Source organism: Festucalex cinctus, chromosome 1, assembly GCF_051991245.1.
Source record: "Festucalex cinctus isolate MCC-2025b chromosome 1, RoL_Fcin_1.0, whole genome shotgun sequence".
NCBI lineage: Eukaryota > Metazoa > Chordata > Actinopteri > Syngnathiformes > Syngnathidae > Festucalex > Festucalex cinctus.
The window spans coordinates 40,177,091-40,321,269 of record NC_135411.1 but is presented as its reverse complement, the minus strand read 5'-3'; the positions used below and the strand labels follow the sequence as shown (position 1 = coordinate 40,321,269).

Sequence of the window (144,179 nt, the reverse complement as noted above, 5' to 3'; positions counted from 1 at the left end):
TTTTAGAGTTCACTCAATAGTCGGGTTTCCATCCGCCGATTTCTATTCGAATTTTCAAGAAATGCGAAAATAAAACTGAATGGAAACGCCAGAAATTCGAAAAAGGGCCCCAAATTCACAAAAAAAGTTTTTACGCTTTAGAGGGGGTGGATTTTGAAGCGTATCGAAAAAAGGGAAATGCCGAATTTTGGCTATGGAAACACTTCCGAAACAGGTTTTGCGAATAACCGCTGGCAAGACCGGATACACGTCTCAAGTTTTGACCAGATATATTACGTCACACGTACGTTTGTAGTCACAAAACAATGGCAGATGATACGAGTCATGTATGTTTGGGGGGGACGACGAAACCGAAATCTTTTTGGAATTAATTAAAGAAGCAAATATTAATGCTATTTTAGATGGAAAATAGCAAAGAAGCGCTACGGTTTATCAAGAATTACAAAAGCAAACTCGTATGACATCGCATGGCGCGATCATTTTCTGGTCTTCTTCTTTTAAATTAGGTGTATATCGCCGCCTACAGCGGCACAGTCCCGTCTCGCAAAAGAAGAACAGATGGAAATGGGGATAAGTCCCATGTCTGTTTTGTGTATTTTCAGTAAATTCGTTAAAAAAAAATTGAAACAATTGGGATGGAAACTTGACTACTATTAATGATAGAGGTACAGTATATTCTGTGTCTCTTTTGAGCCTAACTTTTATTTCACTCTGGTGCCGATTGAGGATAAATATCTTTCAGCAATGTTAAATATTTAATTCAAACCTTTGTGACACCAATTTGCCTGCTAAAAGCACCCAGAGGACTGTTGAATAATGATGAAGCGATAACAAGCCCAAGTGTGTGTTAAACCTGTTTTTTTCAGACGTGGCGCTCGGAGGGTTTCATGGCTCTCTACAAGGGCTTCTTCCCCAACTGGCTTCGTCTGGGCCCATGGAACATCATCGTATCCTTTAAACATCTCATTAGTGCTGCACTCGCACGCTGTGTATGTGATGCAATGTCTTTTGGAGCTGGAGAAATTGTCTGGAAAAATATTTTATGTGCAGTCAGACCTCGAAGCTCGACCACAAGTTGTTCTTTTTTCCAAAACAAAATTTAATAATTTAATAATGAAAATGGCATGAATCCATTCCAGCCAGTACTCTATAATACTGTACTTTATCAATAATGTAGAATGAAACACTGCATCATGATTTTATACTGCAATTCATTTCATTGTGCTGCTCCTTCTGCTATGCTCGCCTTGGCTACCAGGAGGTAGTCTAGTCTAGCATAGCATAGCAGTTTACATCTTCACTTAGTGCTCTTTTTTTTCCTTTTTCTTTTTTTTTTTTTTGTCCAGCAGTTTACGCTAGTTCCTAGCCATGTGGTCACATTCAATTATCAGACTGTTACATAAACAATGTTGGACTACTGCCTCAGCACCTCACTGCTTGAATCAAGCAGCAAAATACAGTACGGTGGGCAAAGAGAAGGAAACAGTTGCTAAGCTCTTTAAAATCCTTTGTGTAAATGTCAATGTTTCACTCAAGAACGCTAAGCGTCACCAAATAAGACAGACAGGCCTAAAGCTGTAACGAGATTTCAGAAGCAGTGACAAAAGTCGGGCTTTGTGCCAAAGTAGAAAAAGACTCGCCTCCTTCCTTTACTCCACGTCCAGTTCTTCCTCACATACGAGCAGCTCAAGAAGATCAACGTCTGAGCTGCGGATCCGGAGTGAAGATGAGCACTACTCGAGAGACGAGAGGGTCTCGACTGTCGGGATTGGGACGGATCACTGATGGAGTGAACGGGGCTTGGTGGAGACCCTTGTTTGCTGTGGGGAAAGAGCCACGTGTGTGTTTATGTACGGAGACGGCTGGGATTTTTGCATGTACTTGAATCTGGTATTTTAGCTCATCCAAATGCTTCGTCAAGCCAAACATTTGATTTTGACTGGACTGAGAGATTCATGTACCCCCTCCCAGGATGCCACAGTGGCCTCTCTGCTCGTTTGTTCGTTCTTGTACGAGGCTTGTTTTACAGGCTCCTCCACTTCAAAGTGGTCTCGAAATTGAGTGCCTTCAAGTTTGCCAATCGAGAATGTTGCACAAGTTGGAGAGCAGCTGACAATCACTGAGTCATTCCCTTCTCAAATAGAGAGCATGTTGCAGTTTGTCAACAGACTTCACAAAGAGTCGTGTGTATTTTTTTTTTTTTTTAAGAATTCTAAATTGAGAGTCAAAGCCAAGAAGACATTGGTATATATTGTATTAAGTTATTTCAAAGTAACCTGAAGCTGTAAAAGTCGCTCTCTGTTCACATAGATGTGAATGAGTTGAAGATCAGGCAGCTGCAAGGATCTTGTATATTTTCTTTTTACATTATGGCTTAGATGCTGTCATTGGTATACTGCTTATTTGCACTACTGTTGCACGTGATGCCTGTTACAGTCAAGTCAAACTGTGCACGATGCTATTTTATATTTGCTGGCTCCAAATTACAGGCAAATGTCATTGTGTACCTTTTTAATACTGTATTGCTATAAATGTGAAATAAAATGGGGGTGAAAAAAAGACCAAGCTGTCGTTTTGCTCTGCTTTCACCACAGTGTGGCGCTGTGTAGCTACATTCAGCTTCTGACCCAGATGACTGCAGTCCTGTGGAGTCTTGTTAACCCCCCCCCAAGCCCTCAGATGTAGCACAGTTGTTTCTGAGGGATTGCCCGGCTTCTATCAAAAACGCGGCATACCACAAAACATCAGCCTATGAATTATTCAGGACAGTCTAACATGTAATTGTTCTTGTTTCGCTGGGTAAATTCCCAGTTTTCCCCCCATCAGAGCTGTTTAGATGCTGACGGCTCAAGGGAGCGCAGTGAGATACATAACAGTGAACGGTGTGTTGTTTGTGTGCCTTGCTCCTTTATTTTGGGAGAGGCACCGTGGGACTTACTGTGAAGACTTCAAGAAAAGCCACCACAACTTGCACTAGTAGCGTCTTGATTCCCGAGTTTGCCTCACTTATGTTTGGATTTTTCCACAAGCCATAGCAGCCTCTCAAAACGAGCCCACATCTTTATTCGATTAGCGAGCAGAATTGGACTCGCTTCCTGACTCTGATAGAGGAAGGACACAACTTGACATCTAATAAATTAATATCTTGATAATCTGCGTCCTAGTGTATTATGAGGGCGGGAATTTATAAGGTTCAGCTTTATCCCGTCAGCCCTTTTTCTTTTTCGGGTACTATACATGCTGTTTGCTGAAATTTGTCACAATGATTGTCCGAAAGGGAAAAATGAACCAAAACAAAATCAGCACAAGCCAGTAGAAAACACGGGAACTCAAGTACCACGTGGTAGCCAGGATTTGGACCTTTCAACACTTTGGCACAATGGCCTGGCATTAAGGCGCAGACGCAGTGTTCTACAAGCTGGACAAGTTTGGCCGTGAGGGATGCCGGCAGTCACAGACATGCTGCATTATGGGTATTATTTGCTGCCTGGCCCAAGGGTGCAAGGGGGTTGGCGCAATTGTGTTCCAAGGATCAGAGTGGGCTTTTGTCGGAGGCATAAGGCTCTGTATACGCTCTGCTCCAAGCCCCCTCTCCCTTTACTCCCGTTTTTGTTTTTCAGCCGTTGCTCGAATGAAAAGACAGCACACAGAGGAATATAAGGCCAAACAAATGGGAATTTAGACAACCAGACAGATCGGGTTCTGTTGCTCCATTTGGAACGACTGCGGTGTTTCTCGGCGGCGCGATGCTTAAAAATGCTTTCTTGTTTTCAGCACTGCTCATTATTGCACCAAATTGCTTCTCCACACAGCCTGCTCCATCCTCAGTAGAATGCATATTTCGCAGCTGATTGGTGCCCAAAACTTGGGACTGAACTTGTACAATCTAAATGTTTACAATAATTACACATACATAGTGTCAATACACGTACCAGGTTTAGGAAGTTGGTTGATACACCTGCTTTTCTAAACCATTTTGCTTGTACTGGCATGTGCAAAGAACAAAATTGTGTGGGGCTGCTTTGCCACATTTGACACTCGGGTGACATGAAACCTGAAAGCTATCAAGGTATTACAGCTTGCATGGCGTATTTAAATTTTCCCGTTTCCATGAGTGTCAGAGTAGCAGTTTTCTGGAATGTTGCATTAACATCCATACAGCACCTCTCTGCTCTGCCAATAAAACAAATAGGACGGGCGGAAAAAAAAAAAAAAAAAGTGTACCATGCCATGACAAGACTTCAGTAAAATAAACAGGATGTACTTTTGCTGTTGTGTTTCCAAACGACGAGACATTTTTAATACTGTTCTTAAAAATGTCCCCAAGTTGGATGACTCTTCAAATCAATTGGTAGGCCTACAATAAATTAAAAGCAGAACCTAATTCTTGAAGATGCTGCAAAATTATTACTATTAATAAAAAAAAAAAAAACAAAAAAAAAAAAAACACTACTATTTGAGGAAGAGTGTTGCTGCAGTTGATGGTTGTTTGTCTGGCAGTTCAGGGTGTTCCCTGCCTACTGCCCGAAGACAGCTGAGATAGGCTCCGGGACCCCGTGACACTTGAGCAATAAGTGGTTAAGAAAATTGATGGATGTTGCTGCAGTTACCTTGAAAAAGTAACTTTGTTACTTAACTGATTACTTGATTCTAAAGGTAAGTTAGACAAGTTACTTTATTAGTTACTTTCAGGCTCAGCAGATGCCAACATTTCCACTTCAAAAAATGACAACTGGATTTTCCAATGAATAAAGTTTTATTAAAAAGCAAAATAAACATCCTTTTTTATCATTACCTGTCACAAACTCAACAAAGGGACTGTATTTCCAGCTTGAAACTGCGACTGTCTCTCCCTTTGGTGTGTGCACGTGAGATGTCAGTGTGCTGAAAATGTGACTTGGCACGAGTGATGTCAGTCCCCGCAGATGATAATCTCCTCCCGGGGGGTTCTGGGTGGCGGAGTGGTACCGTCGGTTTGCTTCCCTACCCAGGAGACCATGTTTGTGTGTGAGTGAGTGTACTTAAAAAAAAAAAAACCTCATCCCAGAATGCTTCATGGTTTAAGATGTAAATATTTTCTTGTTTCCTTTATGTTCCAAAATGTTATTTGCGTGCCTGTTGGTTAGTACAAGCATGTGTTTGACCTCTTTTTATTTTATTATTTGCTAACTGTCTCTCTAATTAGATAACTATAGTAGAAATAGTAATGCGTTAGATAACTAGTTCCTCAAAATGGCCGCTATTTTTGAGTAACGCTAACCAGGGATGGCCAAGTTCGGTCCTCGAGAGCCGCTGTCCAGCCTGTTTTCCATGTTTCGCTCTACACACCTGATTCATGATCAAGATCGTTATCAGGCTTCTGGCAAAGCTTGTTGATGAGCTGATCATTAGATCCACCTGCGCTGAAGGAGGATTTTTTTTCCCCCATATAGAACAGATTTATCTAAATAAGTGGTGTCCAGGATTGCTCATCACTATTACAGACTATAACGTATATGTTGGCGTGGTACCATCTACGATCACTCTGAGTTTGAGACCGTATTCCCGTTAATACAAGCCTGTATACCGAGAAGGTGTTATTTTCCGTTAGCGCCCGAGTTGACAGTTGGTCTTGATCAAAAAATTCTGAACAAACAACTGGCCTCCTAACTCATGGCCGACCTACATTTGGAAGAAGAGGTGGACCGCCGGGGAAACAGGATCACAAGGATGAGCCGTTCGGTAATGCCGCTCCGATTGTTCTATTAAGACGGAAACAGGCCAGCCCAGTGAATGTTAAATGAGATAATAGAAGAGGAGATTTATGCCACATGGTGGCTTCTTTCATCCCAAGAATCAGTTATACTTTTGTGCTTTGTACTTTCCAATGATGAAAGTTGCATTATTGGAGATGGTTCAAATGCTGAAACGGTATAATTATAGTCAAAGCCACATTAAGATTTGTTAAAGTATGCAGTGACTTTTCTCCACATTCGAACCCCTTTAATGTTGTCCTTCCAGTGCTTTTAGACTGTTGATTAAATGTGAACGTGTGAATTGTTCTTGCTTGTTGATATGACTTGTCTGTTTTCTGTTAACCTGCCAAGGGACTTCCGACGTTAATTAGCTGTATGCTAACTTCGGCACATTTATGCAGGTATTGTTTGTCAAACAAAGGCACACTGTGAAATGAAAGATAAATTGGAAATGAAATAAAACCTGATCATATTGAAACCGAATTTGCACAAATCTTGGAGGATTGAACTGATTGCCATTAAGAGTTAAGTAAGATTTGAATGCATTAATTCATATTCATAAATTGTTATTTGGGTGGGGTGTTCCGCCAAAGAAAGGTGTCGGTGATTACCATGATGAAAAGCAAAACATGAGAAATGAACCTGATTGTATGTACTGTTTACACAGGGGTCATTTTTGTCGCCAGTCACATTGAAGTTACGCATTCAAACTATATAACTGTATTAACAGATTATCATCTTATTACATACGCATAACAAATTGAGTTTTGAAGTCAGACTTCAAGGCAAATAGCTGTTTTTCAATTGACTTGAAAAGTGAAGAAAATGTGCTGCTTTGTTACAGATTGGAGCAAAACAAAAGAAAAAAGACGTGCAAGCTTTGCTTTACTTTTAGTGGGCCACTTGAGTTTGCCACCGTTGTGTACAGTCATTTTTGGTAAGTGGGAATTGAATTCAGACTGCTGCATGAAAGTCCGGCGAGTGAAGCGCTGCGCATCAGTCATTTGACCATTCAATGTACGTGGGAGAGCCGCTTCTGAACAAATTAGAGATTCAACTGCATTCCCAAATAAACTCAACTCATAGTGACTGTAGCTTTCAAGTAACTTCTGTCTAGTATTACACACTTCATTTAGTCACAGATTAAGTAGTAACGATTCGTATTACATTTCTGATTAACAACAAAGCTGTTTTTCAAAGTACAACTAAAGCTGGGAATGTTTTCATCATAACATCTGCGCATTTGAGTGAGTTGAGTTCCGTTTTATGTAACTCTCACGGGTAAAAACACACTGAGTCCATGTGCTTCTCCCCCACTCAGATGCCGACAACAGACCATCTGTTTGCCCCTTACTTTCATATCACCCTCTTGCCTCTCTCTACAAAACACACTCAATAATGGCTCCCTAATTAGTAAACCTGGCTCTGACAGGAATGCCAATATTCTGCATCTTGATATTTCATTTTCTGCCAAGAATGCCACTTTGTGCCACTCCTGTACAAAGCCAGTGGCGGCTCAAGACTTTTGTATATATAATGTAGCCAGTGGTTGAATGTAATGAAGTACAAATACTTTACTATATTTGATTAAAATGATCAGGCATCTTGAGTATTGAATTTTTCTGATGCCGTTTTACTTTTACGCGCGACATTTGAAAACAGATATCAGTACTTTTGACTACTTACATTGTCAAAATAGCCTCATTACTGTTTTCGACTTCAGGAGATGTCATGATGTAAAAAAAAAAGATGACAGTCCATCTGTCTAATCTGGAAAAAAAAACACATATGGGTAAGGTTTATTTTTTATTTCTTCTTAAAAAAAAAAAAAAAAAAAAAAAAAAAAAGATAAGCAGTGCGGATAATGAATAGATATTATTCACTAATTAAGCATTTTTGCTAGTAAATTCTGTCGTCCAATCTATGGGAGCACATTGTTTGATGGCATTATTGCCTCAGGCAACGCTCACTAGCTTTTTCCCGGAGTGGCCCATCAGGAGTATATGGAAGTTTCCCGGTGGGCCGGTGTAAGGTTTACAGGGGGCATTATACAGGGCCAATTCTTATTTGTGAAATCACCTTCGGTAGTCGTAGCTGTGATCTCTCCTCAACTCAACTTTATTGATAGAGCACTTTAAAACAACCATTACTGCAATCAAAGTGCTTGTCCATGGAGCAAGAATTAGTCATACAATAACAAACGATCAAACGATACACATTAATAGCACAAATGGAGCACACGCCGTAAAAAAAAACTCAAACAATACTGAGTCTCATGCTGAGTCAAAAGACAAAGGAGAGAGTTTTAAAAATGTGCAGAAAAGGGGCTTGCCTATCATTTCATGGGAGATCATTTCAAAGGGAGGGACAAGCGATGGAAAAGGCTCGATCCCCTATTGAGCCTCTGCTTAGTCCACAATACTTCCAGTAGTGTCTGAGGTACCGGGCAGGCTTGTAGGGACAGACGAGCTTGGTCATATATGGTGTGGCGAGACAATTTCAAGATTTGAAAATCAATGAAATAAAAGAATCTTAAAATGAAGTCTGAAGTATACACGGAGCCAGTGAAGGGAGGCCAGAATTGGAGTTTTGTGCTCCCTCCTACGAGCTCCAGTTAGGAGGAGAGCAACAGCATTTTGAACCAACTGGACCAAATTTGAGGGAGGGCTGGCTGACCCCAAAATAAAGTGCATTATAGGAATCCAGCTGAGATATGATGAAAGCATGGATTACTGTTTCTAAGTGTTGTTGAGAAAGGAGAGTCGATCTCTACCTTGGCCCACTGCCTGAATTGAAATTTAACAACAGCACCACGTTGTCGGTCCAATTTAAAATCACTGTCCAATTTAAAGCCAAAGTTGGAGACTGTTGGCTTTAGATAAGACGCCGGGGACTCAGGTAAAGTGGAAGAAATTCTTCTTCCCAGAGCTTGCTGCCTGTCTCAACTGAGCAATCGGGAGAGAAGGGTGACTTCAAAGAGATGAGCAAGAACCCGATGGGTAATTTGTCGGAGTTCCAGCGGTTCTTTGTGGAGAAGAGACCCTTCCAGAAGGGGACTCCATCAATCAGGCCAGTACTGTATGATAAAGTTGCCAGCCTGAAACCACTCCTCAGTAAAAGGCACATGGCAAGTTGGCAACCCACGTGGATTTTGCCGAAAGCCACCTGAAGTCCTCTCACCATGAAAAAAATACAAATTCTCTGGTCTGATGAGTAAAAGATTGAAGTCTTTGCCATGAATGCCAGGCATGTTTGGATGAAACGCTCCCTACAATAAAGCATGATGGTGGCAGAATCATGCTGTGGGAATGTTCTTCAGTCACTGGAACTGGGAGATGAGACGGATTTGAGAAAACAAAACTGTGCCTGATGCTTTGCATTGGCTTCTACCGGCAGTTGTTTGTCCTACTTGTCCATGTGGAAATGTAGCAACATTATGACATTATGGTTTTTATGTTACCAAAAATATTTTAATGTTGCTTCACATCACTTGTTTAACTACAGCACTCTTGGTTTAGTTCAATTGTATTAATACGTATATCATTCCAGTGATAACCAGTATGAAAAGGCCTCTGCCACAACAAGCTTTGTTGTTTTAGTGACATTTTAAATAGCACTTGTTTTGACACTTTGAGCCCAAAATAAATTTTTAAACTGATGCAGTTAGCAAGATTATGCCACAAAAAAAGTATTAATAATTAAATAACAATAATAATAATTAAATAATAATAATAATAATAATAATAATAATAATAATAATAATAATAATGATGATATGCCATGCAATTGGCTGGCAAACAGTTCAGGGTGTACCCACCTAATACACAAAGCCGGCTGGGATGGGCTCCAGTGCCCCCGCGACCCTGGTGAGGAGTGAGCGGTTAAAAAATGGATGGATGAATGGATAATAATAATAATAATAATAACAACTGACAGAGAGCTTAAATTACCTCTTTTTGTGAAACAGGCTAGAGTTACCTCTTATCCTCTGGTTTCAGTTACCTTCCTTTCTGAAACGGAAAATGTAGAGTTTCCCTCTTTTCAGGGCTTCTTTACCCGGATTTCTCACTAAACCTGCTTTGTGAAATACACCCCGATCAATACTGAGAAGTGAAGAAAAGAACAGCTTTGTCATTTCCCCTTGTGATTTTCTATAAATATTTTGAAGTGATGATAGTGGGAAAACACAATATTCTTTAGAGCACACCAGTGTGTGTGCGTGCATGTATGTGTAATGTGTGTATATATATATATATATATATATATATATATATATATATATATATATATATATATATATAAAAGCTAATAACACATCTTAATTATGGGTTCCATAAATAATGGAGGACAGTGTATGAAGGAATAACATTAAAAATAAACATTTGAGTTATTTTTCTCGGGAACATTTTGTCCTGTGTTGTTTTTCCTGCCTGTTTAGATCACTGATATCAATTAGATTGCCAGCTGAGTGAAATAAAAAATTAATTCCTGTTGTTCCACCACATTATAAATCAAGTTACTTTTCTAACTCCCCATTTTATGCCATGTAACAGAAAGAACAACAGCACGTACCAAATTATAAATTATTCTTTTTGCAAGACACCATGGTTGTATTTCACAAAGGAGGTTCAACAAACTAAGATTAACCCTGAACAAGTTGACATACCCTCCGATAGGAAACTCTGCGTTTTCGGTTGTCCAACTGATTCCAGTGAGTTATATCATTAATGCTGAGTAGTCTCACCCGGACTCAATCCCAGAGTTAATAGACCGCCTCAATGGAGCCCCGTGATTCGTCGAGTCACCATGGCAACGGGGAAGCCGAGCGCAGCACCGCCCTCTGATTCTGCGTTGCTTTTTTTAAAATGTATTTTTCCCCTTTCAACCGAAAATCTTAATGCAATCCAGTGTTGCCACAGTTACCTTGAAAACGTAACTTAGTTACTTTACTGATTACTTGCTTTTAAAAGTAACTAAATTGCGTTACTGATTACTTGATTTTAAAAGTAACTAAATTAGATTAAAAGTTACTTTTTTAGTTACTTTCAGCAGCTGCCGATAACACCATCTCAACATAAAAATAATGAGGTAGAAACAGAGTTCCAAATACTTTCTTGAAAGTGCATTTTTAACATGAAAATAAAGTTTCTTATGAAAAACAACATAGGCAGTCTCTCTTGAATTCTTGTAACATAAATACTTTTTATAAAACAAAAAATAAAAATCTATACATAAATAAAATATAGAAACTATAAAGTAAGTAGGCTGGTTGTGTGACTTCACATACTTTTTAGAATATAAAATAAAGACAGACTTTTTTTTAAAAAAGACAATGTAATGGAAAAATTTAACACTTAGTGCAAACGACTTGTAAATGTAACTTAAATTCTTTTAAACATGTTCTCTGAGCATTGAACCGATTGTTCACAGCCTTAGAGCAGCAAGGAGTGGTTTTTCAAAACAAAACAATATATAACACCAGATGTAAGCTCTATATCAACAATGTTGACATCCAAAATAACAAAGGTTATGTTTCAAGTGAAAAAGTGTAGTGGGGTGAGCAAACCAGTGGTTGTACCTCATTAACAAAAGTTTTTTTGATCCTCTTATCAGAAAGTCTATTTCTTCTAGGATTTCTGACAAATCTAAAAAAGTGACATCATCGTCATCTGAGGTGGGGGCTTGTTCCTCTTCCGTCTCTTCATCAAACTCTGAGACAGGCTGATAAACTTTAAACGCCTTGACAAAGTTGGATCCATTATCAGTCACCGTTGCGACTACTTTGTTGATGAGTCCAAATGATGAATAGATGTTTTCAATTTCTGCACCAATTACATCATACGTGTGTCTACCACGAATTCTTCTACATGCTAATGCAGCCGTGTTGCGTTCTAATGTAGATCTATTGATCCAATGGAGCATAACTCCCATGTAGCTTTTCTTATTAGCAGTCCAAATATCCGCGGTAGTTGACACAAAATCGATCTCATTCAGCGCGGCCTTCAGATTTATTTTTTTCCATCTTTGCATATTCGCTCTCTAAATACGAAGAAAATTGTGTTCTATGGGGAAGCTCGGCATTCGCTAAAGTAGGAATCTTGTTAATGATGGCATGAAACGAGGGCGAATCAACTGTGTTTAAGGGCAGCATTTCTTCAACAACATAATGGCCAACAAGTCTCTTCAGCTCTCCCCCACTTACAAGTGTTTTTGAACCGAAGTCCAACTTTAGTTGTTTCAAAGGAGGACATCCTGCATCGGTCGCTGTCGCTGCTCCCACCTGCTTCCCAGGTTGTACTTTCTCGACGAGTTTCAGTGTATTGTGCTGCAATTCCAAATGTTTTTTTTTTTATTTGACGTCGGATTTTTATAGCCTGATAGCACTTTGTCGCCAGCACATAAAGTGCAACAAACCCTGATGTTGTCGTCTTTAACTGAAAGAAACTGAATTCCTCCATTGTTTGTTCCGCTATTCCAGTGTGTACACTTACGGAGCCCCTAAGGTGACATGGTAGGAAAAAAACAACTTTGCGTTCCCTCGCAAAACATTTTGCGTTCCCTCGCAAAGTTTGCGAGGGAACGCAAAGTTGTTTTGCGAGGGAACGCAAAGTTTTTTTTTTCGCCTGCCATGTCACCTTCGCTGCGCCGTAAACACTTCCGGGTCATCTTCCATGTGAACAAAAGCGACGAGGATGGAACGTTTGTAAACCTGAAACAAAACAGTGGGAAAGCTTTCCCAAAGCGACTAGGATGGAGCATGTATTTTTCCACTGCTTTATTTACACGTCGCTTTTGTTCACATGGAAGATGACCCGGAAGTGTTTACGGCGCAGCGAAGGTGACATGGTAAGCGAAAAAAACAACTTTGCGTTCCCTCGCAAAACAACTTTGCGTTCGAACGCAATCTTTGCGTTCCCTCGCAATAAAGATGTTTTGCGAGGGCACGCAAAGTTTTTTGCGAGGGCACGCAATCTTTGCGATTGCGAGGGAACGCAAAATGTTTTGCGAGGGAACGCAAAGTTTTTGTTTTTTTTCCTACCATGTCACCTTAGGGGCTCCGTAACACTTGAGTCGACTCATGCATGCTGAAAACGTGACTTGTCTGACGTCACTCCCCCTGGTGAGAGGGCGGAGACGATCTCATCCCATAATGCTTCACGGACCAGTTGAGGATGGAAATAAATTATTTTTTTTACCACTTTTATGGTCCATAATGTACCGTTTTTTTTTGTGTGTGTTCTGTGCCTGTTGGTTAATAAAACTAGTAGTAAAAGTATCATCATTTTTGTTTTGAATGTGCAAACCATTCATGACCAGACCATGGCTGAATTCAGTGTGGTGATCAATGACTTCCGCCTCATTTTCTCAGTTAGCGGCAGTTGTTTGTGACTGTCACAACAGTGAGACATTTTGCCTTCTTCATGAAAATGTGGATTAACGCATTGAATCTCTGGACAGTAACTTTAATCAGACTCCTCTATAGAATAAAATAATGCGTTAGACTACTAGTATTTTGAATAACGATTTAGTTACCGGCTTACCAGTCACGGTAAAACAGTCTTTTCCCCATGTCTTCGCGTATATGTGCGCATGCTCTCAACTTTAACAGCAACAGTTTTCCTGTACAATTTGCAAGAGACTGGATGTTTTTTCATCATACCTGACAGTTTTCTAATCAAACAACCTCCACATGACGAAGGTAGCTCACTTTGCCGACAGAACTGACTGCAGCTCACATGTTGTTTTTATGAAGGAAATGTAGAACTGCATGCTAGCTGTCTGCCTACCTGTCGTGCCGCCTTTGCTTGGAGCTGTATCGCGTTGTACTGCGATGTTTCCTTAAATTGGATGTGGACTTTTTATCCAGCGCAAAGTTTCCAACGCACTGAGAGGGTTTTGTAATCATTACTGGACACAAATGCGAAGTAATGGCTATTATTTCCATTGAGCTAATGCATCCGTTTGTGGCAGTCCAGCTGCTTCTTCCATTGTTTACGTCGTGACGAGGTAGGAAGTGTCTATTGTTTTGGTCAGACTGCTAGTGCTGCGGCTCACACATGTTGGTACACGTGACCCGGGGTTGCATCTCGTTGCGAAAACGTGACATGCGATGTGACGTCACTTCCAAACGCAAGAGAAACATTTTCTCCTCGAAATTATCTTAGAAATGGACAACAAAATTTTGCATTCTACATACATTATGAGGTAATAAAAAAAATAGTAACGTACAGCCACTTAGGAAAGTAACTTTAATCAGATTACTGGTTTGGAAAAATGAACGTGTTTGATTGATTGCTCGTTATTGAAAGAAAGTAATCAGATTACAGTAACACATTACTTAGTAACGCGTTAGTGACAACACTGTTCATTGTGACAAACTTGCTACCGACCAGGTTAGGTTGATGGACCATGTTACTATGGTAACTGACCGAGAGCTTAAATGAACTCTTTTTATGAAACAGGCTTTTATCCTCTGGTTTCAGTTACCTCCCTTTCTGAAACGTGTTTCCCACTTTTCAGGGTTTCTTTACCCACGTTTCTCACTAAACCTGCTTTGTGAAATACACCCCATATCCAGTGTTGCCGGTATGCTTTTCGGAGTAACTATCAGTCTAACGTGTTATTCTACAAAGTAGTACAAAGTAGTCTGACTAAATTTACTGTCCAGAGATTCAATGCGTTACTCCACATTTTCACGAAGAAGGCAAAATATCTCACTGTTATAACAGTCACAAACAACTGCCACTAACTATGAAGATGAGGCGGAGGTCATTGATCACCACACCGAATTCAGCCATGGTCTGGTCGTGAATGGTTTGCACTTTGCACATTCAATACAAAAGTGATGATACTTTTACTACTAGTTTTATTAACCAACAGGCACACAACGCAACAAAAAAGTGTACATTATGGACCATAAAAGTTGTAAAAAATAAATAAATAATTTATTTCCATCCTGGTCCGTGAAGCATTATGGGATGAAGTCGCCTCCGCCCTCTCGCCAGGGGGAGTGACGTCAGACAAGTCACGTTTTCAGTAGTGGACCGAATATCACGTGGCTGTGAATCGGTTGCGAGTGAGGCTTTATGGTTTTCATAACAATAGCAAGAGTTCTGCGCCGTGCTCTACTTGTTTTGTTTACATTTCAGTAGCATCACCATTCAAGCTACTTCCGTGTTTACAGAGAGCTAGCAAAGTAGCGCTCAGAGACGCTTCATTCCCCGGATGTTGTAAACCTAATGCAAAGACGTTACGCACCTTGGGGGGTGGGGGAGCCTACCGTCAACGCCGCGCGCGCGCACAACGAGTGACAACATGCAACAGTTAGCAGAAGCCGGTGCCGTACATCTCGGTATTTCCCATTGCTATCGAGTCCTCTCGGTGCACTTGTATGAGCCAAAAAGAATAACTCCCGTGACGATCCAATGCATGGATTCAAACGACACAGGTATGTCCCACAGCCAAGCCAACACACCAGTTATGCTAAAAGCACACTGCAAGTATCTCATTTCTCAGTTTGTGGCTCCCTGTCAATGTCTACAACTAGCATGAGCAGCAGATAGGAGAACTGAGACGTGCCCGAGATTACGCCATCAAACTCAAAATGAACGACAGCCCAAAAAAACAAAATATAAACAGTAGTGATTCTGTGGTCATCGTGTCTCAGATTAAAAAAAACAAAAAATATGTCATACATTAACCAAAAATGAATGTCATGGCAAAAGAAAAACAAAAATTGTTAAAAACAAAAATTGTTGATTAAAAAGGGAAATGCACTTTTGGAAATATTTTTGCATATATTAAGTGGTTAAAATGTGTTTGATAGATTTATTGTTCCATAAGGTGGCTTCATATTTCTTTTGGCTGGACGGTAGGTTTATTTCATGTCTTAAATTTATGTTTCTGAAATACTTCACAATGTGCACATATTCTGTTTAATTGTGTTGGTGTCTGTCTAAAGGTTAAATATTTATATTTAACATTAAATTATCAACCTTTTGTTTTCCTGATCCTTATTTTGAAGAGAAAAAAAACACACACACAAAAAAACAATTATAACTGTCAATAACTACTAATAAATATTTCAACTGATACATTTTTCAGTCATATCGCCCAGCCCTTTGTTGCGCTATATTTAAATAATTGATTCAAAATATAAAAATATAGAAGACATATTTGTTGTTGTTCACATTTGTAGATACTGTAAAAATGTGTGCTGTTTTAAGATTGTTTACAAGCAACAAATGTCACTATAAGTTGTGAATATTGAAATGAATCATATCGAATCGAAAATTGTATTGTTCCCAAACTTAATCGAACCGTATCGAACCGTTCTGTTCTGAAAGATAATCGTTTTTCAATCGAATCACATCCTGTGTATCGAGATACATATCGAATCGGCCTCATTTCAGATTCCCACCCCTAGTTTTCAGCATGCACGAGTCGACTCAAGTGTACACACTGGAATAGCGGAACAAACAATAGAAGAATTAAGGGGATTTTCATTTTCAACCTGGATAGATTTTTATTTTTTGTTTTATAAAAAGTATTTACAAGAAGTCAAGAGAGACTGCCTATTTTGTTTTTCATAAAAAAACTTTATTTTCATGTTAAAAATCCACTTTCAATAAAGTATTTGGAACTCATTATTTTTATGTTGAGATGGTGTTATCGGCAGCTGCTGAAATTAACTAAGAAAGTAACTTTTAATCTAACTTAGTTACTTTTAAAATCAAGTAATCAGTAACGCAATTTAGTTACTTTTAAAACCAAGTAATCAGTAAAGTAACTAAGTTACTTTTTCAAGGTAACTGTGGCAACACTGCCCATATCATAAAATATAATTACAGCTTTTTGTCACTATGGGTGATTTAATGGCCATTATCATCGTCACGTAAGAGAACCTGTAGATAATTTCTTCTGAGGTACTTCTGGGCTCGTTGATGAAAATTTAAGAGAGATGGATAACATGAATGGTAACAATTGTCCTCCTGTGGCCACGTCCAACATGGATGATATATTTCTGAATAAAATGCAACTGTAGCCATGAGAACACCAAGCTGCTTGGAGATGATGGTCTTCTAGCCTTTACCTTTTGCGTGCTTGTCTGCAATTTTTCTCCCGAGACAACTCTCTCGTTCATATCCTCTGCGCCATGTTTAGTGAAGTACTACACATCATGTTGCTAAACAGCAGAAGTGACTACTTGCTTATTGTTAAATAGACCGAGTGACTCCTTATGAATTCAATTAAATTTTATTCCAGACTCTGAGTCCAATACAAACAAACAACAGAGACACACACAATCAAAACAATACAAAACAACAACAAAAATAAAATAAGTAAAAACGGGACAGTTTTACAGTCATCAGGCAGTCATACCAATGCTTCCACATCCTAGACTGACACCTTATGAGTTTGAAGACACCTGTGATGTTAATGTGACTAGGACACATCTTGGTTGAACGTGTCCCTTCCCTATGGTAAAATTATTTTCAGTCCTTTCTAGGGATACCATCATTACCACTATTTTTGTCCAGGTCTGTTGTATATAATAGATTTGTTGTTGTTCTTGTTGTTGTTGAGTCACAATACCAAAGCAATATTTGATTTTTATTGGTTAGTATTTCATAAACTATTTCATTTATTATTATCATAAACGTGGATGGATGGATGGATGGATGGATGGATGGATAGTATTTCATAAACGATTTCATTTATCATTATCATTTGACAGATTCAAATAATTTCTGTGACTGCTTTGGGTTTCTCCTTTACTAACAGGTGGTACCAACAATTCTGGTCATGTGTGTACAACTACAAGTGGGCTGTTCATGTGTGTATAACTGCAAGTGTGAAGACACAGCCGAGTAGCCTACAAAAACAGTCTTCTTCCTCAACCAAACAAGAGTCACATGTCTTCTGGAAGCATGACTTCAAATGCCACAGTAATCTGCCGAGGGAACAATTCGTGCTTTGTAGCTGCAAAGCTGAGAGGCGAACCATATTCTACTCCCCACAGGTGCCATTTGACACACAAACATCTCAGAAAAGGGTACTATAAAACAGTCCATCTACATTTCAAGACCATGTAGACTAATTTATTGTACAAATAACTTTTGTTTAAAAACATACACTAGTACGTCGCAAAAGAAGCCGTGAAACTCAGTGGTGCAACAATAGTAATTGTGACTAATAGACAGCGTTACACGACTGTCTTATCTAAATTAAAAATAAATAAATAAACAAATAATACAAAAACAACGTTGTTAAGGGATCAGAGAAACAAACGACTAAAAGACTCCTCTTCATCTTGCTCTTAAAAGGCCTTTCATTCCGCACAGATGCATACAAACCCTGAGAGTGATGAACTTGTTTACTTTTCAAAAGAGATCACAACACACAATTGTATCCAGAGAGCCGAGCTGTTTGATGCCTCTTTTAAAACACATGCACCAGCATATGGTGACAAGCTCGGAAATTTTCAATTATTTCAATTGTTGGTATTTGTTCAAAGGGTGTACAAATGTACCAAATAAGCAGATGTGCCATAAACACATGTACTCCCCTCTCTAGCCCATGCTGGTTTGAATTTACATTTTATCAGGATAATTTGCACACGCACGCAGCACATGCACGCGCACACACAGTCACACATATAGACTGGCTCCCATTAAGAGGAGAAAACTGTCATGAGAAGCATGTTAAGTTTCAGGGTGACACAGTGGACGAGTGGTTAGCACATCCGCCTCCCAGTACTGAGGACTCCGGTTCGAGTCCAGGCTTCGGCCATTTCCTGGGTGGAGTTTGCATGTTCTCCCCGTGCCCGCGTGGGTCTTCTCTGGGTACTCCGGTTTCCTCCCACATTCAAAAGACATGCATGGCAGGTTAATTGGGTGCTCCGAATTGTCCCTGTGCTTGTGAGTGTGAATGGTTGTTCGTCTCTGTGTGGCCTGCGATTGGCTGGCAACCAGTCCAGGGTGTCCCCCGCCTACTGCCCAGAGCCAGCTGAGATAGGCGCCAGCAACCCCCGCGACCCTTGTGAGGAATAAGCGGTCAAGAAAATGGATAGATGTTAAGTTTCAAGGCCCAATTCCAGTGTTTAATCTACTTTCAGTATTCTTTTTACATTCCTCTCCTCACATCTTCTCTCATGTCATCAGCATGACAATAAATTCTGCATGTCTGATCTTCATGACATGTGCAAAAAACAATTATATTCTGGAATATGCAATCGGCCCTGCATTCGTATTTTTTCTGCTTTCTAAAATATTTTCTGGGCCACACACAAACTTGATTATACAAACTTAAAAGAAACAGCCAATTTCTTTTCAAATTCCCAGATTTAAAACGGGATCACTTCCAAGGAGTAATACTCTTTTTTTATTTTTATTTTTTTTATTTTAAAAGAACTCACATGAAGATGTTTTGCCCCGAGGAAATTGTTGGAAGCAGTTGCTGCTCCTCCAGGAATCTGGTATTCTGACAGCTTGGAGCAAATTTGCACCTGATTTACCACACATGGCAATGGATTTGCACCAAGAACATGGTTGTTATATAACAGTTGCGAGAAAGATGACATCAGAAAGCGAGGTTGGACCGAGAGTAAGCGTTTATAGCACCATTAAGCTGTACAGAGCAGAGAGGACGACAACGACGTCATTCATTCATAATGTACAAATTATTGGTGCGATCGTGTTTTAAAAATATATTTTCAGAGGTTGGCGTGGGCGTACAGTATGCATCTGGCACGTAAAAATGATTGTAAAATGCCTCCCCGCCATTGCCGATCAGCCCGGGTTACGTTATGTGTCCTAAACCAACATAGAAAATTTCCCCCTCTCTCTCGCTCTCTCTCTCTCTCTATCTGCGTGATCAGCCAGAGAGGGACGTGCATCATGCGTCTCCGCACCATGCACTGTTGTCATGATCATGGTGCGGCAGGTTTATACATGCTTTCCATAAACTTTATTTGCATCACGCAAATTCCGTGTGGCTATTTGCGCTGGCGTTAGTGAATTAGAATCTGTACATCAATGAGTCTCATTTGCATTGGGGTGGGCATATTTTGCGTCAAATGTATGCAAATTACCTCATTTACGTACGTGCATATAACACCGGCGCACCGTGGCGCAAACTGGTTGGCAGGGCACTTTGTGACGGATTTCCCCATCTGCGTGTGTTTAGTGAATTAGGCGCTCCCGGATTGCTCCATTTTTACTGGTTAGCTCCGTGCAAAGGCGCGCAAACCTTTAGTGAATATGGCCCCCAGTGTTCAAACCTTTGTAGATTTTAAAATAATGATAATAACAATAAAATCAAATTAAATTCATATCCAAAACATTTATTTGAGAAACAAAAATATAAGGTTCCATATTTATTTCCCTGCACTTATTCTATAAAAGTAACAATTACTGACCAGCACAATGTTTTTTCTTCATTTCTTGTCGTGTTTCTGAAAGCCAAGATGTTGCACTTTGGAATGACCTTACGACTGTTTCATGCTTTTTTATCTGAGTTTGATCTACAGAATAAAATGTCTGAGTGAGTGCTCGTCCAAGACTCGTGATTCCATACTTTTTGCTAGGGGTTGTACATAAATGATGATGACGATGTTTTGAGGCTGAGAAATCCATTTTAACTTTGAGGCCTGGGAGAGCTGGTGTCCGCGCCTGCCAGCGTGGGTCTATTCGTCAGGCTGGCTCGGCACGACGAGCTGGTCTGATGTAATTTGAACAAGCTGTGCGGACGCACGCTGGAGCGTTCCAGGGCATGAAATGGGAGAAACTGCCGAGCCTCGATCTCCAGAACGCAAGCTTGCGATTGCGAAGGTTGGAACATGATGGGCCACACAGCATTGGTAGGGTCTCGTCGAGACGAAGCCACGGATGCCCAAATGTCCTCGGTCGGACGTGGTGTTCGAGAGATACGGCTGCTCAAAGACCAAAAAAATAAACAAACCAGAAAGCAGGCTGTTTAAAAAAAAAAAAAAAAAAAGTACGCTGTAAAAAAAATCTACAAAACATTGAGGCCGCGAAAGATGAACCCGAGATAAACGAGGGAACACTGTACATGAACATTAAGACAACCAAACCCGCCCAAACCTCCATCTCCTAGTCGAAAGTCAGCCTCATCAACTTGACCTCCCGAAATTGGGTTATGCAACACCTAAAAATTCCAGCTTTGCCACAACTTTTAGCTCATAGCCATGCTGTGGTTTCTGCTGTGTTATAGCTCTTTTGTAAGGCTTCCTGGCCCGCCATGACAAAAATGAAATGTTTTTATGTGAAACGAACAGCCGCAGCCACAGGGACCGTTGCAGATGCACACGCGCTCTCTTGGCAGCATCCTCACTCTTGTACTTTGTCTGCTCACATGACAGGTCATAATGTCACTTGTCATCTGAGGTACATTTCAGCAGCAACGGCATGTTGAGAGCAAATCTGAGCTTTCTTAAAGGGATACTTATCTTGCCATTTTCAGCAGTAAAGAGATAAAATTTTCATGTACAATTAATACCTTTAAAAAGGCATTTGGCCTCTTGTTGTTGACTGAAAATGACATCACGCGTTGAGGGCTCTGGTAACAATCAATCACGGCACAACTTGTAAACGTTAGGTAAGTGCTGGATTCAAAGTCAGTTTACTTTGTTTACATTATGTTCAAACTGATGTATATATGTCAAGAGACACCAAAATCTTCGCCAAGCTTCTTCAATTAAAGAAGGGATGACTTTTATTATTACTATTATTATTATTATCCATCCATCCATTTTTTTGGCCGCTTATTCTTCACAGGAGTCACAGGGGGTGCTGTCGCCTATCTCAGCTGGCTCTGGGCAGTAGGCGGGGGACGCCCTGGACTGGTTGCCAGCCAATCACAGATTATTATTATTATTATTATTATTATTATTTTTATTATTATTATTTCTCACCAGATTCAAAGATTTCAGCTGTAACGCAGGGTTGTTCCCCAAAATTGACATCATCTACCAGTTGGCTAATAGCAAAAGCCAGTTCTCGCTGAAATGATATAAAATTTTAATAAGGTGTTCTAAAATTTAGGTTTTTCATGATGAACGAGATTAGCAATGAAAAAGTGTTTTGTCTTTGAATATGCGGAAATGAATAAGTGGCATACATTTTTGAGGAAATACAGTAACAGTACATCAATGTGTAAACTGATTTTGGACATGGCACAAAAATACAAAGGGGAAGGCAAACAGGAAAATGTGTTAAGTCACAGGCCGTGCAACTACTGAATATTTGTGAGGCGTTGTGAAATTGATAAAGTCTGTATCCATTTGACTAATTAAAAATTAATGTTAATAAATTTGATTTTCTTCAACATGAAGCCTATTTAACCTGATTTGTAGTTCATATGTAGTTTGTACGTCAAATATTTCTATTTCTAATACCAGTAGGCCTAATATCCATTTGAATTAGAAATGCGCACCTCTGCACTAATGTAGAAGCAGTCACTCTAAAAGGCAACACCTGAGCAACTACAAACACCCATCAGTCACATTTTGCAATTCTTTTGCTCACTTGAAAAGTGGGTGGCTTCAAACAAACAAAAAAAGGTACTCTATCATCAATTGTTTGACACATATGCAAATACCACAAAAGGCTGGAATTGTGAACTTTTGTCTCATATTTATCTTTTGATCTGAAACACAATAAAAAAACAAGTTATTGACTTTAGCAAATGACTAGACTACTATGCTATTGAAGGGAAAACGTGACAAATGTGAGGGAAAGACGTCTTCTGTAATGAAAGGTCAACCAATAGGCTGCTAGCGTGTATTGCCGCTTGTGCACACTAGACAAGGAAGGAGCATGATAATTTGATTTGAGGGCAAGAAAAGTTCCAAATGAGGGGTGGAAAATATGATTAGTATGTTTTGTCATTGTATATTGTGTTCTGCCACTGTTGCAGTATAAATGTAATTATACCGTGACGTCTTTGTAGGAGGGAGACCCTCTAAACTGCATATGATTTTAAGGATACAGTGACCTACATTAAGGACTTTGTGTAACAGTTTAGCATTGTTCATTCATACACCTATGGAACTTTCTGTGAATGTTCTAGATGAAACCTTTGAAATACAAAAGGGTTCTCAGTGGCACTCCCTGTGTGAGATCTGGATAAAACCCTTAAAGCAGGGATGGCGAGATCCAGTCCTGCAGGTCTTGGATATTTCCCTTCTTCGACATAGCTGATTAATGATCAGCTCATCAGCAAGCTCTGCATAAGCCTGATAATGATACTGTTGATTGGAATCAGCTGTGGTTCGAGTAGGGAAATCTAAACCCTGCAGGACTCCGGCCCCTGAGGACTGCAGTTTGCCATCCCTGCCTTAAAGTGTTCTTTGTTGAACCCCTCATACAGGGCTTTGGGTGGAACCTCTCACAGAAGGTTCTAGGTATAACCAGTAATGTTCTCGATAGAACCCTTCGGTAGGGTTCCACAGGAACCACAAAAGGGTTCTCCTGTGAGGACAAGCTGGGGAACCTAAAAAAGATTGCAACAAGCACTTTTACTTCTAAGAGTGTAATAAAGAGAAGTGGGGCAAGGTGGTTTTCTTTATGGTCATACAGACTGGAGCCGAAAGTTTGGTTGTGAGAAAAGATTTATAAAACCATGGAAACAGGATCCATTTAGGTCACATTGACAATAAAAAATTGTAAAATGTCACTCAGCACACACAAGAACAGTGCACACACCAAGGCTTTGGAACTCACTAGAATAGGAGAACACAGTTGAAAAACAGTTGAGTTTCACATTATTTGTGGTGCTTTTAATAAGCACTGAGCACCCACATTTCATCTGTGCCTCTCTATTGCAATTGTGAGTTATTAGTAATCTAACTGTGGCCCATTTTTAGCACTGTAGTGTGCACTTAGCCAATATTAGGCCGACATCTTCCCTGAGGTGAGCAAGCCAATAGCGCGTTGGACGGCTCCACTGTCAATTTGCCTATTATTTATTAGCTGTTGGTGGGCTTTGGGTCTGCCCAATACTCCATGGCCTCAATCTATGCACTGTGTAGATCCACATAGCAGAAACCACTAAAGGGATAATGAACTGTTTATCACGTTTATTAGCTAACAATCTAGCAAGCTAACAAGCTTGCTTGTCCATGGCAGGGTTGTCCAACAGGTCTCCACTTTGTTGGTGTTAAGTGTGAAAATGTGCTGTCCTTTCCTGTGTTTGAAAGGAAGCACCTTTTCATTTGTCCTTGTCACGATGACGTAATCCAACAAAGGTTAAGGATAGGTGGCATAAATGTGAGGTGATTAGCTTTTCGAAGAGGCCCCAGGTGTGTACGGATTATGTGAGTTTGAATGTGGTTGGTCAGTTCTGTACGGTCACATCACCAGTTGGACAGTTTTTACCCTTTTTTTTTCCATATCCATCCATCCATCCATCCATCCATCCATCCATCCATCCATCCATCCACCCAATCCATCCGTCCGTCCATCCATCCATCCATCCATCCATCCACATCCAATTTCTGAACCACTTGCTCGTCACAAGGGTCGCGGGGGTTGCCGGAGCCTATCCCAGCTGGCTATGGGCAGTAGGCATGGTACACCCTGAACTGGTCGCCGGCCAATCGCAGACTTTCCATATCATTTTTTGTTATTAGTTTATGTACCTATTTAATTGTTCATACTTTCATTCATGTTAAGGTGTAAAGATCTTGGTCTCATTTTATTAGATCACAAAAACTTGCCATTCCAACAGGGCTGCGTAGACTTTATATCCACTGATAATATTCAACAACATGCAGAATCAGGAGTAGGAGACACTTTATTCTACAGGTTGTGTATCTGACAGATAGATATAGAGAGTTGTGGTCCCATCGGGGATCACCACACTTGCCTGATTTGTTTGCAAATGTTTTTATGCTAGATGCCCTTCCTTATGCAACTCAGCCAGTTCTAATCAAGGCAAAGGAAAGGCAGTGGCTGGGAATCAAACGTAAGGCCGTCTGCAAGAAAGGCAGCAACATGTACCACTACACTACTAGTGCATTTATATGTGCAGTGGATCTGTAGTCTGTATGGGGCAAATCTTGACCTTATTTTTTCTCAGCAGATGAGAAAAAAAAAACATGGAGATGGTTAGGGGGTGGATGATATAATAGGGGCCAGACAGAAATTGGGGTTGGATAACATATGTGTCACATGTACACACTGATTGTGAGAAGGTTCCGATGCTGTGGGAAGGACTAAATGAAACCAGAACGCACTGAAGTGAAAATCAGTGTCAAGCAAGTGAACGTGGTTAGACTGGCTGATTATGCTGTGAAATGAGCAAATAACGTGTGCATGGAACATTCCATAGATGAATTGATGAATTGTTAACAGCTGATAGGATGACACAAGTATAGTGTTATATACAGCATAATCGCTGAAAGGCTCTGTTGTTAATTAGAAAGATGTGCATGTGTAAATAAAATCTCAGAAAATTAGATTATACATTCTGGATTCATTACAAATCAACTGAAATATTGCAAGACTTTTGTTTTAATATTGCTGATTATGGCTATTTTTTTTTTTTTTTTTTTTTATTTTTTTTTTTACTTGATCTGAGGAAATATTCCAATATTTTGAGATAGGATATTTGAGTTTTCTTAAGCTGTAAGCCATAATCAGCAATATTAAAATAATAAAAGGCTTCCAATATTTCAGTTGATTTGTAATGAATCTAGAATGTATGACGTTTTTGCTTATTTTATTGCATTACAGAAAATAATGGACTTTATCACAATATTTAAAAAACAAAAAAAAAAAAAAAAAACATGACGGAGAAAGCCATTATGAACAACTCTGGTTGACCACAATTTTTAAATATGTTTCTTTTATGCCCATTGTATCCTCTGGGCAGATGAAGCAAACCACCATCCAAATTTTTTACCAAGTTTGAAAAACAGACAAAAAATAAATAAATAAATCTTCAATTGTAGCCTATAAGGTTTGTCAATGCAATTTTTGATTAGGGACAATTGCTGGTGGAGTTCCCCACAAGCTCAAAAACATGCTCTTCTGATGAAAGTTGTTACTTTTTCTACATGTAAAACTTGTCCAGTGGAATTCTGTTCAGGCTACACTTAATCCAGAAAAAAAATGTCTGTAAAGTTTGAAGGCAAAAATGTGGAATAAAGTTTTGTATGCCTATAGATAGTCTCAACTAACTTGCACATCAATCTCTGGCATCAGGTCGAAACTAATATATGGGAGTATTTTCAGAATTGTCAAAAAAACAAAAAAAACAAAAAAAAAAACACGCACAGGAACTATTTTGACCTGTCGTTAATTAGCGCTTTTTAGATCACAGAACTACTGGCTCAACTCACGAGATCAAACTTAGCCGCTGAATTAAAACGAGTTTGACACTTTACTCTGAGAACATCCTGTTTGATGCCTCACAATAGTAAAGAAGACTTGTATCAATTGTTAGGTGTTGTCTCGGTCTCGTAATGTCAAAATGTGATCAACACAATGAAGATGGAAACATGTAGTACTGGGCTGATTAATGGATCAAACACCTGTTGTGAATTTTGCCATTCAGCTCCATTAGGCAACAATAAGTTGCACAAAAAATACTGAAAGATTGAATAGTTAGGCATGTGCATTCAAAACTTTAGTCTTCATCTTAAAATTTCACTGGAAAGCCCAATATCCTTAACTTTTTATGATAAGTGCAAATAAAAACGCCACACGTCAACAAATGCATGGCTAAAGCTAAATGTTATGTTTAATACTGAGGGACGAGTGTACGGAAGAGACTGTGAAACACATGCATGATGGAATTTTTATTTTATAATGATGGTGATCCAGAACACAAGACAAAGCACACCATAAATTTTCCACAGATGGTCACGTAACATCTGCTTGCGGTATTGTTGTACTGAGGTATTAAAATTGTTGTGGTTTTGTTAGTTCTTTGCATATTACTGTAAAATTTGCAAATATTTGTTGGAATCGATGGGATTAGTTTGAGTGCAACTAGTTCCACAGTAAGCATCTCAAGATGATTTTTTTCCCATGTATTCAACATTGTTTTTAAATTAAAAATGAAGGCACATTTTGTCATATACATTACAATTGCAATTGCGTATACGTACATTTTGCACACCTTCCATCCACATTTGCAGGGATGGGGAGATAATAATGACAGTTGGTACAGTATTTTTGAACCCAGTTCACACCAGTAGCAAGTAGTGTTGTTCCGATACCGATACTGGTATCGGCAGAGGCGCCGATACTGCATTAAAACAGTGGTATCGGTATCGGTGACGACTCAAAAGTAACATGCCGATACCATTCATTCCAACGCTAATATAGGATTTTGGATGCAGCATCTTGTGTCTTGCTCGTGCACGATATTCACTGATATGTGACATGTTCACTGCATGCCGATCTAAGATATCCTATTGGCCCTTGAATGCTCTGAACCAATGGTAGGACAGCTTTTAATCTTGAGGAAAAAAAAAAACCTTAGGTATCGGTATGGTATCGGTTAGAGATAGACCGATAATCGGCCGGGCCGATAATCGGGGCCGATATTTGACATATTGGTACATATCGGTATCGGTCTGTTTTATTAATCTGACGGCCGATATGAGCGATCCATTTAAAACTCCGTCTTTTCGCTTCGAATGCAGCCCAGAGCGTCTCTGTCTGGTATGGAGTCCAACTCCAGCAACGTAACGCCCATAGCAGCATTTGATTGGTTAGCCGTGCAAGAGCCAGAACCAATCAGTAGTGTATGCCGTGTATCACAGTAGCCGGTCACACACGCACCCACAACGCGAGACACATGCTTCAAAGGTAAGTTAAAAGAGAAGAGACTCCGCTGAACTTTTCACCATGATAAGCTAAACACATTGAATTATGTTGTGTATTAAATGCACTATATGAATGGAGCTGCATTGCCTTGCATTGAATCCCCGCTAGCTAACAGTGGTGTGTTCAGCTTAGCATGGAGGCTAACACCCAGTAGCTAATTGGCTACTTGAACTACTCGGGGAGGGAATCACACACATTTTCACTTAATTAAGTAAATAATGTTTGTTAGAAAGGTTTCAAATATTAACAGTTGTCATTATTATATTGTCTAGTTCCATGTTAAGAGTAGAGTAATGTCATTATATTTACCTCTCGTGACGCACACATTGCATTCTGGGTCACGTCCACTACTTGTTGCATAGCGGTTATTATGCAGTGAGATGCCACAGTGACACTAAATAGCGTTTAGTTACTTTATATTGTGTTTATTTGTCGCACTGGTTTGCCATTGTGTGCCTTAAGCTTCGACATCGATTTGATTGACAGCTCGTTGTGCACCTCGTTAAAGTCCGCTCCGTAACAAATTAAGTGTCTCAAACACCGTTTAACTACATGAACGTGTTCTCTTCCATATGTTTGGCATTAGTAGAGAAGTGCACTAAAGTATAGTGTGCTTATTTGCTTGTTTTGTCTCTCTTTTCACGTCATGTCTGCCGTCAGTTGGGACATTATCCTATCAATGGTTGCCACTAATATGTAACATCTACGGCCGTACACGGCTGCAATTAATGTTCAGTGATGTAATTTCGTTACATGCATCATACTTTGAATAATGAGCTCATGTTTGGTGTGTTGTATAACTTTCTCGTGTGTTAGTAACTATTCATGTGGACAGCTAAGATAGTGCTTGTTAATGTGAATTAGCAATGTTGCAGCCCAGTTATTATTTAGACAAGTAAATCTGTGCCATTAAGTGATACAGTACAGTACAGTAGTGAGAGAATAGTGGGCCCATATACACACACGTGTCTATAAGTGTAAAACACATTAAACAGCAGAAAGTGGCAGCGGTCCACCGCAACAATGTCTGTTTAACCAAGTTATTCTTACTATTATTATAACCAAGTTATTTTACTCTACCTTTTTCTGCGTTGATTGGGGCATCCTAAGTGGCACTAAACTACATGATGAAGTGTGTTGTATCCTGAAGCTGTCTTTTGACAGTTCTCTTGTAGAGAGGAGTAGCATGATATTGCTGTTCTCGATTTAAGATCCTCAGCTTATCAAAACTGTCTATATGGTAACAATAACAATTAGGGGTGTTAAAAAAAAAAATCGATTCGGCGATATATCGCGATACTACATCGCGCGATTCTCGAATCGATTCAATAAAAAAAAAATCGTTTTTTTTTTTTTTTTTTTTTTTTTTTTTTTTTTTTTTTTTTTTTTAGCTCAGAATTGTTCATTCGGTAGTCTTACCGATTCAACGTCTTATCATCATTGCCTTTTTTTTTTTTTTTTGTGTGTGTGTGAATAATTTTTAAACTTCCATTTTTAATGGAAAAATATTCAACAAAACGTCTGACTTCGGGTTAGAATTCACACCTTGAGCATGGAAGAATGTTATATGAACGGAACATTAAGCCTTAATATTTTATTTTAATGCTGTTCAAACATGAAACAGATTACAACCTCTATAAGACTGAAATTTCAGATAAATAAATAATACATTTTCATATAAATCTTACACTCTACAAGCTTACTGATTAGTATTTTCTAAATTTAAATGAAAAAAAATCGCAACAATCGACTTATAAATACGTATCGGGATTAATCGGTATCGAATCGAATCGTGACCTGTGAATCGTGATACGAATCGAATCGTCAGATACTAGGCAATTCACACCCCTAATAACAATAATCATAATAAGGTCTACAAGAACTGTATGGTGTTCAGGGATGAATAGTTTTTCTCATGGAATTTATTTTTTATTTTTTTTGCTGTAGTAATAAGTAATGACACAGCTGATGCACATTTTGAATGACAGGGTTCCTCCTATTACTTCAAAATATAAAAATATAACATTTATAGAATAAAACTACAAGTATCCCAAATGCTATAAAAGGTAATGTCACATTGGCCCCCACATTTAACTCCCCCCGCCACCAACGTCTTATTGCAGATAGAAGGATGTAAAATGAAAAGTGCAGTGTGAGAATCCATTGTAAAGAAGGGTTAGGGTTTGCATTATTCAAAAATTTGGTGCCAACATTTTAACTTTTACTGCAAATGAATATCGGCTTCAAATATCGGTTATCTGCCTCCTTGACTACCGATAATCGGAATCGGTATCGGCCCTGAAAAAAGCATATCGGTCTATCTCTAGTATCGGTATCGGTCAATACTGCAAAGCTGGGTATCGGTATTGGGAGACAAAAAACGGTATCGAAACAACACTAGCGAATCATGACAACCTACAGATCCTTGCGACCTAATTGTGCACGAAACTGCTCATTAGGGCACTGACCTTCAAGTCAAAGTCAAATCTTGTGTTCTTTTCCTTTTTTTTTTTTTTCCTTTAAGACACATTACATGTTACATCAATCACATCACACTATTTGCAACATTGACATCTGAAAGGGCTGACGGCTAGAAGCCGATGGCTTATTAGAAACCCGTCCTCACCGATCCATTACTAAAACGCATCAATCATATACATTGTTTAGAATAGTCACTGATTCATATCGTTATACATCAATCTCAGACACTCCTCGCTCAGTTCATCTTGGCAAGTACAGATGAGTCCTTCCTCAACAGATGCGTCCTTGAAAGTGATTATCAATACATTTCCTGATATGCATTGATAGATTATTCTTTTGGAGGCAAGGGGGTGGTGTGTTGCAGGTGTGCAGGATCCTGACATGACATAGATAGCGATAATTGTGAAGAAAGGTATGCAGGGGGTTACTGTGCTCACGTGATTTTAGAGAAGCTTTTGGTGTATATTGTCTCTATATTTAACATGCTTAACGTGCCTAATCTTGTAAGAGCATTAATTATAAACCCCAATTCCAATGAAGTTGTCTAAAATGGAAAAAAAAAATACAATTACTTGCAAATCGTTTTCAACCTAAATCAATTGAATAAGTTACACAGACAATATTTAAAGGTCAAACTGATAAACTGTGTTGTTGTTTTTTTTTTTTGTAAAATTTCACAAATTTTGAATTTTGAATAGGGGCATCCCTAAAAAAAAAAAAAAAAAGAATTTCAGGGTGTTGTTGATGCACCATGGCTTTGCCCATGATTTCCAAAAACAATTTGAAATGTGGAATCAGTAAATCAGTAATCAGTAAAATTTATTAATTCAACTGACTGTTGTTCAACAACTGGATTCAACAAGTAGTCATGTCCATTGCTGGAGCTTTCCATGCAAGCCGGCGAGACTTCCTTGTTCGCCGAGCTGCTCACTCGACCATTGAAAGGCAGTTTGCAACGGCGGAGCCCAACCCATGTGTCTTGCAAGTTGCAACACACGCTTAGGCCCGCCCCCTCATTTGAACAACATTTTGTCCTGACAGAGCATCTGCGGCTTGAAATAAATAAATGTGAGAGCGGAGCGTTTTTCTTTATTCTATTTATATATTTATTTTTGTATTTATTTCTATATTAATTTTTATTCTTTGAATCTCAGTTTTTATTTTTGTATTTATTTGTACTTTTCTTTCTTTATTTATGGCTATATAGTCTTTTGTTTATTAATCATTTTTAATTTTGACAGTTTTGGTCCTCCATAGTAAAAGAATGTTTTATAAGTATGAATCTTGTGGAAATTAAAGGTCAAAAGCAACTAAAGAGGCTCATCCAGTTAATACTTCTTTTATGTATCTAATAAAGTGTAAAGTAATTATTCCCGCAAGGCAATGGCCAACTGCCCTCTTGTGACCCTTTGAGACAAGGACACACATGTCTTCCATGTATTGCACATTAGTGCTGGGGGGAATACTTTAAAGTTTGTCCTGCTGCTACCCGATCAAGCTCGGAAGATGGGCTGTGTGTCGTTTGTCGACACTGAAGGCAATAAAGCTGAAACAAGATCAGCCTTTGTCAACGGGGAATCTGTAAAGTAACTGCCGAGAGAGAGAGAGAGAGAGAGAGAGAGAGAGAGAGAGAGAGAGAGAGAGAGAGAGAGAGAGAGAGAGAGAGAGAACGAGAGAACGAGAGTGAGAGAGAACGAGAGTTAGAGTGAGAGAGAACGAGAGTGAGTGAGAGAGAGAATGAGAGTGAGTGAGAGAACGAGAGAGTGAGAGAACGAGAGAGTGAGAGAGAGAACGAGAGAGAGTGAGTGAGAGAGAGAACGAGAGAGAGTGAGTGAGAGAGATGAGAGTGAGATTGAGTGAGAGAGCACGAGAGAGAGAGTGAGTGAGTGAGAATGAGAGAGAGAGTGAGTGAGAGAGAACGAGAGAGAGAGTGAGTGAGAGAGAACGAGAGAGAGAGAGTGAGTGAGAGAACGAGAGTGAGAGAGAACGAGAGTGAGTGAGAGAACGACTGAGAGTGAGAGAACGCGTTAGAGTGAGAGAGAACGAGTGAGAGTGAGAGAGAGAGAACGAGAGAGAGAGTGAGAGAGAACAAGAGAGTGAGTGAGAGAATGAGAGAGAGTGAGAGAGAACGAGAGTGAGAGAGAGTGAGAATGAGAGTGAGTGAGAGAGAGAGAACGAGAGTGAGAGTAGATTATTCATGCAAATTTTGACTCTTTCCTCTTAAATCCTGAAGGCATTAGGCATACACCCAATATAGAAAACATGGGAGTCACTCTTTACTGTACTTATATTTAGTAGGACATGAGTGAGATAGGTTTGGGTGTCGCAATGTGCCCTCAAAAATTGCACATCTTGCATAATAATTTTTATTTATTTTTTTGCGTGTGTGATGGACTTACCCCAAGGAAGAAAGTGCTTCTCCTTACCATATAGAGCAAAGGCCTCAATTAATGGAGGGTGTTTAACGGCTGCTGGGCCAACAGCTCACAAGGCTCATCAACTCGAATATTAGAGCACATGTTGAAATAGGGATGTTTCACTGAAGGGTTTTACAGGTAATGCGAATCATCTGTAGTGTATCTGACATTCAGCAGATGGAGCAAGGCTTTTTACCACCACCAAATCACAAAAGGAATATCTTTGGATTCATGGTATTTGGCTAACTGCTGCGCTACTCTGACAACTCCTCATCTCAGAAGTTAGGGTTGGGCCTGGATGGCAGACTGCCTGGCAATACAACAGATTTGATATGATTGTAGTTCCCGAATAACCATTTTTGGTTGCCAGGACATTTGGTAACATTTGATAAGGTTTTGGTTGCTGTTTGATTTCACTGAATGTTTTTGTTATGTTCTCGATCTTACATTACGTGACGGTTACATTTTTGGAGAATGTTATTATTGTGTCCTTGTTTGGGTATATTGACATTCCTCATAAACCTTTAAAACAATTGCCCTGCAATTATAAATTAGTTATTTGGCTGGCTGGCTGGCTGGCTGGCTGGCTGGATGGATGGATGGATGGATGGATGGATGGACGGACGGATGGATGGAGCACCATGAAAAAGTTTTTGCCCCCTTCAAAAATTCTCATTTTGTTGTGCATAATTTTCCCACTTTAATGTAAGATCATCAAACAAATATAACGATCATACAAAGATAACTCAAATAACCAATAAATGTATTTTTTAAATAATGATTTAATTTATTAAGGGAAAGAAATATTCACAGCTACCCGACCCTGTGTGGAAAAAGCACTTGCCTGCCTTGTTAGACATTATAAACTTACTGTAAGTAATCACATTTTTTCAGTTCATTTTCATTGAGCAGTGACCACACCCAAGCCTGAATACCTCCACACCTGTTCAATCAAGAAACCACCTAATTGGAACCTGTCTAACCCTGTCAAGGAACAGAGAAGAAAAAATAAATAAAGTCATTGACATCTATGAATCTGGAAAGGGTTACAAAGTCATTCCTAAGCTTAACGCTCCTAGCAAATAAAAGTGAGAGCTGTTATCCACAAATTGAGAAAGTATGGAAAAGTGGTGAATCTTCCCGAGGAGTGACCAGTCAGGCAGATAGGTAGGTAGGTACAGGCAACCTTAATACTGAACGTGGCCACAGGAGGAAAACTGCTAATAAGTCAAAGAGACGGACAACATGAAGAGTAGCAAAAGAGCCAGGAACAACCTTCAAATAATGGTGAACTCCAAGGTCAAGGTACGTAAGTGTCAGATCGCACCGTCCGCTGTTGCTTGAGCTAGAATGGACTTTGTGGGAGAAGACTGAGGAGGACATCACTATTGAAAATAAACCATGAAAAAGCGAGACTGGAATTTGCCGAAGTGCATGTTGACATGCCACAAAGCTTCTGCAAGAATGTCCTTTGGGGAGATGAGACCAAACGAACCTTTTGGCAAGGCACATCACCTCTATGTTCACAGGCACAAAAATGAAGAATACCAAGAACACTGTCCTTATACAAAGAGTTGGACCGATTAAATTCTGGGGTTGCTTTGCTACATCTTGCACAGGGTGTCTTAAAACTGTAGGGTGCAATGAAGGCTCAAAACTGTCAAGGTACAGTTAGGCCCAAAAATATTTGTGGAGTGACACAATTTTCATGATTTGGTCTCTGCATGCCACCACATTGGATTTAAACGGAAACAACGACCATACAATGGAATTGAAGTGCACACGTTAAGCTTTAATTCAAGGGGTTGAACAGAAATATCTGAAGTCTGGAACGCATGGACATCACCAAATTCTTGTGATGCTTTGCCAGGCATTTACTGCAGTTGTCTTTACTTGTTGTATCTTTCAACGTCTTTCTGCCTTCAGTTTTGCCGTGAGAAAGTGAAATGCATGCTCGATTGGTCAGAGATCGAGTGATTAACTCGAAGAATATTCCACTTCTTTGCTTTAAAAATCTCCTGGGTTGCTTTTGGATCATTGTCCATCTCTACTATGAAGCACCGTCCAATCAACTTTGCTGCATTTGGCTGAATCCGAGCAGAAATGATATCCCTGTACACTTCAGAATTCATCGGGCTGCTTCTGTCTTTTGCCACATCATCAACAAACAAGTGAGCAAGTGCCATTGAAAGCCATGCATGTCCATGCCATCACACTAACGCCACCATATTTACAGAAGATGTGGTGTGCTTTGGATCATGAGCTGTTCCAATTTATCTCCAAACATTTTGTTCTTCTCATCAGTTGATCTTAGTCTCATCTGTCCAAAGAATGCTATTCCAGACTTGGTCAGGTGTTTTTTGACAAAGTCAATTCTGGCCTTTCTATTTTTGAGGCTGATGAATGGTTTGCCCCTTGTGGTGAATCCTTTGTATTTACTCTCGATGTCTTCTCTTTATGGTAGACTTACATACTGATACACCTACTTCTTGGAGAGTGTTCTTCACTTGAGTGGATGTCGTGAAGGGGTTTTTCTTCACCATGGAAAGGATTGTGTGATCATCCACCACTGTTGTCTTCCATGGATGTGCAGGCCATTTTGAGTTCACAAGCTCACCAGCGCATTTTGTTTTTCTCACAATGTACCAAACTGTCGATTTTGCCACTCTTAATATTTCTGCTCTCTCTTTGATGCTTTTTTTTTTTTGTCAGCCTCAGGATGGGCTGTTTCATCCCTATTGAGAGCTTCTTTGACAGCATGTTGTGTGTTCATAGCAGCTTCCAAATGCAAACGCCACACTTAGAATCAACTCCAGACCTTTTAACTGCGTATTTGATGGCAGGTTAATGATGAAAGGGCACATGTTTTTATTTCTTATTTTTTGCAGCCTTCTGGATTAATTGTCCAATTACTTTTAGTCCCCTGAAAAAGAGAGAGCTGCATTTTAAAGAGCTGTAATTCCTAAACCCTTGCTCCAATTTGGATGTCAATACTCTCAAATTAAAGCAGAGTCTGCACTTTAATTATGTATTGATTATATGATTATATCCTGGATATGTTTTTGTCAACAGCTAAAATAACAAAACTTGTGTCACTGTCCAAATACTTTTGGGCCTAAGTGTATTCTAGAGAGAAATGTGCTGCAAACACTCAGTTAATAGCTGGAGCAAGAGTGGGTCAAAATACCTTCTGAGAGCTGAGAAGTGAAAGGTATTTTTTAATATTCAAATTTGTCTAACAACGGTGGCCATGTAATGTCATTAAAAGCAGACCAAAAACATTATCATCACCTTGGAATGTTAAGTATTCCCCAACCAAAGTGAAGCACAGTGCGGGCAGCATTGGTATTTGTTATGATTAATAAATCCCTTTATTTTGACAAAAGCACCAACATCCAGCTGAGGAGTCAATTACAGTCAATTTTGGTGCAAAACCTTTCGGCACTTTAAAGTATGAAAATAAGACACAAGTTCACATTTCAGTACCCCATTCAATATGAACAAAAGATTATCTTTCCGGTCGAAACTGGAAACGAGACCCAATTAAAAATCTGTGGGGTGTCCTTAAAAGAACAGAGAACAGCAGAAGCCTTCATAATCTGAAAGAAAATGGCAGGCAAATTAAGTCAATACTCATATAGAATGCTGGATGTTTGTTTGTTTTGTTTTTTTTTGGGTTTTTTTTCTCTACATACAGATTTTTGTACTTAATCCTTTAAATATCTGTGTTGAATTGCAGAAATAATTTGGAGCCAACTATGATACAACAGTGCATCTTGTGTTTGTCTTCTGTTATGGTTGAGCATCACAAGCAAGTAAATAACTTGTTTCGCCACAGGCTACATCTGGCAATTAGTTTCCTATTTGTACCTCATCTACCAGATTTATAGGATATCCTCTTTAATGGGCTATACCTTCATCGTAGTTTACATTTAGAGCAAGTCAACTGTCTGTTGTTTGGGCATACTGTACACACAACCATCAGCATCTTTCGATAATACCACGCTTCAACTGAGTGTACAGACAATTTATCCAATTAGTCACATTGGTAGATATGAAATGAATATCACGTTTTTATCCAATCTGAGGACATCTGATTTCATGCTGGGTTGTTTCACTTTACGCAACGATGACCTATACCCGAATTTAGGGAAAATATATTTTTGTATGTGCACCTGAGTAAAGATTCTTAACAAAATGCATTTAAGTGTTTGTTAATCCTGCTAAGTCAGGGGTGTCCAAACCACGGCCCGGGGGCCATTTGCGGCCCGCCGTCCATTTTTTAGTGGCCCGCGACATATGCTAAAAATGGCATTTGACTCAGTTCAAATAAAATAAAAACAAAAATGTTTGGAGATGGTCAAAGTAAGAAGGGAGGGTGTAAAAAAAAACACAGGTGCTATTAAAGGTTATTTTAGTTGGCGAAAACTAACGAAAAAAATAAAACTCAAAAAACAATATCATTAACGAAATAAAATAAAAACGAAGATGCTTTTTTAAAAAAGAAAACTAACTGAAACTACATTTTATGTTTACAAAACTAACTAAAATAAAACTATAATTATAGCAAAAATGTCCTTCGTTTTAGTCTTTGGTAATTAATTTAATGCATGAGCCTTTGGGGATGATTTTAAATGTGATTTTTAGTAGATTTATTTTGATATCAACCGGATTAATGACGTTTGAAAGTATGTCACACAGAAGTGACATCATCTAGCAGCAGCCAGTAGAAAAGCACCTTCAGATGACGTTGCGCCCATGGTGAGTTTTAAATATTGCGCACAATACTACACATAAAAAACCTAAAACTAATACTGAAACTAACTAAACTAAAACTAAGCATTCATTAAAGAACTAAAACTAACTAACTAAAAAAACCTAACAGAACCACCCTAACTAAATTTAAAAAACAAAACTCAAAACAAACTAAAAACTAAAATGAAAATATCCAAAACTATAATAACCCTACTGCCTTATTACAAATAAATTGGTTTATATACTGTAGCATTTTTCTAAACATGCAAAAGCACAAATAAAATATTTGTACAATTTTTAGGAATAAACACAATTTGTCTTCATAACATTATGTGGCCCTTGCGTCCTTCTGAGTTTCTGTATGTGGCCCTCAAATGAAAAAGTTTGGACAACCTAAGTGATAAACAAACGCAACACACAATTATCAAAGCAACACCTCTCAGTTGGGTGTATTCACGCTTGGTGGCGATACAAAACTAAAAAACATATCCCTATATTAGAATTTTGATTATAGCCTTTCCCTGTGAAAAGAACAACTTATGAACATCATGCTGGCCTTCCTCTTGTCTTCCTCCACGCCTCGGAGCGCCTCCCTTAGATAAAACAAGGAGTGGTTGAGGGGCAGGGATCCGGCCAGCTGACTGAACACGCACACAGACTCAGCCAGTATTGGTCAGAAGAGGATGAGACTGCTTATGGGGAACAGACGTGGAGCTTGACTTGGACAGTAGTCCCAAAGAGGCAAGGCGCTGTAAACTTGGAGATGACTGTGCAGTCACTTCAGCAACCTGTTGTTTACGAGGGGACATTTGAGCAGAGATTGACATATTCTGGATCATTTCTACTTCAACAAGGAGCAAAGTAAGTCTGAGCCTTGGTATTAGGCAGGGGTATCCTAAGTGCTTACATTTTTTTTTTTTTTTGCAACCTGTCCTGTTCAGCTGCTTGGTCATGAAGAATGATGGATATGTATGCCTTTTTTTGTTTGTTTTTTGTTTAATGAGTTTTCTTGTTCGCCAGAGGAGTCTGAAATTGTAGTGTGTATCATATTGGATATATTGTGAAAAAATATTGGAAATACATAAAAACGTTTGTGAGCAGACAGACAGAGAGAAAAGTGGGAACAGCAAAACCAAAACAACAGAGAAGTAGAATACTCACTACTCAGTAGTCATATATCGTATTATTCTGTTTTTTTTTATTTTTTTTATTTTTTTTTATCTGTGTTGGAAAGTCAGGGCCACACCCTGTGAGAAAAGAAGACAACTAGTGGCCAACATGAAGGACAGGACAGTGTAGCGAGTCAGGCAGTGCTACCAGTGTGTGGCGGAAGTTGTTATGCAGTGTCTCAAGACCTGCAGGGACTTTTGAGTGCAAATGACAAGACAGTCCAGGCAGTTCACATGATCAAAAGAGCTGTGTCACCGTGGGTTGCCCCTACATCAAGCAACTACCGTATATCCCATTGGCGTGTCTACAGAGACGTGCAGTGAATTAACACAATCACCCTGTAGGAGAGCAAGAGGCTGAATTGATTATGTAAGCGGCTTGAGGTGGAGTTTAGGCTTTCGTCTTGTGACTGACTGCCTTGTGAAGAAAATGTGTCCGACTATTAACTAATTAAATACTAGTTCAACTGTTTACCATCATGTACAGTATATATGTTGCCTACGCTTAATATTTTTTACTAGGGGTGTGAATTGCCTAGTACCTGACGATTCGATTCGTATCACGATTCACAGGTCACGATTCGATTCGATACCGATTAATCCCGATCCGAATTTATAAGTCAATTGTTGCAATTTTTTTCATTCAAATTTAGAAAATACTAATCAGTAAACTTGTAGAGTGTAAGATTTGTATGATAATGTATTATTTATTTATCTGAAATTTCAGTCTTATAGAGGTTGTAATCTGTTTCATGTTTGAACAGAATTAAAATAAAATATTAAGGCTTAATGTTCCGTTCATATAACATTCTTCCATTAAGGTGTGAACCCTAACCCGAAGTCAGACGTTTTGTTGAATATTTTTCCATTAAAAATGGAAGTTTAAAAACGATTCAGCCGCCTATTGAATCGATTCGAGAATTGCGCGATGTAGTATCGCGATATATTGCCGAATCGATTTTTTTTAACACCCCTATTTTTTTACACTGTTATATGATCTTCATTGTGCTTTAATGCAGAGCTGTTAATGTTCTACTTTCAAATAGGAATGGAGAGTTTCAAACTAAATTCAGACTTTCATACCCAAATTTGAGCCGGCTAACCATTTTAACTCATTTGCTCCCAATAACGTGTAAATACGTTTTTTTTAATGTTGTAAGTGTCCCAAGGACGTATTTATACGTTTTTTTGTTTGTTTGTTTTATACTAGAGCACACAGAAGGCTTTGATGCAGCCTCTCAACTGCAAAGAACGGCTGCAGAAATGGTAGTTATTACACAAACGGCCATCAGATGGCAGCAGAGCAAAGGAGATCAACCAGGGCCATCTAGAAAAAAAGCTCAATTACTTACAATTTTTAATAGATTTGTAAAAACTGATGAAACTTAGCTCTCTTCTAATGCTAATTGCTGCAAAACGGAAACAGATAGAAACATACTTTTTTTTTCCTGATGAAAGAAGAGACTTTAATCTTTCTTTTGGTAGGTTCTATGCTTTTATAGCAATTGAACACAATATTCTGGGGGCCTTGCAAAATCAGTCAAAATCCAATAAAACAGCCGAGCGAACGGGATTGCTTCTGTGAAAATGGCTGGGAGTGAATGAGTTTAACCACTAAAGCATTTTATTTTATTTTTTTTCTGTTGAGGAATGTAGTCAAATACCGTAATCGGAATCTAGAAATAATGTGCTATATAATGTTTATTTTTAAATCTTTTTCAAAATTTTAATTCACAGATAAAATACAACAAAGTATACTTTAACATTAAACATGTTATTTTGGTAAAAGAGCATCTGCACTGCTATATGAGCAAATAGAAATGGGCGCATACTGACACCAGGTCAGTGGTTGAAAGACGTTAATATTTGAAGGTGTAAGCTATTCACAACTGCGGCCGATACCAATCCTCTTGTGGCAGTTCACTGATCAGAAACTAGAAATTAGAGAGAAGAATAGAAAACTGCCATTATTTTCATACAATTTTAGGAAAAATGCTACAGTACCTTGAGATATATAGGTCTATCTTTAAAGTTATCTGCCATGGTATCGGCACTTAACGGTATAAGAGTCAACTACTAGTACTGATATTGGTCTGAAAATAAGTGTAATTGAACATTGTTGTTAATTTTGGGCAGCTTTAGAATAAAGCTTACGTATGGTGGTTGTCTAATTTGCATACCGGTAGTTGGTTGACAATGTACGGGTCCCATTATTGTATATACAAGGCTCAATGGATGCGATCTTTTAGCTCCACTGTTTCTCTATCTCTTAATTGTCTGGGAAAATACACCACTCAAGTTTTTACGGACAGCCTATATATAAACATTTAATCCACCACTGCAGTTCTTCACTTTGTTTAAAGAGGATAAATGACAGTTTGGTGGGATTCTGTCACATAAACAATAGGAGCTAAAATGCGCACCATCTGTTCTAGTCACTGCTCTTTCTCAGTTTTAGGCACTCTCAAAGAGTATCAAGACAAGTTTCCAATCACACGCCAGGATGAAGATGACTCTTTACTATATGGGGTTGCTCCTGCTGGGCCTTCATTTCCTTACAGCCAGCGGGCAGCTGGAGCCAAGAAAACAACTGCCGCCTGACCCTCTGACTGCTACGCAAAGACACGGGCTGGTCGAGCGGGACGTGCAGGGTCCAGTGAGGCCCAACATCAGCATGCCACGTCGACGAATGCCCCCCATGTGCAGCGCGCCCACAGAAATCCGTGACACGTTTAAGTACATCAACACAGTTGTGTCCTGCATGGTGTTCGTTGTGGGCATCATTGGAAACGCCACACTTCTAAGGATCATCTATAAGAATAAATGCATGCGGAACGGGCCCAACATCCTCATAGCCAGTCTGGCCCTTGGAGACCTGCTGCACATCATCATTGGCATTCCCATAAACGTTTACAAGGTGAGCATCAATGTTATGGAGGACCAAAACTGCCAAAATTCGAAATAAATAAATGACTAAATAAATAAATAAATGTCTAAAAGTGAAAATACAAATTGAATATATAAAAAAATATAATTCCAAAATGATATCTAAAAAAAATAAATATAAATGGAAATAAATCCGTTTTTATTTTCAGTTTTCGTCATTTATTTATTTATTTAGACGTTTAATTATTTAGTCATTTATTTATTTAGTGATTTATTTATCTATTTATTTAGTCATTAATTTATTTATTTCGTCACTTATTTATTTAGTCATTTCTTTCGTCATTTATATTGATTTATTTATTTTGAATTTTGGCAGTTTTGGGCCGGACAGCCAAGTGGAAATGTTATTCAAATGAGGGGGCGGTCCTAAGCGTGTCTTGGGTTGGACTCCGCCATTGTAAACTGCCTGTCATTGGCCGAGTGAGCAGCTCGGCGAACAAGGAAGTCTCTCTGGCTCGCAATGGAGAGCTCCAGCAATGGACGACGACGATCTTGTCCACTGTCTGCCCTCACTTGTTGTCTAACAGCTCAAGTCGCAAGTTGAGGTGACTGTGGACACGATCGTCGTCCATTGCTGGAGCTCTCCATTGCAAGCCAACGAGACTTCTTCTTATTTCCATTTATATTTATTTTTTTAAGATATAATTTTGGAATTATATTTTTATATATTCATTTCTATTTTCAATTTTAGTCATTTATTTATTTATTTATTTATTTATTTATTTATTTATTTAATCATTTATTTATTTCAAATTTTGGCAGTTTTGGTCCTACATACAATGTGAACTACAATTAGATTTACTAGAAAACTACTCCTATATTATGGAGACTTTTTTTTTTTTTTTTTTTTTTCCGAGATCTTATAGAAATATTTTGGACGCATTGTAGAACAGAGAAGCCCACCCAAACCTGAAGCGAGGATTCTTAATATTATCCTATTTAGTTCCAGAGCCCTTTGATTTCCCATTGTCTCTGGCATGTTATTATGTGAATATATTGAATGTGTGTGTGTGTGTGCGTGAAAATGTAAGCGTTTCCATGGGGGAAACTGTTTATTTAACTGAAGGAGAAAAGGTTGTCAAAACATCGGGTGGGAGGTGTCCATATGATTCTAATCAAGCTCACACTCCAGTTACTCAGTGGTGAAACATGGCTGCTGTACCTTTACAGCCAGAGGGGCTTTGATGTCTGACAAAAACATCACTTAGTGTTCAAAAGCCTTTAACCCACACCAGAATAAAGCAATTATTGGTTTCTATCCACTGAAATCACCAAGTTCATCTTCACGCATGTCTTTTCTGAACTGCATGCCTGAAGCTGGGAAAAACAACGAGTCAGAGAATTTGCATCACTCCCTCTCAAGACTGAACTTTTAACTCTTGAACTCTCTCCCTCCAGCTCCTAGCAGAGGATTGGCCTTTTGGGGTGGCTCTGTGCAAGCTGGTGCCATTTGTCCAGAAAGCCTCAGTGGGGATCACAGTGCTGAGTCTGTGCGCGCTGAGTATTGACAGGCAAGCCCATCTTTCTTTTCCCCGCTAGTCTCGTTTGTCACGTGAGCTTGTATTTTCATTTCCTCATGCTTCATGCCTCAGGAGAAAGGGCTGTCACAAGAAACTTGTCCATTTAGAGTACTTTAAAATTGCACGTCTCACTTTGCTGCAAATGTCTGCAGCTATATGACGGATTTATGCTAGCATTCCACTACAAGGGAACAGTTTGTGTTTGCTTTGGTTTTTAAAGGGATACTTGACTTATTGAACCATTTTCAACAGTAAGAAGATAATATTTTGTCCATAATTAATGTGATAACTTCGTTATTTTTTTTAATGAACAATTGATACCTTTAAGAACATTTTTTTCCACTTACTGTTGACTGAAAATGATCACAGGTGCGCAGGGAACAGGTAACGACCAACTGTTTTCTGGATTTGGTCAGCAAACGGAGCCATGATTGGACGTTACCTGTTTCTTGAGCATGGGTTATGTCATCTTCAGTCGACAACAAGTGGAAACATCCATCCATCCAACCATCCATCTTCTTAACCGCTTATTCCTCACAAGGGTCACGGGGGCACTGGAGCCTATCCCAGCCGGCTTCGGGCAGTAGGCGGGGGAACCACAAGGTTACTCACGCACACAAGCACACCTAGAGACAATACAGCGCGCCCAATTAACCTGCCATGCATGTCTTTGGAATGTAGGAGGAGACCGGAGTACCCGGAGAAGACCCATTTAGGCACAGTGGCAAGTGGAAACATTATTTTTGAAATGTATTCATTGTTCATAAAAAATTATGGTATCACATTAATTAAAGACAAAATTATTATCTTCTTACTGTTGAAAATGGTTCAATGAGCCAAGTATCCCTATAACTAAATTTTGGGTGCGGAATCCAAAACTGGTATCAGTTTTTCTCTATCACATTAATCTTTTGTTTTTTATTATTATTATTATTATTTTTATTTTATTTTTTTACAATAGATCACCATTTTAGACGGTTGGATGGACAGACAGACAGACAGACGGATAGATAGACGGATAGATGGCCAGCGTGCTTTTTTGCAATATTTTTTAAAATCTATTAATATGTTTACAAAGGATATTATGGCTCCTACCTCTTTGCTACTATGCTAGCTCTCTGTGCATACCTCTCACTGCACTGTATCAATTGTGACTAGTCAAACAAAGTCTTACTCGCGCTAATCATTGCATGTTTGCTTGTTTATCTGGAGGGTAAGCTGTGGATTAAAAAAATAAAAATAAAAAAACTAGACCTGCTAGTAGGGGTGTGAATTGCCTAGTACCTGACGATTCGATTCGTATCACGATTCACAGGTCACGATTCGATTCGATACCGATTAATCCCGATACGAATGGTCACGATTCGATACCGATTAATCCCGATACGAATTTATAAGTCGATTGTTGCGATTTTTTTCCATTCAAATTTAGAAAATACTATCAGTAAATTTGTACATGTACACTGTAAGATTTGTATGAATATATTTATCTAAAACTTGAGGCTTATAACCGTGAGCCACTGTACACAAACAGTTTGCAATCTGTTTCACATTTGAACAGCATTAAAATAAAAATATTAAGGCTTAATGTGCCGTTCATATAACATTCTTCCATGCTCAAGGTGTGAATCCTAAAAAAAAAAAAAAAAAAAAAAAAAAAAAAAAAAAAAAAAAAAAAAAAAAAAAAATCGATTCTGCCGATTATTGAATCGATTCGAGAATCGCGCGATGTAGTATCGCGATATATCGCCGAATCGATTTTTTTTTAACACCCCTACCTGCTAGGAAAAAAACCCCTTTGATTTTGAGTTTCTAACTGAACAGATTTTTTTTTTTTTAATTGTTCCCCAGTGTCATTATTAGGTGGATGTACTGGATGCATTCGGAAAATTTAGATATTTTTTTTTAAAATGATTCTTGGCATAGCAGAAAGAATATGAAAGAATATTACACCCAAAGGCCATACAGTAGTAGTAGTAGTACTAGTAGTTAACATCCAAGTTAACATGCTTCAAGTTATTGTCAGAGTTCAAAACTTTTCCAACTCACCCCGGGTTTACACCGGTTGCGGTTGCGGTGCGGTTGCTGTGCGTTCCGGTGACGCAAGCAATTAGTTTCCATTCATTCGAATGGTGCAGTTTACACCGCTTGCGGGTGCGTTGCGTGTCGACTGCGTCTCAGCTGTGGCGTGCCGCAGCCCTTCCGCAAGGATAGACCTATTTTCTATTTTTGCCGGACGCCGCAGCGGTAGGCCTCCGGCAAATGGCAAGCTAGCACAAAACACATCGAGCGGGACAGGAAGACCGACGCAGTTTCAAAATAAATTTCCGGTTACCTTTCAAGATAAAACACTCGCCAGCTCCTATTTCGCAAGCATGCTAGCAAAACGTGATGTGGGCGTAGACGGGCCATGTGCTCATTCACGGTTTAGACACCAGCGAACATGGACGAGGAGAGGTTTATATTGGAGGTAGAAAGCCACAAAATAATAAAAGTCCACCTCTCTTTCTGCTTCTCTGTTGAGCACAGACTTTCTGTGTGTTTGTTGTCGTTTTTAATGCCACATGATCACGCGCGGTCACGCGAGACACGGCGGGAAGTGGTGTGGATTGGCCAAAAAATTGACACGTCCGGAGCACGCAGTCAAGACGCACCGCAGCCGCACCGCAGCCGCACCGCAACCGCTGTAAACCCGGGGTCACTCTTTGAAATAAGAGCTGTTTAGCTTAAATTGTCTTAGTTTATCTTAGCAAAGACGCTGAAAAGAACAGAGCAAAGCTCTGTCCAGCTTAATTAGCACTGCGTATGTTGCAGGTCGAGACAGTTGATCCAAACATCACTCACACAAGTTGTTATTGTGAACTCGTGACTGATCCTCCAGATATCGCGCCGTGACCTCATGGAGCCGAATCAAAGGGATCGGTGTTCCCAAGTGGATGGCTATTGAAATTGCACTCATCTGGATATTATCCATTATCCTGGCCGTGCCTGAGGCGATCGCTTTTGACATGATCACGATGGACTACAAAGGAGAACGGTTGAGGATCTGTTTATTGCACCCCATGCAGAAAACAGATTTTATGAGGGTAAGCTGGTAGACAAAGAGATTCACAGTCCTGTAATTCAGCATGGAAGAGAAGCAGTGCATGGGGTCTGTTGACACAGTTGCACATGCTGCTGACCTGCACGTGCATGCACACTATTAATCCATTGTGAGACAAAGTAAAAATAATGATGTGCAGGTGTATGTCATGATGTGACTGCAACAGCTTCCAGGAAAAGTCCAGGTTAAAAAGAGGTTACAGATTATTGAAGCCGAAAAACAGTATCAGAGGAGCAATCACTTTGATTTCTGGCACAAAATAGTGCACTGTGCAAATCTAGGTTCATGTCCTCCATGCCTATTAAAATACCAAAGTTGTGTTCCTTGAGTATTTTGACAAATGATTGTGTAAATGGAGGGTGAATTTTAGACACACCCTGGTCTCAACACCTCCATAATAGTTATTCCTGGCAGCACGCGTTCTTTTGGTATGCATTGCTGAATATCCGTTTGATTCTTCCTAGTTTTATAAGTCGGTGAAGGACTGGTGGCTGTTCAGTGCATATTTCTGTCTGCCATTGGCCTGCACTGCCATTTTTTACACTCTGATGACATGTGAGATGCTGAGGAAGAAGAACGGCGTTCAAATTGCACTCAGTGACCACCTCAAGCAGGTTTGTTCATCGACTACCTTCACATTGTTTTTTCACCTACTGATTGGACGGCTGCTTTTAGTCATATGTCCACTTGTTAAGAAATGGCTGGAATATGCGGATTTCACTGTTTATGCTTTATTCTTTGTTTTTAATCATTGATGATTACTTGTTGACATGCTCAGTCAATCTGTCTTTATTTCAAGAAATGGGGAAAAACACACAAACTGACCCAAACAACTTTTTCTTCGCTCAAAAGCAGAAACCACACTGGGAAATGTGTCCTCATAAATACAATTATGCCGTTATATTTCCATACAGCCCAACACGTGACTTCCAACATATCTTTTTGATCAAAGGAAACAAAATGTGATCTTTGTGGGGAAGAAGTCATCATGGGACTCCTTTGTGTCAAAAAGGCAGAATACTCAGCGATTCATGTTGTTTTTGTGTGCAGCGGCGGGAGGTTGCAAAGACCGTTTTCTGTCTGGTTCTGGTCTTTGCTCTGTGCTGGCTCCCTCTCCACCTCAGCCGAATTCTAAAACTCACCATCTATGATGAGAAAGACCCAAACCGATGTGAACTGCTCAGGTATGCAGCATTGAAATTAAACTGAACTGCAGGATTAATGACATTAACTCTATGCATTGTCCAGTTTCTTTTTAGTCTTAGACTATATTGGCATCAATATGGCATCTATCAACTCCTGCATCAACCCGATTGCCCTCTACATGGTCAGCAAGCGATTTAAAAATTGCTTCAGGGTAAGCAAAAGCTGAGAGATGGTGGATACATAAAATCTACACAACGCTGTTCAAATGCCAGGTTTTTGTAATTAAAAACAAAAAAAGGACCGTAACAAAATCTCCCAATGTGGAAAAATGTCTTATGGTCAGATGAAACTTTTAACTAACCTTTTGGATTTAAATATGTTTGGCAGAAACACAATACCTCAACTCAACCCAACTCAACTTTATTAATAAAGCGCTTTAAGAACAGGCATTGCTGTATACAAAGTGCTGTACATAAACAGAAATATCGGTTGTGCAGTAAAGATGCTCGGAGGAAGAAGACAGAAAAATATCCAGTAAAGCTTACTAGTGAAAGCTGAAATTTATTTGGGGTTAATTGGAAGCATTCTAAATGGGGGTAGATGTGTGCTGACTTCCATTTAACATGAGGTTTGGTTAATTCTGAACAAAGCCACATGCCAGTTATAAAAGGCTGTGCATACTTAGGCAACAAAATGATTTTATTTGTTTGTTTTATTTGAAGTTAAGTTTATGTTAAAACTTAAAAGTATAAATCGTTGGTAGGCGTCGGGCCAAAATCACTTAAGTCACAATTTGGTGTATTTTTGATGATGCAATGTTAATGGCTGAACTAACATTCCATTAGCGTTTCTGAAAAATGACTACCGTATTTTCCGCACTATAAGGCGCACCACATTATAAGGCGCACCTTCAATGAATGACATTTTAAAACTTTTCCACATATAAGGCGCTACAGTAGAGGCTGGGGTTACGTTATGCATCCATTAGATGGTGCTGTGCTAAAGGGAATGTCAACAAAACAGTCAGATAGGTCAGTCAAACTTTATGAATAGATTACAAACCAGCTTTCTGACAACTCCATTCACTCCCAAAATGAATAAACAGCTGTTTTATTATTCTGAGGTAAAGTATTAGTATTAGCTAGCGATCCAAGATGGCGGGATCTTCTGCGCATGCGCGTCACCGATCGTGCAGGGTCACCGATAGCGTCTTGACAGCGAGACCTGTTGCGGCTCAATATTGATCCATATATAAGGCGCACTGGATTATAAGGCGCATGGTCAGCTTTTGAAAAAATTGAAGGCTTTTAGGTGCGCCTTATAGTGCGGAAAATACGGTACTTTAGAAGTACAAGCTCGACACAAGCAAAATATTCAATTCAATTGTACAGGTTACAGGTCACATTAATCACGGGTTATTTGTATAACAAAAACCTTGAATTTGAAGAAGGGTGTGGCTGTTCATATCCACGGAATGAAGACAAATTACCATGCTTGGTAACACTTTATAATAACTATCCGTTATAAGTAGTTCATAGATCATTAGTTGATTGTTAATTAATGAGTTGTTAATGACTTATTAAATGTTTGTTAACTGTTTGTTAAGGATTTATACTTATGACTATAAACAGTTAATATGTCATTATTAAACTGTTAGTTATTGAGTTATAAATGACTTGTTAACTGTATATTAATCATTTGTAACTATATATTATAAATTAGTAAGACTAAGTTAACAAACTATTAGTAAATTACTTAATAATGACTTGTTAAGTATCAGTTAATAGTTTATATCTGTTATTAGGACGTTATTCTAAAGTGGTAGCTATTCCTCATTTATTAACTGTTATTAAATGAGGAACAGTTGCAACTTTACGATAATATCCCAATAGTATAAATTAGCTACTTACTAGGGGTGTGAATTGCCTAGTACCTGACGATTCGATTCGTATCACGATTCACAGGTCACGATTCGATTCGATACCGATTAATCCCGATACGAATTTATAAGTCGATTGTTGCGATTTTTTTTCATTCAAATTTAGAAAATACTAATCAGTAAGCTTGTAGAGTGTAAGATTTATATGAAAATGTATTATTTATTTATCTGAAATTTCAGTCTTATAGAGGTTGTAATCTGTTTCATGTTTGAACAGCATTAAAATAAAATATTAAGGCTTAATGTTCCGTTCATATAACATTCTTCCATGCTCAAGGTGTGAATCCTAAAAAAAAATAAAATAAAAAAAAAAAAAAAATCGATTCTGCCGATTATTGAATCGATTCGAGAATCGCGCGATGTAGTATCGCGATATATCGCCGAATCGATTTTTTTTTTTTTTTTAAACACCCCTACTACTTACTAATATTTAACTTATATATTAGCTAATTCTTTACATAGTAGATGTTAACCATCTACTAATAACTATGAAACTTTGTCAAACAACAAACAGGTGGAACAAGTTGAAAGTACAGAATTTGAAGGTGAAATTTAAAATATAAAATTACTATGCCTTACCATGCCTAAATATCAATTTTCCGTACCATTGAACTTTTTCCACTCATGTGCTCCTCTACAAAGTTTCACTGGTATAGTATTAGTAGATGGTTAACAAACTATTAACAACTGCTGTAAAGAAGTGAGTTAATCTACAACTTAAATATTAGTTATTACTCTATTTATGTTATTGGGACGTTATTCTAAAGTTGCAACTGCTCCACATTTACTAACACGTAATAAATGAGGAATAGTGGCAACTTTATAATAACGTCCCAATAACCTATACAAACTATGAAGTAATACTTATCAAGTCATTAGTAAGTAATTTTCTAATAGCTTGTTAACGATGTATTACTAATTTATAAAATATAGTTATGAATAATTACTATACAGTTAACAAGTCATTTAGAGCTCAATAACTAACAGTTTAAAAATAAATTTTTTACTATTTATAGACATCATTTTAAAACCTTAACAAACAGTTAACAAACATTTAATAAGTCATTAATAACTCATTAATTAACAGTTTACTAATGGTCTATTAACTAGATATAACGGGTAGTTATTATAAAGTGTTACCGAATGCTTATTTGAATTTGCTGTATGTTCTTTCTCAACATTTTCATACTATCCGACTTCCTGTAGTCCTGCCTGTGCTGCTGGTGCCTACCAGCGGAGATGCTGATGATGGACGAAAAGCAGTCGTGCATGAAGCTGAAGGTCACAGAAAGAGCATCTGACCAGAGCAACTCTCGGGTGACCAACAAGTCCACGACAGCCTGAGTATTGTAAGCTCCTAAATATGAACGAAACGTGAGGTCAAAAGAATAAGGTTTGCACAACCAAGGACTCCGAGGTTCATCTACAAAATCATAGGAGGTCTTGAATATTGAAGAGCTATCGGCTGTGATATTTATCGTTCAAAAAAAAGAATGCAGTCTATGTAGTGCTTCATTGAGAATGTGACAAGGAAGACAAGGTGTTATAAGGATATCATTGAAAGCGTGGAAACTGAGATGAGAGTACAGCACATGCTCACGACAAGGAAAATGCAAGTACGAAAAGAAACAGAATGCTGTAGGAAATTCCTCTGTGCCCAAAGCAAACTCACAATCATCAGCATCACATTCTCTGCTCCAAGACCCAATGACCGAAAAAAAACACATCACGAGGGGGCAACTTTACACTTCTTTCGGCGTGTGTGATGAAAACAACTATACTTTTGAGAGGTTATGCAAATATACACAATTATTATTTTAGACAGATTTGCAAAGGTGACTTTCAACCTGAAGGATCACAATGATGTTGAAAGATGCTCAGCATTGCAGCACTCTTCGGGCTCTATTTTCGTAGACAGCACACCTGCGCTCAGGCATAAAAACTGGTGCATCTTGATTGCGTGTGCAAGCGTCCTTGAGTGTGTGTGTGGGGGTGTGTGGGGGTGTGTGGGGGGGGGGGGGGGGGAATCGGCAGGCTGCACTGCGCCATGCTGGGCGTTCCTGCATTTTCTTTTACACCCCCTCGGTCGATGCACCTGACAATTAGGTGGCAGAAAGTAGACGATATTTTAGAGCTGGTCTAAGTTGTGGCACAGGTGGATTTGAGCAAGGTGCAAGCAGACAGATTCTGAGCTGCGCAGGCGTGTGCAAACCTTCTAAATCATTGTGGAAACCATCGAACGTACTGGTATTACTGTATTTCATATATTTTTTAAATCAATCCCCTGGCCTGTTAGGGGGAGGGGGTGTACTGGGGGGTAATAGATGTTCTTGCAGTTCCTTATAAATATACTTTGCGCTCACCAATCTCCTGCATGGACTCATGGTTTCAGTTTCCGCCATGTTAAAGACTGTGTACGCCTCTCCTGCGTTGAATTTAAGTGGAATGAGAGGAGCCTCTTCCATTTGGCCAGAAAGCAAGTCAGCTGTGTGCTTTCCCACATTGACACAAACACATGTTTCTAACTCTACAAAAATATCAAAAGAAAGAAAACTCCAGCCACGCTCACAGTTTTGCTGCATTCGAGGATAGTCGGAAGTCGGATATATCTGAGTTGGTTTTTCCCAGTTCCGACCTGAAAGCGTTGGAGGTGAAAGTAAACAACCAAAATGGCGGATAGTGAAAATGTTTTGCGAGGGAACGCAAAATTTTGTTTTGTTTTTTTCTACCATGTCACCTTAGGGGCTCCGTAGTTTTTCTATATGTAGTTAACAATTTATTAGTTTTATTTTCCTGTGCCATTTGTGCCATTACATTGTTTCTGTCCAACTTTTGGCTGTACTACTGATGTGCCATTACAGTGCTAAAGGGGAAGTCAACCCCCCCAAAAAATTCTTGACAATTATATGCTCTGTGGAGCACCAATAGTCTAAATACAGTATTCTGGTTATTATTTCCATTAGTGGAATATGAGCTAAGCAGGTAAATCCAGCAGTTTTTCTCAAAATCAGAAGGCGGCCATTTTGCCATTTGCTGTCGAGTGAAAATGACATCACAGCTGCTCAAGTCTGAGGTAATGACCAATCGCAGCTCAGCTTCAGAAAAAGGGTGGTTGTTGCCTGAGCCCTGAGCAACTGTGATGTCATCTTCAGTCGACAGCAAGTGGCAAAATGGCCGCCCCTGAGATGGATAAAAACATCTGGATTTGCTGCATAACTCATATTCCAAAAATGTAATATTAATCAGAATGTCATGTTTACACTAGTGAGGTCATATATTATTGTCAACAAATGTGTAATGTTGACTTCCCCTAAAGAACAATCAGCTTTTTTTATTTTCTGCTAGATATTTGAGCCAATTCTTCAGGATTTCACGTTTCGTTCTTGTTTTATCTCCATATCCTATGTTAACCTGCCTAATTTACCTTAAATGCACAAGGCGTGGTAAGAGTATATTTCTGCAATAAATATAGTGTGCGTGTATATATATATATATATATATATATATATATATATATATATATATATATATATATATATATATATATATGTATGTATATATATATATGGATAAAATAAGTAATCTGTTTGTGTACATTGTAGCCGATTCCTCGGCCATAATCACCGATGACAGTACAGTACATGAATGTTTAGTTTACCCTTGTTACTGTGGCCAATTGTGTCTGTGTATGATTGACTTAAGTGTGAAGGCAGGCAGCATCATATGATGGGTAGGCAAACACAGAACTTTATTGTGATCTGTTTTACTTTCACTTCTCAATTGCACACAAACACGCACACAAGCAGCTTTGACCTGGGAATCTTCCTGCAGGCTAATCCAGTGTCAGGCATGTCACATTAGAGACCCAAAGACACTCTGTGTCCTGTGATCACTGAGCACCCCTCCTCCACTACACTCTTTATACACGCTCGTTCTTTCTTCAGTCTGTTTTTTCCTTTTGTGACTTTTATCTTTTCCAGGGCCTCGATCTCTTTTAAATTCTGAAAACTGGCCTTCCTTTCTCCAATTCTGTTTAAGGCCTCTGGTATCAAAACGGTTTAGTTTGACATGAGGTCAAAAGCTTTTACTTTTCAGAAATGCTGTATCTAATGTACAAAAAAAATGTCTTCACTCCATTAAATGCTTTGATTTGGGGTACTCTTGATGTATAACAAAGTATGTGCTTATAGTTCAGAGGCCACATATTGATTTGATGTCAAGTGGGCAGTACCAGTCTAAGTCTTTATGGTAAAGTCATGTGGTAGTTTTAAACACAAATTGTGTAAAATTATTTTCCTACATGAAGATTATTAAGTCCAAATACCGTTCCACCATGACTGATGAACATTTTGGAAGTGTGCTTGAGGCTGGCTGTCAACAGCGACTGTCCGGACTATGCATCCCTTATAAAAAAAAAAGACAATAAAAATGCATCCCTTACAAAAAAAATGTTAATAGTTAATTATTATCCATCCATCCATCCATCCATCCATTTACTACCCCTTATCCGAGGTCGGCTCGCGGGGGCAGCAGCTTTTGGAGGGAAACCCAGACCTCCCTCTCCCCAACCACTTCAACCAGCTCCGCCAGCGGGATCCCAAGGCGTTCCCAGGCCAGCCGAGAGACACAGTCTCTCCAGCGTGTCCTGGGTTGTCCCCGGGCCTCCCGCCAGTGGGGCATGCCCGGAAAACCTCTCCAGGGAGGCGTCCAGGAGGCATCCGAACCAGATGCCCGAGCCACCTCAGCTGGCTCCTCTCGCGGTGGAGCAGCGGCTCGACTCTGAGTCCCTCCCGGATGACCGAGCTTCTCACCCTATCTCTAAGGGATAGCCCGGACACCCTGCAGAGGAAACTCATTTCGGCCGCTTGTATCCGGGATCATATTCTTTCGGCCACGAGTCACTACCCACAGCTTGTGACCATAAGTGAGAGTTGGAATGTAGATCGACTGGTAAATCGAGAGCTTTGCCTTTTGACTCAGCTCTTTCTTCACCACGACGGACCGATACAGAGTCCGCATCACTGCAGATGCTGCACCGATCCGCCTGTCGAACTCCCGCCATATACAAATCTGCGATAGAGCAAATCCGCAATAAGTGAACCGCGAAGTAGCAATGGACCACTGTATTTTGGTTTTGAGGTCGACAGACAATGAAATGCAATAATATAAAAAGTATTTATCCATTGATGTGTGTGATTGTATAAATGCATGTATAATTTATATAGTATAAAGAGATGGTTATGATAAGCTGTAAAATGATTCCATCACAGATAATGTAGTTCAAAAATCAGTGTGATGTATATATATATATATATATATATATATATATATATATATATATATATATATATATATATATATATATATATATATATATATATATATATATATATATATATATATATATATATATATATATATGAACATATTACTTTGGGATATGTTGTCAAAACTGAACAAATGTAAACAAATGACAAAATGTAAAAAATGGATGTTATATTTATATGTTTGCCTACAACAAACTTTGTTGCTTGAAGAATATACATTATTTCTATGATAATAAACACGTATGACTCCAAATAATGCACTGCAATAATGAATGAACCCTGTTGTTCAGTTTGTTTGATGCGCTAAAGACTGTTTGGTTTTTTCCAGACAGCAATACATGCTCAACAAAATTATGTTACAGCATTCTTTTCGTGCACCGCTTGAGTCACATGCACTGCTATTGCAAATTTGCTAAACCACAGTTAAGCAGATGGTTTTAAAAAGAATACTGCTTCAAGGAATACAAGACTTGTGAAAAACTAACCAGCTATTCTGTGAAATGGTTCATTTCAACTCTTCCCTGAAAAAATTGTCAATTGATGTTGAGCGATTATGATTTGATAGTACTTTTTATGAATATTTTTGATTAGGTACAGTGCGGCCATTTTGGAGTGTCACGAGATCGTCTCGACGTAACGGGTGTGTTAATCATGCAAAGAATAACATGGCTGCCAATGACTATAAAGAGACTCACGAGGAATTATTGCATCCCATGGCGGACATCAAAAGTGGAATTACACCTTATACCAAAGAAGCAGTTCTTCAAAAGCAGTATACAGTCACGGAGGACTTGAAAAAAGATTTGTGTCCAGCTGAAAGCCAGGATGAAACTGGCCGATAAGGAGGAGACATTCAGCCGGCCGGCTCATAGCGAGTACAAGGTAGGGACCGACTGCAAGTTGCATGTTACAGAGGCTCAAGTTACCAGTCAAGTCACCACTGACATTGGTCACTCTGGAAATGTAAGTGGTGGACGGTCCCTAACCTCAACGGTTTAGCCAACATTGGGAGAGGCCACCCCAATGACATGAAACCTGACGTGCTGATGATTACTTCGATCAGAATTGGTGCAGTTGTTGGGATAGAAGACGTCATTTTTTGATGTACAGCAAACTCCCATTCAAATGAACGAAGGCGGCTGTCGTTTATGCACCGGATACGTCATCACGATCACATGACTAGGAAAATAGCGTTGCCCATGGTATGTTCTTATATTTGGAGAGCTATTAAAAAAAAATAATAATAAAATAAAAAAATCAGTGGATTAGCTGCCAGAGATATTTGCACTTTTATTCTTTTTACACAATGCCTACTGAATACTGGAAAATGAGTTATGAGTGATGTGTTCTTTTAAGTATATGACAAAAAAGGTGCTCTTTTTCCTGAGCTGCATCTTATGTTTCACTATCACACACTCACACGCACAAAATCGATTTGGCCCCAGCCTACTCTCCACAACTCCAAACATTTTTCACATTTTCTTCCTGGACGAGCTAACATTTGCTTATTTACACAACCTGATCTGCTGACCACATTCCAGCTTATTTTCATGAATTTGACTTTGCACTTCAATATTTGGAGGAGCGTGAAGGTGTCCTCCTGTTAACCTTGCAGACAAATGTTTTATTGTGCATGCGAGACTAAGCCACTTTGACATTTAACGCTGAAATATTTAAGGTACGAGACATAAGGTGTGCAGCTGTCTTGGGAAAAAAAAAAAACGCCTTTTACCTCACTGGCTCTGGAAGTCAGTTTGACCTCACAAGACTTCACCCCATCTGACAGATATGCAACGATTTACAAGGATAGTTTACAACAATATACAGGAATCCTTCATATGCACTCTGGATTGATGGCACAAGAAGTCTGGCAACAATATTTGGGAGGAACCAATATTTGGGAAGAACAAACGCAATCTGCTTCCAGCAGGGTACGTGCATGTGCGTGTGCACCTAAGTGCATGCCTGTGTGCTGCCTGAAAGCTGTTCAGCTATTTGGAGGTACTTCAAATAAAACAATGTTGAACCTATGTTGAACTAAGCTCAAATAAGAACCTCACGTTGCCTAAAAGCAGAAAACACAGCAAGTATAAAACACACAAAACAGTAAGATGTTTCCTGCATATTTTAAGTTTCCACATCATTACTAGTCCAGACTTCCCACATCCAATAACTGACATATTTTCATATGCAGGGACGCAACAATAGTCCAAGACACACAAAAACGCACACTCGCACACACGCTTGGAGTAAAGCAGCAAAATGAGGCAAAATTCATGAATTCATCTGCCTGACATTCCTGAGCATTTCCTTCCTTGATCTCCTCCTCCATTTCGACATCAGGAGATGTTCTAACAGTGATGCTCTTAAGCTTTGTAACCAAATGAAGATTGAGGAAGCAAGCAGGTGGGGCACTTTCAGTGGGAGTTTATTATAAGAGCCGATAATGACAGGAAATGAGAATCCTTGTTGAGCAGGAAAGGAGAAAAGCAGGTCATCAGGGTGAAGAATAGTGCAGTATTATGTACAAACACCAAATCCAATTCAGTTGTGTAAAATGTCAATTAAAAACAAAATACAATTATTTGCAAATCCTTTTCAATTGATAAAATTGAATACACTACAAAGACAAGATATTTAATGTTCAAATTGATAACCCAACTCCTGTTGCTGTTAAAATGAAAGGTGATGGATGGAACGCAGTGGTAAACATGTCCCAGTCCCAATTTATTGGAACATGTAGCAGGCATCAAATCTAAAATTAACGAATATTTACAAAACAAAGAATAACGTTTATCAGTTTGAATATTAAATATTAGAGGTGAGCACCTCTCCAACAAAATGTTACAATACATGATCTCTCTATACGTGGTATAATACGATTAAAGAACAGTTTTAAAGTGGAATGACTCAATTCAGTTTGATTCAGTGGTTTCAATCATTCAGTATTATGGCTGTCTGTAGCATTTGTCATGCTTAGTATTTTATAACAACATGTAAAAGCGCTCAAAAGCCCAAACTATTCAAGTTAATTAAAAAAAAAAATAATAATCAGCAACATCAAACCAATTTGCAAAAATTTATACCTGCTGTGCATCTCTCACAAAAGATGATTAGATACATGTCTCAACTCTCAATACGTAGGCTGTGATATGATACAAGGACAGAACCGTATTTTCACGACTATAAGGCGCACCTAAAAGCCTTCATTTTTTGAAAAGCTGACCATGCGCCTTATAATCCAGTGCGCAATATTGGGCCGCAACAGGTCTCGCTGTCAAGAGGCTATCGGTGACCCTGCACGATCGATGACGCGCATGCGCAGAAGATCCCGCCATCTTGGATTGCTAGCTAATACTAATACTTTAGTGAATGGAGTTGTCAGAAAGCTGGTTTGTAATCTATTAATAAAGTTTGACTGACCTATCTGACTGTTTTGTTGACATTCCCTTTAGCGCAGCACCATCTAATGGATGCATAACGTAACCCCAGCCTCTACTGTAGCGCCTTATATATGGAAAAAGTTTTAAAATACGTCATTCATGGCCTTATAATGCGGTGCGCCTTATAGTCGTTAAAATACGGTACAGTTTGAAATGTAACAATTTAATTTGTTTTGGTTAAATCAAAACCAGTGTTCCTTTTCATATCTGTTTTCATTCCAGTCCAATTAAAATGCTTTCCTTTGCAGTTATTAAATTGTTTTAAAATTTGTTACAAATGTGTTTGTTGTTTTTATTTACATTTTACACAATGTCCTAATTTCATTCGAGTTGGGGTTTTGCAACTGTAGGATTTGTAGCTCCTGTATCACCTGCACCACCAACAGTATGCAACCCAATTAGTGTTGCATCCTGACTGCCGTCTGGTCCATTAGTGCTGCAGGGCCAAAACATGGAGGAAATTTGTTGCCGTAAGAGTCAATAGAGAAAGAAAAACAAGAAGAAAAAAAAGAAAAAGAAAACATACCCGCAGTGGTTTCAACGCAGCAGTAAAACTGTTGACTAAACTGTTAGACCGTCTGGGAATCTAGTGTACCGGCATTTGAAGACTACATAAATCTCAAAAAGGTTTGGGGTTTTCACAAATAAATTCAAAAGAAATCAAAGTTATTTATGATGTTTTTTTTTCTTATCAAGAACCATATAACTTTGCTTCAACAAAGGACAAGAAAGTGGGCGTCATTATCGCAACAGGCAGTTTCATTAAATGGTTTTCTTCAAATGCCCATGGAGAAGAGACAGCTTCTAATGGGAGCTTTGTATTAAATGCAGCGTTGCAGCCAAAAAAAAAAAAAAGTAATAACATGAAAAGATTAATATCAGCAAAAGAACAAAGACGTCGGGCAGGCTCACATGTGGCTAGTCTCTAATCATATCCACAAATTCCAGTTTTCCTGATTCTTAGCCAAATGCAAAAAAAACAAAAAAAAAACGCCAAATGCATTATTTATTAATCGTATAACAACTGTCTCCAGCTGTATTGTGATTTAGATGTGGAAGATCTTTACTAACAAAGATGGTCCACAATTTGGATAATAATTATCCTGATAATATTGGCTAATTTAGCCATTTACTACATTGATAGTACGCTAATTTTCTGATAAAGTTAATTTATGTCGAAAGAAATATGAAAATTATCAGGAGCATGGTTGGAAAAATTCACTCCTAGAGGAAAACTTGAGAGTGATATTGACTTATCACATAAGATGATAAAACTAGTTACCAATAATCAAGTATATTATGTGGTTTTGAGGATCTCCTGCCTTATAATACTTTCAGACCACAAAACATGTAGGGATGGGGTGTGTCATAAAATGTTGTTGTTTCCACAGTTCTTTACAGGTCTGTCTCACCTCATGAAACATGAAATGTGCTTTCATTGAATTGTCTTCCTCTTCATAGAAACAAATGGTACATATTCTTTAGATTCTCCAAAGATTTTTGGGGACACTGAATTTGTCTAAAGGTTCAGAGTGGATACTTATTCAATCATTGAAAATAATCAAATTGATTATTTGACTGAAAACATAATAGGTCTTACTGCGCACATCATTCAAAAAAATAATAATAATAATAATAAAAATAAATAGAGTTAAGCAAGGATGGGACTTCCCCAAGTGTGTTAGTGCCACGTTTTGCCACTAGGGAGTGTCAGGGACTGTGTATAAAGCAACAAGAGAATTATTATTATTATTTTTTTGTCTCGTTTTGTCATGACATAATGTGATGGAAGATAGCATTTGCCTCACACAATTGTTTTAACGCAAATCAAAAATAAAAATGTTCAACAACAACATGGGATATATAATACATTTGCATCTGAACCAACACAACATGCACACACAGTGTTTCCCTCATACAACATATGTCTGTTTGCAATTCGGTTGCTTGGCTCTGCTTTACATTGCAAATACACCCATGTTTACATTTGCTCCACACTGACTATCGTTACTAAGGGTTACCTTGACTCACAACACAGGTAACCAATCAGAACTCACTCGGGGGGCAGTTCAAGCGGGGAAAAAAGGCGAGGGAGCAACATCTGCCTAGGACTGAAAGATCAACACTAACTACACTTATCTACTATCTGACTCGCTTTCCTTGGTCATTTCACAATAGGAAACTGATCTCTGGTAATGAAACAGATGCCGAGTTCGTGTTTGGCAGATGAGAACAATTTCCTTTCGCTTTTGGATCCTCCAGCCAGCTGCTGACCTGTTGCATAGATACCAAATGACAACATAAGGTAACCCCCTCTGCTGAAGATTTCATATGCAGTAGTAATAACAACAATAGTGTGTTATTATTGTGTTTGTTTGGAAAAAGAAAGACGAAGAAAGACTCGTATGTAGCATAGCTATATGTCGTATGCCATGTGCTAAAAGGAAAGTGAAACTAGTTTTCAGAGCGTGACATTCTAAGCATGGATGTTCAGTTTTAACATATTTTACCAAAAGATGACCCTACATACATACACACACACTGTATGAACATCAGGAATGTTGTAAAGTAGTTATTGTGCTGTGACCACCGCCACAACTCTGATAGCCAATCTCCTCTTACACCATATTTCAATGTTCATTTAACAAGGCCCAGTTACAGCGAGCAACCAGAGGACCTTATCAGCTGCACCCCTCACTTGCCATCCTGTTATCGTGGCCTAGTTCACACACATCCAACACACATAACCTCGCTCTGTCCGACAAACACACACTTTTTTTCTATCTCGCTCTCTTACACTCACATAGGCAAAATGAGGAATGAACGTTACGGGGGCCTTATCAGTGTCCTGAGGGGCCTATGGCAGCCACTTCACAGAATCAAAGCCCTGTGCAAAGGCCACCGAAACAAACCTACAGTATGTGACCAGAGTACCAATGAACAAAGGCTTCGAAGTCCTCTGACAGGCTGCAGGGCCGGCTAATAATGAATATACAGCTAGTATAATGGCAATTGAAAACAACTGCCACTCACAGAAAGAACAATGTGAGAATTAGCCATTTGGCAAAAATGACAACAACAAAAAAAAAAGAAGCATAATCCTATTTTTTTTCTGCAAAATAAAAAAGACAGGCTGCCCTGATTATATTTAGTAGCGTATTCATTGCCACGAAGATAAGCATGGTGGATTGCCATGTAGCAAAGCCAAAGCCTGAAATTCAGGTTAGAAAGAGGAAAATAAGCTGTTAGAGGCCCCGTCTGCCGTTTTCACTCAGGAAAAGGCGCTTTTTAAATACAGGATTTAAACAAAAACTACTTCTCAATTTACAGCTATGGGTTTCTCTTAATGTCTGGTGGTGATTTGTTCCGTTACCTGAGCCCTCAGCAACTGTGATGTCATTTTCAGTCGGCGCCAGCAAGTGACAAAATGGCCGCCCCTTGAGATGGATAGAAACAGGTGGATTATTAATCTTTATGCTGTATTTAAACTAGCGGGGGCACGGACAATATATTATTGTAAAGAAAATGTTTGGGTTGACTTCCTTTTAAATTCACTCATATCATATACAGACCCATAAAAAACAATAGAATATCTTGTAAAAGATGAGTAATTTTCATAATTTCTTTCAAAAAGTTAAACCTTCATTGATTATACATTCAGGGCCCACAATTTAAACATTCTAAAGCTTTAAATGTTTTTTTTTTTTTTTTAACATAATTTGGGCTCCAGCTTTTAAAACCCACAAAACAGGCCCGGAATGGGCCATCTGAAGGGGTTGGGACAATTCCCCGTTGGCCGTCCTATATTTCGGGCCGCGAATCGGCAGGCAGGAGCCAACATATTGCTTCAAAATCGCGCAAGCAGCAGCCTGCACATAAATCAGCCTGTAAATAAGGAGTATCAACGTAATCTTAGAATGGTTGGCTTGCACCCCTGAGGTTGTTGGTTCAATCCCAGCGCAGTGTGACCATGAGCAAAGTAATCTAAGTCCAGATGCTGTGAAATGAGTAATTAAATTGCAAAGCACTTTGAGGTAAGGTAGTAAAGCACTATACAAGTGAATTAACATTTTCGATGCACATGCTGCTTTTATACTATTTTCTTCTGTAAAATATACGTGCATACTCTGTAAAATTCAATACCAGTAAAATAAACATGTTATGTAAGTTGTTTACATTTCCAGTGTATTTTTACAGAATTTCCCTGATAACTACAGCTGCTGGTTTTTACTGTAAAAACAACAGAATTTTTTATTTTTTTATTTTTTATTTTTATTTTTTTTAACAGTGCTGTTTTCGTGGGTTTTACATTGCTGGAAGCCCAAATTATGTAAAAATGTTAATACTTTGAATTGTTGACATTGGGGCCCCTGAATCTATAATGGATGAGTGGAAGTATAGAAATTATTCAACTTTTTCCAAATTATTCTAATATTTTGGAATGGGTCTGTCGCCAACCTGCTGAAACCACAGAATAGACTACTGTGTATGGGCATGTGTGGAATAGCCAGAATTAGGTAATACTTTCTATTGTAATGAAGTTTTTTTTTTAAAGTATATATCAAACAAGAAACAAACTTGAGTTTACTTTGAAAGTATTGAAGGCAAAGAAATACAAACATCTGTGGAAGTTGACGATGAGAAGACCATTTCTGGCTTAGATGATGGCTGTGGTTTGGCACAAGAACTCAGGAAGTGGTGCCTCCTAACTGAGCTGTGCTTCCTGTGTGATAACTGACCCAAACATAGTGCGACTCCATCGCAAACGCTAAGACGCCTATTCCTGTTCTCCCTTTGGAAGCTTTGGTGCGAAAACATCAATAACTGCGAAGCTGCTAAGGTTGGAGGATTAACGGGATTAAAATATGACTAAAATTAATTCCTCAAAGCTATTTTTCTAGGAACGAAAGCTACTGTGTCGTACGCCAAACCTGATTACTGCTGTGATCTTCTACAGAAAAGAGCTAAAGGTAAGGCGCAGGTGTGCCACAATGTTGATGAATTCATTTTAAACTAGTAAAATAAGAAGCATCATGTGCAACAGCAGGAGAGACTTAAATCCCTTATGCGTTTCACTTTTACCTCAGGATTATTCAAACATGGTAGATTGAGGAGCAAGAATGATCACAGGACTCTCAGCAAGGCATCTAAGAGGAAGGATGGAATAATTCAATGACTACCAGGGGAAGCAAACAACTGCTTTGATTCTAAATGTCCCCAACATGTCTTAAGGAATGTGAATGCAACGGCTGTGAGACCTTGAAAGTTGCGCAAAGACATAATGTTTCGAGTTCAGCGCCAGCTGCCTCCCCAGTCTTGCACACAAACACACACACACGCACACACATTGCAATACAAACGCTTCCTTCCTGTTAGTGGTTTGGCCTCTTTTTCGAAGACGCAAGTGAGATGCGTGATAGTCAGAAGCAGACTGTACTGTTTAACATCTATTTCAGACGGCCGAGTCTTAATCAAATAAGTATGCAATTGGTGTCTAAATGTTGCCTATTTCTGCCTCTAATCGATGTATGTTACTAATTTCTTTTTTTTTCTTTTTTTTCCCCTGACAGGTTCCAGTCTGACGACAGGACATATTACATAGCAACCACTTCCCCATTGAAAGTCAACGCACAACAGGCAAACGTTATTTCCTGTGACAACTTTGTCTTATTCTAATCCAGTATACTCACATTCAATGTTAGGATGCCACCATCATCACATCCTGTGATGTTCAGCTAATGGTCTACCACAACTGTCCACGGTCATTCATCAGCCAACGAAGATCTTCTGCCTAGAGAAGAGAACACATTCTAGTTTGCAGAAGAATCCTGTGATGATATAGCCATCGAGTCAGCTCTGCAGGAGTGTTGGGAATTTTCAGCCATGCTACAGCAATCAGACCTCATTTTTGACTTCGCCAGTGACCATGTTAACTTACCAGGGGTAAGTAAAATATTTAGCACTGTGTAAATTGTAAGCACTATTCATGCTTGCCAGCTGTCTTGAGCTAATTAATTAAAATAAGGAATGTGAATGTACTTCCTAATGAAGGCATTGACCAACTAGCAATATTTAGTGCATTAACTGTATAAAAATCTGTCTTTACAATATTTTTGTTGTAAACGGGATGGGAAACTTAAATGATTGAAGAGCCACATTTTTTCATTAGCACTAATGGGGGCCCCAAAAAGGGCCAAACACTTCTGAAACAAGTATGACAAACATGCCATTGGTTTAAATATGTGCAATATGTTTGCTTTTTATTGACCCAATGTAGCCTGCATCACAGTAGCTTAATATAATTAATGTTCAATGCATGAATAAAAGATACAGGCTTCAACAATACAAGGTTTGAACAATCAAAGATGTATAAGTTGGTTCTATATAGCTACTTTGGAATGGTTAATATATTGGTCTTTTTTGTAGCTTAAGAACTGCATATTGGTTTATACCACCCCATATCGCCACACAATACGTCAGGTATGGCAGTAATAATAAACAGTACAACGTGTATAATGATTTATTATTTAAGAGATCTTTGTTTTTATAAAGTATACCAATATTTTTCTTTTAACATTTCCTAAATGATATTTACACATTTTTGCATCAATTACAACACCAAGAAATTTTATTTCATTTACTCTATCAATTTCAATTGAGTCGTTTAATTTGCCCAATGCCAAAGATTATAAACTTTGTTTTGTCTAGATTTAAAGATGTCTAGATTCAAAGATAATTTGTTTGTGTCAAACAGTTATTTCATAGATTTAATTCTTTTTCCACAGTACTCAGAAGCTGCTTGAGATTGTATCCTGAGCAATATAAAGTTGTTTCATCAGCAAATGCGTGGGAAAAGAGAAAAAAAACCCGTTACAGACAGCAGATATACAGTACTGTATAAATAATTTAGGCCCAAGCACAAACACTTGGGGGACACCTTGAGTTATTATCTTCAACTGATTTGATTTTACATTGTTAAACTGCACATAGCCTACTGATTTCTATCATCTAGGTAAATTTTTATCCATTTATATGCCATACATCTTCTACCAACCACATCTCTCAATTTTTCTCCATTCATATGTTATGATCTATACTATAGAAAAAAAAAAAAAAGCTTTTGATGCTATAGATTCTATAGCATCAAAAGCTTTTTTTTTTTTTTTTTTAAGAAACTGACTCAAAATTAACAATATTCAGGTACTATGTTTGTCCTGCATGTCATTCCAAATCCCCAAATTATTAGGCCTACACGTGGTGTTGCACAGTTTAGACCAGGGGTGGCCAAATTCGGTCCTCGAGAGCCCCTATCCAGCCTGTTTTCCATGTCTCCCTCCTTCAGCGCAGCTGAATCTAATGATCAGCTCATCAGCAAGCTTTGCAGAAGCCTGATAACGATGCTGATCTTGATTCAGGTGGGTTAGTGGAGAGAAACATGGAAAACATGCTGGATAGGGGCTCTCGAGGACCGAACTTGGCCACTCCTGGTTTAGACCCTGTGCAAGCGCAGGTAAGCAATTTTTGTCACCTAGTGCCAAATGGTGGTATTACAACTTAAAATTAAACAGTGGACCCCCACTATTCACGGGAAATAAGGACCTGTCTGGCCAGCGAATAGCGAAAATTTGTGATCGATTGATTAATTGCCACCCATTGAAATGCAATGGGGTTTTTTTTTTGTACAAAAAGTGATGACAAACCTTTAATATGCATTATCCGCAAAAAAAAAGGCTTTGTCTGCTCCACATAAAAAGGGGGGAATGAAAAAAAAAAGAGTGTGGATACATGATTACACATGTGCCGAACCACAAATATGCGGGGGACCAATGTAGTAGAAGAAACATGTTTCAAATTCTAAACTATTCATTATTATTATTATTATTATTATTATTATTATACTTTTTTTTTCATCTAGGACAATTCAAAATGTGGGCGTGGGCCGCCAGTTGCCCACCACTAGCCTATAAGTTTAGATCCAGAAAGCAAAAACCCTGTGGCAGGGTTTTTACTTTATAGACCTGCATTTGACACCGTTGTCTACAAGAAGACTCAGGGAGCCATGTATACCAACATGTACTTATTCAAGTCTGTCTGTGACGTATTGAATGAAGGACTATTTGTTGCCACCAGTTTAATTTACTGGCCATGTGTTCATTTCAGTAAATTTTCTTATTTTAGTGATGCTACTGTTTATTTTTTTGTTGTTTATACAGTTGGGGGTTCGCTCGGATTTCCCTGCTGTGCTCGTGGAGCAGATTCCACATCCACACCTGTTTACATATTCAGGGTTTTTGTGTGAGGAGCTACAGGTAGAAGACCACCAGTTGCCGAAAGGTTAGTGTATACTCACCTACGGGGCCCACCTGCCCCACCTGACTTCAGTATTCTCGTATAGCAATGTTTGACTAATAAAGTACGAACTGCAAACTTCGTAATTTTACATTCGCAGGCCCTTTTATTTTATTTTACTGAAATCGCGTAGGGCGAAAAAGATGCCTGTTTTGCGCACGCGCACTTTATTCCTAGCTCAAGGAAGGACCACCCTTCATAAAATATTCAGGAAGTTGAGCAAAACATTTCTCGCTAGTCTGCAAAAGGCAGCACATCGCATTAGAATGTAGATTAGGACGAACCCAGCTAAAGCATGCTGTAACTTCCTCATCATCAGTGCTGGTTGTTAAAAGTAAGTGTGTCGCTGTTTTGGGTAGTTTTTACTTTGATCCTTTAGTTGCATGGGGCAGCTGTAGTGCGGCTTGGCTAGGCTAGGTTAACGATACTAGCAGAACTACAGTAAAGATATTGATAATTTCAACAACTTGACAATAGTATACCTGTTCACCACTTGCATCTCGTTCGTCAAGTAGTCAGTGGATTGTGTAAGCGGTAGGAAATGACCACGTTTGATAGCATTGTTACCTAGCAGATGTTTTCCATCACTCGTCAACGTCATAAAGACATGCGTCGATCGATCCCACTTTGAAGTCTTTAATATGTACTCCGTTTTATGACATAAATTTAGATCGGTTATGTTTAGTGCGTGTTTTAACTCGACTTAATTTCATAAAATTTTAAGTATTGTCATTTGCAGTGAAATAGAAATTCACTGCTGATAAAATTACCGATAACTGTTTTGTCGCGCTATGGTAAACGGTACATGTTAAACGCGGCCCAGTTCAGCACACTGCAAATGAGTACAACAATAGTACCTGTAATGTTGTTTCAGACAGTGTTAATCAATGTTGATCGATCTCATACATATGCATCTAATATGATTGGGCAGCTGTGCCTAGTGTTTTGGCCAGTTACTATACCTTATAATGACTACAGACTATAATGTACAATATTTGTGAGATTGATGATGGTCCTTGGAGGAGACTCAGATGATGAATTGTCACTGGTTACAGTAACTGGACATCAGTGTCTCTTGGCTATCCCTGATAATTATATATACACCATAACAAGGCACTCCATCACATTGATGGCACCACCATATAAAACAGCCCATAAAGCAGTCATGCTCTTTGATTAACAGTTATTCGTAATATATTGCCTGCCCTGCCAGCACACAGAGAGCTCAAGGCAAGAGAATGCTGTTCAGGTATACACAGTATGAAAAGAAATCTGTACTTGATACCGTCCAAATAATGTGTTCTCCTTGCTCAGCGTCCAAAAGTCATACTTTCAATGACAGACCGTGATGGGAGATGAGTCATCCACTTCGTATTGTGCTGTTGTGATACTGCCAACACACATTGCCCTTACAAAGCCATGAATTATTTTTGTTTATTCCAAATAATAGTTATCTTAACATATCAGGGCCTATTTTATTTTATTTTTTTTTAAATAGTGAGCACAAATGAGATCAGCTACATCCTATTGAAGAATTCATTTCACTGCAGTAAATTGCAAGTTCACAAAAGTATGAATTATTATTTTATTTTTTTAAAGCTGAGAAGTATGCTTCTCAATTGAAATGAGCTGAGAAGTATGCTTCTTAATTGAAATGACCTGGATGTTCTACTTGATCCAAAGTGATTCTTCCTGTGAATCCCATCTTCAACTATCTTACTATTGTGGTTATGTGGTCTTCTTTGCTCTGTGGTCTAAAGTGGACCCATGTGAAAGTGGAGACGAAGAGACCATGGAAACGCTTGTTGCTGCAGACTCACTCCTTGATTTGGACTGTCCTGATACCCTGTCGCTGGAACACTACTGTAAGTGTGTCAAGACTTATCTCCCATTAGCACCAAATAAGCTTTTACGGTGTGTATTGGTATTGATGTAAAGGCCATTTGACCAAAATGCTCAATATGGGGAATATTAAAGGGTCTCAGTAACGTGAAAAATCAACTTTTTGGAGCTTTTAGCCATGTTAAAAAGTAATGTAATTTCTCACCCAAAACATCACCGAAGTGGTGTTTTCCGCCATTCTATTGCCGCTTTTCCAACAGGCCGCTTCCACACTGAAATGGCATTTTATGTCCCGCGGGTATTTTCGTTTCCATGTGACTTTTTCGGGGCCGAACGTTTACAACAGAACCTCTTTTTAGAACCATCTCGGAGTGGGTTCTGCAGCGCCGGTCGTCTGGGGTCGAGCAGGGCCGTGTCGTCACAGTCATCTGATTGGCCGACAGCAATACAGCAAGCAGCGCCGTGGCACACGCCCATTTCCTTATTTTACGCAAGCAAGGCAAGAGGCGCCTGCCGGTCTTTGCCAAAGTCATAACAACAAAGTTTATACAATAAATAGAATAATGTTTTATAACAATGCTGAACTTTATTTACAATTTAAAAGGTACTTGTGGATGGATTTGTAATGATTGTGGTTTAAAAAAAATAAAAAATCACGTGTGCACACCGCTCGCCTGGTCGTGTGTTCCCATTCGCTTGAACGAGAGCTCGAGCCGCAGTTAAATGAATGGGGCTGAGCTCTCCATTCGAAATAGCGCAGGCGGCGAGCTTTGCAAGCTGGTTGTGAAATCAAGATCGCAATATTTCATCCGTAGTGGTCCATATGAAATTGTAAATATAGTTCAATGTTGACACGACTTGCCACTCATGAAATGTTATGGCAGATCCACACGCACTGCGGATATATGCAAGCTTGGACAGTTCAAATGATTCCGCCGCACACCTATTGTAATGAAAATGCAATGGAGGTCGTTCCATTGTAGTGTAGTGTCGTTCCGTGCGGTGTGGTGTGGTGTGGTGTTGTGTGGTAGCGTGCCGTGCGAGGCTAATGGAAAAGTGGCATACAAGACATTCTAGGTCATTCTCCAAGCACCAGCCCCTCCCAACCTGAGAAAATGAGCGGGTGCTCAGTCTATGACGTCATTAGGTGCGAATCCACCCCTGCAAAGCCTCTGCAGACTAGCCACATGCACAACCACAAAACTTCCGGGTTAGAAAAATAGCCACCAAATTAACTCATATTTCAAAAGAAATTACATCGCCATGGTGTCAAAGGTAAGATTGAATTATTATAATTATATGTCTGTAGTTAACTGTGGAAGGGGTTAAAATACCATGATATAGAACTTTTAACAAATAATTGTGTTTTTTAATATTACATTTTTTTTTTTTCCGATGTGATAAAACTAAATTCTCAAAATTAGTGTTTCCATCATTCTGTAAAATTGATCAGAATAATATTGCTAAAAGAGTTGAGATGATGTGTTCTTAAGATTAAAAAAAATTGTTGAGGCCGGCGCAAAAACACCTGCTAGTTACATTCGAAAGTGCACCAATTTTACCTCAAGCATTTTAACAAGCAATTTATAAACATTTAAACTGTGTTAGTCCTTTATCAAGGCCTACATTTATTTTTTATTTTATTTTATTTTATTTTTTTGGAGGGGGGGGGGGGGGGGTCGAAATGATAAGTTGTGTTTCATATCCTTATGGTTTGACCTATCCCAAATATAAGAATCCTAAAGTGAGAACTTCTGTGTCCTAAATGGACTGAACCCTACAATTTGACATTAGTGGTACTGTATAATAATAGCTGGATAGCATTTCATTTCTGAACATAGAGCAGAAAGTCACAGTGATGCACTACAAATAAACTGCACAGCAGCCCAGATAGGAGACACTTTCAGACTCAATATAAATCATCTTTCTATTTGAAAAGCAATTATTTTACTACGCCTATTGCTTGAGTAACACTTGTCTTTTATTTTCCAGGAGTGGCAAATTGCTTTTTGAGAATGGTATCTCAGATATAAACACAATTTAAAGTTGAGCAGAATTATGGGTGAACTCACTGACCACCCCAGTTCTCACGGGCTCATAAATTCAAGGAAGCCTGAGTGCCATTTCATGGAGTCTTTGAAGGTTATTCAGATTATTATTAAGAGTCAATCACATGCACGTTGGCATTTTGAGTGAAAGTGGCTCTAAGATGATCCTCGGCTTATGTATACAGCCCATGTCCATATTGTGTTATGTACCGCGATAGAAGCACCACCATATCAAAGCATCCATTCACTGTACCTTTTTGGGCGAAGATATTGATCAATCCCTAATTTGCGTGCAAATGTAGGGTGTCTCAAAAGTCACTATACACTAGCTTTTTTAAAAAAAAAATTTTTATTTAATTTAATTTCAGGTAACATTCAGACATCTGACATGTGATGAGGTCATCAGCATTTGACCGCTTCGGTTTTGTATAGTTTCTGTAATTACTACCTTGCCCATGCTGAGCCAATTGACACAAGTGTAGTGTTGTGAAAGTAGCGCATTGCAAGGTAGAAGACAGGAACATTTCATATCATATGGCCATTTTACATTGCTGCTCCACTGTCAATTGGTGGTCCGTGACCAAGGGAATGAAATGCTTACAAAAATTGTAAAGCCAAAACTATCAAATATTGATGGCCTCGCGGCTGTCCAAATGATACCTGAAAATGAAATTTAAAAAAAGGAAAGTAACTAACTTTTTAGACACCCTGTAGAAGGTATATATGCTTTTATCCACCTACTTTTCCTCTTTATTTAGGAAGGTGTTGGAATTATTATTGTGCTGCAGTCTTTCAATAAATCTGTGTATGACCTCCTACAGCCCAGACATTTCTGCCATCATTGGGCGACGTCATCACTGCTCCTGTCACTCAGGTGACTGTGTCTGCAGAGGGGATTATGGGATCTGTCGAAGCGCCAGAATGGCACACATTGCACACAAATGAGCCTGCGACACAGCTGCAGTCCAAACAGAGAAGTCAGTCTCTTCCCTGGTCATCAACTGCCCGCTCATTTAAATGAGTGATGTCTGTGTGATCATGTAAAATATAATGGAAATAAATGACTTTTTTATTTTTTATTTGTTCCCCCTCTTAACCTTGCAGGTAGAAAACGACATCGAAGGGCAGAATCCCCTACTCCTGAGATTAAAGTGAAACGGGATAAATACAATAAAGGTAAAGTGGAACCGAAAAATATGCCAGTAAAATCACACAAAATTTTATGTACAACTGTCGTCATGAGTGATGTAATGTGGTGTGTAAGCCAGAGATGAGAAATAATAAAGTACAAATACTTAGCTACTGTACTTGAGGATTTTTTTCCAGTGCTATGTGCATTTTAACACAATTATCTGCGCTTTCTATTAGATATATTTTCAAAACAGGGTCAGTACTTTAGTTCTTAATGTATGGCAACGATTAAAGGAATAGCTTAGGCCAGAAAGCAAAGCTTCTGAAGGCGAAAGAGGACTGCCAATCATATGAAGCATTGTAATTACTCCCGGTCCCCTTGCTTGTGATTGGCTCTGTCAATGATAATGACATGGCAAGTAGTTGCCTCTAGAGATGGAAAAAGAAACTGAAACAAGCAGTTTCAGTACAATATGCAGAAATCAACAGTAAAGTCGTAATGATGAAAGAAAATTTAAACACACACGGTAATGAGCTGCTAATTCATTACGTGATGTGAATTTAAACATTCATTCTCAATCAAATACTGATTTATGTCTAATTCGTTTTACGTTTCATTATTTAAACATTTCTTTTAGACAGTCAGTAGTGTTTAATATATTACCTATACAGTTAATTAATGAAATATGATGGTGGAATTGTGTGCATTGTTTCCCATTGGAACTGTGTACATGTTTTTTTATTGTTGTTGTTTTTTGTTTTGGGTTTTTTATCACAATGTTTCTATCATTTTCTATTTTTAAGTACACACCATTACTCTACCAGAATTATATCAAGTCGCCTTATATCTTAATCTAATTGTAACTGTAATTTTGGTTCATCAGGGGGGAACACGCTATACCTGTGGCAGTTTCTGATGGAGTTGCTGCAGGACAGACAAGTTTGCCCCCGCTACATTAAATGGACTAATCCTAACGCCGGAATCTTCAAACTGGTCAACTCAAAGGCAGTGGCGAGACTCTGGGGCAAACACAAAAACAAGCCAGATATGAATTACGAGACAATGGGCAGAGCACTCAGGTATATACTAGGGATGTAACCATATCCAAACATCGCAATACAATATTATCACGATATAAACCTCACGATACGATAATTATCACGATATTGGGGGGAGGATGACAATATTAAAAAATATATATTGTAAAAAAAACAAAAACAGCTCATACTAAAGCAAATGCACAACATTGTGCTTTTGTACGGTATATAACAGCAATGCACGTAAACAACATACAATCTCTAATTACACTTAATATTGAGGCATTTATTTGCTAATGCACATACAGATTGAGTTCCTCCACATATTGACTCGATTCACAAGCATATTACATTCCCCTTCATCTGACGATTAGCGTGGATTTGAAACACAGAAGGGCCAAAACATGCCGCATGAAAATTAAACTGCACTAAAAAACTAACCACCAGAGGTTGCTAGAACTCCACAAAAGGAAATCAACTTGATGTGCATTTTTAACGGATGTGCTGCTTTTACTATCATGATATGACGACGACGATATTGTGGCAGTTTTAATATCGCGATTTCATGATATTGCCGTCATCATTACATCCCTATACAGTACAATAGAGGTTTCTTGTGTTAATTCTCACCCTATTGTGTTTATGTCCTGTAGGTATTATTACCAAAGAGGCATCCTGAATAAGGTTGAAGGCCAGCGCCTTGTTTATCAATTCACATCACTCCCCAAAGACATGATCTATATCACAGATGGCGACGGTGTCAAACAAGAAGAACATGATGACAACAGTGCGAACGACGAAGGAGTGAGTGTGGATTCTGATGACAGCACAGTATCTTCAAGTGACCAATCAGTGGAAGATGATTTCATCCCACCAAAGAAAAGAACAGTTTGCTCTGTCCAGCAGATCAGGCCAACTCGTGACACTGTCCTACAACCCGCCAGCTCTAGCCTCATCCAGGAAAAGCATTTGCCCATCGTGTCTGCCGAGATGTTGCGCACCCTTCAGAACCTGCAGAAGGTCCAGTCCCTGCAGCCGGCCGGTCATGCCTCCGTCTTCAAAACAGCTCAGCTGCTGGGGAGTCTGTGTGAGCAACAGGCGTCTGCTGACAGTAGGGATGCACTGGATACATGCGATAGAAAGTCACACTTGGGAAGCAAAGCTTCTCGGGTGGAGACCCCGAAAATGGTGCGCCTTTGACCAGCGGGTGAATGAGCCATCCACAAGCTAGAAAGCGTTTGGATTTGAAAGAACCAAAAAAAAAAAAAAAAAAAAAAAAGCCTATGTCCTTAATCAACCTCTCAGTCACTTGTGTCTGGTAAATACGCAAGAAACCAAAGACATGCACTGGAACCGGCAACGTTTCTGCACGCACCCTCCACTTGCACTTCTGAGTAGCACATAGTGCTCCTCCGCCATTTTTCTCGCTGTCTGTAACCTCTCACATGCTGAAGCATTCCTTTGCCTTGACAATGACTTTGCACTAATGTTTATCCCTGCTGTATGTTTCTTTGATAAGTGCCTGATGATCTCAGTATATCCTGTCCCTTTTACTGTTGAGGGTAGTACGGGGAACATTCCACTTTTTTGTTTTATGAATTCTGTTTTGTTATAAATTGATAAAAATAAGGGATCACTGTCAGTTATTTAGCACTGTTGCTGTTAACGTTTGAGGTACAGTATCTACAGCAGACTTTTTCAGACTTTTTGTTTTTGACAATCACTGGTGATCTGTCTTTTATTTAGCTACTGTGTCACCTGTAGTTACACTGCAACTATTGACCTTTCCTGCAATGTTTGTAAAACCTTATCGATTTGCTTATATGAAACTCAAAGTCCTTATATATGTACTTATTGTGTATTTACTATTTAGAATATGTCTGAACATGCTTGACCTGTGCCTTGTTGCCATTCTTTCCTCTCAGGTTTTGTTTCGTCTATACTCTATGCAAAGAAGTGCAATGGCTGGTCTTTCATAATGAAGTAATGATACGTTAGATGTTTTGTTGTCCAGATTGATTACATTTTAGTTCTATTTATAACATTTGTTTCAACCTTACTAAGCCAGCCCTAAGTTTCACATCACTCCACAAAAACTGAGTGCAAAATATTTTAGACTAATTTCTGTGACGATAACATTAGTTACAAGTTACAGTATAACTGTGCCTATGCCCCCTTTGCAGGCCTATGCAAAAAAAATTCTACTTTATGAAGTAATTTGGAATCCTCTCTGTTATCTCGATGTGTCTCAATATTGTCATTTTACAGATATGTATTTCAAAGGTTTAAGCAGAAGGAAGTGTGGCATTTTTTTTGTTGTTGTTGTTGCTTTGATGCGGTCCATGTGGTCAAAGATACTGCTCCACATATATCAAATAAATATACTCTGCACAGTTAATTTTCTAGAATGTATTCTTGTGAATTCACACGCACACACAATTGGAATACTTTCAAGGTGCCCCTGAGCAAGGCACTGACCCACTGTGGCACTATTGCTCTTCATAATTATATTGTAAATGTTCAGAAACTCAACAGAGTTTTAGGAAACTATTGAATTCTTTAAGAAAGTAAACAATCATTAAATAACCATGATGTTTTACTGCAATTCATTTAGGTTATGGAAAACTAGTGGAAATTTGATATGACAATAATACAGTAGCCTACATGCTAATTTTATTTATATATAAAAAAAAATATATATATATATATATATATATATAGTTGGCTGAGGCAAATAAAACAACGTCGAAAACTAGTTTAATTTGTTCTACTGGTGAATTTAAACTTAATATTAATTATTAAAATCTATTATTTTCGCAAGCTTGTATCACACAATGTTGGTCAAGAATTAAAAAAAGAAAAGAAAAAAAAAGCTCACTTCCGGCTTCTCGCAACTTCAGCGGAAGTACGGTTTCACTACAACTACAGGTCCTGCAGCCGTTTCATTACTCTTAACTGGCCAACTAGCAGCAACGCAATGGCGACTGAACTGTAAGTAAAATAATAATAATAATAGTGACAATTATTATATAACATGTATCTGCCTGTATGTTTTTGCATGAGTTACACTATTTAGGTCTTAAATTGCTGTTAATTCTTTCTGGTTTAGCCGTTTCCCTGACAGCCTCATTGACGAAGACCCACGGAAAGCTCTCGAGGTAAACATTTAGTAGCCTTCAACTAATTTTAAACACGTATCATATCTCTGATTTGCAAGTGGTCTTTATGGCATGGAGCGGTTAACCATTTAGGCTACTAGCTTTATAAGAAAATAACGTTGTTGCACGTAGGCTAACGTTAGCTTCGTCTTTGAATGTCACGAGCTAGCCTAGTTAGCAAAGATTGGTTTGCACCCTCGTTGTATTTTATTATCCACTGACAGTTGTATGGGATTGAGTTTCTGATCAAAATTAACAAGTATGAGATCAATTATGGGCCAACTTTCGGTTTCTTGTGAGTACTAAGGTCCACGTTGTTTTCGTAAAGTGGGACACATCACCATGGTAACTTGTGATGCAAACTTTAATTAGCCTCTGTGTATCAGCCAAAGGAAAAGTATATTACGTTTGTAATTTTTTTTTTATTGAGCACTTTTGAACTGGGAGGAGTCTCAAAGACTCTACATAGGTAAAGTCATCCGTATATAAAATACAGAATCACATTTTACGTTAGATGCCAGAGGGGGAAAAAAAATACATTAAAATATCAACAAATTAAAATCAAATCTGCACTTACTCAAAATCAAATCTATGCGTACTGGAGTTCCTGTCTCAAGAAACGTGTTTAAAGCTGCTTTAGAAAAGAAGAAGAAAAAAAAATACAAAATCCAAGCGCAATAATGGGTGCAACGGGTCAAAACACTCACAGTTTGGATCATATCACAGTTTTAAGGTACAGATTGGCTCAGTTTTCAGATAAGTAAAAAGAAAACAAGTCTATGATCTATGTCCATTTATTTCATAAAACTCTTCATAAAACTCTTGCGCTGATTTATGTACAGCACTTTGGATGCAGCAATGGTTGTTTTAAACTGCTTTATAAATTGAGTTGAGTATCTTCCACTCCACTGTGATAGAATTCCATCACTGTATTTTACAGGGTTGCCAATACATTCAACTGACATGATCCATATATTCATAGTTGCTGCTTTCTCTGTTGGCATGAAATAAATTGCAGTGGACCTCCAAATTACCCGCGATTTTAGCACAGGTAGATTTGCATAGGAATCATGTCTGAATGACAACACTCATGGCTCAGGATGTGTGATATCTACACACATGGACAAAATTGTTGGTACCTGTCTGTTAATGAAATAAAAATCCACAGTGTTCATTGATATACTGTGACACTTAAAAAGTAACAATAGATTAAAAAAAATAAAGGTGTGTGCTTTAATTGGCATCATAGGTGTCTACTGTCTTCAAATTCCTAATCAGTTAGTTTGTTTATTTAAACGGTGACAAATAGTCACTGTGCTTTTTGGTGACATGGTGTGTGTACCACACAGAACATAGGCAACAGAAAGCGAAGGAGAGAGTGCTGTCAGGAGATTAGAAAGAACATTTATAGACAGGTTAAAGTTAAAGGCTATAAGACCATCTCCAATAGGGCTGGGTTTAAAATATTGATATTCCTTTTCATAGCCCAATATCGATTCATAAAATCATGAATCGATACTTTTAATAAGGCTTATGTTATTCAGAGTACCCCAAAAGGAACCCATTGCTTACAAAGAAAGGAAGCAGCTCAAGCATGAGCTGCTCCAAGCTGGTGATTGCTGTATAACATTGAAATATGGTCTTCATTTTAATGCATCGTGGATCTCCCTCTCGAAAAATACACACATGCAAACACAAACTGTTTAGACAGATGCAGGTTCTGGTTGGATGAAACTTCCAATATGGAAAAGCTTTTGTTTTTGCGATTAGTTTTAAATGGATTACCTTAACTAATATTCTGCCATTGTGGGCTTTCTTTATTGCGTCCCCCCAAAATGTTACCCTTGTACTTTTTTTGTTACAGTTTTAAAACATGACTTGTTTTGTTTTGACAAACTCAAAATGAGTTGCTGGTTGTCTTTGTAGCAGACATATCAACGACATTCAGCTTCATGGTTCTTTACACAATGTTTCAATGCATTTGTACATGTTAGACTTATAGTAGGACTCGAAAGTATATCTAGTCAAGTTAATTTGGAAACAATTATCAGCTTACTTATCGGTTATCGACATTGGTACTTTCTAAATTATTGGTTTATCGATATCGGTTGAAAATAGCGTTATCGTGCATCCCTGACTACTACTAATTTCATCGTGGTTGGCAGGTGCTTTTGGTGCATTACCACCACCTTATCAAACGGAGTGCATGCATGTGGCAGTACGGTAATTAAAACTGTACATTAACTGAAACAAAAATATAAAAGCGAAAGACAGAACACAAATAACCCCCAAAAGAAGTAAGGTAAGAATTGGACATAAAACACAAAATGTGGATGCATAATTATGGACTATGGCTGTCTCTCTTATGGTACAGGTAATTATTTATTTATTTATTTATTTATTTATTCATTCATTCATTCATTTATTTATTTACTTATTTATTTTTAATTTGGTCTCTACTAGAACCTTGGAATTAAAACTGTCACAGGAATGTAAATGTTGTGATTTGCAAGAGTGTTTTTGCCACTTTACTTACATAGCGTTGTAGTTTTAATCGATTTCATTTATTATTTATTGTTTTGCTCAGGTCATGTTTAATTAAACTGCATTGTATTCAATTATAAATAAAAATATTAATATTTTTACGAATGCACCAAACAAGAGAGAAGGTTCTACTATTTGCAGTAGGGGTGTTAAAAAAAAAATCGATTCGGCAATATATCGCGATATTACAGTGCGCAATTCTCTAATCGATTCGATATGCGGCCGAATCGATTTATTTAAACATTTTTTTAAATGGAAATATTCAACAAAACGTCTTACTTAGAGTTAGGGTTCACACGTTAAGCATGGAAGAATGTTTTATTAATGGAACATTAAGCCTAAATATTTTATTTCAATGCTGTTCAAACATGGAACGGATTGCAACATACTGTTCGTTAAATACAGTGGCTCACAGTTGTAAGACTGAAGTTTCAGATAAATAAATACATTTTCATACAAATCTTATGGTGTACATTTACAAGTTTATCGATTTAGTATTCTAAATTTGGGTAGAAAAAAATCGCAATAATCGACATAGAGATTAATCGGTATTGAATCAAATCGTGATCTATGAATCGTGATACGAATCAAATCGCCATGTACTTGTCAATTCACACCACTAATTTGCATCATTGGTACTTCTGAGAATGTCTTCCATATATAAGTAAAATTTGTACTGTATGAAATCCTTAACTGAATCAAAAATCAATGTGAATCGTGAATCAAATTGGGCCCTTCTGAATCGACTCAATTTTGGAAATTTGAATCGACACCCAGCCCTAACTCTAAGCAGCTTGATGTTGATGGCGCTGGCGAAGCTTCGGGGCAAAATTGTGTCAACATATTTATATTTCAGACTAGGGTTGTCACAAGAACCGATACTTCGGTGCCAAGTCGATGCCAAGATTCTGAAAATGTGACGGTATGCCTTTTCTACAATACCCGAAGTACCGTTGGTATCGAGGCGGCATATCTGGCCGCGTCTTTTGTATTGTTTTGGGGGTGTTTATTTATTTTATTATTATTTTTTTTTTTAATCCCACACGCACTCACTCACACAAGCTTACATCGTGTAAATTGGGTAGATAATGAGCGCTTATCTGGCAACCCACGTTACGTCTAATGACGTCACGTGACTACCCTCCCGCTGCTACAATAACAAGGAAGTAGAGCAACATGCGTGCAACATGATAGTCGCCCGCACATCTGCGGCGTCTTCAACTACAGTGGCCCCTCAGTTAGTTGAGAAGAAAAACACTAAAAATCGCGTATGGAAGTACTTTGGATTTGAGGTTGATGCGCAGGGATTGAGATGCCGAAACCGTTTCCAGATGAAAGGGGAACACATCCAACTTAGCGAAACATGGACATCCAGACTTGTACAAAGAATTCAAGGCAAGTGCATTTGAATTCCCGTTATCATTGTTGTCCATATCTAAACTAATAACGTTAGTATGATGACCCCCACAGTAACATGTTGCCGGGCAACTAATTTACTGAATCACCTAAAGTAACGTTCAACAACCCTCAAATAATATATCAAACGTTATTCGTTATTTTGTTTGTTTGTGTGTGTGTGTGTGAGGCTACGTGCTGCAACTGATTGGTAAATAAGCACAGTATGAGATTTTTATTTTTTAATGCTACATGCTCTGTGATGCATTTTTCATTTTACAGTATTTTAGTGTTTAGTACTCATTGTTTGTTTATTTATTGAACATATAAACATAAACAAGTAGCACATGATAATTTAAAAAGAAACTCATAGCAATTATTTGTGATGGTTTACATGTCCAAAGGGAGTAGGAAGAAGTTAAAAACTTATCTAGTCCTACTGCTTATTCTTTGTTTCTTTTAACTTATTTCATTATTAAATACAGTAAATTAATACATTACAATAAAAGTCAATACAGTCTTCCCTCGCTATAACGCGGTTCACTTTTCGCGGTTTCGCTGTATCGCAGATTTTTTTTAAGTGCAATTTTGCATATTTTTTTACAGTAATATACTCATTTTATAAAATTTATGAAGGTTTGAACATTGTCAAAGTTTGAACAAGAGAGAAATCTGAGAACATGTAAATGCCTCAATGAGAAAAGTGTATAAATTGTGCGGTCGGGGATTTTAGAGCCTTAAAACATTTCTAAGAATTGTAAAACATAAAGCTAACTACTTCGCGGATTTCATTTATTGGGGGTATTTTTTGGAACCTAACCCTCATACTCGCATATACAATTTTCATTACACTTTCATTACAATAATGCTCTTGAACTTTACTTTTAAACATTTTTTTAAACTCAACAATTGACTTGCATGATCTTTTCAAGTCATTACCAAAATGATTCCACAAAATAACACCTCTTACAGAAACACACCTTTGCTTAATATTTCTTTTATTTTTATTTTTATTTTTATTTTATTTTTTTTGACACTTGTACCCCTTATGTCATATAAGACTCTCAAATTTCAAATGGCTTCTGAATACTATGGCAGAGTAGATTCTTGTAAGCTTTATACATTTGTGCTATTACTGTACTTAGCTAGTACATGCACAGTATTTTTATTTTATTGTTCACTCTATTGTTTAATACATTAATGCACAGTATTTTAATTTAATGCTTTAAAGCTACATGCCAATTGTTCTGTTTAAGCACACAGTATCATTGTTTGTTGTTCACTTCTAATAAAGGAGTGTATGTTGAAGTACATAGAATTTATTGCTTATTTTCTATTTTTACCATGGTATCGAAATGGCATCGAGACTCGTGGAATTTCAGTGGTATTGGCATCGACTACTAAATTTCTGGTTTCGTGAGATCCCTATTTCAGATATGGGGACAAACATTTGAGCTTCAAAATTTTCCATTTGTACACGTAGCAATAAATCAACTCACTTGGATTCATCCAGCATTTTCAAAATAAACTAAGTTCGATATTTGCATCACTAATGTGAATAATTTCTCTTTGAAGGCACTGAATGAGGCTTTGCAAAGAGACTCTGACAACACTGAGTGGCTCTGTCAACGTGCCTATGCTTACATACTTCTCAAAAACTACAGCTGTAAGTCTGCATGTTTGCATCCTCTTTTTCAGGATTTTGAAACATTACTTTGTTTGTGGAATAGTTTTGTTTTCAATGAATATAACAGACAGAAAAAAACTCACCTGAAAGGATCAGGTGAGGTTTTTTTTTTTTTCTGAGTGGACACTGCAGATCAGAGCATTTGCTAACATATCTGCCGTTTTCTTGTCATAGCATAATTTGTGTCACCTCTTTACAGGTGCTGTTCAAGATGCCAAGAAAGCGCAGCAGCGGAACCCAGGCCTTTCCCTTGCCTTCATGCGAACAGGGTGTGTATTGTGTGGGCGTGTGTTGGGGGGGATACTGAAAAGCGAGTTTTCAATTTAATTTGAATTTGTTGGGGGAAAAAAATTATATTCACGATAAATATACAGAGTGCTTTTATCCAGTAAAAAAAATTACATAGTAATCAGTGCCTCACTCACATTACATTACTCAATATTGCAGCCACTTTTGTGCTTTATGGTAAATAGTGAATACCGCAGTACTTCATTTATATAGAGCTTTTCCACCTTACAAAGCCCTCAAAGCGCTTTACATTGGACTACTCATTCACCTAGTGATGACGCAACTTCAGTAATATCAATCTTGCTTGGAAATCAGACTCATCGATGTACCAGCGAGTGAGTCTGGACACAGTCACCATCAAGCGCATTTCTGAGGCGGGGCAAACCTAACCAAACAGAGAGTGGAGATAACCATTAAATCAGTGGAGAGTGGAAGTTACGTCTTCTGGGCACGTCCTACGTATTTTAACTAGTGTTGTTCCGATACTGCATTAAAACAGTGGTATCGGTATCGGTGACTACTCACAAGTAACATGCCGATACCATTAAATCCAACGCTAATATAGGATTTTGGATGCAGCATCTAGTGTCTTGCTCATGCACGGCATTCACTGGTATGTGACATGCTCACTGCATGCCAATCTAAGATATCTTAGTGGTCCTTGAATGCTCTGAACCAATGGCAGGACAGCTTTTTCATGTTGAGGAGAAAAAAAAACTTAAGTAACGGTATGGTATCGGTATCGGCCGATACTGCAAAGCTGGGTATCGATATCGGTATCAGAACAACACTAATTTTAACCAAGTGGTTGTGCCGTAGTTGGTGAACAACTTCAACATTCTGCGCATTCTTACTGTTGAAATGTGCATGTAGCGTTTCTCCCAGTCTTATTGATGGCATTTTTGTCGTAGGGACAGAAAATAACGTGAATATGCCGCGGAGATATCAATTTATTCAAGTTAGGTGGCCCTCGCGATTGGCAATGTAAGAGGGCCACCATTGGCTTCACTTCTCTTCTGCAGTGTCATTGTTAGTCCATTCATACAAGTCTGATTTTTTTTTTTTTGATTTTTTTTTTTTTGATTTTTTTTTTTTTTTTTTTTTAAATAAGAGAGAGCTCAGAATTGTTCATTTGGCAGTCTTACCGATTCAATATCTTATCAATCATCATTTCTCTCTCTCTCTCTCTGTCTCTCTCTCTTTATTTATTTATTTTTTTGTGCGTGCGCGCGTGTAAATATGTGGAAATTTGTACTCATTAATTCACCTAAAACCTAATAAAAATCCCATTACCCTTCACCTTAACCGGATTCTTCAGAGTCTCGCCAGTCATGAAGTTCAGAAGGTCAGGAGACCAGAGGAAAGATCAAAGAAAAGAAAGATAAATCAAAGTGAAATCCAGCAGCAACTCAACACCACCTGCCACCCACATGGCTACAAAACCAGAGTCTTACACCAACCCCAGAATCCTATAAATTCCTACAACTTAAGGAGCTCTCAAGAGACCAGAGGAAAAACTAAAGAGAGGAAGGAGGGAAGGATAGATAAAGCAGAGTGAGATCCACAGACACCAGCACCCACTGATTCAACGAGCAGTGGGAGGGAGAGTCGAATTCTGTTTGAATTTCAGTACATGCTGGTGTGATGGATCTGGCATGCATAAGGGCCGCCACCAAAGAGGGGAGCCGTCGACCGCAGCCCCGCAAAGTGAGCACGGTCCCCCCGGAATCCCCCAAGCCGCGGCAGCACCAAGCCACAACCCCCCACGCCCGCCAGGTGGATACCGGCCGGCGAGCCAACCCAGACGCCCGGAGCTCCCGCGCCCCGAGCCCAACACGACAGAACGAGGCCCTGCAGGCCCCCCACGGTGCCCAACCGGCCCCCAGCCCCCGCTAACCCCAAAGACCCCCCCCCCCCCCCCCAAATCTGTGATCTTGACACACACTTCTTTCTGTGCCATCAGTTGGGAGTTTTTTCTGGTTGTTTAAAATTTAGTTTAATGATGAAGCAAACAAACTATCGTTCTCTCCCAACCGTGCTTGAGTTTGAATGGACTTGTGCTGCCAAGCAACGGAAGAGTGGTCAATGACAGCCTACCAGACCCTCTTTCTTTATTTCAAGAAAGTCTTGCATTATTTTAAATCTAATTTTGGGATATTGTTCTCTAAACCTTTTACTCTCCTGGATCACTTGGTGTTATTGTTTTTAATGTTTCCATATTTACAGAGTAGCTGAGTACCATCTGAACCATTATGAGTCAGCCCATGCAGCCTTCACTCAGGGACAACAGCTGGATGGTGGGTAAGGTTTTTGCAATTAGGGTTTAGTCTGTTTGTACTCAACATTCTCTCTGCAGTTTTTGATGTATACAGTCGTGTGAAAAAGTTTGGGCACCCCTGATCATTTTCAAGATTTTCCTTTATAAATCATTGGTTGTTCAGATCAGCAATTTCAGTTGAATATATCATATAGCAGACAAACAGTGATATTTGAGAAGTGAAATGAAGTTTATAGGATTTATAGAAAGTGTGCAATAATTACTTAAACAAAGGTAGGCAGGTGCATAAATTTGGGCACCCTTGTTGTTTTATTGATTATAATACCTTTAGCACTAATTATATGTAGCCACAGCACTGACAATAAGGCTTGGTATTGAAAAAAAATAAAATAAAATTGTCATTGTAGGAAAAGCTTGGCATTGTAAAACAAGAATTGGCATTGTAAAAGGTTGTATTGAAAAATAAAATACAAACATTGAAAAAACACTATTTTCTTTATTTTTTTGTATTATGTCTTTTTCAATGCCAATCTGCAGATTCACCCCCCAACCCCCGAGTTTCACGGTTTTTCAGTTTCAACTCGCTGGGTTTCAGTTTCAACTTATTGGCAGTGTTGTAACGTGGAGGGGCGGGCGCGGGGTTTGGGGCGGGGCTTTGACCAGGAGAACGCCTTCCAGCTTTTGAATATGATCAGGGGGTGCCCAAACTTTTCATACGACTACATAATATACAGTCAGGGGATCAAATCCCACGATTCGAAGTTGGGATTTGATCCCCTGCCATAGTTTGCTTACTACAAAGAGATTTAATTAAAAGTCTGTAGTTTTTGTGTTCATGGATCGATGGTTAATTTGCTCCTGGTAATGGACTATATCAGTCAAATTCAGATTCTCAATAGTACCGTAAATTTTACCTGTATTATGTAGTCCTTCATGAAAGTGGACTGATGTCCTTTGTGTTGAATCAAAATAAAACATTTGCTTTTCCTTTGGAAAATAATAGACAATTTTGAGTATTTTCTGAAACCTTATGGACCAAACGAGTAACTCAATCCTAATTAATGTATTTTCTGGGCTGTCAATTTGAAATAATGATGTGTTTTTGAATGAAGAAATTGAAATTAAAATATTTTAATTAATCAACAAATTATTACTTGCAACATAATTGTTACTTGCATCCCTCATTTTAATTAATGCAAGAGCCCATGACATTTACTGAAAATGACAACAGTGATATATTTAAAAGTGGTAGGACTCTAGTAAAAATGGAAATGATTAGAAGCTTTGTTATTCATCACTGTGTAACTTACAGGAATATGATTTCAAACTGCAATTTGAGCAGACAAGTATTCATTAAGTTGAACTCCTAAATTCAAGTTGACTATAGTCAGTTAAGCTGTTGAATTTTTTTATTTTATTTTTGTTTATTTTTTTTTCTCATCAACTCAACCACTGGAAAGATACAATAATTTCCCCCCACGGCAGGACTGAGTGGACTGTTGATTTCTCTGTGGCTCTACCTTAATAGTTTACATGATAAATTCACATGAGGCGCGTTGCTTCATTTACAAAAAAGCAGCCAACAAATCAGCCTGTAGTAGTGGCAACACGCAAGCACAGGTTGATGTGCAGTCTAATAGCTCATTGCTTTTTTAGAAAAGAGTTGCAAGAGGGTTCTGTCACTTAAGAAATTATACTCTATACGATACTAACAATTAGTTTGAAGCTTTACTACTAACTGTTTGAAATTTCATCATAGTTTTATCTGTAAACTGTTCCATCCCTAACCCCACCTGATTTTCCTCACAATTAGGTTTACCACTTCAGGTGCCCTCAGCTGCCTTGGCAGATGTATTTTCCTTTGTGTTTAAGTTTATAGTTAAAATAATAATAAAAATGAATGTGTTGTCTTTTTGTGCTTCTGACAGTTTCTGAAAAAACATTTGAAATTTGGATCAAGCGATGTGAGGAAATGTTGGGTGGTGAGTATCATCCATATCCTCCTAATGCTGAAAATTCAACAAATGACTATTTTCAGTTCTTTTCAACCAATAAAATGTCTTGGAACTGTGCATTTAATGTTCATGTTTTGAAATGAAGACCTTGTCCAGACGTCGGGTATTTTTAAAACCGAACATTTCCCCCCTCCCTGTGGAGGAAAACATTTCATCTATTTTGCCACATTGGTGTAGTGTAAAAAAAAAAAAAGCACACGCACACACCCTCATGGTGCTATCTTTGCGGGGCCCTCTTATTGACATAATGCATTTCCTAGCCCATTCCCCTAACCCCCCTCCAACCATCAAAAATGATTGCCTACCCCCGTTCTTTACCCTAACCTCAACCATAACCCAATTGTAATCTAAACTGTAAAACCAAGTCTTTACCCTCAAAAAGAGGTCTAAGCTAGTGGGGCCCAGCAAAATGGCCCCACAAAGACGGGTGGTCCCCACAACTCTGTGAAATCCTGAAAAATTGGCCCCACCATGTAAGAAAAACAAGACCACACACACAACCAAAACGCAAACAAAAAGCATCCACGCTAAAATGCTTAAGTGTGCTTTTATGCTCATTTACAAGCATGCCAATCCTCGAGGTGGTAAATAGTTAGTCCAATACCGCTTGTCTCTTGATCTCACACAAGATTTATTTATTTTTAAAGCAATGCCTGTAAACAGAAAATCGGGGTGAGTACTTCATAATGGAGCATAGAGGAAAAATGAAGATAAATATAAAATAGACAACCGAAGCGTTTTTAAACAACTTTAACAAATCGTCACCCTCTTAAATTAGTTGCCTGTTTTTTGGGGGGGTTTGTTTGTTTTGTTGTTGTTGTTGTTTTTTTTTTTTTTTAATTTATTTATTTTTTTGCCTAAATTAGGGCTGCTCGCCCACTCTGTACCAAGTGTAATATCTCAGACGGCTCACTCTTTCATATGTTTTGGACTTGTCCTAAACTTAGCAAATTCTGGACAGAGGTTTTTTATTCCCTCTCCCAGATTTTGACAGTGAGGGTGGAGCCGAACCCCCTTGTTGGTTTATTCGGAGTCACAGGGGACGTTCGACTTTCTTCTGAACAGCGCCGCACCTTAGCGTTTGCCACCCTCCTGGCGCGGAGGTCTGTCCTCTTCAGGTGGAGGGATCCCTCTCCTCCCACGCACGCCGATTGGCTGGCAGCTTTAATGACATGCTTGAAAATTGAAAAGATCAGATACTCTCTCCGTTATTCTAATGGGAGATTCCTGCGTGCCTGGGGACCTTTTTTTAAACATGTGTCAGTCCTCTCAGGCCCTTGACATTCCACAATTTGACTTCTTTTTTATGTTGTTTATTTTGTTGACATTGGTTATCCATAATCATTACTAAAGCTGAATATTTAATGGTCATGAATCTTATTGGCAGTGACGGGGTTTAATTTTATGGTTTATTTTATTTTTGTTTCTTTTTTTTTTGTGTGTGAGTGCTGGATGTCAGTCCTGTGTTTCATTTCATCTTGTCTTTTTTGCACTGGAAATCTATGCACTATTATTGCAAAAAATAAATAAAGAGATTTTGATTTAAAAAAAAATAGGGCTGCTCGATTATGGGAAAATAATAATCACGATTATTTTAGCAATAATTGAAGTCACGTTTATTAAAATGATTTAGTTTTTTTATTTTAAAACGATTATTACTTTTGGTACAAAACAAGAAAATGTTTAAGCATTTAAAAATATTAAAAAAATAAAAATAAAAATAGAAACAGTATAATTATGTAAGTTTCTTTTGGACCAAACTGAATTTCTAATATTTATTTAGTTATTTATTTATTTATTCATGTATTTATTTATTTATTTATGTTGGCAAAAACTTGAGTTTGAGTGCATGTGCGCATTGTGCAGGAGGATGATTTTTTTTATTTATTTTTTTATTTGAACAAAACTAGACAATGTTCAAGCGTAAAAATATTAAGACAAACAAAATTCTTAGAAACACTATAATTATGTTAAGTTCCTTTTGGATTAAATAAGATTTATTAAATTAGTTATTTTTAAAAGAGGTGCAAATGTATAAATTTAAATAACTCCAAAACTAATATATATACTGTGTGTATATGTGTATGTGTATGTATATGTATATATATATATATATATATATATATATAATATGTATGTGTGTGTGTGTGTATATATATATATATATATATATATATATATATATATATATAAAAATTGTGCTGATTTTGTAATTGTGTAGTGTCATAATTCAAATTGTAATTGAATTTCGATTAATTGCACAACCCGAGCCTAAATCATCTCATGATGCAAATGGTTAATTTTTTATGTGTTTCCTGAAAAATCTGAAAAAAGTGACTTGGGTGATTATTTTTAGAAGGCGTCTAAATGCAACTGATAATAACAAAAAGCGAGGCAGATGCGGTTGTAAGGTTTTAGTACCTGGGGGAAGAGCACAGGTGTCCATTGTCCTGACTTTTTCTCCTTTCACTGCTACACCTGGCATTTGAAGAGGGGTGTGGAGATTGTTTTTTAAATATTCACTGTACATCCATAAATCTGCTGAAGCAGAACTGCTTGTTTGAATGAAAGATATATATCGTGTTTTCAGTACCATCTCGGGTTAACAAGTTTTGACAATGACAAACATGCTTCTCCCAGCGGGGTGTGATTCATCAGCATTTGAGTGCCCCAATTAGACTGATCCCCTTCATAAAAGCCCACCAAGACAGCAGAAAAGCATCCACCCTCATCCATGACCTGATTAAGACAACACAACATGCTTCTTATCTCATTCCTCTTCACTGTCCGTGCTCTCTCTGTATGTTGTCAGTGAATAATGTATGACTGATTATATTGGGATCAGGCTCCCTCGTGCTCACGGGGTGTTTTTTGGGCGTGGGTGGTCCAGTAAACAAACTGGTAGCAAATTTGTCAGATTGTGTTTCATTTCTTATCTGTCATCATTTTCCTATTGGGGAAAAACTGGGGGGGGGGGGAAATCAGCCTTGAGTTGTTTAAAAATTGATTAGGAACATTTGCACATGCCACACAACCAAATTTAGTTTTTTGTTTTTTTGTGTCCTGCAGAAAAGACGCACAATAGCAGCGCTGATACGGTGAGTTTCTCTGCTTAGCCACATGGGGGGGTAGTTGTCCTCTGCACCACAAATGCTTTCTTGTGTAACAGCCACACAAAGCTCATTGTAGGTATTTTTTTTTTCTATTGATTTTCGTACTTTTTCTTACTTATCTTATTATTATTCTCTTTTATATAATGGCATCTTTGGGGCTACATAATGCAGCAAATACCAGCAGTGCCACATGTGAAGTAAGTATACATTTATGGATTTGTTATTTTGATGGAATGTGTTGATTCAGTCACAGCGCGATTTAATAACCCTCTGTACAACGTCAAATTGATGGCATCGACTAACAAATAAAATGATACATGGACGGTAACCTCACCCCCATCAAAAAAAAAAAACTAAATAGAATTGCCTATATTAATAATTGAAGCTGTAAATCACAAACTATGATCCCAAAAATAGTAACGTGACTCATTTCAAACATCTTAGATCATTTCTGTAGCCATAAAACAGAAGTCGATTTCAAGACAAAACTTTTCTTTTAAGAATATGCTATGAAATAAGAATCGAGGCGATTTAATCCTCCCATTTTTAGCCGTCTAAGGATGCTGACATTTTATGCAGCACCACTTTGTGCTGTCGACTGAAATTGACGTCAAAGTGCCCTGGAGCTTGCATTGCGAACGTCACATGACCAAACCCAGCAAACAGGTGAGCTGTGACCGTGAGCCGTGGATTAATCTTCTGAAGTCTTATTCCACCAGCATCGTGTTAATCAGAATACCATGTGTATAACTTAATAGGAGGCACAAATGCATATTGCAAATGTTTTTTTAATTGACTTCCACTCTAAGAATGAATGGCTTACAGTTATGTACATACAATACAACATTATGTGCTATAAACGCTCCACCCTTTCACAGTACTGTAATGAAGTTTACAATTAGGTTACAATCAAGGTCATGATGACTTTAGTGGTACAGTCAGATGAATGAGGAAAAGTCATTGGACTTACATCTCCTCAGGCTTTTTAGGAGGCACCATGTATTTTGACGGGCTTCAGGAAAATGGTGATAGGCTGCTCCTGTCACTGCTTCTTCATAATGACATAAGGTGTTTGTACACTTCTATGGTAGTGTCAGCGGCATTGCAGGGTTTTATAGACATCCGTACGGTATTGCAGTTCAGTTCATATTGGCGCAAGCTGCAATGTTTTCCTTCTTTGAGTATATCCAGGTGGTTTACCTTCTCCTGGAGTGTCGTAACTTTTCTCTGGTGCTCGGAAGCAGCAAGTTGTTTGGGCAAGAAAGAAAGAGCACAAAAATATGTGAAGATACTGTACTACGTGCAGGGAAACACTCCAACAGCATGTGGATTATTTTTTTTTAATCAAGAAAAGCACATACTTGAGTACAACTTTTATTGTATTCTATATTGATAGCCGACTGCATTTGTGTTGAAGTTACTATTAGGGAATTGGGGTTACTAGAGAATTGGTAGACGGCACGCCATATACCACAAATTTAAAACCGTAATTTTCAGATTATATTTGCAGCATTACAGAAAATGGACAATTGGTGAATTCACGAAATGCGAATAAGCAGGGGATTGCTTGGCCCTTTTTTTTTTTTTTTTTTTTTTTTTTTTTTAAACTACAGTTAGTAGTTAAGTAAACCCTTTCACTGTATTTGAATGTATTTCAATCCATTGATTTATTGTGTCTCTTGCAGACATGACTGGTACCAAACAGAATCTCAAGTCATCGTCTCAGTTATGGCAAGAAATGTACCCAAGGACGGCGTGTGTGTCAACTTCATGGAAAAAGAGGTATGCATGCCATCTTGCTTGAGTTTGAACATGTTAAGCTTTTTATGTGCGTGTGCAGCCTTCCATTTAATTGGCACGTCTGACGCGTTCGAGATTTATTTGCTTGTACCGTTCAGACTGAACTGGCAGAAAGCGTGACTTTGCCGTGTCCTCGACTCAAACATCACTACACATTCGCCCACATCCACACACACACACGCACGCACACATTCCCCACAGGCCAACTATGCTTCTCGTGGTGGTGTCTTGTTAACGTCGCCCTCAAAGTGCAGATCTAAGAACAATTTACCCTCTCCACATTCGCCAACCTCCTAATTGTCTGAAGATAGGAGGTGCAACTGATCTCAGAACAGGCCCACTGGGCTCCCGCCCCCAGGGACCACAGTCTTTCACTCCTTTATATTTCTACTCTTCCCGTCTCTCAGCGGGCTGACTGCAGGGCACCCCAGGGAACAACTTTGTCTTTCTTCATATAATATAAGAATAACAAACGGAGTTTCCCCCCAAGAAATGCTCGTTCTAAATCACACAGTCACATATCTGTATTTCACACCAAAGCTCCCCCTGGTGTGTGAAGGCAGATACGTTTGCGGTTTTATTAGGTCACTATATACAAAGGAAATTAAAGATGAAAGGCAAGAGTTCCATTTCTGTTCCCTGGTGGGTGAATGCAGCGCAGCCGTATACCTACAGACAGCACAGGAATTCTTGATGCAATGAATATTCAGGCTCTGATTGTTTTAAGAATTGCCAAAAGCGACTAGCTAACTGTCTAAGCTTTTGTCCCAGCTGAATTATTTCTTGGATTCATTTAGGCCTGATTGAATCGGGGCCACTGTGTTTCCAGCTTTGTGTGCTTAGCCAAACTGCAGCCAGAATTACCCACTTGTGTAGAGTTTCTAATAGTGTTCTATTTAAGGGCAACTTTTGGCTTGTGATAAGTGTAGGATTTGGAAGTGTGTCGCTTTAAGCTAACAAGCCACCCATCCACTCCCAATGAGTGACAGGCAGTTAGGAGCTGTCTGACCCTCCGTCGTCTCTAATCACTCTGCGGCTGAAGGGGACGGCAGCAGAAATCTGTCTGTAGCACTAACCAAATCTGATGTTTGTTCTTGAGAGCATACGGGTGTCTGCAAAGTTTGGAGTGCTTTTGAAGAACTTAACAGTCTGAAATTGTAAATTCGATGATGATGATTTTGTACAGATTTTTGTATGTTTTAACTGGTTACTTGCTGTTAGACTTTTGAGATCTTGAGAAAATCAGTTGGACTGTGTAAACACTTGACATCCATGTGGTTTCTGTAGCTCTCAGCCTCAATAAGGCTGGCGTCAGGGGAACACTACAACCTCAAACTCCACCTTCTGCATCCCATCGTCCCGCAACAAAGCAACTTTCGGATCCTCACCACAAAGGTATGCTATTTGTTTTTAATCTGTGCCCTCAGAACATCTTCTAAAACAAGGCTCTGAACATTTATGAAGGAAAATTATCATTTTAGATGGGCAGCTGTGCATGTTGCTCAATTAGTCACACACTTTTAAAATGCCTTAGACAGATGACGCATTTATGAAGCTGAAACAGACTACAAAAGTGCAATTTTGTGTTCAATAATTTAACACGAAGCACAATATATATTGAACCATTCAAAATTGTTCAACATACATTTTGCTATACCATCGAGAGCTGTGGTTCCCGACCTTTTTCGCACCATAGAGCAACCACATAGGTAGGGATGGGTACCTTTCACATTTGAACCGATACTGTTCCGATACTCGGTACCTGGGAATCGATACCGGTACCAATTTTCGATACATTTGTGCTCTTGTTTTCGTTTTATTTATTTATTTTCCAATTTTATTTATTTATTTGGATGTAATAAATGTTCGTTACGTAACAGTATTTTTTTCTAATCAATTCAACAATTGCTTTTAAATATATAAACTTTGACAAATAACAAAAATGTAAAACAAATGAGCCAGAGAGCAATAGTAAAAAAATAAATGTATAACAGTAAATATATAAATTAATTGATGCTTTAGTTTTTTGTGCAGTTATTTTTCCAGAACATAAAAGCTGCCACACGCCGCGCAATGAGTTTGAAGTTCCAACCCACTTTGCACTCAATATAGTTAAAAAAAAAAACACACAAAAAAAACAGTTGGAAGGGGACATGATGTGAACAAAGAATAATTGTGTTCAAATTAATCATTTGACTGCACCCGACGTGGTCTGTAATGCTCGCTACATTTTGGCCACAAGCTTTCGGGATTGTAAATATAGTCAAGAGTAGTAGCCTCCATCCATCCATCCATCCATCTTCTTCCGCTTATCCGAGGTCTGGTCGCAGGGGCAGCAGCCCCAGGAGGGAAACCCAGACCTCCCTCTCCCCAGCCACTTCAACCAGCTCCTCCGGCGGGATCCCAAGGCGTTCCCAGGTGAGCCGAGAGACATAGTCTCTCCAGCGTGTCCTGGGTCGTCCCCGGGGCCTCCCGCCGGTGGGACATGCCCGGAACACCTCCCCAGGGAGGCGCCCAGGAGGCATCCGAACCAGATGCCCGAGTCACCTCAGCTGGCTCCTCTCAACGCAGAGGAGCAGCGGCTCGACTCTGAGTCCCTCCCGGATGACCGAGCTTATCACCCTATCTCTAAGGGAGAGCCCGGACACCCTGCAGAGGAAACCTACTGTACATCCAAATTACAATGTTTATATACCTTAACGATGGTGAAGCCGTTTACCTTCTGTCATGATTCTATTCGGTGGGGTCGCTCCCAGCCGTGTGCTGATTCCGGGGAAGCGGACATTTCCAGCTTCCGCCGGGTGCGGAAGCTTTCCTCCTCCTTTATAAACTGTATGTATTTGTTTGGCTTGGCGAGCGGCACAAAAGTCTCACTCGTTCCCAAACCCGGAAATGTTGGCGTCCCTCCACCGGCAGCGACCCGGCCTGGACCCGGTTGAGTGAATGCTGCGTTGTAAACGCTCCAGACCCGCTAGGCTCCCGCGAGTGGGGGATGTCAGCATGCCGGGTGCGTAATTTGCATTATTTTTATTTATTTACATATTTTTTTTAAGTGTGGTTATACTAAATTATTTGACATTTTACATCTCTGGTGTGTTCACATTGCTGTTCTTTTTCAACCCATTCTCCATTAGGGCTGTCACTAACGACTTTTTTTTTTTTTTTAAGTCGACCTTCCCTCTCATATTTTTAACGACTAATCGACTTATTATTTATGTATTTATTTTATTTTATTTATTTATTTTTTTAAGTTTTGAGGCTCCAAATGTTGAATTGAGTGGATAATCTGGATATAAATATCCATTGTTCCTTATATTTCCTGTACAATAATAGTCTTCCATTTACAGTCTAACTGCGCACTCGCACACACGCAGTGTTCGTCAGCTTCCTTCAATGTGGACTTTTTTTACCCTCCCGGCCGTTAGTTACCCCTAGCGGCTCATAGCGAATGTGCATGCGTGTAAAAGGAAATATATTGTGTGCCATACTGCCTGCATATCTCGTTGAGAAGGACCAGTGGAGTTCGACGGTTAGCTTTGCAATGCATTGCTGCTCGCAGTCGTCTAGTGGCGCCTTTAGCGGTAACTTCTAGTCACCATACAGTGCAGTGCATTGCGTTCTAAATAGCAATATTATCACACTAATAATAATCATAATAATAACTAAACTTACCTTGCTCTATTGTTGTTTTGCACAATTTGCAAATAACTATTTGTCCTCTCAATCTTCTTGAAATTGTCCCAAACACTGGACATTATTTATTTATTTATTTATTTATTTATTTATTTATTTATTTTAAACTGTCCTCCTCAATGTACGGTAGTTCGCAACACACGCTGCGTGTAGGCATAAAAGGTCCGTGTGAAACATGGACCGCGGCGGCGCAAACATGGTTCCGGGTGGAGCGTCGACTTAAATTTTAGAGATTCCACTGTATATGCGATTGGTTGGCAACCAGCTCAGGGTGTCCCCCGCCTACTGCCCATAGCTAGCTGAGATAGGCTCCAGCGACCCTTGTGAGAAACAAGCGGTTCAGAAAATGGATGGATGGATTCCACTCTATAGGAGATATATAATTTTTAACCGCATTGGAAGCTGTTGTACACTTCTCAGGCCCACACACACCGCATGATTAGCAGTATGGGAAATCAGTGAATGGATGCATCGGTTAAGTTGCTTATGAATAGTATATGGCATTTATTTAAATAAAAGAATCTGAAACTTATCCTGTACAGTAAAGGATTCGTGATATAGAGTTTTTTTTTTTTTTTTTTTTTTTTTTTTTAAGGCAACCAAATCAAAGTTTGACATCTCAGAACTGTAGTTGAACCTCAAGGCACCGCTGTAATTTAGCAATAGTAAAATAAAGCGTGAAATGCTTTATTCAACAGAGGGTGAGCTCATTTCCCAAATCCTTTTATTTCTGATGTGTTGCAGTACCGCTTTGCAGACAAATCATAATTGGTGATTTAAATTTTTGTTGACGGGGGATTAAAAAAAAAAAAAAAAAAAAACACCCACAACTTATAAGGACAAGAAATACAAGATGGAAACACATTTGACAAAACAGATTCCACTTTTTTTTTTTGCCACGGCATATTTGACATGTCGATCTCTGAATAGCATCAAATATGGACATGTTAGCATTTTTTTTTTTTTTTAATAAATGTTTTTTGAGCATACTTTATTTATAGTCAGCTCACCAAAACTGAGACAGATCGCTCTGTGATTGATCAAAACACCATCTCTTTAAAATGTTATTTAAAACCGTATTAAAAAAAAAATAATAATAAGCTGCCATCGCCCGTAGTTCCTTAATGCCATTAAAGCTCTGAAGGAGGAGGAGGAATGAGGAAATCCTCTCTGGCTATACACAATGAGGTCGGCGATTCGTTGGTATAGACTCAAATCCTCCGTCCTGCTCATGCAGTCATTCAGGCTGCACTCATTTAGAGTTCCTCAGCACTTTTAAAGTGATTATAGGCCTAATGAGCGCGAAGGGCACCGTTTTAAAACTATAAACTAATTAGTGGGTATTACAGTTTGATGTGTGCTAATGACTGTGTAGATTCTGAATTTTGCCCGCTGTCAGGTTTTATCCTGAGTGTAAGAACTAAAGCTTCTTTTTGTGGCTTTTTATTGGCGTATTTTCTGGGTAGTCACTGGGTCATGAAACCTCTGAGCCAATGTGACCAAAATGGTATAAAAAATTCTCCTAACCACACTTGTGTGTAGTTAGCCAAGAAAAAAAACAAACAAACAAAAATGACAGAAGAAAGATATTTCTCACTTAGAGGTCAAAGAGAAAAATGTGAGAGCAGCATACAATTGTTAGACTCTCCTCAAGAATTCGGTAATTAGCTGCAGAACTTTCCCTTTGTGCACATCGTTTCCACTTCCGACAGAGTGCTGAGTTGAGGCTAACCTGCACAAAAAAAAATCACCCTGGCTTTACCATGGCAACAGCCGACACGGCATACCAGAGGTGCACGTCTGCTGCAACTTAAATAAGGGCCCAGTGTGAGAGACGCCGCAGCTTACAGTCATTTGAGGAAGCCTCTTGTACATCTACACTTGTGCTACTTTTTTGAACTCCTTATATCCTATTTTTGACATTTTCTTCTGTTAGTCGCTGAGGCCCCTCACGTCACGCACACGCCACCTGTCTTATCCACTGTCACACGCACACACTCATGCACTATCTTGAGGATAGCGCGGCAGGCAGAGTGTTCAAACTCTGCGGCTTCCCCACAAAGTCCCGACTGTGTGCTTGGTCCACTGGGCTCCTCTGGCATACATGGCCCTTAGGTATGTGCGCACACACAGCCCTCGTTGGTAGCTGAATTCCAAAATGACATTTTAATAAGTCTATAGGTGACGTGTGCACTCTTGCATGACAATGGCTATGGCACACTCAAAGCCTCATCTCAGTTTTTGTGAAGTCATTTTTATTTCAAGCTGAGAAGTCGATGGGAAATGTTGGGGGGGGGGGGGGGATTCAAATGGCCAAAAAGAATGCATTGGTCTAGGAGCTGTTGCTCTCTTCTGATTTTGTCTAGGATCCTTGTTCCACATTGTTAATGCTTTATTGGCTCGCTGTCTTGAAAAGATTCTTTTAAGTCAGGAATGCATGCACATACAGACATTCAAATTTGAAATCAGGCTAAATAATGATCTTTCAACATCTTTCCCGTTACAAGTGTGTGTCGGTGGTCGCACATTATTGTCAGTATGACCTCTTCCTGTCCAGCACCACTACAGACATTCCAACCGCAGGGGTCACCGCCACAACGGGGAGCCAATTACACACCAGTGTATTTGATCAGAACAGACGGCTGATGTGAGCGCACGCACGCAAACACACAAATGGGCATCAAACATTTAACATAACTTTGACTCCACGTTTATTTGTTTGTTCATTTCCAATCCCCTTTCTGTAAATAGCTAATAGCTGATGTATTGTCTTCCCTCTTGTGTTTATTTCATGAATGTGTCATGATAGCTGAGGCTTTTTGAAATCCGCAGGGTTCTGAAAAGAAAAAAAAAAAAAGAAGATACTTAGGAGGGGGCATTTGACAAGTGACACGAGACCCCGGTGCCGCTCTGTAAATAGCACGCGTGTGTGTGTATGTATGTCTATGGTTGGTTGTGTGTGGCCCCTGAGGTCCTGAGGGTGGTGGGCCCTCCATGTGGTTCTGCTGTCACATCCCTTTACGGGCTGTGGCGTCGCCTGTCACACACACGGAAACGCACACAGCGCCTGGCCTGCCATGTCGTTAAAAGCCAGGAAACGCAGATGTGGCAGCAGATTAATGTTGTATGGCCCAAGAGCACGCACACAGACACACACGCACACACAAAGTCCACCACATTTAGCACTACAGAAATATTTAGAGGCCCTGGTGTCACCTGCAACACTGGCTGACCTTTTTTAGATTAATCTTGTTATTCATTGTTAGTAGTTTGTCTTACGCAGATGGGCTTAATTTTAAATGAGCAACAGATTTTTTTTTCCTTTAAATACACAAAATATTAATTGCCATTGTGAGACCCTCTTACAAAAGAGAATATTGGGTGAGTTGTTTTTATTTAGTCTTTCCCCAAACTCGATTCTTGGTGAGCAATGAAAATTGTTATTAATGTACAGTACATTTGTAAGATTAGACATTGTAATGGAAAACACCATAAATAGCATTGTTATTTCAGGTCATTAAAACGTATCAAGCAACGACTACGTCAGGGAAAACCGAAAGAAACTAAACAATTAGAAATGCTGGAGTTTTCAGCGCTACTTTTGTTTACATTATTGACTGGTACTTCTTGACATCACGCATTCCTACCTGTCACATTATTGATATTCTAAATGGATATCACTATCATATTTTATCTTATTTTGTTGTTCTATTTTTATTTTCACAAGTATTGGGGCTTACTGGGCTAACCTGAGACCTCAGCTATCGTCTTCTGTATATATCATGTAATGTAAAGATACCGGCAATATTGTGATATCGTAATATTAAATCTCCCACAATATATCGTAATCATGTCACGATATTAAAAGCAGCACATCTGTTAAAAAGAAAAAGTCAGGTTGATTAACATTTGTGCAGATCTAACACCCTCTGGTGGCTAGTTGTTTTTGTTTTTTTTAAGTGCAGTTTAATTTTCACAAGGGATGTTTTGGCCCTTATACGTTTCCACGCTAATAGTCAGATGAAGAGGAACGTAATTTGCTTGTGAACCGAGTCAATATGTGGAGGAACTCCATCAATATGTGTGCGCGCCTTAGCAAGTATTATATTTATATATTTTATATATAATATTTAAAATATTTTTATATTTTCATTTCTGTATTATACAAAAGCACTATTTTTTTCGTATGAACTATTTTATTTTATTTTTTTAACAATTTTGTGACTTTTTTTTTTTTTTGTATCACCGTCCTCACCACAATATTATAATTATCGTATTGTGGCCTTCATATTGTGATAATATTGTACTGTGATGTTTGGATATTATAACATCCCTAGTCAGTGCTGCAAAAAAAAACAAAAAAAAAACCTTGCCTTTTTTTTATACACAACTTTAAATGTAACTTGAAAGAACAGCCATAAAATACATTGGTAAAAAAGTGGAAATAACATACTAATATAATAGCAAGCAATAAATCAAATAAAAAATACTGCCTGTTCCTGCAGTGTGCGGGTGCCATGCATGTATGGGGTACACACTTAATGATGTCAAACGAGTTGCGAATGAGCTCTCTTAATAAAACTCGTTTTTCAAAGATTGGCAAGAATATATTCTTTTGAGTATTGTCCTGCACCCTTTGTGTGCGAATATTTATTTATTATTTTTAAAGAATATCACTCCCAGAAATCAATACTAATTTTCCTTTAGCATGTCAATGGGATTTTACATTGTCTTTAGCATTAGCACTTGTGATGTTTTTAAAACAAATCATGTTGTATTTAAATAAACCCATGATCCGGGTGCGGGCGGTGGTATAGAAAATGGATATGCTGTATGCCGCTTATGAAGCAGTATGTCCAATAGACAGTTTTAGGGTGTCTTGTTGTTGTTGTTAATTCCAGGTCCATTTTTCGCTTACTGATACATTATTAAATGGTGGCCCATAGAGGGACCTAAACCAAAGTCACACACCAAGATAATTAGTCAGGTACCAGCATTTATTTTTCCCTGTCTGCACTCATTGCCACTCTGCCGCCTCCTCACTACTTGTCCACCTCCGGTTCCCTCTCCAATCCATGCAGGCACCCTCATAAATGAAGCAACGCATTGCCCAGCAGAGCAGAAATGTTCCCTAATTGCACTGACATAACCAACGCTGCATTGCACATGCACACAGACGCACATATCGGACACATGCGTCATTAATGGGTGGGGGCGGCGTGGCCAAATGGGGGGGGGGGGGTCTTAAAGTGGACTGTAGCATGTGTGTTTTGCTGCTATGTACCCTGTCAGGGCAGCTCAACATGAAAGTCCATGCCAACGCTCACTGCATTGTTTTCGTCCCTCTCATGTTTTCCTACTGTAATGATTTGGATCAGATGCTTTATAATGCCCCATACACACACACACACATATGCACACACACCGCTCATTCCATCTCTCACACTAGCCCTCTGGCTGACAGGCATCTCGTTAGTGCAGTATGTCTGTCAGTGTGGTACGAGATTGAGCTGTGCCCCCGCATATCCCCGATGTGTCGTTCTCGCTCTCTCTCATTCGCCATCTCTCTCTCATGCGCACACTCACGCCAGGCCCGAGTCGATGGTGGCTCACAACAGACGCCCTCGCTGGCCTCAATAATGATCAGATGTCATGTATCTTCTAGATGCCACTCTAATAGAAGTGTTGTGTTTGTCCCCCACGCACCAAAGAAAAACATTTTGTTACACATTGTTATCTCCGTTGTTCCTTCCCCCTCCCCTCGTCTGTCAGGTGGAGATGAAGATGAAGAAGACGGATGCCATCAGATGGGAGAAGCTGGAGGGAGAGGGACAGGAATTCAACATCAAACACTTCAATCCAAGTCAGTCCATAGTTTTTGCATTTGTCCCACCTCCGCTGACTTTCCTCCTCCTTCTACGTCTCCTAGTACCGAACCCTCCTCTTCATTTTCTCTTGCTCTCGCTCCCTCCCTCCTTCCAAAAATGAACTAAAATAAAAGTGGGCAGTCCAGCTCTCCTGCAGTCTTTTCATTAGGTTGACGGCAAAAATGTGGACAAAAAGGAGAGTTGTGACGGCTTAATATGACTTCGGTATTTGATCCCACGTTCTATTGCCAAAAGGATTAATCGCTTATGCAAGCGTGTGCGCAGATGGAAAAGTTGAAGTGAGCAATCAGACTATCCATTTGCGCTCCAGCAGCTCAACCTCGTGTCATGTTTACGACTGTCACATTTTAACCAGCGCGTTGACATGCCATATTATGAGATCACACTGCTTTGGGTCCACACTTGCCCCCAATATGTCGACTGCTTATTTGGTGCCTTATTTATGCAAATCTGCGTCTGGATTACATGCATCACCCTTCACATTCATCTGTTATTGCAAGTGCGCAAGAAATTTCGTGATCCCTCTCCATTCAAATGCAATTCAATTTAAAAATAATAATAAAAAAATAAGTTTTCGGCCCAAACATATGTGGGTTAGCATATAAACCAGGGGTGTCCAAACTTTTTCATTTGAGGGCCACATACAGAAAATCAGAAGAATGCAAAGGCCACATAATGTTATGAAGAGAAATTGTGTTTAGTCCTAAAAATTGTACAAATAATTGATTTGTGCTTTTGCATATTTAGAAAAATGCTACAATATATAAACCAATTTATTTGTAATATAGCAGTAGGGTTATTATAGTTTGCAATTTTTCATTTTAGTTAGTTTTTATTAGTTTTCAGAGTGGTTCTTATTTTGTATTAGTTTTAGTTGTTTAATAAATGCTTAGTTTTAGTTTAGTTTTAGTTAGTTTCATTATTAGTTGGGTTTTTTTTCTAAATAATGTGTATTACTTGTGCGCAATAAAAAAAATAAAATAACACCATGGGAGCGACGTCATCTGAAGGTGCTTTTCTATTGGCTGCTGCGAGATGACGTCACTTCTGTGTGACATACTTTCAAACGTCATTATTCCGGTTGATATCAAAATAAATCTACTAAAAATCACAACAAAGACTAAAACGAAGGACATTTTTGCTATAATTACAGTTAGTTTTGTAAACCTAAAATGTAATTTGTTAGTTTTCATTTTTTAAAAAGCATTTTCGTTTTTATTTTATTTCGTTAACGAAATTGTTTTTTTGAATTTTAGTTTATTTCATTAGTTTTAGTTAACTAAAATAACCGTTAATGGCACCTGTGTTTTTCGACACCCTCCCTTCTTACTTTGACCATCTCCAAACATTTTTGTTTTTATTTTATTTGAACTGAGTTAAATGCCATTTTTAGCATATGCCGTGGGCCACTAAAAAATGGATGGCGGGTCGCAAATGGCCCCCGGGCCGTAGTTTGGACACCACTGATATAACCATTACTAAGACAAAAACTGACTTATAATTGAAGTATCATTAAAGCTAATCATTTATGTGTCCGTAATTGAGTAACATAACACATGGGCTCAGTCTTGCCGAACAGGCTGTCCTCACACGTGTTGCGGTTAACAGATCCGAACCCGACATCATCCCACCACAACCGCAAATGGGACAAGATGGTGGTGGACATTAACGAGGAGGAGAAGAATGAGAAGTTGGAGGGCGACGCGGCGCTCAACCAGCTCTTCCAGCAGATCTACGCCGACGGCTCGGACGACATCAGACGAGCCATGAACAAGTCTTTCGTGAGTGTCGCTCTGTGGCCCTTCATGCACTATTGAATTTTCCACCACTAGATGTCGAACAACAAATCCGACGCTTCTCACAAACGGTTTACTCTTTTCTCGTCTATGCAAACTTGAAGCTAATTTTCATTCCCTGCCAGCAGAGGATTATCGCACACCATGACTCCTTTTATAGAATATGTTCGCATTAGAATTTAGTTGGCTTTGGTATGAAATAATGCACTGTGGCAAAAGTACCAAACTGAAAAATGAATGTGTTGCAAAATCCGTTCAAGTAAAAGTACAGTATCCCAAACTGCTTGACCTTTTGTCAAGCTTCAAACAGATATAAAATGCATATATTTTTTTTCTTTTCTTTCACAGAATCACCACTAATGGAACACAATTGTGTAACGGAATGTATACAAATTTTTTAGCCTGCACACAGGTGGACTCTATCATTCTTTAAACATTGGATCATTGAGAAATCATTGTGGAACTTCTGGAGTTAATTAGGCTGCACTAAGAGAAAGGGGGGTCAATAATTTCACAAACTATTTTTCAGTTATTCATTTGTTACAAAAAAAAAGATAAATATCATAAATTTCATTCCACTTCACCATTGTGTCCCACTTGGTTTTGATTCCTCACAAAAAAAAGAAATCCAGTTTTCTGCTTGAAGTCTGAAATGTGGCAAAAGGTCAAAAAGTTGAAGGGGCTAATACTTTCTTAATACACTGCACAGTATAGAAGGGTTCTTGTGATATGGAAACAGAACTGTCTGCTATTTTTGTGGCATGCATTTTTGCATTGTGGAGTACATGGCTGCAAGGGTTTGCGCTTTCTCATAACACACTCGATTGTGCTGTACTTTTTGCACCGTTTCCTACGAAATTCTCATGAGATGGTGACAAAGCGAGGCATACAAATGCAGTTGTCATAGCTGAAACAGGAATGTGGTGCAGGTTGTTTGAAGTAGATATATTTTCTTGTCCATGAGGTGAAGAAAAACTTTTGGTCTTCTCCCATATGAGTCAATTCATCAGTGTGAAGTGCTGACTGTCATGCAAACTGAATCTTGGAATCGGGTTAAGCCCTCAAGTGTTTTTTTTTTTTTTAAATGAATAAAACCAGTACTGCTGTCGTCAACTAATTTACGATGTAAGCGTTTTGAAGCAGAGAGGTGTTGCATAACTAGACTGCTAATGAAATAGCTGCCCCATTCCACTGCAGTGTTTTTTTGTTGTCCTATGCAGATGGAGTCCAACGGTACGGTCCTGAGCACCAACTGGAAGGATGTGGGGAAGAGAAAAGTGGAAGCGAGCCCACCCGATGACGTTGAGTTGAAGAAGAACTGAACACCTCCCTCGCTCTCTCCTTCCCTTCTCTTTTTTACCCTCGCTTTGACCTGATCGTTCTCTACCTAACCCCGTCTGAAGTTTCCAAACTTTTCGCTTTCCGCCTGACAGTCTTTCAGAGCTGTGCTGTGTTCACTCAAGCAACTCTTTCCACCAACTAGTACAGTTCATTTCAGCTCAGCTCACCCCTCTGCGGTTTGGAATAGCCAACTCTGACGAGTTGTGGCTGTGTCGGTAAGTGTAGGATGGCTGCGGGTCAATGTCACTGTAAATTACCTTTGGTAAACATTTGCTCACTTGCCAGTACAACGATAAAAATCTTATTCTTTTTATTTTTTTGTCCCCACACATACTACTCTGCTGAGTACCATATTTGATAAGTTGTTAAATGATAAATCTTTTTTTTTTATGTTTTACTGTCTACATCAAGTTCTTTGATCGGGGAAAAAGGTCATTTTAATCAAAGTTGCCAGCCATCCTGTTAAAATGGCGTAAACAGCATTTTGTCGTTCTTGAATAAATGCTTTAACAGCTTTGTTTCATGATCATATGTGTAAACTGAATGCTGTCCAACCTAACGTAGTGAAATATCACTTGATATAAAATCTTTTCAGAAATACTTAACTCTGACTGCCAGGCGTTATAAAAACAAAACAAAAAACAGTGCCAGCCGCTTTTGAGCATTTTAACTCATCTTTCAAGGCAAAAAGAATATTGTTTGCCTTTACTACATATACAATGTGGCTACGAAATGAAAGATCGCATGGAATGGGTAAGTCTCAAATACTGAATGCACCCTATGGTTATATTGGCTGTGTAGGATACATTACAGCTAGGTCCACAAATGTTTCGATGGAAGACTTTTGATGTTTTTTTTTGTTTGCTTGTTTGTTTAGACAATAAATATTCTGTGAAAGCAACAGTAGTCATTTTGAGACACTGTAAGGATGCACCGAAATTAAAATTTTTGGCCCAGACCGAAAATAAGAAACACTTGGACTAAAACTGAAACGGCAAAAGAAATTGTGCCAATTTTTACAACTATTGCTTTTATGGTCTAATTATTTGAAATTCGTCCACACCACAGACATGTTGGCTAATTAATTATGCTGCATTTGAGGATGGTCAAAGGTCTGACTTTTCCAAGTTCAAACCAGGAAGTTTGTACGGGAGCGGCACTTATCTGAAAATGGGATATATGCCACGGAAGGGGCGGGACTTCCGTGTTTTTGCACATCAGCTTTGATTCCGGTTCGCGACCGGTGGGCCGTGTCCCAATACTTGTGCTTCCGACTTTGTGCCCCTCGATTGGGCGTTCTCGTCGACGGGTGCGAGTGTGTAGTGTGTGTCAGTTGTCCGAAGCACTTGCAAATTTCCACTCGATAAGTGGTATTTTAGTGGAGATAGTGGTGTTTACTTGTTAACAACTGTTGAACTGTACCAAGGTAGCAATAGTGCTAGCATTAGCCAAAGTATTTAGCACAGCCACTAGAATGCCAATGAAAAAGTGGAAACGTTCGAGGGGCTTGAATCAAGGAAAAAGAATGCAGCGCAGGACAGTATTCGGCAGTGCTCCTTTTTTTCCAACTCGCTGAAATTCTGTACAGTAGTTAACCAAGCTCCAGTGTGCGCAATGAAGCTGCTGCGACCGGTACAAACTCGAGACGGTGAAACGCGAGCGAGTAGCGAGGCAAACACTCAGACAGACGCAGACAGACGCTTGCTTGCCTCGTTTTTTGCTTGCGTCACCACAACATCCTATTTCGGCCATATTCTTTCGGTTTGAATTTTATTTTGGCCGAATGCCGATAATGCCTATTTTTGCCGAGTATTTTCGGTGGCCGAAAATTTGGTAAATTTCTAGAGACAAGTCATTTGCAAATTATTCAGTGACTTGATATCAGCGTCTTCACTTAGTGTAGAAAAGAGGATGCTGCAATGGAAACTTGAAATATAGTTAAACGTCTACTCTTAAATTACATTTCGATTGGTTTATTTTGAATACATTGTAGGTCAAATAAAGGCAAAATCTTTAACATTGAATTTGTCAAAATACTGGACATAGACATTAAAGGGAGTTGAATGCACAACATTCAGCATTTGTTTCTGCTGCTTGTTCATTACAAAAAAAAGACCAGCCTTGTTTGAGAAAACACATTGCGTGTTACTCCCTTCATGTTGGTATGTGGCACTGATGGCAGTAATAATATATTGTCAACCAATCAACAGACTCCAACCTATATAGAAATATACTTTAGTAGCATGCCAAACTAAAATGTACCAAACTGCTTGGTGGAAATGAGGCTTTTGTGTCGGTATCCATTGTGTTCACATCATCATGTCCCCAAACCACACAAGAACCTCTGTCAATTGTAATGCTTTGTACATCACAAGGATTTGAATTACATGATTAAGGACTGAGAAGGAAGTAACTTCAAACATGTAATTTCACTTTCAGATCCCTGACTCAGTACACTTTTGTTTTCAAAAAGACATTGACTTATCAGCTCTTGTACAAAAAAAATGTAGAATTAACAGTAAGAGGTAATTTGGATGTTTTAAATGATAAGTTAGAATGTTTTTTTGTTTGTTTTTTTGCAACCATGCTCAGTAAGACATCATAGCAGCAATAAGTGCTATTACTGCTTGTTCACCAGTGGGATTCAAACCAAGGTCTAAATAAAAGGTTTCTTGTTTGTCTCACTAACGTTGTCACGTCATTTGTTGTCTCTGACAATTGTTTCAGACAGGTTTAAAGTCTGCTGTGTGTGTGTGGGGGGGGGGGGGGGGGGGGGGAGTCTGTCAGCCAAAGAACAACAATATGGGATGGCAGGGAGCCAAGTTGTGTTTATATGCTGGTAGGGATGAAATGTGGCATCACTGATATGACGGAAGGATGCTTGGGCTATGTCCTCGAGCTGGAGGATTTAGTTTATTTATCGGGCTTAGGTTGGTATCGTCTCAAAATGCCTGTTGCCTTGTTTGGTCAGCCTTGAAGAGGTGGAGTGACTTCCATTTCAAGATGTGGGAGTTAAGACCTCTGTTCCTCGAGCACCTACACGCTGAAGCTGCAACCATGAGAGGGCATCCGGTGACACAAAAGCAATTAATATGGATCAGCTTCCAATCCGGCAAGCCACTCAGCCACATTAAATTCTTCACATTCTTTCATGTCCGAAGAGTATCAAACGCTCATTTGAGGTTCAAGATGTAAGTCATAGACTTAGCACACTCCCTCTCACACACACACACACACAAAAAACGCATTCATCCAGGATACTTGACACATATACAAACTTACCACCCACCGACCCCAGCCCGGGGCATCACTGTGACATCAAAAGGAGCTAAGAACTTTGCATCGTGGGTAAGATCTGGTAGCATGACGGATACAGACTCTTTAAGTCTCATTAAAGAGTTCTAGGAGATGTAAGTCTCACATGAAAGAATCTCTGGAAACTTCTTTCTATGTGTCCCTTCAGAGAAGCTCACTAATGTGATGCATCGCAAAAGCAGAATGTGCTTTTAATGTGAAAGAGCATTGAGCCTCACCAGCCTCCAATCCCATCCAAGTGACCAAATATGAAATCACTAGGAATGTTCAAATCCACCAAGTACCGTTACTACAAGTCCTATTAATATATAAACCAACCAATTGTCATTCACTTTGGCATTGCAAATATGAAGGATAATTGATTTCATAGTGCTTGGAGAGCAGAATGACCTAGAATTGCTCACTAATGGCGAATGGAGGAAAAAAACACTTTGGTGTAGGGCTGCTCGATTATGGAAAAAAATAATCACGACTATCTTGGTAATTGAAATCGCAATTATTCAAAACGATTATTTTGTTCAAAACAAGAAAACGTTTGAAAATATCAAGACAAATAAAATTATTTGAAACACTATAATTATGTAAGTTCCTTTTGGACCAAACTGAATTTATAATAATACGTATTATTATATATACACTCCCGCGGCAATTTGACAGCACACACGGATTTTATTTTTTTCACTCATTCATTCACACGTCAGCTTCTGTGAATGAGTGAGTGAAAAAAAATAATAATCCGTGCGTGCTGTCAAATTGCCGCGGGAGCATTTACGCCTTTGAAAGGTAATCAGCCTATTTTGTAATCGTGGAAGGTAATAATCAAAATCATGGCTAAAAAAAAAAAAAAAGATTTTTCACGTTACTGTCCCTTTAATGGCCACTGTGACGAGATACGTCAGGCTACGATACCTTGAAATAAAGCCGGCTATATAGCAATACCTGTTATGGGTACGCACCCTCCCCTAGAAATAACAATAAGTCAATTCTTCATAAACATCAAAAATGTTTATTACGTAATATTGCACTTTGAAATTGTCTCCCGATGCAGCTAAAAAATACATTTGGATGAAGCGTCCTTAAGCTTACAATATGTGGCTTGCAATACATGTAATGGAGGGAACTAAAAGTGGAAAGAAAACATGGAGGTCAGAACTGTTTCTCACAGGACTGATGAGAACATTAACAAAGGAAGATGACTACATTTACATTCAACAGGAAGGGAATAAAGTCCAGCTTACAATCACAAATACATGTTTATCCTATAACTAAACAGGTGACATTGTCATATATTATTTAGAATCAATTCTCGTGACAATAGCTATCGGATTTCAAAATCATATCCTCACCATGCTCGGGAATATTTGCACCTTTCGGCAGTGTCCTATCTTACGTCTACTACCGCCCAAATAGCTGCTCAGACCAAATGCTACCTACAGTATATGAAAACCTCGCCGGCACATTTTGCCGGTCATCTCAAAACAAGGCCGATCCCTCCCACCAGCCATCTCGCTCTCTGCCGGGTGGGTGCGTTTTACACAATACCCAGAATACGTGCCACCCACCAGTTGCAAGGCATGATCACCCTACAGGCCACTCGGCAGCCTCTGTAATGGTACGGCCACGGGTGGTAGCCTCCCAGCGGCTCGCAGATTCTCTGGCAGTGGGTGTAACTGCGACGGCACTCTCGGCAGCAAACGCCCTCGTGGTCCAACCTGGGGTCAATGCTCATGGTATCCTCCCCCTCAAGGTTATTCTAAGAGGAGGTAGAGGATGGAGATCAGGGTGTGATTCATAGGATGCTGTGCATGCAAACACATGGACAAATCGATATTTATCTACTGAGCGAAAGTATCATTACTTAAAACTCTTGTTTTTGCTCCCATTTTTTCACATTTTTGTTAACATCCTCGATTCTAGCCGTCCACCTACTCACTATCTCACTCTCTTGTTGTGAAATATTTCCTTTTTTAGCACGTAGGGTTCAAACCGCTTTCTGTTTACCCCCCGGTTTCAAAGGAGGGAGGGGCCGCTTTACTCTGGCGGGTTGAAAGAGGATTAAGAAGAAGAGGGAGAGAGAAATGTGCGTTGCAGGGACAAAGATGTGTGTATGGAGCAAGGAAGGGCAGGGGTGACCATGTGTATGTATGGAGTCTGCGTGAGCTCAGCAGGGCAAACAGGCCAGAGGAGGGGAGAGTGTCTGTGGAATTATTCATAGAGCGGCGCCGCTGAAAGGAAACTTGTCCTAAAGAGCCCCTCACATAAAGGAAACAAACGGACACGCTCAGATTTGCAGTGACAATCCGTGGTCCTCCGCCGTGACCTCGGCATCTGCTGCTGTGAGAAACTCCGCGCCCACAAAGCCTCCCCAGGTAGACCGCAGATCCGAGCGGACAGTTGCGGCCAGGCAAAAGGGGAAGATTTTGCACCTCCGTGCGCGTGACTCACCTGATAGGGGTTCTCCGGGTTGAACTCTGCCTCCACGTCCTCTTCTTCCTCATCCATGGGTGCCTGACGGCGGCGGCGGGGGGCGGCTCTCGCCTTCCTTTGTCCGCCTGTGTGACATCCCAAACTTTAGAGAGCACAATGGCGCTGCTGCAGGACGACGTCTGATCGCAAACTTTTGGCAGTGTTTTGAAATCGTGAGAACAAAGATGTCTTTTTCAACACTTTCAACCGCCTCTAAGGCTAAAAGCTCTGTAATTTTTGAAACTACTACTGAGACTGTCATGCTATTTGTGACTTCAATACGGTATATATGTGTAATGTGTATGTACATATGAGGATACTGAACTCACGTGAACTTTATGGATCACTTTAAAAGCACCCATACGTATCATCTTGTAATGAATAGATACACTGTCTTATGTGGTGCTCGTCTTATTGGACCTCAGTGCAGCATTCGACACGATTGATCATAAAATAGTTTGGAAACTTGGGCGGAGTTAAATGGAACAGTCCTTAAATGGTTCAGGTCCTATTTGGAGGAAAGGAGTTACTTTGTGACCATTGGAAATTTTGAATCTGATCGAAAGGCCATGACATGTGGGGTCCCTCAAGGGTCAGTCCTTGGACCCCTGTTGTTCAGTCTGTATCTGTTACCTTTGGGTCAAATGCTTCAGAACACCGATGTTGACTATCATAGTTATGTAGATGACACACAACTGTATTTATCTATGTCCCCAAATGACAGCAGTTCTATTAACGCATTGTGTCATTCTCTAGAGCAAATTAACAACTGGATGAACCAAAATTTCCTTCAGCTGAACGAAAACAAAACGGAGCTCATTGTTTTCGGCAATAAAGAAAAGAGGATTGCTGTTAAAAAACAGCTTGAGTCACTGTCTTTAGAAACTAAAGACCAAGTTTGAAATCTTGGGGTACTAATAGACTCAGATCTGACCTTCAGCAATCATATTAAATTCATCACTAAAACAGCCTTTTACCAGCTGAAAACCATATCCAGACTGAAGGACTGCATGCGTCAAGCAGACCAAGAGAAGCTTATCCATGCTTTTATCTCCAGCAGACTCGATTACTGTAACGGTCTTCTGACTGGACTCTCTCAAAAGAACATGAGACAATTGCAGCTCATTCAGAACGCTGCAGCTCGAGTTCTGACCAAAACAAAGAGATCAGAACATATTACTCCAGTACTTAAGGATTTACACTGGCTCCCAGTCAGCTGTAGAATCGATTTTAAAGTTCTGCTACTCGTCTATAAATCACTAAATGGTTTGGGTCCTGAATATATCCAAGAAATGCTGATTGAGTACAAACCCAGCAGGGCTCTGAGATCTACAGACTTGGGCCAACTAGTGGAACCCAGAGTTCGAAGCAAACATGGTGAAGCTGCATTTGGCTATTATGCTGCACACAGATGGAATCGGCTACCAACAGAAGTCAGCCCCGAGTGTAAATGCTTTTAAATCCAGATTGAAAACTTTTGGTCATACCTTTCATTTAGGACTTTTAAGTTTTAATTAATCATGTTTGTTCCCTCTTAATTATTATTTTTATTATTTTAAACTTCCTTATGCTAAATGTTTTTAAAGTTTGCTGTATAATGTTTTAAAATTCAATGTATGTTCTTATCGTAAATTTTGTAACTTACTTTTGTTTTCTTTTCTTTGCTCTGAATGCTAATTACTGTTGACGCTTATGTGTTGTCTTTCCTTGTGTAAAGCACATTGAGTTGCCTTGTGTATGTGCTATACAAATTAACTTGCCTTGCCTTACTGTATCTTTGAAGCAAATGCCACGTTTACAGTACTGACAAAACGACAAGAAACTCATTGCACCATACTCTGTCAAACTTGAGCCGTACCATATCGAATTGAATCGTAATCACACTAAATCAAACTGAATCGACATTGAATCCATGGCCCTAATATAGATACATATTCTGTATATACCCTTCCTCATTGAATTGAATTGAGATGTTGAACTATTTTTGTTCCTCTCTGTTGCACATTTTCATTTTCAATATAGAGAAATAGCACTGCATTGTAAAATATAATATAACAAAAGCCAATGTAAAGAAATGGTTTTATAAAGTCTAATTAAGCTAAAAAAAAATATCGCATTAATAATGTATTGACGCAGATTAATCACACTATTGTGATTGTATTGTATTGCTGTTAATGTTTTATGTTGTGTTTGTTTTGTTGTGTTTCTGTAACGCGCTTTGTGAAAGCTAAGGCTGTTTGAAAGCGCTATATAAATAAAGATGACTTGACTAAAGTCACATGCACACAATGTAGGAGACGTGTTGAAATTTTCAACCTTAAAGCAACACTAAGGAACTTTCAGTTTGTGTTTATTATGGCGGCGCCATATGGACAAAAGTGATAATGTTACGTCTGAAGGAAGGTGACATTTCCCATGAGAACAGGTCAAGTCATCTTTATTTATATAAGCGCATTACGTCGTTTTTGAGCTCACGCCAGCATGTCGACATTCAAATTGACTTTCTTTTTTGTAACGAATGGGGAAAGGGGGGAGTGACGTATGTCATAAAGCAGTCAGCACATTTGTAGTTTTTTGTGTGGCATTGTTCCTACCATCCTCAAAGTTGTTCAGTGCCAGTAAAACCGGTAGACCCCCTCATCATGGCAAAGGTACCATTCAACTACCGTATTTTTCGGATTATAAGTCGCAGTTTTTTTCATAGTTTGGCCGGGGGAGCGACTTATACTCTGGTGCGACTTATGTGTGAAATTAACACATTATTATATCATTTCACATGTTATTTTCACACTAAACCGCAAGAGGGCGCTCTAGGCCTGCGTTGATAATTTCAATATTGCCGGTAGAAGAGGAAAGCGGCACATCGTCTCCCTCCCGAGTTGGGGGAGTTGTTTAAAAGTGACACCGAGGATGAAGATTTCATTGGATTTAGTGATTTGTAGTGAAACTGATAGTTTGGTAAACTTGTTAGCATGTTCTTTATGCTAGAGTTATATGAATAACTTGTAGTGATGGGAACATAATTCACTCACGGAACGTTGGGACGAAGGGAGAGTTCCGTGTGGAAGGTTTTGTTATGTGGAAAAGGGGAGTTAGCCTGTTAGCTTCTAGCTGAGTGGGGAGTTGCTGTTAAGACCTCAGAAGCTGATGTCAATAAAACGCCAGCCTTTGGCTCCGTGCTTCAACAATCCGACTCCGACTCCGCCTCACTGCTCGCTACAAACTCTTAATATGTTACGTCGTTACTGACATTACCAGGCGTGTCAGTCATGTAACGTTAGTGTACCGTACACTTATTCAGCCTGTTGTTCTCTCTTTTATTTTTATTTTAAATTGCCTTTCAAGATGACATGTATGTTTTTGGTGTTGGATTTTACCAAATAAATTTCCCCCAAAAATGCGACTTATACTCCAGTGCGACTTATATGTTTTTCCTTCTTAATTGTGCATTTTTTGGCTGGTTCGATTTATAATATGGAGCGAAGTATAATCCGAAAAATACGGTAGGTTCAAGTCGATGTTTCATCAGAAGAGTTATGAAAATATTTCATTAAGGTATGTGGACTAGTGACTTTTTTTTTTTCACGTGACTAGCAGCAGTGTATCTGAAGCAGATATAATTTTTGGATCATGTACTGTAAGTGAAATTTCCTGCATGTGTTAATGTACCAACGGTTGGCACATTACTACTACTGCTGAGCTAGCTGAGTCGACAAATAGATGCAAATTCCCGTAGGCGTCATGGCAAGATGTCCCAATTTGTCTGACATTCAGCCATGTTTTTATGCTAATCTTGAATGTATGAGCTGTGTGATTGCTTACTGGTAGAGTAGGTGGGACGGAGCCAGAAGATGGGCAGATCGCCACACAAATCCTTGATCTTGTCGCTGAGGAAAGTGGAGTCGGACAGCGGCGCACCAGCCGCCACCCACACGAGGTCATCCTCATACTTGGCCGGCATCACCTCGTCCTCCTTCGAGAACAGAAGCAAGTAAATGAGCCTTCGCACGCGCACGTAACCCCCGACCGGCTGCTGCCAGCTTCAAACCTCACGTGATTTGTCGCCTTAGCCTTTTTGACGAGCGTTCGAGCCCCGCACAACAACAACAAATCAAGCGAGGGACCCTCGGGGCTTGAGCCTGCCGATCCGATTTGCGCTACATTTCACTGAATACATGATGTCACAACTCAACAACATCGGCAGGGAGGGGAAAGATTGATAAACTAATGAGGTTTGTAGACGGCAAACATTCATACTGTATTTACATCCCAAAGGTGGAAGCGGTTTTTACTCAGAGGCATTTGTTGCTGGGGATCGAATCTGGCAGACCTACTTCTGTCTTTTATTTTGTCCAGCACAAATGACTTGCTAGAGGGGAAAATAAAAGGCGGGGGTCTTTCTCCACTGCACAACTAAGAGTTTATTTGACCCATTCTCTCTGGCTGGGGTTTGTGTGTGTGTGTAACCCATATGCACTATGCCATCACTCTAAATTATAGTAAATGACAAGCCTGCAGCAACCATTAGAACATCTCCCCGTTTACACACACACATGCAACAAAACGATCATTTCCAAGGCAAAGAGAGACGCTAACACAATCAAGCACAAAAGCACAAATGTGAAATAAATGATCGTTTATAACGCAGAGAAAGGCAATAAGAACAGCCTTGCGTGGTAATGACTTGTGTGTGTATTAGCGCGGGTGCGATGTGTGTTTATGAAGGCAATTCTGGTGATGTGGATTTATGTGGATGTGAAGCTTATGGGGAATTAAATGATTTTAATTATCAGACAGCTCCAGTTGAACAATCACAGTGACGCGCGTGTGCATAGAATATACTGAATGTCGAGCTTTCTTTGTTCATTAACCGCTAAACACGTCTAAACACGGCATTCTGATTAATATTGTATTTGTGGAACGTGAGTTAAGCAGCCAAATGCACCTGTTTTTTTAGCCATCCGAGTGAGCGGCCATTTTGCTGTTGAGTGAAAATGACATCACAGTAGCTCAGAGCCCAGGTAACATCCAATCACGGCTCAGTTCAGAAATGTATGTAATATTAATCCATAGGTGAGACTGTCATGACTCGAGTCATGCAGGAGTAATGTTTGGGTCTTGTCTCATGTCTGGGGTCATGTCTGGGTTTAAGTTTGAGTAGAGTTCATGATCGTGCGCCAGAGTTCACGACCCGTTACGTGTCAGTTTTGGGTATTGATGTAACAGCATCCAGTTTCAACTAGTTTTAGGCTATATGATGTCTGGACTATGTGATGTCAGGAATCTTTTATGCTATATGATGTTTGTTGATGTCAGGAACTATCTATAATTACTGGGTTAACGGCCAATCAGAGAATTCCATGTCAATAGTGGTACTCACATGTCTAGCCACAATCAATGAGATTGATTGACTGTCTATTTAAGGGTCTGAGAATTGTGTTTATTTTGCTGGATTATTGATCACTGTCCTCTGTGCTACTTCGCAGCCCAAGGGGGCTTGGCGTCTCGTGATTCTCGATGCATTCTCGTTGATTTTCGTTTAGTCAAGTTATGTGAATAAATACCGGTAGGTAAAATCTTATTTGTGTCTACGCCTTTGGGATCCAACCCTCTCAACACACAACAGGTGTGGGGCTGCAATCCAGTATCAAATTCAGAGCTTCACTAATGATAGAAATGAAGGTTTGATTCCAGCTTAAAGAATAACTTGATTGGCCTGATTGATTGGTAACTAATAATTATGTTAAACTGAAAAAGATTATATTATAATTGACACAATGGGACACAGTTATTGGTGGTGACAAATATTGTGTCTGCTGTTTTGAATTTTCATGTCTGTGATTCACTTCTCTTTAGAATTATTTTTCTGAATCCCCCGCCAGGACTTGGTAGGAATTACATTTCGTTATAATGCACTTGCATGCAAATAAGTAGCAAAAAGAACCTGAGGATGATTTTTTTTTTTTCCACACTGTTCTCCATCAGTCAAGCAGACAAAACAATTGCAAAATGTTCTAAAATGTACATGAAAGTTCTGAAGAGAACACACAACTCAGAAAGATACGCGCAACCCACCAGGTCAAAGGTCATCGAGTCCTTGTCGAGCCCCTCAACGTCTGGCAGGCGGGCCTTCACCTGGGTCTTGATGAAGCACTTCTCACCACCTGAAAACCGGATCCCTGTGATTCCCTAGGGTGGAAAAAAAAATGTGAATCATCCTCTTTCTTTTCATGTACTCTAAAAAGAGTTGGTTCAAAAAGGGACTGAAACAATGTTTTGGGTTATTCACTTAATCCAAAAAAGTTGGGTCAAAATGAATAACTCCCAAAACAACCCAAAAAATTAGTTTGTTTATTTTGGTTATTTATTACAGTTAGATCAAAATGTATATGTAATCCACAAGCCAACCGAATTTTTGTTGTTTTGTGGGTTATTTAATTTATTTGTGCAATTTCACTAGTAGTTGGGTCCAAAAAAAGGGCCGATGCATCATTTTGTGTATATGTAAACGCACAAAACAACCCAATTTTTTTGTTTGGAGGGCATTTTTTTATGGGTTATTTCATTTACTTGTGTACCTACACTTGAGTCAAAAAAGACGAAAGCAAATTTGGTCAAAAGGGGCCAAACAAAACTTTTTGGGTCAGGAAAAAAAAAAAAAACATAACAAATGTGTTTCTTCTTCTTCTTCTTCTTCTTCTTCTTCTTCTTCTTCTTCTTCTTTTTTAATACAACAACCACCAAAAACGGTACAAAAATTTGGACAAAAAATGGACCGATCCACTACTTGGGCCAGTTTGACCCAACCTTCTCAAATGTTTGTTTTTTTGTTTTGTTTTGTTTTGTTTTTTTAATTATAAACTGACCCAATTTTTGGAGTTATTTTATGCAAAGAAATACAATTTTTGGGGTTGTTTTGTAACAACCTAATTTTGTGGGGTTGTTTCATGCAAAATAACGCAGAAAGTTAGGTCAAATTGACCCAAATAGTGGATATGTCCATTGTTGACCCAAAATGAGTAGGCCCAATTTTTTTCACCCAAGTCTTTTAAAGCGTGTGTGATGTTGAGTTAAAAAATCAGTCCATTTGAGATTCAGATTCGGAAAACTTGATTCACGTGGTGTTGTTATTTCCACAAATGGGTGCCCTGAGGTGTTTGCTCGCTCACAATCTCAAAGTCGTGGACCTCCACGGCCTCGTCCGCGCCACTGCCGGTGCTGAACTTTTCCATGTTGTTCTCTGTGTCGATTTCCATCGTGCCCTCCTCCACTTTGCCATTGATGCTCATGCTGTAGTGGACATTGTAGACCTGCACGCGCACAAACACACACACACTGGCATGTAAGGTATGAGAATCACTCATCATGTCTCCCACATTTCAGAGGGGGACAACTTCACTCCCTCCTTCATAAATGCTACATTAAATATTGTTCTACTGGCATCACATGTAAACATTGAATTGTACGGGAAATGTACACGTTCTTTTGGAGACATTATGAGGGGTCTTCAAGGATGTCATTGACAAGGAAGTGTGGTATCTTCGTTGTATTTGGAGGGAGAGCTAACGTTAGCTTGTTAGTAGAAAGTAGCTGTTTTTCAATTGCCATTCTTGTCAATTCTTGTTAACTTGTAAAACGTCATCAGTCACCGCCCAAGTACTGTTCAGGTTGAAAGTACGCATAGAGCAAGAACACCCGGATGCTGTTCTTGTCAGCTAGCTTAAAGCAAGCATGCATCGGTCGATGTTTGGTTACTTGTGAAGGCTTGGCTCGGAAAATATCTCAAGATGCATTTTGTGCTACAAACGGGTTCTTAGGAAGACTGTACATGACGAGTTTACAAGACCCTACTCTGCATATTGACTGACCGCGTGATGGCGCACGCGGCATGTGTATGTTCTTATGTTGCCGGGTGATTACTTAAAAACACAAGCTAACCAGAGACGGATGCAAATTGCATTGTTCTCTACTTTTTCGGTTCAAATTAACACCTACATTAAAGTAAGAACAAGTTATTGAAAGTTTATCAGTTAAAGTAGGGCTGGGCGATATGGCCAAAAAATAAAATCTCGATTTTTGCAGTCATTCAGGACGACTACGATTTTAATCGATTTTAATCTAATAAATCCAACAAACATTTATTTAAAGGTTTCATTTATTCAAAAATAATTCCTGTGAAAAATGTTCAGACACCAGTAACGTATACTGATTCTAGATTAGTTTTAACATAATCATAACATTCATAGTTTGTGCTTAAATGCCACAATTAAGTAGTTGGTAGCTATTGTAAAAATTTCTTGTAAACCCCCCATCCAGCATTCTGCCACTTGTGCAAAATTACAACACATAACAGCATTTGGATGTAAACAGAACATAAGAACAACAGCTTTTAATCATCCAGAAGACAAAATTCGATTTCACGATTTAGCAAATTTTCAACGATTCGATTTTTTTAAATGACGATGTATCGAATTAACTCGATTTATTGCCCAGCCCTACGTTAAAGTAAACAATGTGCAATTAAACAGACCCTCTCATTTGTTGTTTATTACTACAACTACCAATAGCTGAATTAATTACATGTAACTTGTTAATGCTTGAAGTTGGGGGGGGGGCATGTTGCCAGGGCAACATTCAAACTCTAGCGCTGCCACTGCATCCACTTGATTTAACCTCCTCACCCACAAGTTCCGCTGGATTAATTAAAATTGTATTTTCTTTTTTTTAGTAAATTGGGGAGATAAATAAAATCTCTTAAGGTATATCTTGTAGCACAAACCCAAGTGCAAGTTTTGTTCAGCGGGAGTCAATCACATTTCAATCATACAGGGATGTGCCACGTTCTTTTTGTTTACAAAAATTATAATATACTGTCGGTCTTCATCATTAATTGCCACGCTACAAGGAAACAGGCACAAAACTGCACTGTCCCCTTCTCCTCTCGCACACCTTTTGCCCCTGGACCATCAGCCGGACCAGAGAAGCCCCCCACCCCACCCCAACCTTACAAGATCCTCCACATATACACAAGGGCTCCATTCATGCACTCACTCGTGGAACATGTCTTGTTTAACTTCGATCCATGTGTTTTCTTATACTGCAAAAAAACACCTTTCGGTTTCTCCAATTTTGTGCCCATTTCAAATGGATATATCTGCACCTTTTTCCTGGAAGTCTGTCTTTTTGTGCGTGCCTAGGAACGTTTTAAAAAGTAAAGCTGCTACTCCTTCTGCTGCTGCAACCAAATGGATTTGTCAGGCAGAACAGACTTAATGTCCCATTTAAGTGCCTCATCATAGCGCACGCTTGAATTCACAGGAACAACAAGCAGCCTTACGTGTTTTTCATTGTTGTTCCAGAAGTAGAACGCTCCAACGGCCCCCAGGAGGAGCAACAGGGCCCCGGCGATGAGCACCGCAATCCCGGCCTTCAGCACGCGCCCCGTGGCTGCAGGTTTCACGGCCACGCTGGAGTACGCCTCCAAAAGTGGCGAAAATGCACAAGAGTCATCACGGGGTTAATATCGGAAGCTTTTAAAAGTGTGTCCATCATGACGTATTTTAGATTGAAGCCAAAGTCCCACCATGCTGAACAATTTAGAAGGAATGAATAGACTTACTGGAGGCATGAACTGCTGCAGGTCTTCCGGTCCCGCCGAGGCGATCGGTACTTTCTCAGAGTTCCCGGCCATGACTGGAGCCAAACACCTGAGGATCCCTGCAACACTCTTGCTCAAAGGCCTCCTTCTATCTCTCTCTCGCTCTCTCTCTCTGGGAGGGGGGAGAAGGTGGAGTCCACCCACCCTTTTTTCAGTCCTCGTTGCTCACAACGTGCATGACCCGGCCCCCCCAACCCCCGTCTGGACCCACTGCAACATCAGCTACTTTATTTTGCATGATGTGCTAACATTTATGAACAACAACACCCCCTCCCCAATTTCCATTTAAGGCAGAAGCCGTGCTCTGTGAAAATGTAATCTTTTTTTAATATTTTTACTTATGATGTTGTGGATTCAGGATTTTGCATCACCAGCGTGTGGGGGCAGACCAAGGTGCATCTGACATGCGTGATTAATGATCAACCTTTAACCCTCAATGGGGTACTCATAAGAATGTAGCGATTCTGATTTCATCAACGACATTACTAATCAATCAGATATCCTTATTGATGCCATTTGGACAAAAGTTGCGCAAAAGTCTCAATGTTATTTTAGATCACAATAACAATATACACTAGGGGTGTGAATTGCCTAGTACCTGACGATTCGATTCGTATCACGATTCACAGGTCACGATTCGATTCGATACCGATTAATCCCGATACGAATTTATAAGTCGATTGTTGCGATTTTTTTCCATTCAAATTTAGAAAATACTAATCAATAAGCTTGTAGAGTGTAAGATTTATATGAAAATTTATTATTTATTTATCTGAAATTTCAGTCTTATAGAGGTTGTAATCTGTTTCATGTTTGAACAGCATTAAAATAAAATATTAAGGCTTAATGTTCCGTTCATATAACATTCTTCCATGCTTAAGGTGTAAATCCTAAAAAATAAAAAAATAAAAAAAATAAATCGATTCTGCCGATTATTGAATCGATTCGAGAATCGCGCGATGTAGTATCGCGATATATCGCCGAATCGATTTTTTTTAACACCCCTAATATACAGTATATCAAAATGTAGTTTTTACCCAAAAATGACATCATATTAACTCATTCAATCCCAGCCATTTTCACTGAAGCAACTCCCTTCGCTTCCATAAGTTTTACTGATTTTGCAAGCCCCACAGAATATTTTGTTCTATTGCTATAAAAGCATGAAACCTACCCCAAAAAAAAGATTAGTCTCTTCTTTCATCAGGAAAAAAAAAATATATATTTCTATCTTTTTCCATTTTGCAGCAATTAGCATTAGAATATAGCTAAGTTTACATCATTACGTATAAATACTTCTTTGGAACACTTAATACATTTAAAATAAAACATATGGGGGTTTTTTGGAAGCAAATGAGTTCATGGCAGTTTTCTGAATATTTTCTTTATTTATTTCTAAACATTGGTGGAGCTACGTGGTGGTCAGGGGTGACCATGTGCATTTTTCATCCACAGTCATGATTTCATGAAATAAAATACGCACGTATCCAGAACCTTGCCCGGCGCATTCATTAAACAAGGAGGAACAACATAGGAATATTCAGAATTTTGAAGAATAAAAAGATTTTTTTTGTGCCATTGTGCTTTTTAGATAGGGTTTGGATTGAATGGGCCAACAATGTAGTATGCAAAATGGTGTCTACCGATGTAGATGTTTGGTCACTCTGATTGGCTCTTCGCTAGTGGCTGGATGGATGGATGGATGGATGGATGGATGGATGGATGGATGGATGGATGGATGGATGGATGGAAGGAAATACTGTACTGTAATGAAATAACTGTCAAACTGTTGTTAGGTGACCTTGCGCTGCAAGCTGAAATCTTGCAGGATTTGTGATTTCACGAATCTCCTTGAATCCATCTTGTATCGAGCCCGCTGATTTTCACCGATCCGTACACTTTTTTGTACAGACTAATCACAGCCATATTGTGTTTGGGGGCGGGATATGCAGCTATGACCATCCAATTATCCATCTAATTTAAGTCGTCACCAGTGGTGTAGTCCAGTGTATATGCGGGTATACAGAGTATACCCACTTCTTTTTCAGTCAGTATTGAGTAGCTATACCTACAGTAAAACCTCGGCTGACGAACGCTTAAACTCACGAACTTTTCTCCTCACGAACATTAAATTCGCAAGCATATAGTCTCTGCTGACGAACTAGTTTTCGGCGGACGAACCAAACCACGCGGTCGAACAGCACCACGGTGGCGGCCACGAGAAGCTGACGCACGCTCACGGCGTCCCAGTTCGTCACCCTCTTTCTTTTAGTGCGGACGCGGTTTGTGTTTGATAGACATTTTGGACCATATTGAGTGTACTTTTGCTATTATGGGACCGACAAAGACCCCACCACAGGCTAGCGTTAAGCCTAATGCTGCGTTCTCACCAATAGCGAGGGACGGCGATTCAGCGGCGCGTTTGCATTGTAGTAATGGAGTTCGCGCCACTAAAAAAAGCGAAAGTGCTATCACGTACCTCAAAAAAGGAGAAAATAGTGCCACGGCTGTTTAGTCCCAGGAAAGAGGTGAAAGTAGTTGACGGTGCTCACTTTTTGTTGACTCGCTAAAGTGCTCCACTTCCTTGTTCACCAAGGGACACGCCTCCTCCGCTCCGGTGAGCACGAAAGTGCGAATGAGTGACAACCGTTCCATAAACACTCTACGCGGTGAAACACTCGCGAATGAAGCGTTCCAGTTCGCCTTTTCGGATTTGGTGAGAACGTAGCATAAGAAGACATTAAAGAAAATTCCGATCGAGCAGAAGAAGGAGATCACTGAAAAACACGAACAAGGTGTGCGTTTGTGTGACTTGGCATCCCAGCACCAGTACGCTAAGTCTACCATTGCTACCATCCTTAAGAACTACCATCACAAAGGTAAATAAAACGACTTTATTATACAGTACAGTTTATTTCTTTAATTACAATACAATAGCACATTTATTATACATAAAATAAGGTATATTTTTGTGTAGTTTTAAGGCTTATTTAGTAGAAAATTATGTTTGATAGGGACCTGGGAACGGATTATTCTCATTTTAATGGTTTCTTATGGGAAATAAATGTTCGGAAGACGAACTTTTCGCCTTCGACACACTTTCTGGGAACCAATTATGTTCGTGAGCTGAGGTATCATTGTACTTCTAAATCCCCCCGATTCACACTGTTCAACCATGGCCCACCCTCCTCTGCCTCTAATTGTCTGCTACCGCCTGCCTACACTGATTAGATTGGCTAACTTTTGGCATTTGAAGATTGATGAGCCAATCAGAGGCAGAGACCACACAATAGTGACCCAGAAATAATTCAAGATTCAGCACAAAGCAATACCGAAGCCGAACCAGACTGTTTTTCAATATTTGTGCTCATTGTTCACTAAATATTGTAATTTGTTCCATAACATATACTTTATGCTTGCCTCATGATAAATACATTTTATATTATTTCAGGCTGCTTGTGTTACCAAACTGTTCTTAGCAAGTCATGATAATTATATTATTGTGAGCAAGTACAAATGACGGATTTTTAATTCTTACATGTCACCATTTCTAAAGAGGATGTTTTTCTAGACTCCTTAAAAAAAAAAAATAGGTGAAAATTGAGAGTATACCAACTTCTCCAGATACCACTACACCACTGGTCGTCAACTCAAGTGAACATTTATCCTACACATTTTTCTCCTTTGTCCATTTACCTTTAAATTAGTGCTGTCAAAGTTAAAGCGTTAACTAATTAATTAATCACAAAAAACATTATCGCATTAACCATGTATTAACGCAGATTAATCACACGATTGATTTTGACCACAGATTATCCTTAAAAGGATACTAGACTCATTGAGCTATTTTCAGCAGTAAAAAGTTAATATTTGTCTATAATTAATGTGGTAACTTAATTATTTTCATGTACAATTAATACCTTTCAAAAGTAATTTTTCCACTTGCTGTCGACTGATGATATCACCTGTGCTGAAGTAGGTAACAACCAATTATGGCTGAGTTTGCTGACCAAACCCAGAAAACAGGTGAGGCATGATTGGCCGTTACCTACTTCCTCAGCACAGTTGATGTCATCAGTCGACAGCAAGTCGAAAAATGACTTTTGAAAGGTATTAATTGTACATGAAAAATAATGAAGTCATCAAATTCATTGTGGACAAAATATGAACTTTTCACTGCTGATAATTGTTCAATGGGTCAAATATCCCTTTAAAATTGACAGTGGATGGTTACGTTAAAGGTATAGCATAGGTTGTGTTTGGGCAATAAACATAACTACATGCATTAAAGTAAAGCATTTGTGACCCCACTCCCGCAAAAGGGTCCGCATGTTGACAGGATCAATCTGGAGATATGGACGATAGACAGTTGGACATTTTTTGTCCATTTTGAGATTTCTCCACAAATAGTTTCCTTGAGGTCTCTAGTTTCACTTTCAAGCAGCACAAAAGTCAAAATTGTAATAGAAGTGTATCAAAATAAGCAATTATTAGACAGTATGCATAGTAACCAGGGGGAGTGTTTAACTTAGCCTAGCCGCTAGCTAGCTCTTTCGCAACTGTTTAAAAACAACCTGAATTTACTAACCTCAAACATAATTCACAAATGATTTATATAAATGTTGCGAGGATAAGCGAACCCTAATGGATGGATGGATGACATAGCAACCAAAACAAGTTGAAATACACCAGTCAGCACAAAAGTGAACAGAACAGCTAGTCATCCTACCTTATGGAGCAGAAGCGATGTTGTCATCGGTCCCGGATATCGGCGAATTGTAATCTAAACAGACAGAGATATTCTACAGGATCTATTCCTTAATGAATCAATATCTACTTTTAATTCAAATTAATAGATTCACACACGATTAAACCACGTCGAACTCGAGCGGGGGAGCAACCACGATGCCCCCGCAAAGAGTGATTGACAGGCTGTCACTGCTCCTTCACTCACAGTCACACCGAGTTGGGAATTAAAAGTTGTGACATGCGCCAGTGCCTTGTATGCAATGTAGACGAATGTATAATGTATTGCATTGCATTTTTACTTATTCTCTTTTAAATGGAATGACATGAACATAAAAAAAATGAGCTATGAAATATGAAACTTGAAGATGAAACATGATCATGATGGTCTTCCCCAAGCGGGTTATGGGTTAGGGCTAATATTGACTTGGAAATACATATATTTCTTGGAGTGGGGTGGTGGAACAAAACAAACAAACAAAACAAAATTAAACCAACACATTTTCTTTTCTTTTTTTTACGAGACCAAAAGCATTTGCGATATCACATCCATGATAAGTTATCAATAAAGCACTTATCACAGGCCGCATCAAATGGCAAATAATCTTTTTAATTGAAACTCAATTATGAAATCAAATTTCCCACGGTGGTAATATGACTTCATTTACGCAAGAAAATACCACAAGGAGCAACAACAAAATAAGCAAACTTTGGCTGATGCCTCAGGAGATGAATTGAAAGCTGAATGTGATCTTCAAAGTCGAGGCTGATTTCATCTCTTGAGAGGTCAAACTTCCAAATATTTAATGGGTTAAAATTTCAGACGATGACCTTGCCTGCTATTGGAATGTACTTTCCATTGATATTTTAAAACTTCCTGAAAATTTCAGTTTCATATCTTTTTCCTAAGGTACTGGTTGCTATGGACATTTAAAAAGATGCAAGTACCAAAACTTTAAAGCCCTTTTTCTCAAAACTAGGGATAGCTACCTTCCAACATTAAAACTGATGTAACGTTGTCAATTTTTTATGTAAATCCATGTATTATATATCATGTTAAAGGGAATTAAGTGCAGAATTTGAATATATCAATATCTCAATTTTGATTTTTTTTTTTGTCACATGAGTACCCTTTTGCCAAAGCCTTTAATAAATGTTTACGTATGAAGTTCAGAATATTTGTTCATGTCAAACTATTGGGGTATTTTTTTCATTTGAAATTGTGCAAGTAATTAACTAATTACAAAAAGAGGAGGATGAGCGTGTGCAGCGGATCAAAAAATGGTGACGACGTCCTCAATAACGTTAAATGTCGAAAGAATTAACAGTTGCTCTTTAAATTTGGCAGGCAAAAAATGTTGATTAAAAAAGGCTTTTTAATTAAGCGATTTAACGTGATTAATCAAAATTCTAAGATGTGACATCTGATTAAAATATTTAATCATTTGACAGCTCTACTTTAAAAGAATATTGATCATTGCATGTTCTGAGCTTAAAGGCTTATTAGCCAGTAAACTTCAAGTGTTTTATTGGATGTAGATGCGTACGTTCCAAAACAGCATCAGAAGTAGCAACCATGAATAATAATGGTTTAATAAGAGAAACAAAACCCAAATAATCACGGTTGCCCGAACATTGTGGAAGAGTAGATGACTTCATTGTATGTCAATGGGTTGTGATTCATTCATATGACCACAACCAGTGTCTAATTTAATTTATGAGGTGATTCAAAATGGCAACTCAATCAAGTGTTTTGGTCCTTATGGATGTGACAGTGATTTATTGGTCCTAACGTATTATTTTATTAACGCACACACTACACACACGCACACAACTAAAGTGACCTTCAGTGTGATGCAAGGACGTCGGTCTTGTAACTGTAATAAACAGTGACACCTGTCGGCCTTTGTGTGTAATTCCTCACTTGTGCTTCTAAAAAACTCGCTAAAATCACATTTTTAGTGCAGTATTTCAAAGTTTATTTTCTGTCACAACGTTGTGATAATACAAAATCTGTACAAGTACTTAATTTTACATTCAGACCATTTCATACATCATCATCAATTTGATTCATAATGTTGGAGTCCTCCAGCCAGACAGTACTCGGACAGTTTAAATAGAAGCATGCTTAAAGATCTGTATTTACACATGTCCGCTTAATTATGGCTTTTATCAAAAATAAAATCTCTGTATGTACAAAACTTGCATATAATACAGTTCATGTCAAAGAAGAAAATCTGAAAGTGATTTAATTTTTTTTTTTTTTTTTTTACATTAAACAAAGATGCACAAACATTAGGATATAAGCCTGCAAATATTTTTTTTGTACACTTCTCATTTTCAGGGGAACATAAATTAAATATTTTTGCAATATAATATATTATGTGAGAGCTCATGTGCACAGTCTCTTCAGGCATCATTGTTGTTACAGTGTGTCGGACTGGGAGTGTACACAGGGATCGTTACGTCACTGCACACCTCCTGGACCCTCACAGGCCTCGTGGGGGTGATCATGACATAGTCGTACTCCCTGTCCAGCACCTTCTCATACACGCTCTGCAGCCCCACGGTTTTGGGGATGTGCGCTTGGTAGTAGTTGTCCCTGCGGTGCTGGTCCCGAGGCAAGGAGGCTGTCTTGGAATGGCTGCTGAAGGAGGAGACAGTCGGGGCGGGTGAGGGGGCTGCGTTGGCTCTCACTGCTGAGGGGCTCCAACAGCGATCGGAATGACCCAGAACCTTACACTCACTGGTGCAAGCCCACAACGCTAAAAGAAAAAGAAAAAAAAGAGAGAGAGAGAGAAGATTTAGATTTTAATACAAATTGTGATCATGCCATCAAGTTAGACATTGCCCAAAATATGATATCTTTACAATAGCCGTTTTATTTGACCATTTATGACTGAAACATTTTTTTAAATTAATAGATTAACATGTTAGCTGTTCATAATGGCCAATTGTTTTCAGACAGGAATCGGGTTCAAATTTCCCAGCCTCTGTCTGCGCATGTGACATCATGTGCGCATTGTGCATGTGAAGAAGGGAAAATGCAGTTTCATTATTCAGCCACAGGTGGCAGTAGCGATTCGAAATTCAATTTTCTGTGTTCAATAGCTTTAAAGAGGAAGTCCACCTACAAATTGTTTTAACAATAATATGTTCTATGTAGACCCACCCGTCTAAACACATTATTATATTAATATTGCGTTTGTGGAATATGAGTTAAACAATAAAATCCACTTGTTTGAATTCATCACGGGGGCAGCCATTTTGCCACTTGAAGTTTACTAAAATATCATCAGAGTTGCTCAAGACACAAGTAACGACCAACCACAGCTCACGTTTTCTGAAGCTGAGCCATTATTGGTCATTACATGTTTTCTGAAACTGTGATTGGTCGTTACCTGGGAACTAAACAACTGTGATGTCATTTTTAGTCAACAGCAAGTGGCAAAATGGCTGCCCCGTGAGATGGATAAAATTGGGTGGATTTTGCTGCTTAATTCATATTCCACAAAACGCAATATTAGTTGGCACATACAACTATTGTAAAGAACTCGGTTGACTTCCCTTTGAACTATTTAACAATCCATAATTCCTGTCCTTGGTCAATTAAGCTAATCAACATGAACAACCAATAGGGATGCGATTGACAGGACGTATTGCACTATATGCGATACTGATGTCCGTTAGTTTTCATGCATGCAGCTGAGACAAACGTCTCCTTTGGGCGGGAAAACCTTGAAGTCGAATTTGCCCCCTTCCCAGAGCCTTCTTACCATTTTGGCCACCCATCGGGGGAACAGCTGCGCCATCTTTCTTCAAGCCAGTGTCTCCGCTCACATCACTGTCACTGTCATTGAAGTCACTGTCACCCTTGCCACTGTCTTTGCCACTGAAGGCGGGGTCCCTGGCAGAGATGGTGGTGTAAGAGTTGCCCTTCCAGATGGTGATTGGCCTCACAGCCTCCTTTCCGTTCCCATAGCCTGGCAACGTTGAGTAACCCTGCAAGTGAAATAGAAAATAGTTCAGTCACTCTACCAACAACCATTCACACTCACATCCGAAGGACAGTTTATAACCCAAGAAAGACCAAGTGATTCCAAAAGGCGAACTCACCTCGTGTTTATTCCCCCTTGGTTTGCTGTTTGTGTCAGAGTCGTAAACGCAGGGGACCTCGCTGCCGTCCTCTGAGGCAGAGCACATGTCGCTGCCCCCGGCGTGCGCCTGGCTGCTGTACGAGTGTCCCTCAAAGCCGGGCGCCCCCGCAGCCGCGTGCATGGGGAGAAGCGGGTTTCCGGCCACGAGGTTCCTGCCCCGCTCCAGCGTGCCTTTCTCCCCATAGGAGTCGCTGTCCTCGCCGCTCTTGTCCCCTCTGTGGCGGTTGCAGGTGGTGGCGATGAGGATGATGGCGAGCAGCAGGAGGGTGCAGCTCCCCGCCAAGACAACGATGATGACCACGGACAGGTCCCATTGCGCGGCCACGACTCCCCCGCCGCCTGCCTGGTACACGGTGCGGTCGCTCGGCGGGGAGCCGGCGATGATGAGGAAGTGCAGCGTGGCGGTGGAGGTGAGCGCCGGCCTGCCATTGTCGCTCACCGTCACGGTGACGCTCAGGGTGTCGTCCACGTCATGGCTAAGCACCCGGTTCAGGTAGATGTCCCCCGTGACTTTGTTGACGGCGAACCCTCCGTGTTCGCCGGTGGCCAGGCCGAAGGAAAGCTCTGCGTTGATGCCCTCGTCTGCATCCTGGGCCTCCACCCGCGTGATGACGTAGCCGCTTGGCGCGTCCCGGGGCAGGAGGACCTCAGCTGAGCCGTTGTTGAGCGCCGGGTGGGTTATGGTCGGTGCGTTGTCATTCTGGTCCACGACCCTCAGGAAAACAGTGGCGCTTCCAGACAGGGGTGGGGAGGCGCCATCGCTGGCTGTGATCCGAAGCTCCAGTTGCTTCATCACCTCATAGTTGAAGCTCCGTAGTGCGTAAAGAGACCCACTGGCGGGGTCCAGTGACACAAATGTGGAAATAGGGGAGCCCATAAAGTAACTGTCTGCTAGCTTGTAGGTGACCTTTCCGTTTGGCCCCATGTCCATGTCCCGCGCCACCACGGTGGTGACGTACGCACCAGGTGCGTTGTTCTCCACTACGGACACCTCGTACACGGGCTTACTGAACACCGGAGCGTTGTCGTTCTCGTCCGTGAGCCGGATGGTGTACTGTGTGATGGTTCTGAAGGGAGGAGAGCCCAGGTCCTCGGCCACCACCGTGAGGTTATATTCAGGGATTTTCTCACGGTCTAACGGGCTGGTACTCACGATCATGAAGCTGTCCTCGTAGGCTTGCTGCAGTCTGAAGTGATCGTGTCCATAGAGGGTGCAGTGCACTTGCCCATTGGCCCCGGAATCTCTGTCCGAGGTACTGACCAGAGCCACAAAACTCTCCCTGGCCGCCGCCTCGGTGATGTAGGCTATCCCCGCAGTGATGGATGTCATGGGTGTGATGGAGATCTCTGGTGCGTTGTCGTTAACGTCTTGCACCTGAACAACGATTTTACATATGGCCGGGCTGGGGTTCGGACCCAAGTCGGCGGCCTGGACGTCAAACTCGTACGTGTTCTTACTTTCAAAATCGATGGGGCTTTCCAGGGTGAGCCTGCCACTTTTTCTGTCCACTTTGAAGAGTTGGCGGATCTCTAAAGGCACCTGGTTGCCGAAGCCGTACACCACCTCGCCATTCAAGCCTTCGTCCGGGTCCTCTGCATTCAGGTCCAGCAGCAGGGTGCCCACTGGGGCGTCTTCTGGCAAGTCCACAGAGAAGCTGTTCCGGTCAAAAACAGGGCTATTGTCATTGTAATCTTTCACCTTGATGTTGACGCGCGTGGTTCCGGAGCGGGATGGGTTCCCACCGTCCATAGCTACCAGTTCCAGCGCGTAAGAAGCCTGAGTCTCCCGGTCCAGCTCTTTCATAAGCACCAGCTCTGCGTATTTCACTCCATCAGCCCTACTCAGCACGTCGATTGAAAAGTGGCTGTTGACTGAGATCTGATAGCTTTGAATGTAGTTCACCCCAACGTCCTCATCCACAGCAAAGTCCAGAGGGATGCGCGTCCCCACGGCAGTGTTTTCAGAGATGTCCATAGTTGACTCTTTGCGAGGGAACACCGGGGAGTTGTCGTTGATGTCCTTGACCTCAACCTCGACGTGGATGAGCTTGAACTGCTCTTTGGAGAAACTTACCACGTCGAAAGAGATGAGGCATTGCAGGGTGTGTTTGCAGATGCGCTCCCTGTCTATCCTCTCCCCGATGCTCAGCTGGCCGTCGCTCTCTCTCAGACGGATAAAAGAGGAGTTGAACTGTTTCATCATCCTGAAACTGGAACGGGAGCCTGCGGAGGAATACGCGGAGGCGGAAGAGATGTCCTTGGCCAAGTTACCGATCACCGTGCCCGGGGCGTCTTCCTCGAAGGTCTGATACTTCACTGTCTTTGCCTTTGTGACAGCTGCCAGGCTTGTCAAAGAAACTAACAACAACAGCCACCTTGTTTTCCTCATTTTTGCACCTAAAATTAAAGTCAGCAATAGTTCAGAGTTGTTGTTTTTTTTTAAGTCTCGCAAAACACCTTCACGCTTAAATTAAAAGTGATAAATGTTCCATGCATGTGTCTGTCTGTGCGTCCTGGATGCGCTCCTCTCTCTTTCTCTTTCTCTCTCTCCCCCCTGTAGGTGTGCAGCTCTCAGTGCAAAGAGAGCTGCAGTCTCTGCAAAAGGGTTTATACTGGCAGGCATGCAAATGAGCCTCACTGTGGCCAATCCGGGCTACGATGGGAGGGGGGTGCTGGGGAGGGAAGGCAAGAGGGATGGGTGCAGGGGGAGCGGGGGTAACTTCTGAAAGACCTCTAAACCCTATAAAGAGATTCCTAGACTGTCGAAAAGCTTGGCATCCAATATGTGGGCTAAATTCACAACGTGATTTAGTATGTGCTATAGTTTCCATCGCTTGTTTATGTTCCCCAGGCTGTTAAATGAGTCTGGGGTGCAGAAAGGCGCAGTGTCCCTGAGCTAGAGGACAAAACATTTGAATAAGGAGGATGCCATCCATCTATAGATTTATGTTTTTACATTGTTGTATCCCCGCGCACGTGTCTCAAACTGGGCAGTGGCACCCTTCTGAAGTGGAAAGATAACAGGACACCCGTTTGCCTCTTTCAATGCCTAATCCAAAATGCATTTTTGATGGATGCTTAATACGCAGAATGCGAGAACCAGATATCCACAGGAATGTGGTGTAATTGGTGCTACTCACTTTATTGCTTGTTTTATTCGTATTAATAAATTCCATAAATTTTCTCCGACGTCTATTATCCCCACCCCGCACCCAAGTGTGTTGTAATCCAGTTAATGTTTTGCCTATCAGCTCCAATCTGAAGAGAGCAAAAAAGAACAGCCATTTAAACGTTGATCTTATTCTAATTCAAGATCAGATCACGAGATGTCTTGTGCGCCAGAGAGGGGATTTTTTCTTCTTCTTCTTCTTCTTTTAATTAAATCCGCTGTAAAATGCAACTCGACTTGGCCTCGCCTGCAGGAACAGGAGCAGGTGAAAACACGCACACATGCACGCACACGGCCACAGCCTTTCAAATGGGATTTGGCCATCAACACGGGGGGGGGATTCATCAGGATTTCAATGGTGAGATTATATCAAAGGCGCATGAAGCCCTCGTTAGTAGTCGTGCTATAATGGCATGGCAGGGGCTCCCTTTGCAGCCGTCCACTCCGCCATTGTGGCCCCTGAGCCGGTCTGTGGGGACCCTAACCGCCGCCGCCTCCACGCAGACCTCATCCTAACTGCAGCATAATGAGGCAAAGCCACATGCATCCTTTGTCCCCCTTCCCTCCATCCTCACAGCCTCAGCCACGACTCCTTTCATTACAGCGAGATGAGAGATGAATTGCTCTGGACGCGAGGCTCCCACCTATTAAAATATATTTAGAGAGCGACTGGGGCCCCGTCACGGCTCTTTAGGAGATTTTCTCATTCTCTTCGTCCATCCCCCTTCCTCCTCCTCCTCCTCCCCCTCCTCCTTCTTCTCTCCCTCCTCCCATCTCACTCACACAAACCCTCTTACGCAGGAGCAACACTTGCCCTGCAGTAGAAGTTAATATCACTTGGCATGTTCTATAAAGAACCCATCTGCCCCACAAAGTCAAATAGGAGACACCTGAATGGACATAAACATGCATCTTGCAAAGTTTTCCACCTGTAACTCTATGTGCATGACACTGTGCTTAAGTCTCAGACCATCATAAGATCGTGATGATATTTAAACAATTTCTTCACCTCTTTTTCTTTAGGTCAATTGAAACGCAATAAATGTTCAACTCGTGAGTGTGAGTCCTTTGCCACTCTGCCTTCAGATGCTCACAGGTTTCCAAACTGTGTGACCTTATAGGTTAGGGTGTCCAAACTTCACCATTAGAGTGATACATAAATAGAAGGATGCATGGCCAACTTTGACATTGTCCGATTTTATTAAACAAGCTAAAACGGGGTTTTACGCCCCAAAGGCTAATACTCTCTACACACTCTCTGAAAGTGAGACTGCCACCTACTGTAGTGGATGTGCAATTACACTTGATTCTAGTATTGGGGGGGGCATGTTCCCTAAGATCACAAGTGCACCCCCGGCATCAGACCGCTCTAAAACCATCACGTAAGTATTAGTTATTTTAGCTGCACGTTTTCACAAGTTATTTTTAACACCTGTTAAAGGTGATAAGATGCTTTTGCGGTGGCTCCAGTTCCTCCCCAATATGGCTCTATGAGCAGATGTCCTCATTCACATTTAAGAGTTATTGATGATAAGATGACAATTTTTGAAGCAGTGTTTAATTGAGGAGCTTTGTTCATTAATGTGATATTAGACCTTGGCAAAAACAAGCAGAAAGTGAAAATATTTTTTGTTTCTGAAAGTAAAATATCGTAATTAATGAGGCATTAGATAAATGTTGCTATTTTACTTGTCGCTAAATAGTTTATTTGGATATGTAGAAAAGCCAACCAATAGCGTTGCAAACCATGTCAAACGTTATTTTTTTTATACTGGACACCGCAAAATTGCTAGTGTTATATTAACACTGAGTAATGTTAAATCTTCACACTAGAAAAGTGTTTATATGGGTCCACACCAATGAGTGTAAATCTGACTCTTTTCACAGTGTTACTTCTTTTTTACACTTAACCAGTGTTAGAAATCTACACTGGTAAACACTGATTAGTGTTGAAAGTGCTCTACACTCGTGTCAGTGTAAAAGAATTAACTCAAATTAACACTTCACTCTGGTTAAATGGTGCTTTGTATATATTGCCTTTTTCCTCCTTACAAGGCCCTCAAAGCGCTTTTGACGACTGATGACACTGCATCTTGGGGGTTCAGTACGATGCTCAAGAATACTTTGACATAGTAACACTGGCGTGGGATCGAATCCACACTCTCAGGTTCGGGAGACAACCATTCTACCACTGAGACACGCGGCCCCAGCAGCAACAACACCTGGATAAATCGCTATTGAAATGCCGGCAGCACACTGGCAATTTGGAAAGTTTGTCCTTCACTGGAAATGAGGGTGTGGTCCATTTAACACTCAAGGTCGTGCTATTCAGGTTACACTTAGCTTCCGCTCCAATACTTGAAGAAATTTACTCTGACAGAGTAATTTTTTTAACTCAGAATAACACTTTTTACACCAGATTTCATCGAACACTGGAAATCCAACATTGACAGATTTGCTGTGTAGGCTATAAGGGCCGCTAGAATTCGAACAGTGGACCGCAAATGCCCCACGGGCTGCAGTTTGGACACCCCTTCCCTAGTTGCCCCAAATTGAAGACTCCACTGTATTAGTTACATTATTTTAACTGTCAAAAGAACTGCTGTAAAAGGTAACTGAAAAAGATGTATTAGGTAGTTTCTGGAGTCAACATAACAAAAACGCAGCATCAACATTGATACTTAGGATAGATTGGCAGTTTTTCTCAAGAGCTTGTCGAGTCGGCTCTCACATGAGCTTTGTATTTCTCACATGCTTCCTTCCTCTCACTTCTTTTTGTATGCACGGTGGCGCGCATGGAAGCCCGCACATTCCAACTCTCACACTCAGCAGAGCGCCAAGGAGCAATCAGATGCAAATTAGCACCATGTTGCATCGGGGATTATATGCTGTGCATGTGCGGGTGCATGTGCATCCCTAAAAGAGAAAAAAAAAGAGAGAAAAAAAAGCAGAAAAGGGCAGTCATTTGAAGGACACACAGTTTGGAAAGAAACCCCAGTCACGTGATCGCCGTGTCGCTCTGGCCCGTCTGCACGCGAGTTGCACAATAGCAGAATTAGAAAGCGTCTTCAAATCCCCCCCATTCTTCACGGGATGTATTAGCATTTCTTTAACATAAATAAATACATCTTTTGAGAATCCCCCCCCCTCTCTCCTCATCTCTCTCTTTTCTCCACCATTGTGCTCCCATTTGCTCCAGTGATTGGAGGGTATTTTGGGGCTGTGAAGCTGCTGGGTCGACCCCTGCTTCTTGTCGGGGGCTTACCTCTTTGAGATGGAAATAGACGATTTGGCCTCTTTTGTCCACCATAAAGCAGCGCAAAGAGAGATAGGGAGGGGAGGGGACCTGGGTGGTTGAGACCGCAACGAGCTGGTGGGGGTGGGTGGTGAAATCATCGATCACAACTCCCCACGCACCCCCACTCTCGGCTAACCTTTGCTTAACTCGCGTGCCATCACAAGCAGCTCACTCCTAATTGGTTCCCGGCACTAATTATCCAATTATCGCCTCTCCACCAAAGAAGCGCACTCCACTCCAGGGCTTGTGTGCGAGTGGCGGGGCTATAATGGGCTCATCCTCAAGTAGAGATGAAAATGATTAGTATAGTGAATGCAGCAGTTAGTGTCGCTGACCTGAACAGAAAGAAGTCTTAAAAGAGAGGACAACACCTCACTTAGCGGACAAAAGCACCCGTGATGGTCTTAAACTCTTAAGGAAATTGAAAACGTGACAAAGTGGTGTGTGGATCAATCAGAGATTTGTGCGTATGTGTGTGTGGCCCCAGAATGGACGTGGCGTCAAACGTTTGTAGGGACATATCCAAATTGACAGCAGGGACTTTGTCATGAAAATTAAGAGTTGGCAAAAATATTTACTCAATCTCAAAATGAATATTGTGTTGAGTGGGACTCACGGTGAATGAGTGGTTAGTGTGCCTGCCTTATAAGGGGTTCTGGGTTGGACTCTTTTGACCAACTCAGTTTCCCACAGTGGGTATAGGCTAAATTGAAAAGTTTTTCAAAGTGTGTCTGCAGTGGAGAAGCCACTTTTGTTCCGCCCTTCCTTGTGGAGTTTGCATGTTCTCCCTGGCCTGTGGTCATGTGGGTTTCTCATGCAAATCATGGCAGCAGGGGTGGGAAGTAATGAAGCGCAATTGTTACTCAACTTAATCTGTACCTTTCCTTGAGTATTTTGATGATTTATTTTATTTATTTGAACTTGTATTCCCTATATTTGAAAGCAGATATCTGTATTACATAGTGTCATTAAAAAGTATTTGCCCACTTCTCAAATTAATACTTGTTTGCACAGTATATCTCCAATATAAAGGGGAAGTCAACCCAAAACATGTCTTTATAAAAAATATTTTCTATGTGCCCCCACTTGTTTCGACACAGTAGAAAGATATTGCGTTTGTGGGATATATGAATTAAGCATCAAAATCTAACCGCTTTTATCCTCAGCTGCCATTTTGCCACTGGGTATCGACTGAAAATGACATCACAGTTGCTCAGGTAACGAGTAAGGACCAATCACGGTTCACCTGTTTCCTGAGCTTGGTCATGTGTTCACAAGCTGAGCCGTAACTGGTCATTATCTGATCACAGAGCAACTCTAATGTCATTTTCAGTTGACAAGAAGTAGCAAAATGGCTGCCCTCTGAGATGAAAATGCTAGTTTTCCACAAACATGAAACTAATCAGAATGTGTGTGAGTGAGGCGCATACAAAATGTTATGTATTAAATACATACATATGCAGATCGTCCTCTATTTTCGAACATTCAAGTTATGAACGTTCACAGATTGTCATGTTTCAGTTTTGGGGGGTTTGGTTTTGGTTTAGTTTTGGGTGTATGTTGTCTTTTGTCCGGTTTTGTCTCCCCTAGTCTCATCATAGTTAATCTCGTCCACCTGTGTGTGTCGCCCCTTCCCATATGTGTTGCTAATTAGTGCCCTCTGCCTGCTGTGCTTCCCAGGTGTGTCTTGTTAGTGTCTCGTTAGTGTTGTATTTAGGGAGTGGTGTTTGTTCAAGCGTCGTGGGAGCATTGTCTTGTCTTGTCTTGTCCGGTTGAGGTGTGCTAAGCCATGCTAGTAGTGTCAACATCTGGTCAAGTTTCTCCACGTCTGGTCAAGTGTCTCCACGTCTGGTCTAGTGTCTCCACGTCAACTCAAGCCTCTCCACGTCTACTCAAGTTTCCACGTCTACTCAAGTCTCCATGTCAACTCAAGTCTGTCCACGTCACCTCAAGTCTGTCCACGTCAATCCAAGTCTCCATGTTCTGCTAAGCTATGCCATGCCAAGTCTATCCACATCATGCCCAGTCTGCTCACGTCCCGTCCAGTCATTTATTTAGTCATTGAAAATAAAGCTCCATATATTGTCCTTCCCGTTTGTCTCCCTGCCGTGTTTCTCTGCCATTGGGTCCATCTCCCCACCATCCTCGCTCCACACCATAACACAGCTATGAACAAGGGCTGACTGATATCCAAAAATGCCATAAAATGCTTTATCTAAATATCATACACTATTATTATTGCATGCGTACGTTCATGTAAGTGTGCGCCGCTGCCACATCATACACTGTGATACATTAGGGTACTGTAGTTCCCCTTTCTGCCACAACCCCGCAGTGTCAGGTAACTTTGAATAGATTGTTTTTCGTGACTGGCGAGCAGTCCAGGTTTTCGGCTTCCCGCCTTTTGCTCAGGCTTCAGCTCATCCTGGACTCTGATGTGGAAACAAACACCACCAAAAATGGATTGATGACTTCTTCTAAAGGCTGCAATAACTTTACACTCGCTAAATTTTGATAGCGATCCACTCGTAAAGAAAGCATCACACGCATCATTCGGTAGCCTGCTGTGAGTAGAGCAGCAGCATGGATTGGCACCAGAATGCCGCCATCTTGATAACGTCCAGTTTAATTCAACATCTATTCTCCCTTTCATTCTTAGTTAACTCCTGCTCCTATCCATCACCTTGGAGCCCATCTGCCGCTGATTGCCGCAACACTTTGAATACATTCCTCACGATTAACAAAACAGTTAACACCTCATGAATACACCCTTTTACACCCACGCACAGATTGTGGGGAAACTTTAGGGCCGGTGCAGTAACCAGTGCAAAGAAATCTGCCTGCGGACACTCCCTCGTCCCTTCCACTTCATTGCCGGTATTGTGCACGGGAGCGCGCAATCTGTGCGGCCGTCTCCGTCCGGCCCCGCCAGCTTTCTAATGACTTTCTGATGGTGATTTACAGGCTGGCACGGCCTCGTCCCAGCGCATCTCAAAAAGACTCCCCCTGCCTGCCCTTTCCCGATCCCCTTTCAGTGCTTTTGAGTCTGCCCGCCTTTTGTCTGAAGCTGTTTCCCCTTACTGGTATTCTGGAGAGGTCAGGAGGAAAAGCAGAAAGATTCACACATCAGGCTGAAATAAAGGGCTGGTGTTGGTGTTAGTGTTACATGCGTCCGACTTTCCTCCTTCCCAAGTCTGCATGCTTATTTCAGGATAAACGAGAGCAAGTTTACTTGAAGGAAAAATAATGGAGAGGTTTTTTTTTTGGGGGGGGGGGGGGGGGGGGGTTGCGTGGGTGCACCTGATGGTAGTAGGGAGCCAGATTGTGTTAAGCATTTGGATGAACAGATGGGGGGGGGGGGTTGACTTAAGAAGAACATTAAGGGAAGGGTGGCAGACATGTGGATATCACTCATGTGAAGTTATGTGTCCAATTCTTCCCTTTGCACTCCTTTGTGTAGGTTTAAAAATATATATCGACACTAATGGGGCAAAGTAGTCAATCAATAGATGTCATTACATTTATAAGAGAAGTTTGGGAGTAATTTGTGTTTTGGGTGATGTGCGTCAGTCTTATGTTTTATTTGTGAGAATGCGTGTGGGTCTATTCATTTCATGCCGGATTTATTATTCATTACAGCCCATGCGCATTACAGATGCTATACTATTCTGGGTTTATTGCACCCACTGTATCCACAGCTGAAAGAGACAAATAATGGATCAATCTTTCATTTCTGAACAAACTAATGTTGCAATTTTCCCTGTTAATGGGGTATTTGAGGCTAATATTATATTCATCATTCATCTTCAGGGCCAGTTGAGGAAGAGGACAGTCTGTTATCTTCTCTGCAAAAATGCATACTGTAAACTGAAGTTTGCCCTGTCTTGAATGGTTCTTTTCTGTGTGAATAACTGTCCTTGCTATAGAAAAAAATTACAAAAAACAAAACAGAACTTCCAAAGAAAGCTTTGTGTTCGTCAGAGGATATTTACAGTAAATATCGCCTCAATAGGGACCTGTTCATTCATTTATTAAATTGCAGCTGTAGCAGGTGTTAATTTGTATGAGGTACACACTGTAGCAAAGTTACTTCTGCTCGTTTGCATTATAAGACCTTGGTGATGTATATTTTGCTTGGCATACTTTATTAATTAAGTCATTTATTGTGCTACTTAGAGATGCTTGAATGGGAAGACAACAAAAGCGTTGTTTCATTTTTGGTAATTCTGCGTTACAACAGAACATTTGAAGGCATTTACATTTGTTGTTTTTTTTTCTTTGTTGAGTTCTCGCTGTCATGCTGCTATAACGACCGACTATTTTTGGAGTTCATGCAGCTAATTTTTTGTTCGTTATAAGGAAACACCGGGAGGTGAAAGTCTAATTAAACTGTGGTGGAGTGTATTGAATTTAATTGAAGTTAACACTGCTTTAAGTAAAGGTCATTCCAGCTATGTTGCACTGCCTGCTGTTTTTTTTTAGGTGAGCTGCTTATTTAGTCAGTGGACAGCAATCCCCAAGAAGATGACTGTTCGACGCTTCCGCCATCCCATTTCGATGTCGCTTTTCCACGCTATGCCTGCACAAGGGATCACAGGGAACGTCACAACCATTTACACTCATATTGGGTTCTTCATAGTGTGCCGATTATCTTACATGCATGTTTTTGATAACAAACACAAGCACTAGTCCACCTTACTGCCCATTTTGGAGATAAGATGCAGATATACTACAGCATGACCGGAACTTGCCTGTGAAAGCCTCACATTTAAAATCTCTCAAAGGATGGGAGGTCTTGCTGTAAGCTATTCAACAAATGTAGTGATTTGGGGTTGAAACCTGCTTTGCCATTGTATTCCACTTGTCAGTGAGTAAACACATCACTATTTGTCAAATAAATACATACTAGATGTTTTAGCAGCACACTTTTGTTGACAACAAATGAAAATACACAAAGAAATTCGCAACTTCTTGGCCAAAACCAAATGACATGCCGATATGAATCTCCTAACACATGTAACATAAGCATGACTGCCACAATTCACAATGGAGGCACTCGATGTTACTCGGTTATGTCCTTCGAATGATGTATTTCTTCAGTTTGGCACCTTGCACCAAAACATTCTTACTTGAGTTTGTTCTATATTCTTGAACAAATGGGTGCTTTTATATAAAATAAAACGGTGGTGCAACAATCATTTAGATAAGCTTCATTTTTTGATCATTTCTTTCCCAGTTTCCTTCTGACAGGAAGGTAAGGAATTAAATAAAAAGCCGGACAGGGTGTATAGCCTGGTCACAAACAGTTGCAAAAAAAGTAGGTGAACCCTTTAAAATTTCTTGACTTTTTTTTTTATTCCTTCAGGCGTATTTTATTTAGTGAATTCATACAACACTGTGGATAAAGGTAAAATTTGGTAATGTATCAAATTGGATGGAAATGAGAAATGAGGAAATATTATATAGATAAAAACAAAACATAATCCTTTCACATGCTTTTTTTTTTTTGTGGTGGTGGTGGTGGGTGGGTGGGGGGGGGGTGTTGGTGTCTAATAAAAGATAAAAAAAATCTTTTTCTACCTGATGTTTATCGAAAGGCTTGTATGTTCAATAAAGAAAAAGTATTCAAAATAAATAAAATTGCTTGGATTTTTAAACAGGTTGGTCATAAAATATGATCTGATCTGCATCCAATGCGATCGAGGAAGGTATGAGGTCAAACTTTTGTGACCTCAGACCAGCAAAAGTTCACTGGATAACCCCTTTGAACTGGATGCTCCATGTTGCAAAGTCAGGGAGAAAAAGGACTCCGACTTCACCGACCAGCTTCAATCTGACGTCACTCAACAATGGCCATCGCCAGAGAGACACAGACCATAAATGGCAACACATAATGTAGCTGTACATGATTATACCTTTTATTACGTTAATTTAGTTATTTGAAATAATTTACTTCACGTAACACAATGTGATGATTTGTACCTACCGACTGCATGAACGAGAACAACACTTTATTGGAATAAAGCCATCTTTGTTGTTTACATCCATTTGGCGGTGGAATAAGAGATCATGGGTGCCAATTGGTTGTATCCAAAAAAAAAAAGCTGTATTTATGTGACAATATCAGCAGTCCTACTTAAAGTGCGGGTTCATTGCTAGTTCACTCAGACGCACCAAACCCACTCTGCGCAATATGTCGCAGCAGGCTTGCAAATTAGGTAATGAAGCCATCAAAACTGCTTCAACACATGGGTCCCGAACAGCCGTCATTCAAAGGCAAGCCTCTCGAGTTTGGAAAAGAAAAAAGGATTACACCAAGATGGGACTATCTTGTTGAAGTCAAACAAGCGCAGGGCTCCCCCGCTAATTGCATAATGGTGAGTTGTATTCTATTTGTTTCAGTGCCGGTCTGTCCAAATATATCCCAATGTGAAACCTGTTATGGCTCCAAAAGGTGAAGAGGATGCAAGTGAAGACAAGAAAGAGAATAACAGATTATAGTGATGATGAGATGCTTATTAAGACAAACTTATGAGGTGCTGGAGGGAACGGGTTGTGGTCAGGGAGGGAATCCAAGTGCTGTGTTCAGGTTGGCAGGAAGTTCGGTTCAAGGCAGGCTTGTGGGAAGTGAAGACAGGAAGCTGGCTGGAGATGAAAAATGCAAACATGCTGGACGAGAATAAAGAATTCAAAGGAAGTACTAATTTAGCGGCTGGAGGTACAAACTTGACATAGTGTTGACCATCTGGCTGCGCGGTGTCGGCCAAGATGAGTTTAAGGAGGGCAGCTGCTGATTAGTTGACGAGGTGCAGCTGTTGAGTGAGTCCAGCACACCTGTGTCAAAACCTGCAACGACAGAGACACGGGGAAGATGGCAAAGGTTCACATTCATTTTCCACCCTGCGCCCTCTTATTTTTGTTACATTCAATTAAAATAAAAAGGAAACAATCTGTGTAGTGTTAGTTCAGACAGACTGTGTTTGTTGTGAGGCTTGTGAGATCACATTTTGTGACCAATTCATGGAGAATTGCAGGGAATTCTAAAAGGTTCACTTGCCTTCCAACTGTTGACAGGCACTTACACTCACATTCACAACTATGGACAAGGGGTGTACAAACGTTTCTCTCCAAAGGTTGCAAAGACCATTTTGAATTAATTTACTTTGATTTATCAAGAACATCAAAATCAGTCAATCAATTTTTTGAAAATCTTCTACCTGACCAACTTTCTTTAAGGCAGTTGAGGATTTTGCAATGTTCTGGGCTGGTTGAGACCCTGTAACCCACCAGAAAATATCAGCCTCTGCACTGATTGAACAGAAATCCCAACCTTGACATTCAGAACCAAAACAGGTGCAATTTGTTGTAAACGAACCAATTTCAAAGCAGTAGCCTGGGAATCATTCATGTGATATTTTCACAATTTGAATCGCAGCAGAAAGTGGAGGAAAACATTTTTGCTTGTAAAAGTTATTTATTTAACAGTGTTAAGAAATGTTTTACTTGTTGAATTGACAATACTCCATTTGGATCTTTGCATATTTAGTAGAGCTGTCAAACGATTAAATTTTTTAATCAGATTAATCACATCTTAGAATTTTGATTAATCATGATTAATCACTGACTTAAAAAGTCTTTTTTTCCCCAACATATTTTGCCCACTAAATTTGAAGCGCACCTGTTATGTGTTAATTTTTTTTACATTTAATGTTATGAGGACGTCTTCAAAAATTATATCCACTGCACACACTCATCCTGCTTTTTCTAATCAACTAATTATTTGCATAATTTAAAATGGGAAATATGACCTATGGCATTTGTAAAAATGTATTAAATGCTTTACTTTAATGCATGTAGTTATGTTTATTGCTCAAACTCCAACAGCTATCTTTAATGTAACCATCCATTGGCGGCTAAAAAGGATCATCTGCGGTCAAAATTAATAGTGTGATTAATCTGTGGTAATACAATGATTAATGCGTTAATTTTTTGTGATTAATTAATTAGTTAACGCTTTAACTTTGACAGCACTAATATTTAGAAAAGCTCAACAGAATATACAACAAATGTATTAGCGGCAAATGTCATTTTTAGTGTTTTGAAAGGGGACACTTAAAGATTGATGGCGGGCCACAAATGGCCCCCAAGCCACAGTTTGGACAGTAGGGCTTTAGAGTAATCCGTTAACGACAAGCTGGAGTATTCTGAGGAGAAGGTGCTCTGTATGAAATATAAAACGGTACATATTGAAAAGCTTTGGAAATTAGGCACGGTCCCAAAATTGGGTCACAGTAATAACATTTTTGCAATTCTGTGAACGCCATGTTGCTTGAGGACAGTGAGCAGGGACTTGAAAATCTTGTGTGGCCTAATACTTAGCTACATTGGCTAATAAAAATTCTCCTTTAATGACACTTCTGATCAGCACACAAAAACTTTACAGCAGACGTCTTTACTGCTTCATGATTCTCGTCACGGATAAAATCTTATTAGCTCTTTAACGTTAAACAATAACCCACTAACCTACTTTATAGAGTCTATGAGTCACATGAGACAATCGCAGAGTGCCTTCGCTGCCAAGGTGGAGATACTTCCCAAACTATTTGATAAGAACTCCCACTCTCACTTTCTTTGTAAATCCTCTCTCTTATCTGCCTTCCCACTCCTCTCCCATCTTACCTTTCCCCATATCTCTCTTTCTCTACTTTTTTTGTTGTTGCTCTTTTACAGTCCCTGCAGTGCTATTTAGAGCGTGGCACTCGGCCATATTAATGTGACTAAAAAGGCTTGTGCAGGTAACACAAGTCCAGCTGGCTGCTTTTTGCCTTCCACAGCACTAAAGCCACCGTTTATGGACTCGCCCTCCATAAGCGACACTTTATCATTCTCTTTGAACGTCACAGCCCGCGCCTCGGATAACACAATGCAAAAAGTACGAGGGGGGCACTCCGCATACTTTTCCCATGATGCACGCAGGCTCCTCGCACGCATAAACAGGCTGTATAGCAACCGCACTGTGAGCTCGGTGCATCCTCGCCGTGTGTGCTAGCGGGACTTTGAAGGGAGCGCAATGGATTCCCTTGGGAATAAACAACCACTGAAGACGAAGAACTAGGCTGCGTTCAACAAATACGCCCCACTCCACAGGAAAAAAGAAAAAAAAAATCACCATGCTCACTGAGTTGATCAATATTTCAGCAGCTCAGTCTGGTTTGTTCATTCAGGCCATGAAATGGCTAATGAGGTGATTCTGTGAAGACAATGTGCCCACCAAAGGAAGGTGACAAGACATAATCATCTTTCATGATCTGCGGGATGAGTGGATCATCCCCGGAGGCGGCTGTGGAGAATCACTTGATAATCTTCTGAGCGACAGTTATGAATAAGGACGTCTGCCTCGAGAGCACAGATGTGTTCCCCCTCTGATGTGGAACGTCAAAGTCCCCTTGTATCATTATATGTGGCTTGTCATCACACTTTGAATTGTTATTTATATATTATGGGGAAAAAAGGAGTGATTATTCCTAAAGAACATGAGCATGTATACAAATATGGAATGTGTCTACAGTGCGTCTGGGAAGAGTTTGTACAAACATGGCGGTATACAGTATTTCTCTGTCCTCACCACAGCACATGACAAATGTTTTGTCTGCCCAACAATAGGCATTGTTAGATCTATTCTATGCGGGGCTATTGTTATTTCTTATTCTTTGATATACAATACCTGAGGCTGCTGGGGAAAAAAAAAAACTTTTGTCAGGTTATACACTGAACACAAATATAAATACAACAGTTTTATTTTGCTCCCATTTTTCATGAGCTAAACTGAAAGATCTAAAACTTTTTCTACATACACAAAAAAAACATTTCCCTCGAATACGGTTCACAAATCTGTGTTATTGGGCATTCATCCTTTGTCGAGATAATCCGACCCACCTCACAGGTGTGGCATATCAATTTGCTACATTTAAATGCAACTCAGAAATGTGAAGTTTTGTTTTACTTTGGGGGTTTTGTCACAAAACTATTCAGTATCTGGTGTGACCACTATTTATTACGTGAAGAGAACACCTCTCCAATGTGCCAGACGCCATTAAATGTGAACATTCACCCACTCGACAAATT

At 39.6% G+C, this 144,179-nt stretch overlaps 6 protein-coding genes and 2 long non-coding RNA genes across 15 annotated transcripts in view; 4 read left to right on the top strand and 4 right to left on the bottom strand.

The window, feature by feature from the left end:
- Positions 1-2,561, top strand: part of LOC144028234 (kidney mitochondrial carrier protein 1-like) — a 12,690-nt gene extending 10,129 nt beyond the window's left edge. Inside the window, exons 8-9 of the mRNA XM_077535629.1 lie at positions 867-947; positions 1,665-2,561. Of these exons, the coding sequence (XP_077391755.1) occupies positions 867-947; positions 1,665-1,706 (123 nt within the window). The 3' untranslated portion in view covers positions 1,707-2,561. The remainder of the gene's footprint in view (positions 1-866; positions 948-1,664) is intronic.
- A 35,310-nt stretch (positions 2,562-37,871) lies between these two features.
- On the top strand, positions 37,872-51,080 carry ednrba (endothelin receptor Ba). Its single transcript, XM_077535626.1, has 8 exons — positions 37,872-38,109; positions 40,870-41,334; positions 42,762-42,874; positions 45,765-45,969; positions 46,451-46,600; positions 47,037-47,170; positions 47,235-47,343; positions 50,278-51,080. The coding sequence occupies exons 2-8, from the start codon at positions 40,921-40,923 to the stop codon at positions 50,413-50,415; spliced, it is 1,263 nt and encodes a 420-aa protein (XP_077391752.1). The 5' UTR covers positions 37,872-38,109; positions 40,870-40,920; the 3' UTR covers positions 50,416-51,080.
- Positions 51,081-56,809: 5,729 nt separating this feature from the next.
- LOC144028223 (uncharacterized) lies at positions 56,810-66,774 on the bottom strand. The gene is made up of 4 exons (XR_013285973.1): positions 66,673-66,774; positions 63,532-63,632; positions 61,215-61,278; positions 56,810-60,115 (listed from the first exon to the last, which is right to left on the bottom strand). It is a non-coding gene; the product is annotated as an uncharacterized LOC144028223 (long non-coding RNA).
- Positions 59,945-74,647, top strand: LOC144028131 (ETS-related transcription factor Elf-1-like). 7 transcript variants are annotated; one of them, XM_077535623.1, is made up of 9 exons: positions 59,945-60,146; positions 62,743-62,811; positions 63,412-63,784; positions 66,055-66,175; positions 67,951-68,055; positions 70,902-71,057; positions 71,185-71,256; positions 72,096-72,291; positions 72,903-74,647. In XM_077535623.1, exons 3-9 carry the CDS (start codon positions 63,725-63,727, stop codon positions 73,447-73,449), a joined length of 1,257 nt encoding a protein of 418 aa, XP_077391749.1. In that variant the 5' UTR covers positions 59,945-60,146; positions 62,743-62,811; positions 63,412-63,724; the 3' UTR covers positions 73,450-74,647. The 7 variants fall into 7 exon arrangements, with proteins under 7 accessions (XP_077391749.1, XP_077391748.1, XP_077391747.1 ...); XM_077535622.1 differs by lacking the exon at positions 62,743-62,811; XM_077535621.1 differs by lacking the exon at positions 59,945-60,146 and having other exon boundaries at positions 61,541-63,320.
- A 490-nt stretch (positions 74,648-75,137) lies between these two features.
- Positions 75,138-103,771, top strand: sugt1 (SGT1 homolog, MIS12 kinetochore complex assembly cochaperone). The gene is made up of 13 exons (XM_077535618.1): positions 75,138-75,240; positions 75,359-75,407; positions 80,922-81,012; positions 81,233-81,302; positions 83,548-83,618; positions 85,528-85,581; positions 88,684-88,712; positions 88,899-88,924; positions 90,413-90,509; positions 91,815-91,922; positions 99,993-100,083; positions 101,717-101,889; positions 103,125-103,771. The coding sequence occupies exons 1-13, from the start codon at positions 75,227-75,229 to the stop codon at positions 103,224-103,226; spliced, it is 975 nt and encodes a 324-aa protein (XP_077391744.1). The 5' UTR covers positions 75,138-75,226; the 3' UTR covers positions 103,227-103,771.
- A 3,778-nt stretch (positions 103,772-107,549) lies between these two features.
- On the bottom strand, positions 107,550-123,628 carry LOC144028088 (leukocyte cell-derived chemotaxin 1-like). Of its 2 annotated transcripts, none has more exons than XM_077535616.1 (8): positions 123,414-123,628; positions 118,646-118,796; positions 118,364-118,507; positions 116,196-116,336; positions 115,102-115,215; positions 112,849-112,999; positions 109,006-109,112; positions 107,550-108,313 (listed from the first exon to the last, which is right to left on the bottom strand). In XM_077535616.1, the coding sequence occupies exons 2-8, from the start codon at positions 118,715-118,717 to the stop codon at positions 108,092-108,094; spliced, it is 951 nt and encodes a 316-aa protein (XP_077391742.1). In that variant the 5' UTR covers positions 118,718-118,796; positions 123,414-123,628; the 3' UTR covers positions 107,550-108,091. The 2 variants fall into 2 exon arrangements, with proteins under 2 accessions (XP_077391742.1, XP_077391743.1); XM_077535617.1 differs by having other exon boundaries at positions 118,364-118,504.
- Positions 123,629-125,411: 1,783 nt separating this feature from the next.
- LOC144028072 (protocadherin-8-like) lies at positions 125,412-130,152 on the bottom strand. Its single transcript, XM_077535615.1, has 3 exons — positions 127,547-130,152; positions 127,207-127,432; positions 125,412-126,195 (listed from the first exon to the last, which is right to left on the bottom strand). The coding sequence occupies exons 1-3, from the start codon at positions 129,974-129,976 to the stop codon at positions 125,840-125,842; spliced, it is 3,012 nt and encodes a 1,003-aa protein (XP_077391741.1). The 5' UTR covers positions 129,977-130,152; the 3' UTR covers positions 125,412-125,839.
- A 9,798-nt stretch (positions 130,153-139,950) lies between these two features.
- On the bottom strand, positions 139,951-140,930 carry LOC144027011 (uncharacterized). Its single transcript, XR_013285353.1, has 2 exons — positions 140,781-140,930; positions 139,951-140,699 (listed from the first exon to the last, which is right to left on the bottom strand). It is a non-coding gene; the product is annotated as an uncharacterized LOC144027011 (long non-coding RNA).
- Between the last annotated feature and the right edge of the window lie 3,249 nt (positions 140,931-144,179).

Coding starts and splice junctions, on each gene's coding strand:
- sugt1 (XM_077535618.1), top strand. Junction 81,013..81,232: donor ACTTCTCAAAAACTACAGCT/GTAAGTCTGCAT, acceptor ACCTCTTTACAG/GTGCTGTTCAAGATGCCAAG. Junction 88,713..88,898: donor ACAATAGCAGCGCTGATACG/GTGAGTTTCTCT, acceptor TACATAATGCAG/CAAATACCAGCAGTGCCACA.
- LOC144028131 (XM_077535619.1), top strand. CDS start 65,286: ATGCTGGATAGGGGCTCTCGAGGACCGAACTTGGCCACTCCTGGTTTA. Junction 65,352..66,054: donor TAGACCCTGTGCAAGCGCAG/GTAAGCAATTTT, acceptor TTGTTTATACAG/TTGGGGGTTCGCTCGGATTT. Junction 66,176..67,950: donor AGACCACCAGTTGCCGAAAG/GTTAGTGTATAC, acceptor TGTGGTCTAAAG/TGGACCCATGTGAAAGTGGA.
- LOC144028072 (XM_077535615.1), bottom strand. CDS start 129,976: ATGAGGAAAACAAGGTGGCTGTTGTTGTTAGTTTCTTTGACAAGCCTG. Junction 127,433..127,546: donor CAAGGGGGAATAAACACGAG/GTGAGTTCGCCT, acceptor TTTCACTTGCAG/GGTTACTCAACGTTGCCAGG. Junction 126,196..127,206: donor CCCGATGGGTGGCCAAAATG/GTAAGAAGGCTC, acceptor TTTTTCTTTTAG/CGTTGTGGGCTTGCACCAGT.
- LOC144028088 (XM_077535616.1), bottom strand. CDS start 118,717: ATGGCCGGGAACTCTGAGAAAGTACCGATCGCCTCGGCGGGACCGGAA. Junction 115,216..116,195: donor AGGTCCACGACTTTGAGATT/GTGAGCGAGCAA, acceptor TTTCCACCCTAG/GGAATCACAGGGATCCGGTT. Junction 113,000..115,101: donor ACTCGATGACCTTTGACCTG/GTGGGTTGCGCG, acceptor CTGTTCTCGAAG/GAGGACGAGGTGATGCCGGC.
- ednrba (XM_077535626.1), top strand. CDS start 40,921: ATGAAGATGACTCTTTACTATATGGGGTTGCTCCTGCTGGGCCTTCAT. Junction 41,335..42,761: donor TTCCCATAAACGTTTACAAG/GTGAGCATCAAT, acceptor CTCTCCCTCCAG/CTCCTAGCAGAGGATTGGCC. Junction 42,875..45,764: donor TGCGCGCTGAGTATTGACAG/GCAAGCCCATCT, acceptor CTGATCCTCCAG/ATATCGCGCCGTGACCTCAT.